The following is a 144,179-nucleotide window of genomic DNA, read 5'->3' on the forward strand; positions in this document are numbered from 1 at the left end:
CGGGTGCAGCGCCCCCTCCCCCCCCCCCCCGCTGTCATTATCACCAGCAATCGGCAGGGGTCGCCTGTCCCTCGGGAGGCTGAGGCAGATGTGTCTGTCCGGCACATGCCTCCCGGGGATGGGGACGAGACCCTGCCCGGGGGGGGGGGTCGTGGAACAACCCGCGGCAGAAATTGACATTTTATCAGTGCCGTTACCCCTCGCTGGGTCGGGCGGCCTGCGGTCTGGGTCAGGCGAGCTCGAGGAAAATGAGCTCACCCAATGCGACCCGGACATCTCCCAGGGGCTGCTCGACCTGGTAGAGGTTTTAATTCAAAACACCCCATCCGCTGGGTCGGAGGTTGGTGGCGGGGAGGAGGATGGCCCCCTGGCTGCTTCTCTGGTGCCGGACGTACTGGAGGAGCTGGGAATTGTTCTCTCCCCGGTTTCTCCAGTCGTTCTGGCGTCTGGGGCGGAGGGGAGCTCTGAACCGCCGCCATCTTCTGGCCCAGCACCCCTAGAGGAGCCCAGGGAGCAATCCTCTGCCGCCGATCCTGGGGGTGGGATCCGGGCGGAGTCGGGGCTGGCTGGTGCGGCCGAGCCGTTCACTGCGCACTGCGCGGCGGACGGGCCGGCCGCTGGTGACGACCCCCTGGAGGAGGATGGGGACTCTGTGATGGGCATGGAGGACGATTCGGACTCCAGCGCCGACGAGGCGATGGATGACTTCGTGCCCTCATTCCCGTAAGGGAACTCCGGGATTTTATGGCCACGTGCCTGGGTCGGCGCAATAAGGTCCGGCTGGCCCTCGACAGGTGGTCGGAGCTGGCATTGCTCATCGTGTCCGTCCGCGCCGCAGTTAAGATCATAGGCGCGGACGAGGGTGTGAACCCACTCGAGCTGCGGCGGCTCAGAACGTTCCTCACTGGGCTGCCGAGGAAGTGGCGGCTTCGGGACGGGAAGTATGCGGTGTGCTTCCTGCAAGAAACCCACACCGTTCCGGGAGACGAAGCCACGTGGCTCCTGGAGTGGCAAGGAGGGGTCAGCATGAGTCACCTCTCCAACAATTCCAGCGGGGTGGCTATCTTGCTGGCCCCGCATTTTCAGCCGGAGATCTTGGGGGTCAAGGAGCACGTGCCGGGCCGCTTGCTCCAGGTCACTGTTCGCCGGGGGGCGTGCAGCTCCATCTAGTGAACGTGTATGACCCTCAGACCGGTGCGCAGCAAGTGTGCTTCTTCGAAGAAGTGTCCGCTCTTTTGGGCTCCGTCGATGTGGGCGAGTGCGTCATCCTCGGGGGGGATTTTAACTGCACCCTCGAGGCGAGGGACCGTTCGAGTCCCCCGCGTGGCCCGGCGGTGATGGAGAAGTTGAGGGACCTGGTCGGGTCCTTCGACTTGGTGGACGTCTGGCGAAATCTCCACCACGACTCCAGCGCCTTCACTAGCGTGAGGTCTGGGGGAGGAAGGTCCAGAATCGACTGCCTCTACATTTCCCGGGCGTACGTCTCCTGCGTTCCGGCAGCTTCCATGCGGCCGGTGCTGTGCACGGACCATCACCTGGTGTGGGTGGAGTTCGCTCCACTGCGCGCGCGGGGGGGGTCCGCGTACTGGCATTTTAACAACCTGCTGCTGGAGGACGCGCGGTTCCGGGATTCGTTTTGTCAGTTCTGGGCCGACTGGAGAAGGAAGCGGGGGGGGCTTCCCCTCCTTGAGGCTATGGTGGGATGTGGGCAAGGCTCACATCCGTCTCTTCTGTCAGGAGTATGTGAAGGGGTCGACCAAGAGGCGGGAGGCCCGTGTCGGGCGGTTGGAGAAGGAGGTGCTCGACCTGGAGTCCCGTCTCGGTCAGGTCGTCGAGGACCCGGCCCTGCGGAAGGTGTACGAAGAGAAGAAGGGCGCGTTGAAGGACCTGCAGCTCGTCGGGTCCCGAGGCGCGTACGTGAGGTCGCGGATCCAGCTCCTGCGGGACCTGGACCGCGGCTCCCCCTTCTTCTACTCGCTGGAAAAAAGATGGGGGGTCCGTAAGCAGCTCTTGGGGCTGCTGGCCGACGACGGATCTCTGGTCTCGGATCCGGAGGGAATCAGCTCGGAGACCCGCGCCTACTACGGGGCTCTTTTCTCTCCGGATCCGTCTAGCGAGGATGCGCGCAGAGTTTTGTGGGAGGACCTGCCGAAGGTCAGCCCGGAGGGCGCCGAAAAATTGGACGCTCCGCTAAGCCTGGCGGAGCTGACCGGCGCCCTCCGCCAGCTCTCTAGGGGAAAGTCCCCGGGGCTGGACGGGCTGACCGTGGAGATCCACAGGATGTTCTGGGACGTCTTGGGGGGCGACTACGCGCGGGTCCTGAGGGAAAGTTTGGCGACCGGGGAGATGTCCCTCTCTTGGCGCAGGGCGGTCATTGTCCTGCTGCCTAAGAAGGGCGATCTCCGCCTCCTTAAGAACTGGCGCCCGGTCTCCCTCCTCAGCACGGACTATAAAATCTTTGCCAGGGCCATGTCTGCTCGCCTTGGCACCGTGCTGGCCCACATGATCCACCCCAACCAGTCCTACACGGTCCCGGGCCGGACCATCCACGATAACATCCATCTGGTCCGGGACCTGGTCCACCACTCCCAGAGGGCTGGTCTGTCGGTCGCCTTCCTTTCCCTGGATCAGGAGAAGGTGTTCGACAGGGTGGATCACGAGTATCTCTTCGGGACTCTGCGCGCATTCGGGTTCGGGACGCATTTCCTCGCCCGGATCTGACTTCTCTACGCCGCCGCGGAGTGTCTGATTAAAGTTAACGGGTCCTTGACGGCGTCCCTTCGCTTCGGGAGTGGGGTGCGTCAGGGATGCCCCGTGTCTGGTCATCTATATGCCATTTGCATGGAGCCTTTCCTGCGCCTCTTGCGGAAGAGGTTGACGGGACTGGCTCTGCAAGGGCCAGGCGTGGAGGTGGTCCTCTCGGCTTACGCCGATGACGTGCTCCTCACAGTCACGGATCCCGCTGACTTGCAGAGGATGCGGGAATGCCAGCAGATTTACTCGGACGCATCCTCCGCCAAGATCAACTGGGAGAAATGTTCCGGACTCCTGGTGGGTCAGTGGCGGGTGGACTCCCGGTGGGTCAGTGGCGGGTGGACTCCCTGCTGGAGGAGTTCAGGCCTTTCGCCTGGAGCACCACGCACCTCCTCTATTTGGGAGTCTACCTTAGCCCTGCCGAGGACGCCTGGCCGGCGAACTGGCAAGAGCTGGAGGCCAAAGTCACCGCTCGCCTAGGACGCTGGACAGGACTGCTCTGAGTGTTGTCCTACAGGGGCCGAGCGCTGGTCATAAACCAGCTGGTGGCCGCCATGTTGTGGTACCGGTTGGTCACTTTGGTACCTCCCCCTGCGTTTGTCGCCAAGATGCAGAAGAAGCTAATCGACTTCTTCTGGGACAAAAGGAAGCACTGGGTCTCTGCCGCGGTTCTGAGTCTCCCGCTTAGGGAGGGCGGTCAGGCGCTGGTGTGCCTTCGCACCCAGGCTGCGACTTTCCGTCTTCAGACGCTGCAGAGATACCTGTACGTCGAGAATCCTCCGAGATGGTGTGCGCTGGCAACGTGTTTCTTCCGCCAGCTGCACGGCCTCAATTACGACACGCAGCTCCTGTTTGCGAAAGTGGGCGGCAGGCGTGCCGGCCTGCGGGAGCTGCCTGTCTTCTACCAGGAACTGCTATGGGTTTGGAACTACGTCGCTTCCAGGCGGAGCTCTCCCCCGTCAGGAGCGGCGGCTCTCCTTCGGGAGCCGCTGCTCAGGAATCCGCACCTCCACGACCGCGGGTTCGGGTGGCTGGCGGAGGGCAGGGCTGTGCCTGCAAGGTGACCAGAGTCGGGGACCTGCTCGATGGCGGAGGAGCGGGCTGGATGGCGCCGGAGGAGCTGGCGTGGCGCCTGTCCTGGGCCAACGTCCGGCTCACGGTCGAAGCCATCGAGTCGGTGAAAGTGGCACTGGGCCCCGGCTCCACTAGGTGTAGCGATGCGGCTTAAGCACATGGGGCGATCCCGTCCGAGCTTACCCCCGTTCGGACGGAATTCCTCATCGGCGCCCGACCCCGAAACTCCCCTCGGGAACCGGCGCCTCACAACTTGAGCCATCTCGAGGAAAAACCCTCCGTGCCTTTTCATTCTGCGCGGAGGGGTTTCCTGTATGGACTGCTCCTGCACACTCTCCACTTTGCCATCTTCGTCTGCCATCCGGACACGCCTTGGCGTGGCGTCTTGCCGACCGGCGGAGGCGGAGGTCCCCAATGGAGGGCTCTCTACGCGGGAGTCCTCCCTTGTTCCATCGGGGACTTGGCTTGGAGGGTGTTGCACGGAGCGGTCCCATGCAATAAGGTTTTAAATAGGTTCACGGACTCCCAGCCCGCCTGCATTTTTTGCGGCCTGGAGGAGTCCGTGTTTCACGTTTATGTCGAGTGTGGGAGGTTGCAGCCCCTCTTTCACTACTTGAAGGGGCTACTCCTCGATTTTTGGTTGCACTTCAGTCCCACGCTCTTGATCTACGGTCACCCGGTGTGGAGGGGAGCGGGCAGGTTGGAGGACCTCCTCGTGGGACTGCTCCTGGGCCTGGCCAAGAGAGCCATCAATTGGTCCAGGCAGCGGGCGGTCGAGGGGGTCGTCCAGCCGGATTGCCTGCCTCTCTTCCGCGGCCATGTTCGCGCCCGGGTGGCCCTGGAGATGGAGCACGCGGTGTCCGCCGGTGCGCTTGAGTATTTCCGCAACCGGTGGGCGCCGCGGGGACTGGAGTGCATCGTCAACCCGGAAAACCGAATTTTATTTTCATTTGTTAAGTTTTAGTTGAACTTTTGTTCATTTACAGTCCAATTTGGTTTTTTTTTTGGTTCAAACAAAAAGAGTACCCTCCTGTTCAGTAAAGTACCTGCTAAACTGTCCGTGTATTATTGAGGCGCGGACTTTACAGAGGCCAGTTCATTAAATATATTCAAGAAGGAGTTGGATATATTTCTTAAGGCTAAAGGGATCAAGGGGTATGGGGAGAAAGCAGGGACCGGGTACTGAATTTGGATGATCAGCCATGATCGCATTGAATGATGGAGCAGGCTCGAGGGGCCGAATGGCCTACTCCTGCTCCTATCTTCTATGTTTCTATGCATTTGGCGGTGTCGAGTGCCATGTTGGTGTGGGCCTGAGCCTGAAGCTGCAGGGTGTGGTGTGGGGCTGGGCCTGGAGCTGCAGGGCGCAGTTTGGTCCTGCGGATGGCGGTGTTGAGCGCTCTGTTGGTGTGGGCCTGCATGGGGCAGTATGGGCCTGCAGGGGGCGGTGTGGGACTGCAGGGGGCGGTGTGTAGCTGCAGTGGGCAGAGTGTGGTCCTGCAGTGAGCAGTGCGGGAGATGGTGTGGGCCTGGGCCTGCAGGGTACATTGTGGATCTGGGCCTGCAGGGGGCGGTTTGGGCCTGAACCTCGGCCTGCTGGGAGTGGTGTACTCCTGCAGGGGGTGGTGTGGGCCTGCAGAGGGCGGTGTGGGCCTGGGCCTGCAGGGTACATTGTGGACCTGGGCCTGCAGAGGACGGTGTAGATCTGCAGGGGGCGGGGTTGAGCGCCCTATTGGTGTGGGCCTGCAGGGGCCGGTGTGCCCTGGACCTCGGCCTGCAGGGGGTAGTGTGGGCATGCAGGGGGCGGAGTGGAGTACCCTGGCAGTGTGATCCTGCAGGAGCCGGCGCGAGGCCGGGCCGGCAGGGGGCGGTGTGAGGCCGGGCCGGGCCGGCAGGGGGCGGTGCGGGGCCGGGCCGGGCCGGCAGGGGGCGTTGTGAGGCCGGGCCAGGCCGGCAGGGGGCGGTGTGAGGCCCGGCGCTCCCTCTCCGCCTCCGCCTCCCCACCAAGAAGTGACGCCATCTTGGAGCGCGTTGTGTGAAGCCGCGGCCGGCGGAAGGACGATGTAGGTTGGAGGCCCGCAGCCTGCGGTCTGGGTTTGATTTGGTTGCTCGCTCTCCGCTTGCCCCCCTCACTGCGTGGAGCTGGCGAGGGGAGAGCCGATGGCCGTGGCCGCGCACTAAGCCCGGCCCGGGTCCCGCGGAGCCGCTCCGTCCTCCCGGCTCAGGCTGAGTAAATGATGAAGTGATGTGGGTGTGAAGAGAAGACGGAGCCCCAGTCCCGAGTGGAGAGAAGGTGAGCGGGGCCTGGCAGTGCAGTTGGGCCGGGGCCGGGGCTTCAGTCCGTGCGACAGGGTCCGGGAATCGGCTGGTGTCGGGGTCGGGCGGCGGTGACTCTCCCGGGCTGGTGGTGCAACTTCCCGGGGTTCAGACCCCCCCCCCACCCCCGGTCTGAGCCCCCCCCCCACCCCCGGTCTGACCCCACCCCCGGTCTGACCCCTTCCCCCCCACCCCCCCCCCCGGTCTGACACCCCCCCCCCACCCCCCCCCGGTCTGACCCCCCCGGTCTGACCCCCCCCCCCCGCCCACCGTCTGACCTCCCCCCCCCCCCCCCCCCCCCCGCCCACCGTCTGACCTCCCCCCCCCCCCACCGTCTGACCTCCCCCCCCCCCCCCACCGTCTGACCTCCCCCCCCCCCCCCACCGTCTGACCTCCCCCCCGCCCACCGTCTGACCTCCCCCCCCCCCCCCCCACCGTCTGACCTGCCCCCCCCCCCCCCCACCGTCTGACCTGCCCCCCCCCGCCCCCGTCTGACCTCCCCCCCCCCCCCCCCGTCTGACCTCCCCCCCCCCCCCGTCGTCTGACCTCCCCCCCCCCCCGTCGTCTGACCTCCCCCCCCCCCCCGTCGTCTGACCTCCCCCCACCCCCGTCTGACCCCCCCCCCACCCCCGTCTGACCCCCCCACCCCCCGTCTGACCTTCCCCCCCCCCACCCCCCGTCTGACCTTCCCCCCCCACCCCCCGTCTGACCTTCCCCCCCCCACCCCCCGTCTGACCTTCCCCCCCCCCACCCCCCGTCTGACCTTCCCCCCCCACCCCCCGTCTGACCTTCCCCCCCCCACCCCCCGTCTGACCTTCTCCCCCCCCCCACCCCCCGTCTGACCTTCCCCCCCCCCAGCCCCCGTCTGACCTTCCCCCCCCCCAGCCCCCGTCTGACCTTCCCCCCCCCCCCAGTCTGACCTTCCCCCCCCCCCAAGTCTGACCTTCGCCCCCCCCCCACCCCCCGTCTGACCTCCCCCCCCCCCCCCCCGTCTGACCTCCCCCCCCCCCCCCCCGTCTGACCTCCCCCCCCCCCCGTCTGACTCCCCCCCCCCCCCCGTCTGACCTCCCCCCCCCCGTCTGACCTCCCCCCCCCCCCGTCTGACCTCCCCCCCCCCCCCCCCGTCTGACCTCCCCCCCCCCCCGTCTGACTCCCCCCCCCCCCCCCGTCTGACCTCCCCCCCCCCCCCCCGTCTGACCTCCCCCCCCCCGTCTGACCTCCCCCCCCCCCGTCTGACCTCCCCCCCCCCCGTCTGACCTCCCCCCCCCCCCCGTCTGACCTCCCCCCCTCCGTCTGACCTCCCCCCCCCCCCGTCTGACCTCCCCCCCCCCCCGTCTGACCTCCCCCCCCCCCCGTCTGACCTCCCCCCCCCCCGTCTGACCTCCCCCCCCCCCGTCTGACCTTCCCCCCCCCCCGTCTGACCTTCCCCCCCCCCCCCGTCTGACCTTCCCCCCCCCCCCGTCTGACCTTCCCCCCCCCCCGTCTGACCTTCCCCCCCCCCCGTCTGACCTTCCCCCCCCCCCCCGTCTGACCTTCCCCCCCCCCGTCTGACCTTCCCCCCCCCCGTCTGACCTTCCCCCCCCCGTCTGACCTTCCCCCCCCCCCCCGTCTGACCTTCCCCCCCCCCCGTCTGACCTTCCCCCCCCCCCGTCTGACCTTCCCCCCCCCGTCTGACCTTCCCCCCCCCCCGTCTGACCTCCCCCCCCCCCGTCTGACCTCCCCCCCCCCCCCCCGTCTGACCTCCCCCCCCCCCCCGTCTGACCTCCCCCCCCCCCCCCCGTCTGACCTCCCCCCCCCCCCCCACCGTCTGACCTCCCCCCCCCCCCCCCCCCCCCGTCTGACCTCCCCCCCCCCCCGTCTGACCTCCCCCCCCCCCCCCCCCCGTCTGACCTCCCCCCCCCCCCCCCCCGTCTGACCTCCCCCCCCGTCTGACCTCCCCCCCCCCCCCCCCGTCTGACCTCCCCCCCCCCCCCCGTCTGACCTCCCCCCCCCCCCCCCCCCCCGTCTGACCTCCCCCCCCCCCCCGTCTGACCTCCCCCCCCCCCCCCGTCTGACCTCCCCCCCCCCCCCCCGTCTGACCTCCCCCCCCCCCCCGTCTGACCTCACCTCCCCCCCCCCCCCCGTCTGACCTCCCCCCCCGTCTGACCTCCCCCCCCCCCCCGTCTGACCTCCCCCCCCCCCCCCGTCTGACTTCCCCCCCCCCGTCTGACTTCCCCCCCCCCGTCTGACTTCCCCCCCCCCGTCTGACCTCCTCCCCCCCGTCTGACCTCCTCTCTCTTCCCCCCCCCCGTCTGACCTCCTCTCTCCCCCCCCCCCCCGTCGTCTGACCTCCTCTCCCCCCCCCCGTCGTCTGACCTCCCCCCCCGTCTGACCTCCCCCCCCCCCCCGTCTGACTCCCCCCCCCCCCCGTCTGACCTCCCCCCCCCCCCCCGTCTGACCTCCCCCCCCCCCCCCCAACCGACCGTCTGACCTCCTCCCCCCCCAACCGACCGTCTGACCTCTTCCCCCCCCCCCACCGACCGTCTGACCTCTTCCCCCCCCCCCCCACCGACCGTCTGACCTCTTCCCCCCCCCCCCAACCTCTTCCCCCCCCCCCCAACCTCTTCCCCCCCCCCAACCTCTTCCCCCCCCCCCCCCAACCTCTTCCCCCCCCCCATCGACCGTCTGACCTCCCCCCCCCCCCCCGGCTGACCTCTTTCCCCCCCCCCCCCCCCCCCCCCCCGGCTGACCTCTTTCCCCCCCCCCCCCCCCCCCCCCCGGCTGACCTCTTTCCCCCCCCCCCCCCCGGCTGACCTCTTCCCCCCCCCCCCGGCTGACCTCTTTCCCCCCCCCCCCCCGGCTGACCTCTTCCCCCCCCCCCCGGCTGACCTCTTCCCCCCCCCCCCCGGCTGACCTCTTCCCCCCCCCCCCCCCCCCGGCTGACCTCTTCCCCCCCCCCCCCCCGGCTGACCTCTTTCCCCCCCCCCCCCCGGCTGACTCTCCGCCCCCCCCCCCTCCGGCTGACCGCCCCCCCCCCCCTCATGCTGACCGCCCCCTCCCTCCGGCTGACCGCCCCCCCCCCCTCCCTCCGGCTGACCCGCCCCCCCCCCTCCGGCTGACTGCCCCACCCCCCCTCCGGCTGACTGCCCCCCCCCCCCCCCCCCCTCCGGCTGACTGCCCCCCCCCCTCCGGCTGACTGCCCCCCCCCCCCCTCCGGCTGACTGCCCCCCCCCCCCCTCCGGCTGACTGCCCCCCCCCCCCCCTCCGGCTGACTGCCCCCCCCCCCCTCTCCGGCTGACTGCCCCCCCCCCCCTCTCCGGCTGACTGCCCCCCCCCCCTCCGGCCGACTCCTCCCCCCCCCTCCGGCCGACTCCTCCCCCCCCCCCTCCGGCCGACTCCTCCCCCCCCCCCCTCCGGCCGACTCCTCCCCCCCCCCCTCCGGCCGACTCCCCCCCCCCCCCCCCTCTGGCCGACTCCTCCCCCCCCCCCCTCCGGCCGACTCCTCCCCCCCCCCTCCGGCCGACTCCTCCCCCCCCCCCCCTCCGGCCGACTCCTCCCCCCCCCCCTCCGGCCGACTCCTCCCCCCCCCCCCCCCTCCGGCCGACTCCTCCCCCCCCCCCCCCCCTCCGGCCGACTCCTCCCCCCCCCCTCCGGCCGACTCCTCCCCCCCCCCCTCCGGCCGACTCCTCCCCCCCCCCCCTCCGGCCGACTCCTCCCCCCCCCCCCTCCGGCCGACTCCTCCTCCCCCCCCCCTCCCGGCCGACTCCTCCCCCCCCTCCGGCCGACTCCTCCCCCCCCCCCTCCGGCCGACTCCTCCCCCCCCCTCCCCCTCCGCTGACTCCTCCGCTCCGCCCGCCACCCTCCAGCTGACTCCGCCCCCTCTGACGTCTCCCCCCCCCCGCCGCCCCGCGGTCCTCTGCCCCGCGTTCCCCCCCTCCACCGCCCCGCGGTTCTGCCCCCCATGTCCCCGTGCAACTCCAGTGAACTTTAAAGAAAAAAGAACTTGTATTTATCTCGTACTTGTCACCTCCTCGGGATGTCCAGTGTGCTTTCCCAGTGTGCTTCCTGGCCAATGAATCACTTGTAGTATATGCACTATTTCGTAGACACACACAGCAAGTTCCCCCAAACAGCAAATGAGATAAATGACCAATTAATGTTTTGATGGTGAATGGTTTAATGTTTGTCAGGACAGCAGAGAGCTCTCTGCTCTTGTTCAGTCTTTTACATCCACCTGTTGGGTAGATTGGAGGGGGGTGGAGAGGGCTAGTTAATACTTCATTTGAAAGACAACACCTCTAGCAAGGCAGCACTCCCTCAGTACTACATTGTAATGGATAATGTGAATCATTCATGAGTCGGGCTGAAACCTGACTTTCAAGTTATGTGTTGCTTTCATGTCAATGTGCATCCAAAATTGCTTCATCTTGATGCAAAGGCAGCGTGGTTACACTGCTGAAAATCTCTCTGAAATTATCTTCCTGATGTGAAGTTTTAAAAGTTGAAATGTATAACTGTTTTTGAAACCCTGGTTTTGATTCTGCTGTGGATAGGATGTTTTTCCTGATTTTGGTTTACCTACCTATTTAAAATTCATGTAACCTATTTGTTTAGGCAAAATTAGGTTTGTCGTAGTAGAAACTCCTCCCTAAAATTAGTGTGTGGGTTATTTACATTAGTCATTCATGGAGATCTGATTAATTATCCATTTATAAGCAATACAATACAATAATACAAATCGCTTTATTGGCATGATAAGGTACATCTTATGTTGCCAAAGCATCAAAATACATTTATGGTTGAACACATAACGCGGTTCCATTCATACAGTGTATAAACAGGTATATCCCTGAGTTTATAAATATACATTCGCCTTGTTTATATATACTCTTGTCTTAGTTTACTGGTTGTCCCTCTGTTCATGGCAAGCTGTAACATAGTGTGCCGCCAGTGTTACACAGCTTCTCTCCTCCCCCAGTAGGAATGGGAGTTTTTGGTTGTCAGTCAGATTTCTGAATTCAGGGCATATTTGTGAGAATTTTTGGTAGAAATTCTCTCTGATGCCCTGATATTTTCCACAGGCTGTGAGGAAGTGCATCTCTGTCTCAACTACTCCCTGACTGCAGTGAGAGCATATCCTGTCTTCTCTTGGCAGCCTGGTCTGCCTTTTTCGATCGCTAGGCTATGTTCGCTAAGTCTGTACCTTGTCAAGGTTCTTCTCAGTTTGTTATCCTTTACCATGGCCAGGTAATCAGCTATGTTGTATTGTCTGTTTAGGGCCAAGTAGCAATTGAGTTTGCTTTGGGTTTTTGTTGTTTCTGCCCAATATGACAGATATTTTTCCTTTTGCTTAGCGACGATTGTGTTGGGTCGAATTCTTTGTGTTACCCTGTCACTGTCCTGGGACTGGTTATTGTTAGTATTGTTATTAGTTACTTTATTGAGTCCCAGGACTAGTTGACTGAGGGTATTCTTCTTTATGGTCAGCTCTTGGCATTTCAGGGCGTCGTAGTGATAGCATTGGGGGTTGCTCATTTGTAGGTGATTCCAAAATTTGGTGGCTCTTTTTTGGATAGTGATTATTAATGGGTATTGGCCTAGTTCCGCCCTGCATGCGTTGTTTACTGTTTTCCTTTGAGTCCGGAGGATACTTTTACAGAATTCCGCATGTAGGATCTCAATTGGGTGTTTGTCCCATTTTGCAAAAGCAAAAGCCCCAATTAATATATACTAAGTAAAACTATTGCGAAAGCACTGCTAGTATATACACTATGAAAAACTTTTTGGGGGTGGGAGAAACATTGAATGTTAGTGGCAAGCAGTGAAATGTATTTTGTAACCAATATCTAAACTTTTTTTTAAATGGTAACTGAGTAGCCTACATTTGGAAATAGGCAAGTTTTAACACATTAGGATTCACTGTATGCTGTCTATTCCTTATACAGGAAACTCTTTTTTATCCAGTGGTGCCGGTTGATCAAAAAGTCCGGATTACAGAGAGGTATACTTACCAAGGTACGAGAGCCCCGTACACGGCCACAGGTGCAGGAGCCCCGGTTACACGGCACTTGTGCAGGAGCCCCGGTTACACGGCCACAGGTGCAGGAGCCCCGGTTACACGGCCACAGGTGCAGGAGTCCCTGTTGCACGGCCACAGGTGCAGGAGTCCCTGTTGCACGGCCACAGGTGCAGGAGTCCCTGTTGCACGGCCACAGGTGCAGGAGTCCCTGTTGCACGGCCACAGGTGCAGGAGTCCCTGTTGCACGGCCACAGGTGCAGGAGTCCCTGTTGCACGGCCACAGGTGCAGGAGTCCCTGTTGCACGGCCACAGGTGCAGGAGTCCCTGTTGCACGGCCACAGGTGCAGGAGTCCCTGTTGCACGGCCACAGGTGCAGGAGTCCCGGTTGCACGGCCACAGGTGCAGGAGTCCCGGTTGCACGGCCACAGGTGCAGGAGTCCCGGTTGCACGGCCACAGGTGCAGGAGTCCCGGTTGCACGGCCACAGGTGCAGGAGTCCCTGTTGCACGGCCACAGGTGCAGGAGTCCCTGTTGCACGGCCACAGGTGCAGGAGTCCCTGTTGCACGGCCACAGGTGCAGGAGTCCCTGTTGCACGGCCACAGGTGCAGGAGTCCCGGTTGCACGGCCACAGGTGCAGGAGTCCCGGTTGCACGGCCACAGGTGCAGGAGTCCCGGTTGCACGGCCACAGGTGCAGGAGTCCCGGTTGCACGGCCACAGGTGCAGGAGTCCCGGTTGCACGGCCACAGGTGCAGGAGTCCCGGTTGCACGGCCACAGGTGCAGGAGTCCCGGTTGCACGGCCACAGGTGCAGGAGTCCCGGTTGCACGGCCACAGGTGCAGGAGTCCCGGTTGCACGGCCACAGGTGCAGGAGTCCCGGTTGCACGGCCACAGGTGCAGGAGTCCCGGTTGCACGGCCACAGGTGCAGGAGTCCCGGTTGCACGGCCACAGGTGCAGGAGTCCCGGTTGCACGGCCACAGGTGCAGGAGTCCCGGTTGCACGGCCACAGGTGCAGGAGTCCCGGTTGCACGGCCACAGGTGCAGGAGTCCCGGTTGCACGGCCACAGGTGCAGGAGTCCCGGTTGCACGGCCACAGGTGCAGGAGTCCCGGTTGCACGGCCACAGGTGCAGGAGTCCCGGTTGCACGGCCACAGGTGCAGGAGTCCCGGTTGCACGGCCACAGGTGCAGGAGTCCCGGTTGCACGGCCACAGGTGCAGGAGTCCCGGTTGCACGGCCACAGGTGCAGGAGTCCCGGTTGCACGGCCACAGGTGCAGGAGTCCCGGTTGCACGGCCACAGGTGCAGGAGTCCCGGTTGCACGGCCACAGGTGCAGGAGTCCCGGTTGCACGGCCACAGGTGCAGGAGTCCCGGTTGCACGGCCACAGGTGCAGGAGTCCCGGTTGCACGGCCACAGGTGCAGGAGTCCCGGTTGCACGGCCACAGGTGCAGGAGTCCCGGTTGCACGGCCACAGGTGCAGGAGTCCCGGTTGCACGGCCACAGGTGCAGGAGTCCCGGTTGCACGGCCACAGGTGCAGGAGTCCCGGTTGCACGGCCACAGGTGCAGGAGTCCCGGTTGCACGGCCACAGGTGCAGGAGTCCCGGTTGCACGGCCACAGGTGCAGGAGTCCCGGTTGCACGGCCACAGGTGCAGGAGTCCCGGTTGCACGGCCACAGGTGCAGGAGTCCCGGTTGCACGGCCACAGGTGCAGGAGTCCCGGTTGCACGGCCACAGGTGCAGGAGTCCCGGTTGCACGGCCACAGGTGCAGGAGTCCCGGTTGCACGGCCACAGGTGCAGGAGTCCCGGTTGCACGGCCACAGGTGCAGGAGTCCCGGTTGCACGGCCACAGGTGCAGGAGTCCCGGTTGCACGGCCACAGGTGCAGGAGTCCCGGTTGCACGGCCACAGGTGCAGGAGTCCCGGTTGCACGGCCACAGGTGCAGGAGTCCCGGTTGCACGGCCACAGGTGCAGGAGTCCCGGTTGCACGGCCACAGGTGCAGGAGTCCCGGTTGCACGGCCACAGGTGCAGGAGTCCCGGTTGCACGGCCACAGGTGCAGGAGTCCCGGTTGCACGGCCACAGGTGCAGGAGTCCCGGTTGCACGGCCACAGGTGCAGGAGTCCCGGTTGCACGGCCACAGGTGCAGGAGTCCCGGTTGCACGGCCACAGGTGCAGGAGTCCCGGTTGCACGGCCACAGGTGCAGGAGTCCCGGTTGCACGGCCACAGGTGCAGGAGTCCCGGTTGCACGGCCACAGGTGCAGGAGTCCCGGTTGCACGGCCACAGGTGCAGGAGTCCCGGTTGCACGGCCACAGGTGCAGGAGTCCCGGTTGCACGGCCACAGGTGCAGGAGTCCCGGTTGCACGGCCACAGGTGCAGGAGTCCCGGTTGCACGGCCACAGGTGCAGGAGTCCCGGTTGCACGGCCACAGGTGCAGGAGTCCCGGTTGCACGGCCACAGGTGCAGGAGTCCCGGTTGCACGGCCACAGGTGCAGGAGTCCCGGTTGCACGGCCACAGGTGCAGGAGTCCCGGTTGCACGGCCACAGGTGCAGGAGTCCCGGTTGCACGGCCACAGGTGCAGGAGTCCCGGTTGCACGGCCACAGGTGCAGGAGTCCCGGTTGCACGGCCACAGGTGCAGGAGTCCCGGTTGCACGGCCACAGGTGCAGGAGTCCCGGTTGCACGGCCACAGGTGCAGGAGTCCCGGTTGCACGGCCACAGGTGCAGGAGTCCCGGTTGCACGGCCACAGGTGCAGGAGTCCCGGTTGCACGGCCACAGGTGCAGGAGTCCCGGTTGCACGGCCACAGGTGCAGGAGTCCCGGTTGCACGGCCACAGGTGCAGGAGTCCCGGTTGCACGGCCACAGGTGCAGGAGTCCCGGTTGCACGGCCACAGGTGCAGGAGTCCCGGTTGCACGGCCACAGGTGCAGGAGTCCCGGTTGCACGGCCACAGGTGCAGGAACCCCGGTTGCACGGCCACTAATGTATAGTAAAACTTACCTGAACCTACTCCTGAATTTTGCCGGTTAAGAGAGATTTCCGGATATTTAGGTGCTGGTTAAAAGAGAGTTTCCTGTATTCCATTGAATTAACTGGACCCTTTATGTTTGTTTTGGATTTTTGCATTTTTCAAAATGGTGTACAGTTTTGTATTTTCAAATTTTAAACTTAATACAAGAGAACCGTGATTGAAACTATCCCATAACCTTTATCAAAATATAAAATATTTCCCAATTTTATTTACACAGGTTTAAAAGATTGTATAATTCCTTATTGGTTCAAATGGTCAGTAAAAATTCATTTAGTCTTTCTACAAGCACTGATAAGAGTATTGTCAGTTGTGAAATGTGTTGAATGTACTATTAAGCCGTGCAGTTTAAGCATGGAGATAGTTTGATGTTGCAATAAAGAAACAATGGAAGCAAATGCAACATTAAAAAAAAAAGTTACTTGATTGCTTCATTGTATAACATAACAAGAAGTTTGTCTTCTGTTTTCTGATAGTGTATTCTGATTGTTTTCGTGAAGGGGAGATGTATAATCCTAAATTATCTCAAGTAATGGCCCAGCTCACCGTTCACCTCACTGGCAGCTACCCACAGACTTTTCACGGGCTTGTCAGCGTGGTACCCTCTACAGGGGATCTGTGGCGTCTGTGAACAGGGCAAGAAACAGTGAGGCTGTTCAACTAATCAGATTGAAAAATCCTCACTGCGACAAGCAGAATCTAAACCAGGAAGCATAAACCAGGAAATATAAATTAGATTTAGATGATGTACAGAAAACAAAATAAAGATTGGGAGATACAGATGGGATTAAGAGAGAGAGATAAAAGACAGACAGAAAAGGTAAAAAAAAAATGTAATTTTTGTTTCTTTTTGAATCTTTAATGCTAATTTTCATCTGAGGGAATGCGACTCCACGCTTGTAAAATTATTTTTTGGGGGGCCAGAAAGGTGGTTCAGCAATAATTATCACGCAGTTAAAAACTCACTTACTCCTGAATGCACCAGCCTTAACTTTTTCAGCTGTTTTTAGTGTGGAACTAGTTGGCAAGTACAGCAAGTTCACGCAGTTGCAGTCATTTCACTGCCGAGTCTCTCGGCGAGGACTGCAACAACACACCCTGTGGCGGAGCAGGGGGTATCTCACAGCAACTTCTGGATTTCTCCGTTTAACTACGCATGTGCGGACACCAGAATTTGCTGTCAGATTGACTCCATTATAAGGGTGAGCGCTGATGGCCTCATCGTTATTCTCATTGCAAATTCCGGGCCAATATTCTGAAGCTTTTCAGTGATGACATGGAGAATACTTACCGCAGTCCACGTCCCGTTCATAAAGCCATTTAAGTGGGACTTCACTAATTGGAATGACTGTTCCCAGCTTGCCTCTAGGAACCAATATGGAGAGATGCCATTTAGTAAGCAGAAATCTCCCATATGTAAAGTTTATGTTGGTCTGCAGTTGAGTACCTTTTAAGATCTTTCTCTCAGATGTGCATGTAAGAGCTGTAAATAATTCACCCAATCCATTACAAAACTGATGTGTGTGCAATCTACTTTGTACTGTTGTGTCTATATAGCTGCTTGATGGTAAAATTACTGAGTTACAAGGTTTCCAGTAGCTGCTTTAATTTAGAAATATTGCTGGTCAGAACAGTACTCTTTTAAAATCCCTTAATCAAAACACTCATTCATTCCGACAGAGACCTGCTTTATCCAGTAACTTAATACTGAAAGTGATGGCATTGTGTCTTTGAAATGTAAAGGGATCTTTTAACAGGTATAACTCGTGCTGCACGCAGCACTGTTCTGGTGTGCAACACTTACAGTATTCCCTTTTTATTAGAGTTCTTACAACCTGGCCTAGCATGTTCTGTGCCAAAGCATGGAATGGTAGTAAGTGGATTCAAGCTCCCACTTGTCCACAGTGAGGGGAGAATATTGGAGGGAAGTTCACCACAACTTACACTTGTGCATTGTCTCAGCCATTGACAGAGTGGCATCAGTAGAATAATGATGCTGTGGGGACCTAGAGAAAGGGATATATCAAAATTAAAATGTAAGGTGAGAAACCACAAAATCATCATATACCACATATTGCTGCTGAAACCCTCATCCATACTGTTGTTACCTCTTGACTTGACTATTTCGGTGCTCTCTTGGCCGGCCTCCCATCTTCCACCCTACATAAACTTGTGCTCACAAAATGCTGCTCCCTGCATCTTAACTCACTCCAAGTCTCATTCACCCATCACCCCTGTGCTTGCTGACCATCACTGGCTCCCGGTCCAACAATGCTTCAGTTTTAAAATCCTCATCCTTGTTTTCAAATCCCTCCATGGCCTTGCCCCTCCCTAGCTCTGTAACCTCCTCCAGCCCTACAAGCCTTGGCAATCACTGCGCCCTTCCAATTCTGGCCTCTTGCGCATCGCTGATTTTAATCGCTTCCACTAAGGCGGCCGTGCTTTCAGCTTTCTAGGCCCTAAGCTGTGGCATTCTCTACTTCTCTCCTCCTTTAAGAGGCTCCTTAAAACCTACCTCTGACCAAGCTTTTGGTCATCTGTGTTGATATCGCTCGTGTTAAGCACCTTGGATGTTTTACTATGTTAAATGCGCTATATAAATGTAAGTTGTTGAATCACTTCCGTTGAACGTTTTAGCAATAAGCAAGCGCAGGAGATGTAACACCTGCCCCTATACCTCCCCCCTTCCCACTGTCCAGGGCCCCAAACACCCCTTCCAGGTGAAACAGCGATTTACTTGTGATATACCTATCAATTCATCCAATGAAAAGCGACGAGTTAAGAAAGTAACTATAGGTTTTTATTGGCTAAATAACAGAGCCCACCCTCGTGGGTGATCGGATCCAACAAGGAGGAATACCAGCCAGTCGACCACCTTTATACCTGGGCAGGTAGGTGGAGCCATGGGCGGAGTCAGCAGTGGTCAGCCCAGGTATAACAGCGTGACAGGAGGCGACCTCGTGTAGTGATACAACAGTGTAAACAGTGATAACCATAGTGTAACGATATAACAGTGATAACCATAGTGTAACGATAGTGAACGATAAAAGTGGTTTACCACATTCACCCCTTGTTTAGATTTGAGTCCGGCGGGGTGAAGTGTACTACCAGTTCGGGTATGTCAGTCTGTCCGGAGGCCTCGTAAGTCTTTCTGATCGGCGCGGCGGCGGTGGTGCAGTATCCGGTGTTAATGCTGGTGTCTGCGTGGTCGACGAAGGCTCGTGGGGTTCCGGCATGCCGTCTACCTGGGCTGGATTTGGGGGGGTGGTGGGGGGTAACGGTGGTGTCTCAGGGGTGCCCGAGGGTGCAAGGTCTCGTAAGGAGACTGTGTCCTCCCGCCCGTCTGGGTATGCCATATAGGCGTACTGGGGGTTGGCGTGCAGGAGGTCCACCCTCTCGACCAGGGGGTCCGTTTTATGGGCCCTCACATGCTTTCGCAGCAAGACGGGCCCCGGAGAAGTCAGCCAAGTTGGCAGCGTGGTTCCCGTAGTCGACTTCCTGGGGAAAACAAACATTCGTTCATGGGGGGGTGGCGTTAATGGCAGTGCAAAGCAGTGACCGGATGGAATGCAGCGCTGCCGGGAGGACTTCCTGCCAGCGAGAGGTTGGGAGGCCCTTAGACTTTAAGGCTAAGAGAACGGCCTTCCAGACAGTCGCGTTCTCTCTTTCCACCTGGCCGTTCCCTCGGGGGTTGTAGCTGGTGGTCCTGCTTGCAGCGATACCTCTCGCTAATAGGAACTGGCGAAGTTCCTCGCTCATGAAGGAGGAGCCCCGGTCGCTATGTATATAGTTCGGGAACCCGAACAAGGCGAAGAGGTCGTTCAGGCATTTGATGACCGTGGTGCTGATCATGTCTTGGCAGGGGAAGGCAAAGGGGAAACGGGAGTACTCATCAATAATGTTGAGGAAGTACACATTACGGTCAGAGGACGGGAGGGGCCCCTTAAAATCGATGCTCAAGCGCTCGAAGGGGCGGGTGGCCTTGATCAGGCTTGCTCTGTCCGGCCTAAAGAAATGCGGTTTGCATTCGGCACAGGTTTGGCAGTTCCTGGTCATGGTCCTGACCTCCTCGATGGAGTAGGGCAGGTTGCGGGCCTTAATGAAGTGGTAATGTCTGGTGACCCCGGGGTTGCAGAAGTCGTTGTGGAGGGTCTGCAGTCTATCAGTTTGCACGTTGGCGCATGTACTTCGTGATAGAGCGTCTGGGGGTTCGTTCAGTTTACCAGGCTGGTACAAGATATCATAATCATAGGTGGAGAGCTCGATTCTCCACCTCAAGATCTTGTCGTTCTTGATTTTGCCCCTCAGTTTGTTATTAAACATAAAAGCGACCGAACGCTGGTCGGTGAGGAGGGTAAATCGTTTGCCTGCCAGGTAATGCCTCCAGCGTCGTACAGCCTCCACGATCGCCTGGGCCTCCTTCTCGACCGAAGAGTGTCGGATCTCAGGGCCCTGGAGGGTCCTTGAGAAGAAGGCCACTGGTCTCCCCTCCTGGTTGAGGGTTGCGGCTAGGGCGAAGTCGGATGCATCGCTCTCCACTTGGAAAGGGATAGACTCATCCACCGCGTGCATAGTGGCCTTAGCAATGCCTCCCTTAATGAGGGAGAAGGCTGCGCACGCTTCTGCCGTCAGGGGGAAGGAGGTGGACTTCATGAGGGGTCTGGCTTTGTCCGCATAATTTGGCACCCATTGGGCATAGTAGGCGAAGAGCCCCAGGGTTCTCTTTAGCGCCTTTGGACAGTGGGGGAGGGGAAGCTCCATGAGGGGGCGCATTCTTTCGGGGTCGGGGCCGATGACTCCGTTCTCTACTACGCAGCCGAGGATGGCAAGGCGCGAGGTGTTAAACACACATTTCTCCTTATTGTAGGTGAGGTTCAGCCGTTGGGCCGTACGGAGGAATCTTTCCAGGTTAACATTGTGGTCCTGCCGGTCGCGGCCGCAGACGGTGACGTTATCTAGGTAGGGGAACGTGGCGTGCAGCCCGTTCTGGTCAAACATCCGGTCCATCTCCCTTTGGAAGACCGAAACCCCGTTGGTGACGCCGAAGGGAACCCTAAGGAAGTGGTAGAGGCGGCCATTCGCCTCGAAGGCTGTATACTGGCGGTCCTCAGGGCGGATAGGGAGTTGGTGATAGGCCGACTTAAGGTCGATGGTGGAGAATACCCGGTACTGTGCAATCTGATTGACCATATCAGATATGCGGGGGAGGGGGTATGCGTCCAGCTGGGTGTACCAGTTTATGGTTTGGCTGTAGTCGATGACTAGACGGTTTTTATCGCCGGTCTTAACGACTACGACCTGGGCACGCCAGGGGCTGTTGCTCCTCTCGATGATGCCCTCCTTCAGGAGACGCTGCACCTCAGAGCTAATAAAAGCTCTGTCCCCGGCGCTGTACCGCCTGCTCTTGGTGGCGACGGGTTTACAGTCGTGGGTGAGGTTAGCGAACAGGGAGGGGGGCGGGACCTTGAGGGTGAATAGGCCGCAGGTGGTATGCGGTGGGCGGTTTAAAGGCTGCTGGTTGTCAACTGTGAGTGGGGGGAGGGGTCCACCGTATGCCAAAGTGACACTTTGCAGGTGGGATTGGAAGTCCAGCCCTAGTAGGACGGCAGCGCAGAGCTGGGGCAGGACGAGGAGTTTAAAATCTTTATACTCCGTGCCCCTAACCGACAGGGTCACAACACAGTAGCCGCTGATGTCTGTAGAGTGGGACCTCGACGCCATCGAGATCCGGTTGCGCGTTGGCCGGACAGTGAGGGAGTAGTGGCTCACCGTGTCTGGATGTATGAAACTCTCCGTGCTTCCGCTGTCTAACAGGCAGGTCGTGGCGTGGCCGTTTACTTTGATGTCCATCATGGACTTGGACGGGTGATGCGGGCGAGCTTGGTCCAGTGTGACGGAGGCTAGTGTATGGTTGAGCGAGCTGCTGTAGTCTGCGGGTGAGGCGGTGGTCGGGTCTGGCGACAAGGTGGCGGTCGAGTGTGGTGGACAAAATGGCGGCGCCCACGAGGTTGAATAAAATGGCGGAGAAGATGGCCGCCCCCACAACTCACATGAGGCACTGCTGGCGTCAGTGGCCTTGATCAAAGATGGCCACCCCACGACTCACACGAGGGGATACTGGCATCTGTGGCCTTGATGAAAGATGGCCGCCCCCACAACTCGCATGAGGCACTGCTTGCGTCTGTGGCTCTCCCCCTGCAGGCCTTCGCGAAGTGGCCTTTCTTATGGCAGTCGGAGCAGGTCACGTTTCTTGCAGGGCAGCGCGCCCTCGGGTGTTTCGCCTGGCCACAGAAAAAGCAGCCGGCGGCCCGATCGCGGGGCTCCGATGTCGCAGCCCGATCGCGGGGCTCCGATGTCGCAGCCGGTACCGGGGGTGGCAGTCCCAATCGGGTCCTGGACGCCGACGCTGAGGTAGGTCCCAGAGGCGGCGGTGCGAGGGGTATTGCGGTCGGGGTCGGGCCCGAGTCCCAGGGTCGCGCAGTACAGTACCTGGAATACGCCTCGAGGTCCCGATGGGCCACTTCCAGAGAGCGAGCGAGGGCTGCAGCTGTGTTCAGGTCGAGGTCCTTTGATTCGAGCAGTCTTTGCCGTGAGTAGTCGGACCGAAGGCCTTTCACGAAGGCATCGCGGATATTCTCTTCAGTATTTTCTGCAGCCGTTACCGCTTTAAAGTCACAGTCCCTGCCGAGTGTTTGTAGCGCCCGTAAAAATTCATCTACAGACTCTCCTGGCTGTTGCGGGCGGGATCTTAGGAGATGTCTGGCATACATAGAATTTACCGGGCTCCGGTACTGCTATTTCAGCAGGTTGATGGCGGCCTCGTATGTAGTAAGGTCCTGGTATGAGTGCGAATACTTTAGGGCTCACTTGGGCGGTCAGAACTCTTAGTTTGGATCTCTGAGGCACGCCGGATTCTCCCAGGTAGGATTCGAAACAGCTCAGCCAGTGTTTGAAGTCGAGGGCTGAGTTTGCTGCCTGTGGGTTTAGATCCAGGTACGGCGGTCGGAGGGCTCGCAGCCAGGCTGGCTGTTGTAGCTGGGCGTCTGACTGGTCTGACGGTTCGTTAGACATTTTTAAAATTTAGCCAATAAAATTGATATACCTATCAATTCATCCAATGAAAAGCGACGAGTTAAGAAAGTAACTATAGGTTTTTATTGGCTAAATAACCGAGCCCACCCTCGTGGGTGATCGGATCCAACAAGGAGGAATACCAGCCAGTCGACCACCTTTATACCTGGGCAGGTAGGTGGAGCCATGGGCGGAGTCAGCAGTGGTCAGCCCAGGTATAACAGCGTGACAGGAGGCGACCTCGTGTAGTGATACAACAGCGTAAACAGTGATAACCATAGTGTAACGATATAACAGTGATAACCATAGTGTAACGATAGTGAACGATAAAAGTGGTTTACCACAACTTGTACTTCTTGCAATCTAGTATACTGTATTCACTGCTCACGATGCGGTCTCCTCTACATTGGGGAGACCAAACGCAGATTGGGTGACCGCTTTGTGGAACACCTCCGTTCAGTCCGTAAGGGTGACCCCGAGCTTCCGGTCGCCTGTCATTTTAATTCACCGCTCCATTCCCACTCAGACCTCACCGTCCTTGGCCCCTTGTATTGTTCCACGGAAGCGCAACGTAAACTCGAGGAACAGCACCTCATCTTCCGATTAGGCACTTTACAGCCTTCTGGACTCAATATCGAGTTCAACAATTTCAGATCATAACCTCGGCCCCTATTACATTTTTACTTATATTTTTTATCCACCCCTTTGTTTTGGTTTTTCCCTTTTTCCCCCCCCCCCTTCCTTTTTTTTCTCTCTCCCACATGGCAGCTGTCTCTCATTCTGCCAGAACATTTCACACCTAATCTAGAGCCGTCATTTGTCTCCACTAGTCCTATCACCATCTCGTCTCGTTTTGAATACCTCTTAATGTCTCTTCACTTCTTTTGTTCTCTCCCAGCCCTGCCTTTCGATCTATTTCATTTCCTTTCCAGTTTTGAAAAAGGGTTAGACCCGAACCGTCGACTCTAATTTCTCTCCACGGATGTTGCCTGGCCTGCTGAGTTTTTCCAGCATTTTCTGTTGTTTAGCAATAAGTGCTAGTTTCTGTTTTGCTGAACGTGCCCCTTTAAAATAAATAAGACTTACATTTATATAGCGCCTTTCACGACCACCAGATGTCTCAAAGCACTTTACAGCCAACTAATTACTTTTGGAGTGTAGTCACTGTTGTAATGTGGGAAATGCGGCAGCCAATTTGCGCACAGCAAGCTCCCACAAACAACAATATGATAATGACCAGATAATCTGTTTTTGTTATGTTGATTGAGGGATAAATATTGGCCAGGACACCGGGGATAACTCCCCTACTCCTCTTCGAAATAGTGCCATGGGATCTTTTACGCCCACCTGAGAGAGCAGATGGGGCCTCGGTTTAATGTCTCATCCAAAAGATGGCACCTCCGACAGTGCGACCCTCCCTCAGCACTGCACTGGAGTGTCAGCCTAGACTTATGTGGGTCTTTATGCTACAGTATCGATTTTGCGTAACTCGGTAGTACATTCAACATGTTTCACAATTGGCAATGTAGTGTCAGTGCATTTATTATAGTATGCTGCCAGAAATCCATTTGTATGCTAGGATGTACTGCAGTAGAAATTGAAACATACACTCAGAAAGGTAATATCCTCAAATCAGATATAAGAGTAATATTTTGGAATTAAACTGCTACCGTAGGATCTAGCACATTTTAAAAATTTGTTTATGGGATGTGCGCATCGCTGGCAAGGCCAGCATTTATTGCCCATCCCTAATTGCCCTCAAGAAGGTGGTGGTGAGCCGCCTTCTTGAACCGCTGCAGTCCGTGTGGTGAAGGTACTCCCACAATGCTGTTAGGTAGGGAGTTCCAGGATTTTGACCCAGCGACAATGAAGGATCGGCGATATACTTCTAAGTCAGGATGGTGTGTGACTTGGAGGGGAACGTGGAGGTGGTGGTGTTCCCATGCGCCTGCTGCGCTTGTCCTTCTAGGTGGAAGAGGTCACAGATTTGGGAGCTGCTGCCGAAGAAGCCTTGGCGGGTTGCTGCAGTGCATCTTGTAGATGGGACACACTGCAGCCACGGTACGCCGGTGGTGGAGGGAGTGAATGTTTAAGGTGGTGGATGGGGTGCCAATCAAGTGGGCTGCTTTGTCCTGTATGGTGTCAAGCTTCTTGAGTGTTGTTGGAGCTGCACTCATCCAGGCAAGTGGAGAGTATTCCATCACACTCCTTACTTGTGCCTTGTAGATGGTGGAAAGGCTTTGGGGAGTTGGGAAGTGAGACACTCACCGCAGAATACCTAGCCTCTGACCTGCTCTTGTTGCCACAGTATTTATGTAGCTGGTCCAGTTAAGTTTCTGGTCAATGGTGACCCCCCAGGATGTTGATGGTGGGGAATTCGGCGATGGTAATGCCATTAAATGACAAGGGGCAGTGGTTAGACTCTCGCTTGTTGGAGATAGTCATTGCCTGGCACTTGTGTGGCACGAATGTTACCTGCCACTTATTAGCCCAAGCCTGAACGTCGTCCAGGTCTTGTTGCATGCGGGCATGGACTGCTTCATTATCTGAGGAGTTGTGAATGGCACTGAACCTTCTCTTAGGCAGTCCCCCGGAACCAAGGATGACTTGCTTCCACATTAAAAATGAGTTCGCAGCTGACTGATGAGTCCAATGCGGGACCTACAGTCTCTGTCACAGGTGGGGAAAATGGTGGTTGAAGGGGCGGGAGGGTGGGGTGCTTGGGTTGACATGCGCTCCTTCCGCTGTTTGCGCTTGGCTTCTGCTTGCTCCCGGCAAAGAGACTCGAGGTGTTCACTGCCTTCCCAGATGCTTCTCCTCCACTTTGTGCAGCCTTGGGCCAGGGATTCCCAGGTGTCGATGGGAATGTTACACTTTTTCAAGGAGGCTTTGAGGATGTCCTTGAAGCATTTCCTCTGCCCACCTGGGGCTCTCTTGCCGTGCCGGAGCTCCGAGTAGAGCACTTGTTTTGGGAGTCTCGTATCGGGCATGCGGACAATGTGACCCGTCCATCGGAGCTGATTGAGCATGGTCAAAGCTTCGATGCTGGGGATGTTGGCCTGAGCAAGAACACTGACGTTGGTGCGCCTATCCTGCCAATGGATTTGCAGGATCTTGCGGAGGCAGCGTTGGTGGTACCTCTCCAGTGCTTTGAGGTGCCTGCTGTACATGGTCCATGTCTCTGAGGCATACAGCAGGGCAGGTATCACTGCTGCTCTGTAGACCATGAGCTTAGTGCCGGGTTTGAGGTCCTGGTCTTCAAACACTCTCTTCCTCAGGCGACCGAAGGCTGCACTGGCACACTGAAGGCGGTGTTGGACTTCGTCGTCGACGTCTGCCTTTGTTGATAGTAGGCTCCCGAGGTACGGAAAGTGGTCCACGTTGTCCAAGGCCTTGTCGTGAATTTTGATAATCGGGGGGCAGTACTGTGTGGCTGGGGCAGGTTGGTTGAGGACCTTTGTCTTACGGATGTTTAGTGTAAGGCCCATGCTCTCGTACGCTTCGGTGAAGGTGTTGACGATGGTTTGGAGTTCGACCTCCGAGTGAGCACAGGCGCAAGCGTCGTCGGCATACTGTAATTCGATGACAGAGGATGGGACGACCTTGGATATGGACTGGAGGCGACGGAGGTTGAATAGTTTCCCGTTTATTCTGTAAATTAGCTCCACTCCAGTGGGGAGCTTACGGAGGATGAGATGGAGCATTGCAGCAAGGAAGATCGAGAAGACCGTTGGTGCGATGACACAGCCTTGTTTGACCCCGGTTCATAGGTGAATTGGGCCTGTGGTGGAACCGTTGGTCAGGATCACGGCTTGCATGTCGTCATGAAGCAGGCGGAGGATGGTGACAAACTTTTGAGGGCAGCCGAATTTGAGGAGGACACTCCATAATCCCTCACAGTTGACAGTGTTGAAGGCCTTTGTGAGATCAAAGAAGGTCATGTACAGCGGTTGGTGCTGTTCCCTGCATTTCTCTTGTAATTGACGTGCAGTGAAGATCATGTCCATTGTGTCCCTTAGTGGGCGGAATCCGCATTGCGACTCTGGGAGGAGGCGATTGAGGAGGATTCTTGCGATGACTTTCCCTGTGGCAGACAGCAGGGAAACTCCTCTGTAATTACCGCAATCGGAAGTGTCACCTTTCTTGAAGATGGTCACAATTACGGCGTCTCTGCGATCCCCTGGCATGCTCTCCTCTTTCCAGATAAGAGAAATTAGTTAATGAATTCGCACCAGTAGTGCTTCTCCGCCATGCTTTAGTGCCTCGGCGGGGATTCCATCTGCTCCTGAGGCCTTGTTGTTCTTCAGTTGTCGAATGGCCTTTTCAACCTCATGCCGGGCTGGGGTTGTGCTGAGATGGTGGCGGGTATCATGCTGTGGGATGGAGTTGAGGACACTCGCGTAGAAGACAGAGTCACGGTTAAGGAGATCTTCAAAGTGCTCCTTCCAGGGGGCACTGACTGCCTCTCTGTCCTTGATGAATACCTCTCCGTTCTTGGCCCGCAATGGGGTAGGGCCTTGGGTGCTTGGGCCGTAGATGATCTTGACTACGCTAAAGAATCCAGGCACGTCGTGGTTGTCGGCTAGCTGCTGGATCTCCTGCGCTTTCTCCACCCACCATCTGTTCTTTAGGTCGCGAGTTTTTTGTTGGACCTCGGCCTTCAGGCTTCTGTAGAGCAGTTTTCTTGCTCTCGAGATGTGTTGCTGTTTCCAGATCAGGAATGCCTTGCGCTCTGGATCTCCTGGTCGTTCTCGTCGAACCAGTCTTGGTGTTTCCTGGTCGAGTGACCGAGCGTCTCTTCACAGGTGCTGATTATGGAGGCCTTGAGTGCAGACCAGGCGCTGTGGGCACTCTGTGTCTCTGCATCACTGGGAGTCGTCAGGTTGTTTGTGAGGCACAGGCTGAATAGTGCTTTCTTAGCGGGGTCTTTGAGTGCTCCAGCGTTGATTTTCCTGCGGCATTGTTTCTGTTGCTGCCGCTGTTTTGGGGCTACATTGATGGAGATGACAGAGCGGATTAGGCAGTGGTCTGTCCAGTCATCAGCTCCTGTCATGGCGCGGGTGATGCGGGCGTCCTTGAGGTCCCTCGCTCGGACGATGACGTAGTCCAGCAGATGCCAGTGCTTGGAGCGAGGGTGCTGCCATGAAGCCTTGTACTTGTCTCTCTGACAGAACAAGGTGTTGGTTATGACAAGGCCATGTTCTAAGCATTTCGACAGGAGGAGAGTACCGTTGGAGTTGGCTTTCCCTAACCCCTCTCTGCCGATCACACCTCCTACAAGTGAACACTGCAGCCATCAGCAAACATCTCCATTTCTGACCTTCGGACAATGTGGATCTTGCCCATTAAAGGAGTACCTGATAGCTATCTATAATGCTGCAATCTTAGATTAATCATTACTTAGCCTTCTCCCTATTTCACTCTTAAGAAAGTGCAATATTTCACTAGTATCTGGGCTCTTTATCTGCACAGCCATTTTCTGTGTCGGGCTCAATTAAGGTACTCTGAAATTATGTCGGGAGTCTCTAATAGAACTCTTTTTTTGTAGTCTGTGTTCTTCATAACATATGCCCGGCCAGTGAGAACATATTTGCTTACCATGGTGTCTGAAATAAAGCAGCTTATTCCTTCATATCTGTTCGTCTCACCATGTTTTCTCGGTGCACCTTTGTACTGTACATGTATGGAGGATATGAATATCCAGTTCAGGTCACACATACTATTGTTACATCCCTTGATTTTGCTATCGTTCAGTTAGATAGTAGGGTGGGAATTGGGCAGTACGGACATACCCCTAAATGTGAGGCGCTCAGGCCACGTCTAGGAGTGACTAGCACCGCTGTACCTAATACAAAGATATCTACAGCAAGACCTTACATTTGTAACAGGTGTTAGAATACTGTTTACATGCAGACACCTATGTAGAGTGGTTTTTGCATGAAGTTAGCATACATAAAATCAACTGTCTTTTACATTGACATGGGAAACATGGATTGTGTGTCACTTTTTTATGCAGCTTTTTGTGCAACTTTTTAAAAATGTGAATGCAGTTCAGCAACTTTCTTGGACTGTGTGCATTATAGATTTCAGAATAGGCATGTATTTTGCTTACAAATTTCACTTGTTAAAAATGTTTTAAGATTTTTGAAAAAAGTCTTAAGAAAACGTGTTCATCAAATATAACAGGAGTTCACAGCTAACGAAAAGGAACTTTAGTTGGTTGTGGGACGTGATGGTATGCATGCCTGTGCACATACTTGTTCAAACACATCAAATTATGTTGGTATCTAAGATTACATTGCAAAGCGATGTCTACTTGTCCGAGCATTGTCTGTTCCAGGAAAAGCAGCTTCACGTACACAAATGTGGCTATTTTGCACACTGCATATTGCAGCTTCATACTTCAACGTACAGGTATTGAGGCCAAAAATGAAACAAACTGGCATCTCTTGCTACACTGAACTCCGGTCTAGAGTGCACACATTTAAAGCTCCCACTTGATTCATTTGAACTGGCTATCCTTAGCAGGCAAGTTTTCCCACTAATTTGGCTTTTGTGATGTACGACAAATGTTTCACATTTCAGTTTATGGGGGGAGGGGAATCGAGCAAAACTATTCCCTCCCCAACCCCCAGTGTGGCCACTCAGCCAGCATGAACTTTAACTGCAGAAGTTTATGGCTCAGTGTGTCCTGGCTTCCAAACTGATTGAGAGAGGCAGTGTGGCAGCAGGAGATGAAAATGAGGATTTACTCCTCCTAGTATTGTGGTGTAAATGAAAGGCACTGCCTAGTGTTGCATTGGGGCAGTAATTCCTCCCCAAACGCGTGAGTACGGAAGGGGTACTCGTGCGCTGAAAACCGGCATTTCCTCTCTAACCCAAGAGTTGAAGAGGCTAGCGCGTGCGCTGTAGGGGGCAGCCTGTGCGTCTTGGATTTCCTCTGTTTTGGGGGATTTGCGCATGTGTAAAGGCCTCCGGTCTTTACGCTTGTAAAAAGCACACGTAAGTATTTATTTTTACAGGTAAGTGGTGTTTTAGTGCAATTTAGAATTTTTTTTTCCACAGGTTTATTATTTTAAAGAATCTACAATAAGGTAAGTTTAGTTTTAGACCCTTTTTATTAAAAATTTATTTTTTTCAAAAAGAAAGTTGTTTAAATTATTTTTTTAAACTTATTTATACTTAATTTAATGATTGGGATGTTTTTTAAATTTTTATTTAAAGTTTAAATAGTGTTTTGGGCCCCCGTAGTTTTCATGAGTTTGACAGTTCTTACTCTCAAACTCATGAATGAACCTTCCCCTCCCCTGATTGGTTGTACAGTGCTCACCTGATCCCAGCCGGCACATCGCACTAACTACGCCGCTGGATCAGGTAAGCACTGCGCGCTGACATCTGAACCGGGCCTGTGACAGGAAATGCAAGCAGGCCCGGGCTTCAGATGTCAGCGCACAGGGTGAGTGCAGATCGGGGGCTTGCACGCGCGGCAAGCCCCCGATCCGAATTTCAGGGCCATTATGTCATACGGACGAGAAGGTCAAAAGTTTCCAGTCTGCTAAGCTAGCTGATCACAATTTGAACAGCAGTTACAGCATATCACTTGGCTTCAGTGACCTTGGCTTTGGTGGGGGAAATTAGCTTGGGTCCCTACTGATCATTGCTATCCTATGGCCTCTGCTGGAAGGTGCACATGTGGACCTTGTGTAAGAACAGGACCAACTTGGCTGAGATTTTCTCCATGGTCTAATGGCTTGCTGACATTCATTTAGGCTCAAATGAAGAATGACCACATGGGCAAGGTACTAGAGGGCAGCTTTCACCCATTGAACCAAGCCCCAGCGAGAGTCAGCATAATTCAAGGGAGACGGATAAAGGGAAGAAAATACGTAGGAAATAATTTTTAAGCAGCAAGGACTTGAAAGAGAAAATTTCTTCATCTCTCTTCTCTTCTGCCCCCCCCCCCCCCCCACCTCCACCCAAAATGTCAGTAAACATTTGAAGTACTTCTATGCTACACACAGTTCAGTGTTCTTATGCTAGTTTACTTCTTTAATCACTGTAACGTAATTTACAGTAGAAACCAGATAAATGCACTTGCATACACATTAAACAAAACAAAGATACATTGAAATTTAATCAACATTTCGCTGAAACCTTTTTCAAAATTAGAAGTTGTATACTTGAAATACTTGTAAGAAAATCTATTTAAAACATGTTGCAGTGAAACCAAGCTTCTGATTGCTGTATATACCGAGGAAGAGTGTTTGAAGACCATGACCTCAAACCCGACACTAAGCTCATGGTCTACAGAGTAGCAGTGGTACCCGCCCTGCTGTATGCCTCAGAGACATGGACCATGTACAGCAGGCACCTCAAAGCACTGGAGAGGTACCACCAATGCTGCCTCCGTAAGATCCTGCAAATCCATTGGCAGGATAGGTGCACCAACGTCAGTGTTCTTGCTCAGGCCAACATCCCCAGCATCGAAGCTTTGACCACGCTCAAATCAACTCCGATGGACGGGTCACGTTGTCCGCATGCCCGATACGAGACTCCCAAAACGAGCGCTCTACTCGGAGCTCCGGCACGGCAAGAGAGCCCCAGGTGGGTAGAGGAAACGCTTCAAGGACACTCTCAAAGCCTCCTTGAAAAAGTGTAACATTCCCACCGACACCTGGGAATCCCTGGCCCAGGACCACACAAAGTGGAGGAGAAGCATCCGGGAAGGCACCGAACACCTGGAGTCTCTTCGCCGGGAGCAAGCGCAAGGAGCGCAAGTCAACCCAAGCACCCCACCCACCCGTCCCTTCAATCACCGTCTGCCCAACCTGTGACAGAGACTGCAGGTCCCGCATTGGACTCATCAGTTACCTGTGAACTCATTTTTAATGTGGAAGCAAATCATCCTCAGTTCCGAGGGACTGCCTAAGAAGATATTTAGAAACTAAAACTCAGAGGCTGTGGCTGTACATATTCATTACTTATACTGATCAGATTCAGGCAACTTGCTTTCAGATTCTATCCATTTTAAACTTTAAGTATGCCTACAATAGTTGGTTTCTGGGAGTGGTTAAAAATATTGATGCAATCTGGTTCAGGTGATATCCTATACTACCAGTGAAACTAGAAAGGTTTTTAGTTGCCGCCAAAATCCCCAAGTTAAATCAAGGTGTAAAATGACATCCTGGTATGTGTTTGAATTGTTAGTAGAATGTATTCAATATAAACAAAGTTGTTTTGTGCTTAAACAATGAATCATCCAATAATTTGAATTAAGTAATGTATTTTTAGTTCATCAACTTCATGTTTGATATTCAGAAGAGAATAAATGAATGTAATATGACTACTGAAGGTTTATTATAAAATAACTTGCTCTTGGGAAATTTACTGTGCAATATACAATAGGCTTTGTTTTTAGTTTCATATAAATTCCTTTTTTAAATCTGTGCGGGGAAAATTCGGTTGCTTTGCGCCTCCCGTTAGCGCCAAGCAACTAGCGCTCGGGCGCGGCGCCACCAACGCCTCCTGCGAAATTCAGCGGGAGGTTAGCGGCAGCAGTAACCGTTAGCACCCCGCGGAGCTGCGCCGACAGCGATGACATCATCGCCGTGCGCAGTGCCCCGGCCGCAATCTTCAGTAGCGCCCCCTGACTTACCGCCGGATGCTATGCCCGACGGCGTCGGGCGGCGCTATTTAAAGGCGAGGTGCCGGGCGGCCATTTTTGTTGCTGGCCGCGTGCCAGCACCTGCCTCCGCTGCCATCCCCGGCCTCCTGACCCACCTCCCGTGCGGAGTGCCGGCTGCGCTCCATGAGCCCGGCAATTCTCTTGAGTGCCAGGCTCTTTTGCCAGCACTTCGATCCCCGGTAGCCCAGCTGGGTCCCGGGTCGCGCTGCGCAAGGTCCCTCCCCTTTAAGAAGGGGAGGAAGGCCTGCAATACCGCAGCGCAACATTCCCTCGCCTGCCTCTTGCGGCACTACCACTCTAGGCCGCGGGGGCGCTAATTTTTTCAGGCGCTAAAGGTAGCGCCCCGGCGAAGTTAGCACCCCAAAGGAGGCGCGACTCAATTTTTTCCCCCTATTATATTTTAAACCTGTGTTTCTGAATGTATTCTTCAGTTAAACATTATACAATACTTTAACCAATTGGATTATTATATGTTAATGTTAGTTAGTATTTCACAGCTTCCTGAGGCTGGTGAATACGGTTCTGTTTGAGATAGCATACCCTCAAGTACTCAGGTGTGTAGTTGTGGTTTCTACCTACAAGACTGAGGATCCTCCTGAGCATGAAAAGTGCCAGTGAATCTCTAATTTCAGTGGCTATTACATAGAATTTACAGCACAGAAACAGGCTATTCAGCCCAACTGGTCTGTGCCAGTGTTTATGCAAGTAGAAACATCTTCTCTACGTCTACCGTATCAAACCCTTTCATAATCTTAAGACCTCTATCAGGTCACCTCTCAGCCTTCTCTCTTCTAGAGAAAAGAGCCCCAACCTGTTCAATCACTCTGTTCTGGTATCATCCTAGTAAATCTTGTGTATCTGTACCCCCCAGATCCCTCTGCTCCTCTAACCCATTTAGATACTTCCCAAGGAGTATATGGCCTCCTTACTCTTCCTACAAAAATGTACCGCCTCACACTTGTCTGCACTAAAGTTCATTTGCCAATTACATGCCCATTCTGCAAGTTTATTAACGTCTCCCTGTATTTTGTCATAGTCCTCCTCTGTATTAACTATACCCCCTAATTTGGTGTCCACTGCAAATTTTGAAGTTGTACTTCTGATTCCCAAGTCCAAATCATTTATGTAAATGATGAACAACAGTAATCCCAGCACCGATCCCCGTGGACACCACTCCCCACTTTGTGCCAGCCTGAGTAACTACCTTTAACACCCTACTCTGTTTTCTGTTTTGTATCCAGCTTGCTATCCATTCTGCTACTTGGCCCCTGACTCCACATGTTCTAACCCTGGTCATGAGTCTACTATGCGGTACTTTATTGAAGGCCTTTTGAAGAGCCAAATATATTACGTCTACTACATTACCTTTGTCTGTATTGATTTAGTTCTTCAGGTTGTCATGCAAGCATATCAGATACTTTGGAAATCTGCAGAGCAATCAGAAAGGAGCATGCTCAATTTCAGTCTCGTGAGGAAAATGTGGTTTCAACGACAACAGCTCACATTTATGTAGCACCATTAATGTAGAAAAAGTCTCACGGTGCTTTACAGAAGCATAATCAGACAAAAACTGATGCCAAGCCACGAAGGAGAAAATAGTAATGACTAAAAGCTTAGTCAAAGAGGGGAATTTTAAGGAGGGCCTTAAAGGAGGAGAGGAAGGTGACAAGGCAGAGGTTGGGGGTGAAAACTCAAGAACATGATGCCTATACAGCCGAAGGCACAGCTTCCAATGGTAGGGAGTGGGGGTTGCACAAGAGGCTACAGTCGGAGGAACATAGCGTTCTCAGATGGATGTAGGGCTGGGGCAAGTTAGAGATGGGGATCAGCAATGCCATAAAGGGATGAGAAATTTGAATATGGGGAGAACCAATTTAGGTCAGCGAGTAGAGGAGTGATGGGTGAGCAGGACTTGGTGCTTATGATTTTGCCGGCTCAGCTCGGGGTCAAACGGTGTTGAGGTTGCGGACAGTCTGGTTCAATCTGAGACAGTGGCCGGGAGAAGAATAGAATCTGTGGCAAGGGTACCAAGTTTATGGCAGGTGCCGAAGACGATTGTTTCAGTTTTCCCTATGTTTAATTGGAGGAAATTACAGCTCAGCCAATGCTGGATGTTGGGCAAGCAGGCTTACAGAACAACAACCTGTATTTATATAGCACCTCAAACATAGTAAAACGTCCCAAGGCGCTGCACAGGATTATTTTAAGACAAAAAAATTGGACACCGATCCACATAAGGATAAATTAGGGCAGGTGACCAAAAGCTTGGTCAAAGAGGTAGGTTTTAAGGAGCGTCTTAAAGGAGGAAAGAGAGGTAGCGAGGCAGACAGGTTAGGCAGGGAATTCCAGAGCTTAGGGCCTAGGCAACAGAAGGCACGGCCACCAAAGGTTGAGCGATTATAATCGGGGATCCTCAAGAGGGCAGAATTAGAGGAGCGCAGATATCTCGGGGTTGCGGGGCTGAAGGAGATTACAGAGATAGGAAGGGGTGAGGCCATGGAGGGATTTGAAAACGAGGATGAGAATTTTGAAATCGAGGCGCTGATTAACCGGGAGCCAATGTAGGTCAGTGAGCACAGGGGTGATGGGCGAATGGACCTAGAAACATAGAAGATAGGAGCAGGAGTAGGCCATTCGGCCCCTCGAACCTGCTCCGCCGTTCAATGAGATCATGGCTGATCATCCAAATTCAGTACCCTGTCCCTGCTTTCTCCCCATATCCCTTGATCCCTTTAGCCTTAAGAAATATATCTAAGTCCTTCTTGAATATATTTAATGAATTGGCCTCAACTGCCTTCTGTGGTAGAGAATTCCACAGGTTCATCACTCTCTGGGTGAAGAAATTCCTCCTCATCTCTGTCCTAAATGGCTTACCCCTTATCCTTGGACTGTGACCCCTGGTTCTGGACGCCCCTGCCATCGGGAACATCCTTCCTGTGTCTAGTCCTGTTAGAATTTTATAAGTTTCAATGAGATCCCCTCTCATTCTTCTAAACTCCAGCGAGTATAAGCCCAATCGACCCAATCCTCATACGTCATTCCTGCCATCCCAGGTATCAGTCTGGTGAATCTTCGCTGCACTCCCTCTATGGCAAGAACATCCTTCCTCAGATAAGACGACCAAAACTGCACACAATACTCGAGGTGCGGTCTCACCAAGGCCCTGTACAACTGCAAGACATCCTTGTTCCTGTACTCGAACCCTCTCGCTACGAAGGCCAACATACCATTTGCCTTGTTAACTGCCTGCTGCACCTGCATGCTTACCTTCAGCGACTGGTGCACAAGGTCACCCAGGTCTCGTTGCACTTCCCCTTCTCCCAATCTATTGCCGTTCAGATAATAATCTGCCTTCCTGTTTTTGACACCAAAGTGGATAACCTCACATTTATCCACATTATACTGCATCTGCCATGCATCTGCCCAATCACCCAACCTGTCCAAATCATACTGGAGTTTCTCGGCATCCTCCTCACAGCACACACGCCCACCCAGCTTTGTGTCGTCTGCAAATTTGGAGATATTACATCTAGTTCCCTCGTCTAGATCATTAATATATATATTGTGAATAGCTGGGGTCCTAGGACCGATCCCTGCGGTACCCCACTAGTCACTGCCTGCCACTCGGAAAAAGAGCCGTTTATTCCAACTCTTTGCTTCCTGTCTGCCAGCCAGTTCTCTATCCAAGTCAGTACCTTGCCCCCAATCCCATGTGCTTTAACTTTACACGCTAATCTATTTTGCGGGACCTTATCGAAAGCCTTCTGAAAGTCCACATACACCTCATCCACTGGTTCTCCCTTATCTATTCTACCAGTTACATCCTCATAAAATTCCAGTAGATTAGTCAAGCACGATTTACCTTTTGTAAATCCATGTTGACTTTCTCCGATCCTGTCACTGTTTTCCAAGTGCTCTGCTATTACATCTTTTATAATGGACTCTAGCATTTTCCCCACTACCGATGTCAGGCTTACCGGTCTATAATTCCCCGTTTTCTCTCTACCACCTTTTTTGAACAGTGGGGTAACATTAGCTACCCTCCAATTCATGGGAACTGTTCCAGAATCTATAGAATTTTGGAAGATGACCAGCAATGCATCTACTATTTCTAGGGCCACTTCCTTAAGTACCCTAGGATGTAGATTATCAGGCCCTGGGGATTTATCGGCCTTCAATCCCGTCAATTTCCTTAACGCCATTTCCCTACAAATACTGATTTCATTCAGTTCCTCCCTCTCATTAGACCCTATGTTCCCTGACATCTCTGGGAGGTTATTTGTGTCCTCCTTTGTGAAGACAGAACCAAAGCATGTATTTAATTGGTCTGCCATTTCTTTGTTCCCCATTATAAATTTCCCTGATTCTGACGGCAAGGGACCTACGCTTGACTTCGCCAATCTTTTTCTCTTCACATATTTATAAAAACTTTTACAGTTTTTATGTTCCCAGCAAGCTTACTCTCATAATCTATTTTCCCCCTCTTAATTAATCCCTTTGTCCTCCTTTGCTGAATCCTAAACTGCTCCCAATCCTCAGGTTTACTGCTTTTTCTGGCCAATTTATATGTCCTCTCGGATCTTATGCTATCCCTAATTTCCCTTGTTAGCCACGGAACGGAGTTTGTGGCACGAACCGAAAACAATGGCTTCAGTCTTCCCAATATTTAATTGGAGAAAATTTTTGCTCATCCAGAACTGTATGTCTGACCAGCAGTCTGACAATTTAGACACCATGGAGGGGTCGAGAGAAGAAGTAGTGAGGCAGAGCTGGGTGTCGTCAGTGTACATGTGTACATTTTCGGATGATGTCGCCAAGGGGCAACATGTAGTAGATGAGAAATAGGAGGGGGTCAAGGATAAATCCTTGGGGGACACCAGAGGTAACTATGCGGGAGCGGGAAGAGAAGCCATTGCAGGTGATTCTCTGGTTACGGTTAGATAGATAAGAATGGAACCAGGCGAGTGCAGTCCCACCCAGCTGGACGACGGTGGAGAGGTGTTGGAAAAGGATGTAGCCGTCAACCGTATCAAAGGCTGCAGACAAGTCAAGAAGGACGAGGAGGGATAGTTTACCTTCATCACAGTCACAAAGGATATCATTTGTGACTTTGATGAGAGCCGTTTTGGTACTGTGGCAAGTGCGGAAACTTGATTGGGGGGGGATTCAAACATGAAATTGCGGGAAAGATGGGCACGGATTTGGGAGGCGGCACACATTCAAGGACTTTGGAGAGGAAAGGGAGGTTGGAGATGGGCGGTAGTTTGCAAGAACGGAGGAAATCAAGATTTGTTTTTTGAGGGAAGTGGTGATGACAGCAGATTTGAGGGAGAGGGGGACAGTACCTCAGGAGAGAGAACCATTAACAATATCAGCTAACAGAGCCAGAAAAGGAAGTTGGGTGGTCAGCAGTTTGGTGGGAATAGGGTCGAGGGAGCAGGAGGTGGGTCTCATAGACAAGATGAGCGCAGAGAGGCCACGAAGGGAGATCGGAGAGAAACTGGAGAAAGATGTGAGTTCAGGGCTAGAGCAGGGGGGAACCTTAGAGGAAGTTTAGCCCAGTGGGCTAGGGGAAGGAAGGGAAGTGGCAGAGGCAGCTGAACGGATGGTCTCAATCTTAGAGACATAGATGTCGATGAGCTCCTCACATTTGTCATCGGAGGTGAAGGTGGAGGAGACGGGAGAGGGGTTTAAGAAGACGGTTAGCAGTAGAAAATAGGAGCCGGAGATTATCTTTGCATTCCAGAATGACTCTGTAATAGTGAGCAATTTTGGCAGATGAGAGCAGGGCCCGATAGTGCTTTGTGTGGTCCAGCCAGATCTGGCGGTGAATGGTTAAACCATATCCGTTCGAGTCTGCGGCCCTTGGACTTAAGGGAGCGAAGATGAGGGCCATACCAGGGGGAACGGCTAGAGTGAGAGAGGGTAATTGTTTTCGTAGGGACTAGGGCATCAAAGATAGGGGTGAGGGTGTGGTTGAACAGATCGGTAGGTAGCTGCAAAAATGTCATGGTGAATGGAGGGCCAGAGGCTGGACAGTTGGGATTTCATAAGTGCAGTTGTAAGAGTTTTTTCCAGGGGCGGACACAGAAGGAAGTAGGGCTGGGGGTGGGGGGGGGGTGGGTGGAAGGGGGAAGGGGGATGTGGGTGGAAAGCGATACGAGGAAGTGGTCAGAGATGGCCTTATCTGCAATTGGCACGATGGGAGTCGCGAGGCCACGAGATGGCAAGGCCGAGGGGTGGCCATGAATATGAGTTGGAGAGTTTACATGGAGGGAGAGATTAAGGGAGGATAGGAAGCTAGTCAACTCAGGCGAGAGAGCATGATGAATTGAGATGGAGGTTGAAATTACCACGGATGAGGAGTCATTCGGTGCGGAGGCTTAGGGAGGAGGACAGTGAAGATATTTCTGTAATAAAATGTTTATGGTACTTGGGTGGGCGGTAGAGAACAAGAATTTTAAATGAGAGGTGAGAAGGGTGGAATACAGTGAGATATTCAAAGGAGGAGAAACTGCCGGAGGAATAGGGGGACAGACCAAGGTGTGATTTGGTGATGAGAGCCACACCGCCGCCACCACGGCGGTCTGAGTGGGGCAGGTGGTGGAAGGTATAGCCAGGTGGGGAGGCTTCATTTAAGGGTAAGGTGTCATCACACCTCAACCAATTTTCCGTCAGGGCAGTGATATGGATGCAGTCATCCACGATAAGCTCGTGGATGGCAAGAGCCTTGTTCACAAGTGAATAGACATTCTGGAGGGAGATGTGGAGAGGGTTGTTGATGGCTGCCCCACTTCCAGCGTCCACAGGGTCAGCGCTGGGGGGGGTCGGTGAGTTGGATGGGGAGGAGATTGGCAAGATTTGCTCCCAGTGGGCGCGCTGGGCGGGAAGGTCGGTGAGAGAGTAGGATGGGACAGTTAGGATTGCTGCTCGTAAGGTGGCAGTGACGAGTGCCTCAATGGGCCTTTCGTAGGATGCCAAGAGAGGCACAGAAGGAAGCTGTGGGCTTATCTTAGAGGGAGTCAAGTCTGGGACGACGGCAGGAGAGTAGGAAGGTTGAAGAGTAATGAAGGATTGGGGTAATGATTTGGAGGGCAGTGTATCAGAGAGAGGAGAGATGAAAGGAGGCATGACGACAGGAGAGTGCTTTCAGGGAGGGATAGAGAGAAAAGGAAAATAGGGGGAAAAAGTGGAATGGCTCGGGTCCGGAGCGGCAGCCAAAGTGCGCACACGAATGGACACGGGAAAATTTCTCTCCACGGATGTTGCCTGACCTGCTGAGTTTTTCCAGCATTTTCTGTTGTTATTTCAGGTTACATAGGCCTGTTTAAATGTAATAATTAATGGAATACATATTTGCTGGTAGCAAGGAATAGGTTGGGGACAATAGTAGGGAGACCAGGGTCAAAGTCAGAGGTCCCATGGAAGGACAAGCTGACGTAAGCAGGATGGGGCTGGTACGGAGCATCGACAAACCGTTGTCCATTTGACGGGTAGAGAGTTCGAGAATGGTGGTTGTTGCTGTAGGAATGAGAGTCGGTAGCGATGCAGAAAGATGATGGCTAAATTGATGCAAGTTGGAGGTCACCGTAGATCAAAGCGGTGGAGAAAAAGTAAAACCTAAAACCATAAACCATTGACCAGCAAAGCTGAAAACCGGTAAAACGAATCACCGGACAGAAAGTGCAGCTGCTACCTACAAGTCAGCAGAGCTGATAAAACCAGTAGAACCAGTTCAGCAGACACAGCTGGAAGTTTAAAGGTAAAAGTCTTTTTACCTTTTCAGAGATAGAGACACAGCATTATATTCTTAGTGTAATCCAGCGCAGAAACGTAGTCTAATCCAATGTAGTTCAAAGCAGAAACGTAATGTAATGTAGCTCAAAGCAGAACTATAATCTCGATGTCCGGAGAAGTCCAGGAGATCGGATTCCGCAGCTTAAGACTTGAAGTGACTGAAAAACAAAGCAGTGCCACAGCCGCTGAGTCAAACCGTGTAGTCAATGAGGTCCTGTCCGCGAGGAATCCAGTGATGCAGGTCAAGTTTCAGCAGAGCTCCAGCAGTTGAAGGAGCAGTGAGAACAAAGACATGCTGGGGGATGGGCAATGAATGGTCGAGAGCGGTGGTGGAGGCAGAGCTGGATGTCGGCAATGTGCATGTGTTATGGCGAATGCCTACAATCTCAAACATCCATAAGATAAAACTTAAAAATACATTTAAAAGTATATCTAGGATTTTTTGAACTTAAAGAACCTTGAGAATTTAAGAGAAATTAAGGATACTTTGGAAAAACTTAAACATAGTTTTTAAAATTTTAGGTAGCTGCAGGGCCCTTGTGGCTTTCCACAATGGAGCCTGCTGCAAGCAAGCCCATAATACTTCTTTGCCAGTGGAAGCCACTGAGTGGTGAGAGAGAATGCTCCCACTCCACCTAGCTGCACCCACCTACCCACACCCTGCATTGCTAGTTGCATGTGGCAAGCAAGGATGTGACAGTCGACTATCTCCTTTCCCAGCTGAGGCGGGGAAGGAAAATCTTTGAGGCACTTTTCTTGGGGCAGGAATTCAGTGGTCGGCCTTCGGCCTCAATTTCCTCCTGTTAATGCTCTGCGACCGCGTGGAAACAGGTGGATTCCTAAAAGTAAATCTAGCCTACCTATCTCAAAAGTCAGGAGCCAAGGTTGTCCACTGTCGCCCATCCTATTTAATGGCTTCGTCATTGGTGTTGGAGGTATGAGAACACTCGCTCGAATAACGTGCTCTATGACCAGTATGATTGGGTTGCAGATAGGCAAACAGCTGCTGTGGAACTTCTGCACCTCCAACTAGAGGAGTCACCATGTGGGTGATATTGCTCATGGCATGTTGGAATGATCCATAGATATGGAAGATAATGGCTGTTTTGATCTTGCACACCGGCAGTGCTGTGCTTGTGAATGAATTTGATTGCAAGTCACTGCAGCACGTGGCACAATTCAGTCACGGATTTGTGAATCACAGCCTGTATAAACATTGGCCCGAAATTTGCAGCGGATGTTATTACCCCTTTGAAACTGACCACAACTTCAGAATGTAACGCATGCGCATCTAAACGCACAAGTCCTGAAGTTGTGGTTGGTCATTCAGTGCTCCGACACTGGCAGCTCTGTGAGCGCCCCCACCCCATAATCGGCAATCAGTGAAACTGACGAAAACTTGGGCTTTTCTGCGGTAATATCGCTGCTAAATACCCCATTAAAAGTGAGGCCTTGTTGGATTAGGTGTAACTGGGGTTTAAACAGCATATTGACTGCTAAACAAACATGACCCTGAAAGACTAATTTAAATTTTGTGGAGTGTCAAATTTCCCCACTATAATAAAAATTACAATTTTTAAGAAACTTTTTTTTTAATTATATTTTTTAAAAGTTTGTTCATATTTATATCAGGTTTATCTTTTACCTATATGAGAGCCCCAACCTTTGTTTTGCTCTCTGTAATTTTTTTTAAAAGTCTGAATAAAAACAACTACTTCAGTCCCTGGTTCCCTGTCTGAGAATTCTACATTGTGATTGGCTGCTTAGACAGCTTGTTGACATCACAGCAGAGCACTCTAGGGATTCCCCACCATTCTACATTGATCTCACTTGCACGTCGTAAAAGGCAAACTTCTCGCCACAGAGATCGCAAGACCTTTGTAGGCTGCTTTCTTCGGGGCGAGCAGCGAACAATGCAGCCATCACACATGTTGACAACAGTCGGGGACAAATGGTAACTGGGCCTAGTCAGTGGAATCAGTATTAATGAAACCGCATAGAGCATATAATTAATTGCCTGTTTTCCCAGGCTTTGAGATTTTTCAAAAGCAAAAGCGGATGCTGTAAACCTGAAATAAAAACAGAAAATGCTGGAAATACTCAGCAGGTCAGGCAGCTTCTGTGGAGAGAGATTTTTAAAGTTTTTTTTAAAGTGGTTATAGTTGCAGACCAATAGGTTTTACAGTAATTGGAACAGATTGTTTTGTTATAGGAGTCAAAATGACCACTGTAAATATATGAGCAATAAAATGATACCATGGATTTGAGGGAAATTTTCTATGGTGCAGTTTGGTAACAAAATTAGACTAAGTACAAGTCACATTTTTGAGCAGTGCTCGTTAGTGCTGGGCTATGTCTGTCCCGGAAGTGATACTCCACCATTACACTTAACTAAAATCCTGGTAATCACTCTGGCCTATAATTGCTAGTTTGGAATCCATTTGAAAAGTTGCCTGGCCTCTTCCTGAAGGACAGAAAATATATCTTGTGCACTTGCAGGCTACAGTGTTGCTCTCCAACACCTCCTCCTACCTCCGCCTGGACCATGACCCCACTAGCAAACATCAAGCCATTGTTTCCAAGTGTGTCACTGACCTCATCTCCTCTGGAGATCTTCCCTCCATGGCCACCAACCTCGTAGTCCCCCAACCCCGCACAGCCCGCTTCTACCTCCTTCCCAAGATCCACAAACAGGACTGCCCTGGTAGACCCATCGTTTCAGCCTGTTCTTGCCCCACGGAACTTATCTCTTCCTATCTCGACGCTATTTTTTCTCCCCTTGTCCGGTCTCTTCCTACCTACATTCGCGACTCTTCCGACGCCCTCCGTCACTTTAACAGTTTCCAGTTTCCTGGCCCCAACTGTCTCCTTTTCACTGGACGTACAATCCCTCTACACCTCCATCCCCCACCAGGACGGCCTTCGGGCGCTCCGTTTCTTCCTTGAACAGAGGCCCAACCAGTTCCCATCCACCACCACCCTCCTCCGCCTGTCTGAACTTGTTCTCACTTTGAACAACTTCTCCTTTGACTCCACTCACTTCCTCCAAATTAAAGGTGTTGCTATGGGAACCCACATGGGCCCTAGCTATGCCTGCCTTTCCATGGGATATGTGGAACATTCTTTGTTCCAGTCCTACTCAGGTCCCCTCCCTCACCTCTTTTTCCGGTACATCGATGACTGTATTGGTGCTGTTTCCTGCTCTCGCCCTGAACTAGATAAGTTCATTCACTTTACTTCCAATTTCCACCCTTCCCTCACCTTCACATGGTCCATCTCCGACTCTTCCCTTCCCTTCCTTGACTTCTCCGTCTCCATTTCTGGCGATCGGCTTTCAACAAACATCCACTACAAACCCACCAACTCCCACAGCTACCTGGACTACACTTCCTCCCACCCCGCTTCCTGTAAGGACTCTATTCCATTCTCCCAGTTTCTCCGTCTCCGCCGCGTCTGTTCTGATGATGCCACCTTCCGTACTAGTGCTTCCGACATGTCTTCCTTTTTCCTCAACCGAGGATTCCCCTCTACCGTGGTTGACACGGCCCTTGACCGTGTCCGTTCTATTTCCCGCACTTCTGCTCTCACCCCTGCCCCTCCCTCCCAGAACCACGATAGGGTTCCCCTTGTCCTCACCTTTCACCCCACCAGCCTCCACATTCAATGGATCATCCTCCGCCATTTCCGCCACCTGCAACGTGATCCCACCACCAAACACATCTTCCCCTCACCTCCCCTTTCAGCATTCCGAAGGGACCGCTCCCTCCGCGACACCCTGGTCCACTCCTCAATCACCCCCAACAGCCCTTCTCCTTCACCTGGCACCTTCCCATGCAAGCGCAGGAGATGCAACACATGCCCTTTTACCTCCTCCCTTCCCACTGTCCAGGGCCCCAAACACCCCTTCCAGGTGAAACATCGATTTACTTGTACTTCTTGCAATTTAGTATACTGTATTCGCTGCTCACGATGCAGTCTCCTCTACATTGGGGAGACCAAACTCAGATTGGGCGACCACTTTGCGGAACACCTCCGTTCAGTCCGTAAGGGTGACCCTGAGCTTCCGGTCGCCTGCCACTTTAATTCACCGCTTCACTCCCACTCTGATCTCTCTGTCCTCGGGCTATTGCATTGTTCCAATGAAGCTCAACGTAAGCTTGAGGGACAGCACCTCATCTTTCGATTAGGCACTTTGCAGCCTGCCGGACTCAACATTGAGTTCAACAATTTCAGATAACTATCCCTGCCCCCATTTTTCATGCAGTATGATTTTTGCCATTCCCATTTGCAACATTTTATCTTTCCTGCCTCTTACAAAAGTACAGGATGTTCTTTCTATTTCTTCCTCTCCTCCGACCCCCCCCCCCCCCGTCTCTGCACCTGCTTAATATCTGTTACATCTCCAGCTTTTTCCAGTTCTGATGAAGGGTCCCAGACCTGAAACGTTAACTCTGTTTCTCTCTCCACGGATGCTGCCTGGCCTGCTGAGTGTTTCCAGCATTTTCTGTTGTTATTACAGTGTTGCTTTGTCCAGTCACATTTGTAGCTCTTGCCACTACATTGGTCTTGAATTGTATATATGTTATTTATCATTGAAGGATCCTGACACAGTGTAACAATGAGTAGGTGCTTATCTCAGCATTGTTTTTGCTCATCCCAGATAATTGTGTGATATGCGCAAAATTGTTACAATAGTTTTGGATTTATCGGCGCTCCATTTCAGTGATTTGATTACAAATGTAAAGCCACCACTTGGTAGCTGCAGAATTCTTTAACCCATTCTAAACCTTGATACGATAGCAAAATACTGCGGATGCTGGAAATCCGAAATAACAGAAAACGCTGCAAAAACTCACCAGGCCAGGGCAGCATCCGTGGAGAGAGAAACAGAGTTAACGGCCCAGAAATTCGGGTCGGGGGCTTCCCGCGGGTGCAAGCCCCCAACCTACACTTACGCCGGCAGTTGACCTCTTGGCCTGCGTGGAATTCCTCTCCGAGGCCTGTCCCAGAGGCCGGCGCTATGCTGGCGTGTCCCAGGGGCGTAGTTAGTGCGATGCTTCCCCTGGGATCACGTGAGCAACAGGCAGCCAATCGGAGCAGGGAATGCTCCATTCATAAGTCTTGACAGGTAGACCTGTCAAAACGTATAAATGCTGAGGCTGTAAAACTGTACTTTACCTTCAAATACATTTTTTAAAATCACACTTTGTAAATAAACTATAAATGACATTAAATAACTATTTTAAACAAAAATTTAAATTTTTGAAAAAAATAATTTTTGAAAAAAACGGGGCTAAAAATAAACTTGCCTTGCTTTAAAGTATTTAAAAGTAAAAAACCTGTCGGAAAAAATGTTTTAATTTTAAATAATTGACCACTTACCTTTGAAAATGAAGTCCTTACGGCTGCTTTTTACATTTCTAAAATGTACAGGCTTACCCGCACATTGAAACCTGTATTTAAAAAAAAGGAAGTTCAACGCGCACGCGTTCGACCTCTGAACCCCTTGGTTCAGAGGATCGGAAGTGCCGGTTTCCCGCGCATGCGTAGTGCATGCAAGATTCCGGCACTTCCATCGGGTCCACGCGTGAGTACTCCGTCCGTACTCACGCGTTGGGACCCGAATTTCTGGGCCAACATTCCAGGTCGAAGACCCTTCGTCAGAATTGGAAAGAAACAGGGAAAGGGATAGATTTTAAAGCAAGCGGGGGCTGGGAAAAGGGGGAGGGGATGAAAGAACAAAAGGGAAGGTCAGAGATAGGATAGAAAGCAGGAGAAATTAAAAGACATTAGGAGATATTCAAGGAACAAAGGATAGAAACATAGAAGATAGGAGCAGGAGTAGGCCATTCGGCCCTTCGAGCCTGCTCCGCCATTCAACGAGATCATGGCTGATCATCCAAACCCTAGCACCCGGTCCCTACACCGACAGCCATCCCACCCAAGCCCTATCCCCGTAACCCCACGTATTTAATCCCCCCTAACACTAAGGGCCAATTTTTTTTTATCATGGCCAATCAACCTAACCCGCACATCTTTGGACCGTGGAAGGAAACTGGAGCACCCGGAGGAAACCCACGCAAACACGGGGAGAATGTGCAAACTCCACACACAGTCACCTGAGGCCGGATTTGAACCCGGGTCCCTGGCGCTGTGAGGCAACAGTGCTAACCACTATGCCACCGTGCTGCCCAGCATGGCTCTAGATGAAGTGTGAATGGCCCTGGCAGAATGAAGGACAGCTGCCGTGTGGGAGGGAAGAAAAAAGCCCAGACAAAGGTGTGGATTAAAAAAAAAGGAAGGGAAAATAAATATCTATATATATATAATAGGGGCCACGGTTATGATCTGAAATTGTTGAACTCTATGTTGAGTCCAGAGGGCTGTAGAGTGCCTAATTGAAAGATGAGGTGCTGTTCCTCGAGCTTACGCTGAGCTTCCATGGAACAATGCAAGAGGCCGAGGACGGTGAGGTCTGAATGGGAATGGAGCGGTGAATTAAAGTGACAGGCCACCGGGAGCTCGGGGTCCCCCTTACGGACTGAACGGAGGTGTTCCGCAAAGCAGTCACCCAATCTGCGTTTGGTCTCCCCAATGTAGAGGAGACCACATCGTGTGCAGCGAATACAGTATACTAAATTGCAGGAAGTACAAGTAAATCGCTGTTTCACCTGGAAGGGGTGTTTGGGGCCCTGGGAAGTGGGAAGGTATAAGGGCATGTGTTATATCTCCTGCGCTTGCACGGGAAGGTGTCGGGCGAAGAGGAAGGGGTGCTGGGGGTGGTAGAGGAGTGGACTAGGGTGTTGCGGAGGGAGCGGTCCCTACGGAATGCTGAAAGGGGGGGTGAGGAGAAGATGCGTTTGTGGTAGGATCACGCTGGAGGTGGCGGAAATGGCGGAGGATGATCCGTTGAATGTGGAGGCTGGTGGTGTGAAAGGTGAGGACAAGGGGAACTCTATCGTGGTTCCAGGAGGGAGGGGCAGGGGTGAGGGCAGAAGTGCGGGAGATAGAACGGACACGGTCGAGGGCCATGTCAACCACAGTAGAGGGGAATCCTCGGTTGAGGAAAAAGGAAGACATGTTGGAAGCACTGGTATGGAAGGTGGCATCGTCAGAGCAGATGCAGCGGAGACGGAGAAACTGGGAGAATGGAATAGAGCCCTTACAGGAAGCGGGGTGGGAGGAAGTGTAGCCCAGGTAGCTGTGGGAGTCAGTGGGCTTGTAGTGAATGTTTATCAATAACCTATCCCCAGAGATGGAGAAGTCGAGGAAGGGAAGAGTCGGAGATGGACCATGTGAAGGTGAGGGAAGGGTGGAAATTGGAAGCAAAGTGAATGAAATTTTCTAGTTCAGGGCGAGAGCAGAAGACGGCACCAATACAGTCATCAATGTACCCGAAAAAGAGGTGAGGGAGGGGACCCGAGTAGGACTGGAACAAAGAGTGTTCCACATAACCCACGAAAAGGCAGGCATAGCTAGGACCCATGCGGGTACCCATAGCAACACCTTTAACTTGGAGGAAATGAGTGGAGTCAAAGGAAAAGTTTTTCAATGTGAGAACAAGTTCAGCCAGGCAGAGGAGGGTGGTGGTGGATGGGGACTGGTTGGGCCTCTGTTCAAGGAAGAAGCGGAGCACCCTCAGGCCATCCTGGTGGGGGATGGAGGTGTAGAGGGATTGTACGTTCATAGTGAAAAGGAGGCAGTTTGGGCCGGGAAACTGGAAACTGTTTAAGTGGCGGAGGAAGAGTCGCGGATGTAGGTGGGAAGAGATTGGACAAGGGGAGAAAAAATAGAGTCGAGACATGAAGAGATAAGTTCCATGGGGCAAGAACAGGCTGAAACGATGGGTCTACCAGGGCAGTCCTGTTTGTGGATCTTGGGAAGGAGGTAGAAGCGGGCTGTGCGGGGTTGGGGAACTGTGAGGTTGGCGGCCATGGGGGGAAGATCTCCAGAGGAGATGAGGTCAGTGACAGTCTTGGAAATGGTGGCTTGATGTTCAGTAGTGGGGTCATGGTCCAGGTTGAGGTAGGAGGAAGTGTCGGAGAGTTGGCGTTCAGCTTCCGCTAGGTAGAGGTCGGTTCACCAAACAACAACAGCACCACCCTTGTCAGCAGGTTTAATGACAATGTCGGGGTTGGATCTGAGAGAACGGAGTGCTGCAAGTTCAGAGGGAGGTAGGTTGGAGTGAGTGAGGGGAGCAGAGAAATGGAGACGGCCGATGTCACAGCAGCAGTTTGCAATGAAAAGATCTAGAGAGGGTAAGAGGCCAGAGGGAGGGGTCCAGGTAGAATGGGAATTCAGAAAGCGGAGAAAGGGTCAGCCGTGCAGGGGGGGAAGACTCCTGGCCAAAGAAGTGGGCACAGAGGTAAAGGCAGCGGAAAAAGAGCTCAGCGTCGTGTCGAGCTTGAAATTCATTGAGGTGGGGGCGTAAGGGGATGAAGCTCAGGCCTTTGCTGAGGACTGATCGTTCGGGGTCAGAGAGGGGGAAGGTCAGAAGCGATAGTGAAAACGTGGCAGGGATAAGATGGGGAGAAGGGGGGTTCAGAGGAAAGTGAAGGGGAAGAAGGTTCCGGAGGGGCGTTGGTGTTCAACAGTTGATGAACCTTGATCTTGACATTAGAAAGGAAGAAAAAAAGTTTTTTGTTGAAGCGTCGGATGAGTTGAAGGATGAAATGGAACTGTGGACCCGGACGGCTTTGAGATAGAGTGCGTCGGTGTTGCTGAAGTGAGAGGTCAAGAGTGTTCATGTGGCGCCGCATGGCGTTGAGCGTGGATCTCAAGATGCGGCGAGAGCAGTAGTTCGAGGAACAATGAATATCTTGGAAATATTTGTAATCCTGGGTGGATCCGAAACACGAAGGGTGGAAGTTTAGTTGAAATCCACGTGGAATAAGTCGGAACTGGAGACAGTTGCTGAGGAAAGAGATGTGGCTGTGAAACCGAGTCTTGGCAGATACCTGATCAAACACGAGAAGGGAAACTGAAAGCAATGAAGATGAACAAGGTTGAAGAGACAAATGGAAATCCCGTCGAAGAGAAGAGCAGAACTTCAAGGTGGGCATTCCTAGAAGTGAGGTGGCAGTGAACCAAACACTATTACAATAGCAAAATACTGCGGATGCTGGAAATCCGAAATAACAATAGAAAACACTGGAAAAACTCAGCAGGCCAGGGCATCATCCGTGGAGAGAGAAATGGAGTTAATGTTTCAGGTCGAAGACCCTTCATCAGAACTGAAAAAAAAGCAGGAAAAGGGATAGTAACCTTGAGTTACTTGTGTGTATGAGATCATATCAGTACTGGTACTGAATAATACGTAATCTCAAAAAAGACTGACTCATACAGTTGGTGCAAGTGAGGTGAGCTCTTACATATGCAATTTACAATCTTTTTAAACTATGAAATGTTTTAAAAGTTACGTTGTGCTCATATGTACCCTGTGAAGCCAGGTTCCTGCTCTGTGTTTGGGAGCAATTATTATATCATTTGACTTTGTTTGACCTCTCCCTAGAAAATGGCAGATGGTGTAAATATAGCATACACAGAGATCATTCCAAAGTTTGTTTTGGGGGGTAATTCTGAGTCAGTGCTGAGAAATGGAACACCTTTCCATTTAAGGATCCCAGTGTTCATCAAGTACTCACAGATCAGGTGCCCAATGAGTCACACATGGTGAGAAGCTCCCTCTGCTATGCTCAAAGCTTAGCTTCACCCTTAGAACTATGTCATCAAACTTTTCTTTTTGGGGAACCACCTGCAAATATTGACATTCGGGGGCAGCCTTCACCTAATTTCCAGAATAACACTGTTAGCTATCCAAAGGAAACATGTTGTCGCTACAGGGAGTCGAGACCAAGTGTGATTTTCGGGTAAAGTGTGGTTAGAAGGCAGGGGATAATTGGACCCAGGGCATGCAAATGTAGTTCAGGCCCCATTTTAAAGGATTACTTTATGTATGTATTTAATATTTCCTATACCTTTGGAATCTTATCTGGTTGTAATTACAGCCACATGCTAGTGTTGGTGCTGCAGTGTCTCCACGGGCGGGGTGGGGGGGAGGTTTAATTAATGTGACGAGATTACATAGACAATCACCATTATAAATGCGGACGTAGGAAATTATAATAGAATAAGTTGAGAGGAAGTTCATGTAGATGTAAGATACATTAAAAAAAATATATGCAAAATATTTGAGAGGAAAGAACAGTATTGAAGGAGTGCTGCACTGTCAGACATGCCATCTTTTGGATGAGAAGTTAAACTGAGGCCCCATCTGCCCTCAGATGGACGTAAGAGATCCCAAGGCACTATTCGAAGACTAGCAGTTATCCCCAGTGTCCTGGCCAATATTTATCCCTCAATCAACGTCACTACAATACAGATTATCTGGTTATTATTACATTACTGTTCATGGGGTCTTGTGTACAAATTGGCTGCTGCAATTCAAAACTACTACTTGGCTGTAAAGCTCTTTGGGACATCTGAGGTCATGAAAGGCACTATATAAATGCAAGTCTTTCTAATATGAAAGATAGTAAGGGATTGGCCCCAATTTCTCTTTCGTCCTCATGTGTTGCAGCATCAGATCCAGCATGATAGTGACCCATGGCTATCTAAACCAGGGTGGTGATGCATCCTAGCCCACACCTCCAGACCCCCATTAGCTCCCTGCTTGAGCCCTGTGCTCCATTCTCCCACTCCTGGCCAGCCCCTGATGTTGGCAGCCCCCCTCCATTTATGTTTCAAGCCCAGGAATCCATTTCTGCAGCTATCAGAGGGCCAGAACTCAAATCTAGCTTCAGGGCTCCATGAAACGGGGAAAGAGAACTTTACAGAAAGGAATTGAGAGAGGCAGTAAGAGAATAGAAAAAATAGAAAGAGATCAAAGGATAATGAGACTTTGAAGAAGAAAGAGAAAAACCAAGAATCATGCACAAAGTTTGAGAGAACATTGAGAAAAAGTGTACGAGACCATAAGAGAGAGACAGACGAAGAATGAGAGAAAAATAAGAGAGACAGACCAAATTAGAGTATGAGCAGTGAGATAGCAACAGAAGGAGGGAAAACAATTGTTACTTTCACCTATGAACATTCTTTTATGCTCAAAACTTAAATAATTAGTCCATCTGTTAAACTGATCAATCAGCAACAGGACTTCCAAAACAGACATACCCAAGCTGTGTAATATTGATACTGGGCAAATCATTCACACTACTGTTTTGACAACTGTATAGCACTACCATGTAGTAAAGTAAGTCAGTTGGGATAAGCAGTTGTTTTGCTTTGTTAGGAGGCTTCACTGGATATTTGAACTGTGGAGGGAGTTTGTTGTATGTTGCAGATGTGAAGATGCTGATTATGTATTTTAGCAACGCAATGTGCAAAGTAATATTGAAAGCATTGTGAACAAGCCTCCAATGCAAGCAGACAGTTTTTAAAAAGAATAGCAAAATTCTTGCTAGAAAGTTGATTTCAACTTTCTTCCTCCCATATGCAGTCACATTGGTTCAGTGCTCTGCAACTTTGCTGTCCATTGCTGTCTGCAGCTTTGCTGTCCATTTTATTCAAAAATAATTTGTATTCTATAGAAGTAATAGTTAGTGTATAAAATCCAACCTCAGGATGTATCAGTGTTGTTGAAATGCAAAATTTTTTATCTTAAAAGTGTAAAATATCATTCTAGTAGGATATAGTAAAGCTGTTCCTGGTTCAAATGGGTCAATAGTTGGACATATCAATAACTCTGAGTCCTTGCTTGTGGAGGACTGTGTTCTATATTTATTTAACTCAAGTCATCTGTCCATTTTGTTAAGGTACACTAGGGCTGATTCCTTGATTGAGTGCTCCAGCCTGGACTCAGTCCTTGTGGGTTGCACTGGCTAATTATAGGCCTGCAGCCTCTGATCTTCTATCCACTAATTTAAGCATTTGCAGATACAAATATTTGTTTTCATTATTGTGACAATTTAGAGGCCACATGAAATAATAATTGTTGTGGAGTATTTTAAACCAGCACTCAACACAAGGTTTTAGATCGATAGTCAAGTTGTCTTTATTGCACCGGTGGGGAAACAGTCTGCTCTGTCTTAGCCAGACTTTTCCAAATTGGTACAGCAAACACTACATTTTTTTATATTACAACACATATGTCCAGCTCATTCAAAATTCATTCCTGCCACCTGATTGGACCTTGGCCCGCATCCATCTTCATTGATTGGTTGCCTATGCTGCGTTACATTAAAGTACCGCCTTTATTATCGGAAAAGTATATGTCCATTATCCCACAAGCTTTTGTTGCACCTATGACCTTTGTTTATGCCAAATGGGGTCTCATCAACATTGTACTTCTGACTCATTGTCCTCCTTTCCTGCCTCTTTACTTCCAACTCATTGTTTTACTTTCCTGCCAGAACAGAACTTACATCCTCTTAGGCCTCTTATGGTTCCATGTCCGGTTAGGTTATCTCAACTGCCAGCTCAGCAACTTAGAAAAAGCTTACTACTGCAAAAGGCCTATTAGATTATTGTCTTTATTACACCATTCAGTGAAACTGCCAGCGATGTCAGTTTAACTCTTTCCCCACTGCAATAATTCTGCTCACTAAGTTCAAATAGAATCACTATCGACACTGGTTGAAAGTTGTAGGATATCTGGGCTTCAGACATCCTGAAATTAATAGCACATGGCCAAAGCCATGCATAGCTTTTTGAAAAAAAATAATGCTCTCTACTGTGTACAACGTAAATCAAACTAAATTATACGTGTGCCAGATAAATTCAAAATATTTTTAATGCTCTTGGCAGGTGAGAACTTTAAGGGTTTTTTTTATTCGTTCCAGGATGTGGGCATTGCTAGCAAGGTTAGCATTTATTGGCCATCCCTAATTGCTCTTGAAAAGGTGGTGGTGGTGAACCGATGCAGTCTGTGTGGCGAAGGTATTCCCACAGTGCTGTTAGGGAGAGTGTTCCAGGATTTTGACCCAGTGACTATGAAAGAACGGCAATATATTTCCAAGTCAGGATGGTGTGTAACTTGCAGGTGATGGTGTTCCCATGCGCCTGCTGCCCATGTCCTTCTAAGTGGTAGAGGTCGCGGGTTTGGGAGCTGCTGTTGAAGAAGCCTTGGCGCGTTGCTGCAGTGCATCTTGTAGATGGTACACACTGCAGCCATGGTACGCCAGTGGTGGAGGGTGTGAATGTTTAATAAGAACATAAGAAGCGCAGGAGTAGGCCATACGGCCCCTCAGGCCTGCTCCGCCATTCAATAGAATCATGGCTGATCCGAACCTAAACTCACGTCCACTTCCCTGCCCTCTCCCCATAACCCCTAATTCCCTTATCTGCTAGGAAACTGTCGATCTCCGTTTTAAATCTATTTAATGTTGCAGCTTCCAGAGCGCTCTGGGGGAGCAAATTCCATAGATTTACTACCCTCTGAGTAAAGAAGTTTCTCCTCATCTCAGTTTTGAAAGGGCAGCCCCTTATTCTAAGATTATGCCCCCTAGTTCTAGTCTCACCCATCAGTGGAAACATCCTCACCGCATCCACCCGATCAAGCCCCCTCACAATCTTATATGTTTTGATAAGATCGCCTCTCATTCTTCTGAACTCCAATGAGTAGAGGCCCAACCTACTCAACCTTTCCTCATACGTCAACCCCCTCATCTCCGGAATCAACCGAGTGAACCTTCTCTGAACCGCCTTGAGAGCAAGTATATCTTAAATATGGAAGGTGGTGGATGGGGTGCCAATCAACCGGGCTGCTTTGTCATGGATGGTGTCTAGCTCCTCGAGTGTTGTTGGAGCTGCACTCATCCAAGCAAGTGGAGAGTATTCCATCACACTCCTGACTTGTGCCTTGTAGATGGTGGAAAGGCTTTGGGGAGTCGGGAGGTGAGACACTCGCCGCAGAATACCCAGTCTCTGACCTGCTCTTGTCGCCACCGTATTTATGTGGCTGGTCCAGTTAAGTTTCTGATCAGTGGTGACCCTCAGGATGTTGATGGTGGGGGATTTAGCGATGGTAATGCCGTTGAATATCATGGGTCGCTGGTTAGACTCTCGCTTGTTGGAGATAGCCATTTCCTGGCACTTCTGTGGCGCGAATGTTACCTGCCACTTACCAGCCCAAGCCTGAATGTTGTCCAGGTCTTGTTGCATGCGGGCATGGACTGCTTCATTATCTGAGGAGTTGCGAATGGAACTGAACACTCTGCAATCATCAGCGAACATCCCCACTTCTGACCTTATGGAGGGAAGGTCATTGACGAAGCAGCTGAAGATGGTTGGGTCTAGGACACTGCCCTGAGGAACTCCTGCAGCGATGTCCTGGGGCTGAGATGATTGACCTCCAATGACCACAACCGTCTTCCTTTGTGCTAGGTATGACTCCAGCCAGTGGAGAGTTTTCCCCCTGATTCCCATTTACTTCAATTTTACTCGTGCTCCTTGATGCCACACTCGGTCAAATGCTGCCTTGATGTCAAGGGCAGTCAGTCTCACCTCACCTCTGGAATTCAGCTGTTTTGTTCATGTTTGGACCAAGGCCATAATGAGGACTGGAGCCAAGTGGTTCTGCCGGAACACAAACTGAGCATCAGTGAGCAGGTTATTGGTGAGTAAGTGCTGCTTATAGCACTGTTGACGACACCTTCCATCACTTTGCTCATGATTGAGAGTAGACTGATGGGGCGGTAATTGGCCGGATTGGATTTCTCCTGCTTTTTGTGGATAGGACATACGTAGGCAGTTTTCCACATTGTCGGGTAGATGCCAGTGTTGTAGCTGTACTGGAACAGCTTGGCTAGAGGCACGGCTAGTTCTGGAGCACAAATCTTCAGCGCGACAGCCAGCCGTAGCATCCCATTACCTACAGCTCAGGAAATGAAGTAGAGGATAATACTTGGTGCTGCGGCATCAGAAGAATTTTTAAGTTTAAATGAAGAAATGCCTGCAATATAACACCCTTTATCCTAAATATTGTTGTACAGGTTGAACCCCGGTAATCCGGCATCTTCAGTGGTCCGGCACGAATTGAAACCGGTGGTCTTTAGTTTGCGGAGCAGCCGCTCGGCGGTGCCACTGTTTCCCGCGATATAAACAAACATAATATTGCACCTAATATTGTTATTTTAGGTGTTATTTACCTAACCTTCAGTGGTTTGGAATTTTCAATGGTCCCGAGGGTGCCGGATTACCGGGGTCCAACCTGTAGTGCAAAAGCAAAATACTGCGGATGCTGGAAATCTGAAATAAAAACAGAAACTGCTGGAAATACTCACCAGGTCAGGCAGCATGTGTGGTGAGAGAAACCGAGTTAACGTTTCAGGTCGATAACCCTTCGTCTTATTGTCTATTTATTTTAGTATCTAGAAATGTCTCCCTCTTGGTAGCAAATGGAAAAACTGGCATAAATAGTAAACATTTAATTATTAGAATTGGTTAGATGCAATATAGCAATTTGTGTATGTTTATTAACATTGTAAAATTGAGAAAATATAGTCTTAAGTATTCCAAGCATCTGAATTTAATTGGGTTCTGTAAGTATATAACTTCTGAAAAAGCCAGCTGACCCTGAAAATAGCTTCTTGGTGTGTATTTGCTTTGTATTTACAATGTAGCAACAGTATCGTGATATAGTTGTAGGACAGTACAAAATGTTCATTGGTAATTTTTACTGTATTTTCCAATACTAAATTAAATATACTTGCAGAAAAATATCATTATTTCTGGGCCAGCGTCTCATTCTTTTTCCAGACCTGCACCTGTTTTTGGCACTCATAAGAACATAAGAAATAGGAGCAGGAGTAGGCCAATCGGCCCCTCGCGCCTACTCCACCATTCAATAAGATCATGGCTGATCTGATCCTAACCTCAAATCTACTATCACTCTACATCCCACCCAAACCCATGTGATCGCCTGGGAGAGGCGAAAAACCAGATAAACTCGTCTCTTATTTCCTCTTCGACCAAAAAGTCATAAGTGTGGTATATCCTGGTGTTGGTGGACCAGCAGTAATCAAATTGAATATTTGAAAAAGTTCCACCATGTGTCATAATTGGAAAAAATGAAACTAGTAAATAAGCAATGAAGTAGTTTAGTCCATATGTATGCAGATATTCATAATTAATAACCATATTGTACAGTAGCAATAATCCCATCTATTGGGGGTTAGATTGCTAACTAGTGGTTGCTTAAAAATGGCAAAACAACTAAATTAATGAAATCATAGATGGGATTCCTTGCATTATCTTTTGGGAGCAATGGCTAAAGGCAATTACCAGTAGATTGACACACATGCTGATAACTATCAATAAGTTGTGGAAGAAGCTGTTCCCCCTCCCCCCCACCCTCTGCCCCCTCCCCCATTCGCTTCAACTACCTGCCTATTTAGAGGATATCTAACAGTGCACTGAGATTAATTTGCATTATATTTCAATCTGTTAACCTTGCAATGGCTTACATTCCTTTAAATAAAGTGCTGTAACTACCAGAAGCTTTCTCCATAGCCGCAAATAGGGTTGGAAACTGTTAGGAGGTGCAAAGACTTTTATCTGCAGAAGCATGGCACTTATTATGAACGACAAACCAGCCTGTTTCTCCACATATGCTTCATGACAAATAGTCATATCAATTGATGGCTTCAAATGGAGTTACAGGCAATGCTTACTTTTTACTGCCTGACCTCCTCCAGCGAAGCACCAAGTTGTATTCCTATTAATACAACTGCTGTTTTCCCAATCAAATGTTATCAAACCAATCTGTATTTCAGGTTTTTAAGCTCTTTATTCCACTGAGATCTAGATTGAGACCACAGCTGGGAATGACCTTTCTGTCAGCTGTTGTGGTTTGTAAGTGAAAGGAACCTACTTTGTGAATTTTAAACAGCTGACAGAAAAATGAGTTGTCCATCCCAGCTGTCTGAGGCTCGTCAAGCCCAGGTGAAAGTTCAGTATTCTAATGTGCCCTTTTCCACAATCCCTTAAAAGAGGGAGAAAAATACTTCTATTCAGTTCACCCTTTAAGGGTGTTTGTGCCATCGGCGAGCAGTAACCATAATTACTACTTGTAACAGGCAGGGGTGATACAGCATTCTGTTCCCTCCCCTGCCTTGCTTTTTGCTGCAAATAAGTTTTGCTTTTTGTGGGATTGTTTAACTAGTAGGATGGTCATGTATTGATGGATTTCTTTCGCATGTGACTGGCAACTTGGGAGCAAGCGAGAGTTTTCATTCTTACATTGTTGGGGAAATGAGACTTGAATATTTTTACTGAGTTTGCTATAAATGGATTTAGCTGTCTTTGCATTGGCAGCAGTTCAGAGAAGGTTCGCGAGGTTGATTCCGGAGATGAAGGGGTTGTTTTATGAAGAAAGGTTGAGCAGGTTGGGCCTATACTCATTGGAGTTTAGAAGCATGAGAGGGGATCTTATTGAAACATATAAGATTCTGAAGGAGCTTGACAGAGTAGATGCAGGGAGGATGTTTTCCCCCCGTGGGGGATTCTAGAATTAGGGGGCATAATTTCAGAATAAGGGGTTGCCCATTTAAAACGGAGATGAGGAGGAATTTCTTCTCTGAGGGTCGTGAATCTTTGGAATTCTCTACCCCAGCGAGCTGTGGAGACTGGGTCATTGAATATGTTTAAGGTGGAGATAGACAGATTTTTGAATGGTAAGGGAGCCATGATCTTATTGAATGGCGGAGCAGGCTCGAGGGGCCAAATGACCTACTCCTGCTCCTACGTCTTATGTAAATCTGTTATGTAAATGCTGGAAACGTAGTTAGAATGTCATACACTTGTGCTACAAGCCAGGTTTGTGATTACTGATTAGTAATGGGGGATTATTGGGTTTAAGCCCCACCACAGAACTTGAGCTCATCAGCAAAGCAGTAATTTTCAGATTTTCTTGCGTGGGGCACCCCCTGCAAAGATTGACAATCCCAGGGACCTACTTTTTTCTAAAAGATGACATGAGCTACCCAAAGCAAAACAGTACTGTCATTGCAGAAAGCATGTTTCATTAGTAAGCAGTCACAGAAATTATGTGCTATAAAGTCAACAAAAATGGAGAAATATGTTGACCGTATAAATCTAATAGCTCCATTTCAAAGTAATTAATTTGTATGTGAAGTGCATTCAGACTTTAGTGAGATGTGGATAAGATGCTCTATAATAAATCCAAGTCTTTTTTTACTTGTGGCAGATTTTGCTGTTGAACACGGTATAAGGTTACATCCTCAAATGCATCTAGGAACAGTGATTGGTGTATTGGTGTGCATTTCTGGTTTGTCAGGTTTCCGTAAATGAATCTTGACCCTGAATTTGCGGTCGGTATAAGAACATAAGAAATAGGAGTAGGAGTAAGCCATACGGCCCCTCGAGCCTGTATTCAGTAAGATCATGGCTGATCATCGACCTCAAATCCACTTTCCTGTCCGATCTCCACATCCCTTGATTCCCCTGGAGTCCAAAAATCTATCTATCTCAGCCTTGGATATATTCAAAGACTCAGCATGCACAGCCCTCTGGGGCAGAGAATTCCAAAGATTCACAACCCTCTGAGTGAAGAAATTCCTCCTCACAGTCTTAAATGGCCTACCCCTCATTTAGATGAGCACTTGAAACGCCATAGCATACAAGGCTACGGACCAAGTGCTGGAAAATGGGATTAGAATAGATAGGGCTTGATGGCCGGAGCGGACACGATGGGCCAAAGGGCCTCTTTCTGTGCTGCATGACTCTATTACCCTGAGACTATGCCCCCTAGATCTAGACACTCCTGCCAGGGGAAACAACCTCTCAGCATCTACCCTGTCAATCCCCTTCAGAATCTTGTATGTTTCAATGAGATCACCTCTCATTCATCTAAACTCCAGAGAGTGTAGACCCATTCTACACAATCTCTCATCATAGGACAACCCTCTCATCCCAGGAATCAACCTAGTGAACCTCTGTTGCACCGCCTCCAAGGCAAGTATATCCTTCTTTAGATAAGGAGACCAGTACTGTGCACAGTATGATGACGAACTACAGAGTATGCCGTCATACTGCCTTTGAAACTGACTGCAACTTTGTGATTTGGTGCAAGCGCATGCGGAATCCCGAAATTGCGGTCTGTCAATGACAGCTGCGAAACTGGCTGTGCAGCCGCAGAGCCGGCAATCAGTGAAATCTCATAAATCATTGAAACTGACGAAAACTTCCCTCTTCCACTGTAATTACTCTGTTACATTCCCCACTGAAAGTTAGACCCAAAGGGATTAGGTGTAACTGGGGTTTTAACAGCGTATTGACTGCTAAACAAATGTTAAGGGCCTGGAAAACTAATTTTAATTTTGTGCAGTGAGATTTGTCCATTTGAATAAAAATGTAAATTTTTAAGAAACTTTTCCAAAAAAAATGTTTTTAAGTTTGTGCATCTTTATTTAAGGTTTTCCTTTTCCCCATGTGAGAACCCCAATCTTTCTTTTGCTCTCTAACTATTTTAAAAAGTTAGAATTTTAAGAGCTTACTCACTTCCTTGTTTGCTGTCTGTGAGAATTCTGCCTTTTGATTGGCTGTTTAGACAGCCTGTTGATGTCACAGCGGTCCGAACAAGGGGAATCCCAATTGAATTCATGGTCGGAAAACCAAAGTTCTCGACGCAGGGATTGCGAGATCCTTGTGCGGAGCATACTTCAGGGCAAGCAGCGGACGCCTTTGCTTCGCTGCTGACTGCAAATTCAGGGCCCTTATGATTCGCAAAAATTGAAAAAATGATTAAAGCCCATTGGAATGGATTGAGTTTTTAGTTTTGATTTCCTTTTTATCAGGATAATTCCTTAAAGAGGATTCACTGTTTCTGAATATTAGTTTCTCGGGTGGTCAGATATTTTGGTGCTGAACATATGCTTTGGGGAGATCAACTACAGCCTCTGTCAGCAGATGTCACCGAGCCAGCTGCTGCAGACTGAACTCATGGAAAACTGGAAACTTACTGTAGGGCGTTTTTGTTTTAAGTTAATGATTAACAGACTGCTGGTGTTCGTATGTCAATGTCATTCTGCTCTCTTAAAGGAGGGGGAGGATTCCTCTTCAGATAGCAGGAACTAGATCCTAACTTCTGATCATTAAAAAAAAAAAAAAAATTTCCAAAAAACAGTTAGTGACTGCCATCTGGTAATTGGGAAAATCTGCTTTTGAAACTTGGTTTCTGTGTAGACTGATTTTAAAAATCTGATTCGGTGCTGGGAACTAAATATTTAAGAAGCGTTCTTCAATTGATGGGGGAGTTTGGAGATTTTTATTAAGTAGTCAATGTGAGAGTCTATTTTGTCGTCAATGTGAGAGTCTATTTTGTATCTTTTTGTAAGTGCTAATCTCTCTTCAATACTGTCGTATGTAACCAATCTGCCCACTTTTGTAAGTCCAAGGTGTCCAACATTTTTAGAACAGGGGCTGGATACACATAAACGCAGCCGGTGACGGGCTGCTTATGATTGAAATACTTTGGGGTCAGGGAGAATCTGATCAAACATCATGTCCAATGCCATCACCTGATTTTCAAATAAACCATTTACACATATATGGAGAAGTGGTTTCACATTAACAGTTTTTGCATGCAAACCCTCCACCACTGTACAAAAATGTAAGACCCCCATACAAACATTCCCAGCCTCCCATACACACAAAACAGAAATTCCTACGTACAGTGCAAACCCTGCTATACTCACAAAATCAAAATCCCTATGCACAAAAATGTAAACCTTCCCGCAAAAATTGGTTGGCTACATATACTCCCACTTGGCTTTTTGCTCCTTGTTTCCTTGGCCTGATCTGAGCCGCCATCATCTGCTGTCCCCTCACCATTGCTCACTCTCACTATGATGTCTCACTGCTGTGTAGGAGTCGCTGGAAATCAACAGATTGCGAGGCTTTCGTAGCAGCAAAGAAAAACGCGTGTTAGCTTTATTAACTCTCCGCATGGACTGAGGGACTCGGCCTCGTCGCAGGGCTATGACGTCATCGCACAATCGACGACTCTTAAAGGGACCCTGCCCCGATAACCCAACCAAGTTCCGTACATAACGTGGAGTGATAACAACATTGGCTAAACATAGTGAATTGTGTTACTGTCCCTATGTGGTCTCCGCCACAGCTGCTTATTTGGAGACCACCTGTGTCTGCCATTGTTGCCCAATGTTTGAAAACTTGGAAAGTTGAGCCTCGGCGCTTCAAACTTCAGGCCTGGTGGTCTGGTAAAGAGTTCCTTTTGTTGTCTGATATTTATATACTGTAAGTTTCATAATTGTGTATCCTTTTACCCAAACCAATTACTCTCATCTTTTCAAAGTTGCATTCCTTTATTGTAACTGCCGTGTGAACAGGGAAGTGCTTTGTTTGTCTCCCCAGGGAGATTTTTCCTTACTATAAGTTTGTTGTATTTATGTGCTCTGTTTTTGGCCATATTGTTTGTTTTTAAAGGCAGTCTGGATATTGGTTTTATAGTGTACACTAATAGGTTTCTCTTGTTTGCAGCTTCAATCATGGGTTGCATAAAGAGCAAGGAGGACAAAGAGCCAGCTATGAAGTACAGACCAGGTGACACTACCGGAACTGTTGGTGCACATATTACTCAGTATGGTCCTGATCCCACCCAACTGACACAGTCACCAGCACCAAAGGGACCATCGGGTAATTTCAACAAACATTCCATTACACCATTTGGTGGGTCAGCTGGTATGGCACCATTTGGAGGTGCTTCTTCGTCGTTTACGATTGTACCCAGCCAGTACACAAGTGGTGTTACAGGTGAGTAGTAACATCAACTTTTGAGTAAATGATCTGTCTTTCTACCTTGTCATTCTACAACTTGCAAACCGACTGGCATGCTAGAAATGGACTTGGCATTGCAAAAAATGATTTAAAAGCTAGTGAGATTTCTTCAAACTGCTAACGTCTTTTAAAGTTGCACGTATACTACTTTTGGGACGTAGCCAGTGAATACTTGCATGGTCAGATGATAACGCTTGCATTGTTGGAAAAATGACCTTGCATCACTGAATAATGAGACCTTGAAAGGGTAACAATAAAGCAACAATATTTTGAGAACAGTAATGATGAATTAGCTGTGGAGTTAGGATGATTTCCTTGGACAATCAAACCATAAGTAATTGCGTGCTGCTTGTGAAGATGTATATTTTGCCCTAGAGTTGCACCCTGTGCTCGTTAGAGTAGCATGAAAGCAAGTGTTCAACTGCTAAAATTCCTTTGGAAGGGATTTTATCCTTACGAGGTGATAGAACACAGAGCCACATAATTACCCAGTAGAATTTTATTTTTTTATATCTATAATAGCCCCAATCTCATTAAGTCTTCCACATTTAGGCACCGCATCACCCACTCATAATGAGCAAAGATGTATTGAATTAAGCCTCCCATCTTAGGCTTGTACACCCTAACCAGAAACATTATAGCTGCATGTATAAATGTGATTTAAAATATTGATTATCCGCTAAGCTTGTTACAATCAGAACATATTTTTTAGGCACAATGTTAAAGTGGCAGCTGAACAAAACCTCAGCTCTAACCATATGGCAACTTACACAAGTAAGTTTGTGTTGGTGTGTTCGGAGTGCCATCCATTGAGTAAATTCACCAGTGTAAATCCCCTCATTCCAGTGTCATATATTGTGGGTTGTGGGTACAAGTCCCACTCCAGCAACCTGAGCACAAAAATCTAGGCTGACACTCCAGTGCAGTGCTGAGGGAGTGCTGCACTGTCGGAGGTGCCGTCTTTCTGATGAGATGTTAAACCGAGGCCCCATCTGCTCCCTAAGGTTGGTGTAAAAGATCCCATGCACTATTTCGAAGAAGAGTAGGCAAGTTATCCCCGGTGTCCTGGCCAATATTTACCCATTAATCAACATCACTAAAACAGATTATCTGGTCATTATCACATTGCTGTTTGTGGGAGCTTGCTGTGTGCAAATTGGTTGCCGAGTTTCCTACATTATAACAGTGACTACACTTTTTATAAAAAAAAATTTTAAAAAAGTACTTCATTGGCTGTAAAGTGCTTTGGAATGTCTGGTGGTCGTGAAAGGTGCTATATAAATGTAAGTTTTTTTTTTATGGTACAGAAGAACTGCTGCAGACTTTGACATTCTTTCCTTCATTTTTTTTCAGTTTCTTTTTCTTCCACTCTGGCATTCTCCCATCTCTCACCCATGTCAAAAACTATTTCCCAAAATGGACATGCACCATGCTCCCAGACCACTACGAACATGCTCTCAAATTAGCCATTAAGTATCTGAGAATGTCCTAGTTTGATTTACCTTTGTAATTTTTCCTCTGCTTAGCAATTCTGGATGACATCAGTAACCTTCCATATAGAAGTACTCTTTATTTTATTTGTTCTCTGAATGTGGGTGATCCCTAGTTGCACTGAGAAGTGGGGCCACTTTCTACAGCATTTAGAGTCAACCACATATTGTGGGACTGGAGTCACATGTAGGTCTGACTAGGTAGGAGTGACAGTTTCCCTTCCCTGAAAGACATTAGTGAACCTTTGATTTTAATTTTTTTTTAATAGTGCAGTACTGCCAAAAAAAAATTGAGTTCAATATCACATCTTTCCATGGTGTGATTTGAACTTGTGACTTCTGGGTTGTTAGTCTGTGCTTTAACCACTGGACTGCCATACCCACATCTTACCACTGTATGGCAAAATAGGTCGTAGCATCAGTGTTAGATTACTGACCTTGGAGCTTTAGATTCTAACCATCTGTGATGACAATTTAGTGCTAACTTGTGATGAAATTGGCAGGTTAACCCATATTTGTTATACCAATATATTGTGAATAAAACTTGGAGCTGGGGAAATGTGTTTCTGTATTATGTGACTATAGAACTGAGAGCTTCTGTTGTGCAGATTCTAATACCACCCCCTAGCCCCCCCCCAGCACAAATGTAGTGTAAATAGGGGTTGGGTTGATTGTGATGTTCTGCTCAACTGTGCTTCACCTTGCTGCACGTGAATCAAATTTTGACAGTTGCCATTATGATTACACCACATTTCCTCTGCTGCTGTGTGTACGCTGTAAATTGACGCATTTTATTTGCATTGCTTCATTCTGTCTAGCTTGTTTTATAAATTTACATTATACTTCATTCAATTAACCTTAACAAAAACTAGCACAATCAAAACTATTCACACTAATATCTCTTTCAATCACAGCCAGCTCCATTTTGGAGAAATTAGTTTTAGGTTTATATTGAATGAATAGTAAAGTTGGGAGCCCTGGTTATGGTTGTTGGTGGTGGTTCAATTATATCATGATGACTCTTTGGGTGGGATGGGGGTAGTATGTTTCTTTTACTGGTAGAAAATAGAATGGGGTCAGTCTTGGAGCCTTAAACATTTGTACACAAGATTATGTTTCCCAAAATACAATTCTGGACACCTATGGAGTTTTTTGGGCCTCCTACGCAAAGCAACATCATCATCTTATCTTGACGTCTTTAGAGACCTCAAAATAAGAAGTCATGTAAATTATGGCATTTATTCTTCAATTGTTCTTCCTCAACATTCAAGTAGGGGAAGAAAAAGCACCTCCCCCGTCTCCTCTACCCTCACCTCCAACAAGTGTGAGGAGAGCTCATGGATTTGATTGTCACTAAGATTGATCAGCTGCCTCTGCCGCTTCCATCCCTTCCCTTAGCCCAATGGGCCAAACTTCCTCTACTGTTCCCCCCTGCCCTAGCCCTGAATTTGCATCTTTCTCTATTTTCTCTCCTTTCTCCCCTCATGCCCTCTCTGAGCTCATCTTGTCCATGAGACCCACCTCCTGCTCCCTCGACCCTATTCCCACTAAACTGCTGACCATCCATCTTCCCTTCCTGGCTCTCATCTTAGCTGATATCGTTAACAGTTCTCTCTCCTCAGGTACAGTCCCCCCCTCCTACAAATCTGCTGTCATCACCCCTCTCAAAAAACCAACCCATGATCCCTCCATCCTTGCAAACTACTGCATCCTCTCTTTCCTCTCCAAAGTCCTTGAACGTGCTGTCGCCTACCAAATCTGTGCCCATCTTTCCCAGAACTCCATGTTTGAATCCCTCCAATCAGGTTTCCACCCCACCACAGTACTGAAACAGCTCTTATCAGTCACAAATGACATCCTATGTGACTGTGACAAAGGTAAACTATCCCTCCTCGTCCTTCTCGACTTGTTTGCAGCCTTTGACACAGATGAACACACCATCCTCCTCCAAAGCCTCTCCACCGTCGTCCAGCTGCGTGGGACTGCACTCGCCTGGCTCTATTCTTATCTATCCAGTTGTAGCCAGAGAATCACCTGCAATGACTTCTCTTCCTGCTCCCGCACTGTTACCTCTGGTGTCCCCCAAGGATCTATCCTAGGATCTATCCTTGGCCCCTTCCTATTTCTCCTCTATATGCTGCCCTTCAGCAACATTATCCAAAAACACAGCATCAGTTTCCACATGAACACTGAAGACACCCAGCTCTACATTCGCCACCACCTCTCTTAACCCCCCCCACTGTTTCTAAATTGTCAGATTGCTTGTCCAACATCCAGTACTGGATGAGCAGAAATTTCCTCCAACTAAATATTGGGAAGACCGAAGCCATTGTCTTCAGACCCTACCACAAACTCAATTCCCTAGCCACCAACTCCATCCCTCTCCCTGGTAGCTGTCTGAGGCTGAACCAGACTGTTCGCAACCTTGGTGTTGTATTTGATCCAGAGATGAGCTTCCGACCACGTATCCGAGCCATTACTAAGATCGCCTATTTCAACCTCCGTAACATCACTCAACTCTGCCCCGTCTCAGCTCATCTGTTTCTGAAACTCTCGTCCATGCCTTTGTTACCGCTAGACTTGACTATTCCAATGCACTCCTGGCCAGCCTCCCTAGTTGTACCCTCTGTAAACTTGAGGTCATCCAAAACTCTGCTGCCCGTGTCCTAACTTGCACCAAGTCCCGTTCACTTGTCATCCCTTGGCTCGCAGATCTACATTAGCTCCCGGTTAAGCAACGCCTTGATTTTAAAACTCATCCTTGCTTTCAAATCCCTCCATGGCTTCGCCCCTCCCTATCTCTGTAATCTTCTCCAGCCCTACAACCCTCCAAGATATCTTTGCTCCTCCGATTCTGGCCTGTTGAGCATCCCCAACTTTAATCGCTCCACCATTGGCAGCCGTGCCTTCAGCTGCCAAGGCCCTAAGCTCTGGGTTTCTCTCCCTAATCCTCTGCGCCTCCCTACCTCTCTTACCTCCTTTAAGATGCTCCTTAAAACCTACCTCTTTGCCCAAGCTTTTGGTCATCTGTCCTAATATCTCCTTATATGGTTCGGTGACAAATTTTGTTTGGTAACGCTCCTGTGAAGCACCTTGGAGTATTTTACTACGTTAAAGGCACTATATAAATAGTTCTTTTAAGACATTTGACCCATTCTACTGCCATTTTTGGTCAGGTGGTCTTCACCCCAACCACACCTTTAGTCCTTTTCTCCATTATTGACAATAGTCTTGTCTGTTGTGTGCTCACGTCAGAAAAACATATTTGCCTCCCTTGATAGCTTATCTAGTTAAAGCAGTGAGTAGCTGAGCCATAAAGGGAACAGCATTCCAGCTTTAATCCCTGGTCTGTGTTGAGTAGCTGATTTTAGCCACAGTGGTGGTAGGATCAAAGTCCCCACTTCTGATCGGTATCCGATAACATTTGCTGGATGTGCACGTATAAACGAGATCAGCTTTAGCTATGGTGTGCTCTTCCCCTTCTCTCTCTTCACTAGAAACCACCATAATTCCTTAAAGCTAGTTCTAGTAGTAACTTTAACAAATAAAACCTGACTTAAAAATTTTTGGCAAAATTTTGCTTTCCAAAAGGCATCAGTTATTTTCCTCAGTTAGTATTTCACTGCATTTCAGTATCAGCACTTCGGGTCTGCTTTAATTTTTAGTATAAATCAGCTCATTTTTGCCTTCCTGTCAGGTTTCAAAATTTGCAAAATTCACTGGGAATGATACAAAACAAGGTTTGCTGGGTCATTCTACTTGTACAGCAGCCTTATCTTGAGAGAACATGCAGAGGGCTATTCTCAAAGGTATTTGTAAGGCCCCCCAATCAGATTTTATCCAGTGAATTTCTGAACCATACAGATTCATAAGGTGCTAAGTCCAATCCTCATCCTATATTGTTAGCTAACCCTGGTGTACGTAGGAGTAGCTAGCTGAAAAAAGACCACAGTCCATCTACTTCACCTACCACCCTGATAGCATGATGCAACACTAATGCAATTCTTGACTAACCATGCTATTCAGCCTCTATCAGTTAATCTACAGCAGGCCCATACATAAGGTGGGAAAAACCCCCAGTGGTGGAAAGCTTTGGGAACCATAGGTCCAAAGTCACCTCTTCCTCCCAAATATACTATATTAACCATATGTCTTGTCTCAAATTACTCATATACTGTTTCCCAAAATTATGTGATAGCATAACCCAGGGGTGTGATCGGAACTGCATATGGCAACGTTTGCACGTATCCTCGTGTGTGCTTCCAAATGTTCAGTATGCAAACATAGAAATACTAGTGAGACGAGGCCTGATGCAAATAGTTAAGTTGTTTTATCTTGCGGCAAGTGAGTGTACAAAGTAATTGTTAAAGCAAATCCCATTTTATTTACTCGGTCTCTGTTCTCTTCGCAGAAAAAATATAATAAACCACGCACCCTGTCTTTTTCGTGTGCTAACTGACATGTTTTTGGTATTACTTTCCTTTCTATACAACTGCTAACTGCAAAAACTTACCTTTATTTTAGCTTACAGCTCTGGGCACAGAGCTGCACCTTGCAATCTCCCATTTTAAAACCTCACTGCCTGTCCATTTGTCTCTTTTTCTCCTATATTCTTGAGTATTCACAGGAAGTGGAAGGGTGGGGCCTCCGACTCCTTCCCTGTTCAGATATTCGTCAGTAGGCTTGTCAACCAAACAGACTACCTCCTCTACCAAGAGTGTATTCTCAGCAGACATCCTGGGTTCACATGAATGGAATTATCCCTACTGTAACAGGTGTGTTTTTGTTAGGCCATCGGAAACAATTAATTGCTTAATGTTCCCAATAATAAGGATATTTGGCTCACTAATACATAAAACCTTGCTGTCTCTGTTGCAGCCTGTTTTTTCTTTATAAACCTCTGCGAATTATCTTTTTTTAAAACACATGTTAATGTAACTCCCAAATTGTCTGAGGGAAACAAAATAATAAAAAATCACAAAATATGATAAGCTGCTAAAATTGGCCTCAGTATCCCTGGGCCACAGGGGAACATCATTTATGGTTCCTCTTTCTAATCACTATCCTGCGTCCTGTGCTGGAAGCGCATTTGTGGTTGTTGGGTGAAGGATTAGACTCTTGTATGCCCCCAGCACACTGCCAAATAGGCTGCTAACACTCACTGTTGAAGTTCACATGAATAATGACCACTTAGATCTGCAATCAAACTCTCTTGCTAAACCCCTTCAACGTGCAGCTTTTGTCCTTCCAAAGCCTGCTTGAAGCCTAAATGACTGCCTTCGTCATCTTCCTTAAAATCCAATGCTCAGCACTTTTTTTCATCACGGGATATTTATTACATTAAAGGCACTATAGCAATGCAATTTGCTGATTGGCTTGGTTCCTATGGGGCCATAATCCAGCCTTCAAGAAAGGAGAGAAGGGAGAAACTTGGAAAGAAAAAAAAATCCGTAAAGCAGCTATCTGGAACAACTTGCATACTTTCACTCGGGATTACCATGATCTGACAGTTCATGGCAACAAGCTCTTCAGCCCCACCGTGTTCAATGTCGGCTGGCAATAATGGGACTTCATGCTTGCACTGCCACTTTCTATACTGCTTTGTTTTACTTCCAGTTGTTATAAAAAGATTAAAGGAATGTGGAAGAATGTTGGATTAACTACTGTTGGTATGATCTTCATTCTTTAAATGGTTTAGCCTCCACATACAAAGATACTTGCCTCCCTCTCCCTTTGTTAGTTTATCCTTTATTTTACACCCCAATTTAAATTCTCTCTTCTAGAGTTAAAGAACAAAGAATGCAGTTCAGAATTAAGCCTTGTATACAGCAGAGTGGGAAAAACCACCTGATCAAAATAGCAGCACAATGGTGCAAACTTTAAAAAGGACAGTGCCCTTGTGCAATTTTCCCCTTATGGAATAACATATGGAATATGGTTGTTTCTAAAGGTTGCTATTTTTTCCAAGGAATGAGGAAGACCATCTTTACAGCATGTGATGGATACTCTTAAGATTTGGAATGTTAGAGTTACTTTGTTTATAACACTTTATTCTGCTGATAGACTTACCAGAATCCCTTGTGTAACTATTTATTAATTGAAATTTAAATATACCCAGTATTTAAATTTCAAAGCAAGTACAGAATATATAAGGATGTGTGACTTTTTGATCTATGGAATTTAATGGAAACACTGAACAAGAGGCATCTTGTATCTGGGTTCTTAACCATGTTGCTAGTTCTCCTAAAGAGAAATTTGGCTCACTCTCCTCTCCGATTCTAACTTCAATGATCTCAGTAGAAAAAAAACTCTCAGCATTGTTCCATTTTATTTTACCATTATGACCGACATCAAATTTTATCTCTGGTCGTTTGGATAGTACGTTCTGTGATCTTGGCTGTATCCACCCCAACATCCTCAAGCTGTGTGTCTCTTTACCTTCTTCTTGAAAATTTGGTCATATTCAGCCTACTCATAAGAGATGATCTGTCTCTACCTTCAAACTACGTTATTGCTCTTATATCAGTATTCTAAAGTTATGGAAGCTGCTTTGAACTCTCGAATTATCCATTATCTTGAAAGCTCTGGTGTAATCTTTATCAGAGCCATACTAGTTATCAGTTTCCTCACAAGGGTGCACATGGGATTCACTGGGGAAATTGCAAATCCTTTCTGGGGTCTTTCAAAACTTAATGGCATGAAATAACATCCTAATGGATTAGAAAGTAGCATCATCTTGAAAAGAGGCAAGGGATGTACCTTCAGATTACAGACCTGTAAATCTTTCCTCGATTGTGGGAAAGGTATTCAAGACTTTAAGGTGTAGCAAAAGAGATCATATGGAAGTCCAAGGCTTAGAGAAAGCTAGGATGGGTTCAGATGGGGTAAGTCATGTCTGACCTTTTACTGGAGTCCTTTTGAGGTGGTTACTTATCTGGTGGACAAGAATCAAGCCGTGGATACTACCAACCTAGATTTCATGAAGGTATTTGGCATTGTCACATATAATACGACTGATTCACAATGTATTCCCATGGGAGGGATGGCAAAGTATCAGGCTAGATTCACGTATGGCTGAAAGATAGACAAAGACTGCTGGTGCATGGGGCGGTGTCAGCAGAAACGGTCACCAGTGGAGTACCACAGGTGTCAGTGTTGGGGCTGCTGCTGTTGATGATTTTTATAAATGACTTCAAAGGCAAAATACTGTTTGTTGTGTCTCACGGTTGCATATGACACTAAATTGGGTGTAGTGGCCAATGTGCAATAATTCAAAGGGACGTAGACAGACTAGGTCAATGGGCAAGAAGCTGGCAGATAGAGATCAACACAGATGAGTGTAAAGTCAGACATTGGGCAGGAGACGCAAGACTTTGGAATAGAGTTGATGTGTCGTTGAGGTAACAACAAGAAAGATAGGAGTTTTGGTAGATAAGTCATTCAAACCATCAGTTCAGTGTTTGCAAGTGGTGAAGAAAGCAAAGAAAATGTTGGGATTTATAGCTAAGTTTGTAACTTTTAAGTCAAAGAAGTTAATTTTGAAGATGTGACTGACCTTAGTGAGGCTGCCCCTGGAGAACTCTGTTCAGTTTTGGTCTCAAAATTGCTGGAAAGACGCCGAATTATTGGAAGGAGTCCAGAGCCGGGCTTTGAGACTGATTCGTAAACTTAGAGGGCTGAGTTATAAGGAAAGATTATCTACTGTGGGACTTTATGGGAAAGAAGATATGGGCTGACTTGATAGAGGTCTTTAACATTTTTACAAGTACAGAAAATTTGGATCCAGTCAGGTACAGGGTTTGAGGAATAGGGAACAAAGTTTAATATAAACAATATTAAAATAGAAAATTTAGGCAACAGTTTTTTTTTCCAGAAGAGGGTGATAGAATTGTGGAATAGATTACCAGCCAGGTTGATGGAACAGAAAACCATGGCAGTTTATTTTTTTAAAGGATTAAATTAATCACTATTAGGAAAGATGATACAGAGCTTTATGTTCCAGAATCATAGTAAACAAACTGAGAGGATAGGCTAGCTGGGCCAGTGGTCTTCTGTATGTGTATTTGCAGCTTGTCTGTCCCAATAGTGACTTTTTTGCCTGTTCTCTGCTCTTGAGAATCATCGGCCATCACCTTGGACAAGATCTGTTGCCACTTGTAAATGAATTATCATATGACTTTTTGTCAAAGCTATGTTTATGACTATCTTGTTTCCCCTCAAATTGCTGTACAGGGCAGTAGTTCATGGCTCATCCTCTTGCCTTTTTTTCCCCCATTAACTCAGAGATTCCCCAAGACTCATGTCTTTCTCACTCAGACCGAATGGACCACCCAGCATCGACCTAGGCACTGGACATGACAAAGGCACACCCAGCCCAGTCGACCCTGCAAAGCCCTCCTCACTAACATCTGGGGACTTGTGCCAAAATTGGGAAAGCTGTCCCACAGACTAGTCAAGCAACAGCCTTAAATAGTCATACTCACGGAATCACACCTTTCAGCCAACGTCCAAGACTCCTCCAGCACCATCCCTGGGTATGCCCTGTCCCGCCGGCAGGACAGACCAACCAGAGGTGGCGGTACAGTGGTATACAGTTGGGAGGGAGTGGCCCTGGAAGTCCCCAACATTGTCTCCGGACCTCATGAAGTCTGAAGGCATCAGGTCAAACATGGGCTGGGAATCCTGCTGATTACCACCTACCGCCCTCCCTCAGATGAATCCATACTCCTCCATGTTGAGCGCCATTTGGAAGAAGCATTGAGGGTAGCAAGGGCACAGAATGTACTCTGGGTAGGGGATTTCAATGTCTATCACCAAGAGTGGCTCAGTAGCACCACTACTAACCGAGCTGGCCAAGTCCTGAAGGACATAGCTACCAGACTGGGCCTGTGGCAGGTGGTGAGTGAACCAACATGAGGGGAAACCGACTTGACCTCGTCCTCACCAATCTACCTGTCGCAGATGCATCTGTCCATGACAGAATTTATTTTTTTAAAAGCTGTCCTCTACACTGCTATCAAATGGCACATACTCAGCAATAACCTGCTCACCGATGCGCAGTTTGGGTTCCGCCAGGACCACGCGGCTCCAGACGTCATTACAGCCTTGGCCCAAAGAGCTGAATTCCAGAGGTGAGATGAGAGTGACTGCCCTTGACATCAAGGCAGCATTTGACCGAGTGTGGCATCAAGGAGCCCTAGTAAAATTGAAGTCAATGGGAATCAATGGGAAAACTCTCCACTGGCTAGAGCCATACCTAGCTCAAAGGAAGATGGTTGTGGTTTTTGGAGGCCAATCATCTCAGCCCCAGGACATCACTGCAGGAGTTCCTTGGGGCAGTGTCTTCGGCCCAACCACCTTCAGCTGCTTCATCAATGATCTTCCCTCCATAATAGGGTCAGAAGTGGGGATGTTTGCTGATGATTGCAGTGTTCAGTTCCATTCGCAACTCCTCAGATAATGAAGCAGTCCGTGCTGGCAAGCAGCAAGACCTGGACGATGTTCAGGCTTGGGATGATAAGTGATGAGTAACATTCGCGCCACACAAGTGCCAGGCAATGACCATCTCCAACAAGAAAAGAGTCTAACCACCGCCCCTTGACATTCAACGGCATTACCATCGCCGAATTCCTCACCATCAACATCCTGGAGGGGTCACCATTGACCAGAAACTTAACTGAACCAGCCACATAAATACTGTGGCTACAAAAGGAGGTCAAAGGCTGGGTATTCTGCGGCAAGTGTCTCAGCTCCTGACTCCCCAAAGCCTTTCCACCATCTACAAGGCACAAGTAAGGAGTGTGATGGAATACTCTCCACTTGCCTGGATGAGTGCAGCTCCAACATCACTCAAGAAGCTCGACAGCACGCGTTGCAAAAGGACTCTCCAGTGCACACGCACAGTCTTTGTACCTGAATCTGTTCCAATAGTCTTGGCTACAGAGGGGTGCTGGGGAAACGGATCCAGACAAAACCAACATCAGGGACACCACAGATGGAACTTAACCAATCTCGCCATGGAGCCCCGACCGCAGCCAATCAAAGCACCAGAAGCAAAATCTTTTTGTGTTAGCTGTGGCTCAGTGGGTAGCACTCTCGCCTCTGAATCAGAAGGTTGTGGGTTCAAGTCCCACTCCAGAGACTTGAGCACAAAAATCTAGGCTGACACTCCAGTGCAGTGCTGAGGGAGTGCTGCACTGTTGGAGGTGCCAGCATTCGGAACAGATGTTAAACCGAGGCCCCCCTCTGCTCACTCAGATGAACATAAAAGATCCCATGGCACTATTTCGAAGAAGAGCAGGGGAGTTATCCCCGGTGTCCTGGCCAATATTTATCCCTCAATCAACATAACAAAAACAGATTATCTGATCATTATCACATTGCTGTTTGTGGGAGCTTGCTGTGTGCAAATTGCCAGTCATGTTTCCTACATTGCAACAGTGACTACACTTCATTGGCTGTAAAGCGCTTTGGGACATCTGGTGGTCGTGAAAGGTGTTATATAAATTCAAGTCTGTCTTTCTCTCTGGTAATTTCCAGAAACAGCCAGCGGGCCGGATAGAATCATTCCACAGGCTAAATCCAGCTCACAGGCCATATCTTGCCCACCTCTGATCTACAGGATGCACTGCAGCAACTTGCCAAGGCTTCTTCGACAGTACCTCCCAAACCCGTGACCTCTACCACCTAGAAGGACAAGGGCAGCAGGCGCATGGGAACACCATCACCTCCAAGTCACACACCATCCTGACTTGGAAATATATCGCCGATCCTTCATTGTCACTGGGTCAAAATCCTGAAACTCCCTCTCTAACAGCACTATGAGAATACCTTCACCACACAGACTGCGGTGGTTCATGAAGGCAGCTCACCACCACCACCTTCTCGGGGGCAATTAGGGATGGACAGTAAATGTTGGCCATGCCAGCGATGCCTACATCCCATGAACAAATAAAAAAAAAAACCTCAGTTCTCTTTCCTACTCTAGTCCTTTAATGACCTCCTTCTCCACTTCTCACCAGCCCTATCCACTCTTTGCTGATGATTCCACTGTACATTCAGTAACCTCTTAAAATTGTACATCCTTATTGCTCACAACCTCCATTTCTCTCTAGTGGTTGAATATCAGTTTCTTGGTCTCTCCCATCCCCTTCTCTGAAGCAATGAAATCTAATTTCTTTCAATTCTGCACCACAGTTTCTTCATGTCTTGCAAGTTTAACCAATAGACACCATCTCTAACTGTTGATGGCTTCACCCATAATCCTCCTTAATCTGTCAGCATTTTTCGCTTCATTACCTACATTGAAATCCCACATCCCTATTTCTGAAGCTGTTTCCTTTGTCATACCAAACATTTTCTCCTCATACCTCTTAACTATCTATGAAGTCCAAGTCTGTCCAAGACTTGAATATTACTCCTATATCTAGGAGACTGCTCTAAAGCCTCTTGTCACACTTCTTTCAGTTGAATGTTGGTAAGATCGAAGCCATTCTCTGTAGGTCCTGTCAGCACTCCATGCCTATGATCACAATTTCACCAACCTCCCTGGCTGCTGTTTTGCGCTGAGCCAGAAATGCCGTAACCCCGCTACTACTCAGCCCTGTACTCTGCTTCCTCCCCTCTTCCATTCCTTTACTAAACGGTCTGCTTCAACCTCAAAGTTTGACCGCCTCTGCCCAATCTCTCCCTTTCTGCTGCCGAAACCCTCCTCTGCCTTCATCACCCCAAGCTTGATTTCTTCAAAGTCAGCCTAAGTAGCCATTCCACATCAACCCTACACAAGCATAAGTTCCATACTACTGTCACCCCTATACTTTCCAAGCTCCCTGTGCCCCAGCAAATTGATTTGAAAATTCTCATCTTTGTTTCAAATCACTCCAAGGCCTTGTCTCACCCTATCTTAATGATCTTCTGCCTTGCATGGACCCATCAATCCTCTAACACTGGATTTCTCATCCCTTCTTCTACGTCACCATTGGCAGCCTCTTATTCAGATTGAACTTTGAATTCTCTACCCATTTTCCTCCACTTTGCCATCTCCCTCCCTGATTTAAAACTCTCCTGGAAACCCTCATCCTAGCCTCTCCATTTATGTGCCCTTTCTCCACATTCAGCCACGGTGTCCCAATCATCCTTATTGTAACTCTGAGATGCCCTCTGCATGTGAGAAGTGCATCATTGCGCGCACACACGCCCTCTTCCCGAAAACCTCACTGTTGAAATAGAGATCATTGCACAGTCTTCTACTGTAACTCATTCCTTTCCCCAAACCAGAACTCCTTACTAGTTATTTCTCGTTGTAGTACAGTCTTAAAGTTTTTAAAACTCTGGCTTCGTGTCATCTAGTCACGGCTTTCTAACTTTTACTTTTTTCAACTGTAGTCCTTGGCTTTGTTCCTTCAAATTACTTCTCAATATAAACATTTTTAAAACTATATTTGTTTCAACATGCAACAGTTAGGCAATCTGAAGTTTGTCAATCACATATATCCATACTACTGTATTTCACTCGTATGTAATCAAATTGTAAGTGAAGTTGCTTAAATTGAAAATTATATCTATACTGCATAAATTAGGGCCTCTAGCTTCATATCCCAGCCAAAACTAATTTTCACGTTTAGCTATTGTTAGTGAGGTGCTCTGTTTATTTAGAATGAGGAGGGTGATAAGATCAATCTAGCCCCATAGATGTGTGCCTTCCGAAAGCTGATCCCAATGTTCTTATCATTGGCTGTTGCCATTTTTGTGACACAGACTGCCCTGTGTGTGCAACTGAAGCAGGAAAGCATGCTGGCAGTAGTTGATTATCTAAAAGAACAAGGAGGAAAATCCATTGTATAAATCTCCTCTTCATGCAGGTTTTTATAACTTGCCAACCTAGATGCTTAGCCTGTGTAGCAGTATGAGCTATTAATTGCTAACCACCATAAAAGTTGCAGTAATTTTTAGAGTTTGTGGTTTTAGTTTAAATTATCAGTGTTAAAGGTGTTAATTTTTGAAAACTTCAAATTTTAAAAAGGTACTAACTGCAGTCTATACATCTTATTGAAGGTGGCGTAACTATTTTTGTGGCCTTATACGATTACGAAGCAAGAACAACAGAAGATCTGTCTTTCAAAAAGGGTGAGAGATTCCAGATCATAAACAATACGTAAGTATTTTGGACTTTTGGAGATGGCTGATATTTTATAAGCTTTCTGTAGTTTATTATTACATATGAAATGGGGTTTTTTCCTGTGCAGGTTTAATAAAATGTTTTTTAGAAGCTTAGGACTATCAACTCAAAAAGATTCAGCACTATGCTACACTAAAGCTATGTCACTTATAACATCCCCCACCATTGGTTTCCATTGTGTGAATTGAAAAACGTTTATTGTTTTTTCCTGCCCACTTGCCGTGCTCCACCTGGACACTCCTAGCAACTCAACAGTGAACTATGCCTTAAAGTTTGAGAACTACTGACCTAAACTATACTGCAAGTACCATGATTTGAATAGTTCTGTCAAACAATTGCAGCATCTGTGGGGTATAGCAGCTTCATCTTTTTTATATGAGCCATGAATTTGAGTGAATATATACAGTAGACATACCAATAAAAGTGATCACTTTTCACCAGTATTTCAGGCTTCACACTTTTTCTTTTTATTGAACCCGTTTCAATTTCCTGAAGTAACTCTTTGCTCAGAAGCATTTTAAAGCTTCTTGTATTTTAATACTTTGTAGAATTCGGAGAAAACAACGCTGCTGGCAAAATGCTGTGTGTGCTGCAATGTTGGAGGTGCCATTTTTGGATCAGGTGTTAAATCAAGGCCCGGTCTGCCTGTTTAGCTGGGCACCATAGCACTATTTTGAGGAAGAACAGAAAATTCTCTAGTGCCCGAGCCAGCATTCACCCCTCAACTAACACCGCCATAAAACAGATTAAGTGATCATTCATCTTATTGCTGTGTCCAAATTGGCTGCTGCGATTTCTATAAAAACAACAGTGATTACATGTCGTAAAGTAATTTGTTGGGTGCAGAATATTTTGAGACAACCCCAGGACATGAAAGGTGCTGTATAAATGCCTGTTCTCTTTCTCCTCTCTTAAAACATTTTTTGACATGATTTCAAAATCCAGTTTAATACTTCAGTTCTTTTCTGAATAGTGTTTAATGTGAAATGTATTGCAATATCCCTGAATGACCAACTGTATGGCCAGTTAGAGAGTTTGGTATATTTATTGCTCTTGTGATGTTGCAGGGAAGGCGACTGGTGGGAAGCCCGATCTATCACTACAGGAAAGAAAGGTTACATTCCCAGCAATTATGTGGCTCCTGCTGACTCCATCCAAGCAGAAGAGTAAGACCTTGTTCTGTGTTTCAAGTTTTTCAGGAAGTTTGATGCAAGTGTCTGCAATTTGACCATTTGATGTCTGCTGTTTAATTTTTTTTTAAATGCGTATCTTAACATATTTATTAGGAATGAAGTTGGCAGATGACTCCATTTTTCATTAGTTACCCAGTATGATGGATCCTTCCTGCTGTTGCAGCTGTTGCTTCCTAGCATGTCTCATACTATTGATTTGTGATCAGTTTTCATTTTTCCACTTCTAAAATGCTTTTAACTATAGGAGCCTAAAGTAACCCAATGGTTTTATAAATAAATATAGTAAATATTCCTCCTTATCCTATAGTTGCAGTGAGATCTGGTGCTGCATTCAGGGTTTAATATGGCAAGTTCACGTGGGTAGATTATAGTAGATCTCGTGGAAGGGCTCCACTTGAAAGCAATGATAAATCAGAAGGACATGTAAGGAGTTGGTTATGTGTGTGTGTACATGCACATTTTTATTCTAAAGTGATGCTTGGGAACACTACCTTAAATGGAACTGTGACACCTTGATTACAGTTCCAGAGAGAGCGCTTGCTGTGTGTATTGGGAGATTGAGTTTGAGCCACTATGCTGGCATATATGTCCAAAGGAGTGCCTCCAGTTTACACAGGCACTTCTTTGGTGCAGTTCAAACTCTTAAATACTTGATTCAGTGTTTGTTATTTATTGTCCAAAGTTTGCTGAACTTACCTGAAGTGAATTAAGTTGTCAGCTGGCAGCAATCTCTCTTCTGGTTCAGAAGGTTCCGGGGTTCAAATTCCATTCTAGGATTTTCACAGATAATTTAAGATGGCACTTCAGTCTAATACTGAGTGACTGCTGCATTGTCACTGCTGTTCAAATGAGACATGAGGGAGATTAGATTGTCTGCCTGTTCAGGTGGGCATTGTAGATTCCATGGCGCTATCCAAAGAGCAGGGAGTTTGTCCAATGGTTTAGCTAACACTCATCAACAAAAACATATCTGGTCATTCATCTCATTGCTGTTTGTGGAAATTTGTTTGGTTAGGCCTCATTTAGAATACTTTGTTCAGTTTTGGTTCCTTCACATGGGTGATATAGAGATTCAAAGGAGGGCCACAAGATTGATCAAAGTAGTTTAACCCCTCTAAATTATCACCATAGGCTAAGGGAGCTGGCTGTTTTTACTATAGAAAAACATAGACTTTGGGGAGATTTTATTGAGGTATTGAAAATAATGAAGAGACTAGACAGTGTCCATGTGAATGGACTGTTTGAATTAGATAGATTAGGGAGAGCGAGAGGGTATATGTGTATAAGTTACATAAACATGGAACTAGGTTACATGTCAGGAAGTTGTTTTCTACAGAGGGTCATTGACCTTTGGAACATGTAGGCTTGTGAAGTGAGTGCTGATTCAAGGGAAACGGACCAGTTTCTGGCTAAGACTAGTATCACTACGTACAAAAAATAGGTGGGATATTGGCTGTCTCATGATCACCATGGGCTCATGGAAATCATTTTGATTGCCTTTGGGGGTCGGAGAGGAATATCCCAGAACACACTTGTGCTGGTGAGTGGGAAGCATTGGAGGTTATGATGCATAGCTGCAGCATGACCATGTGAGACAGGTTCTGTGGACCAGCCAGCTGGTCTTTTCCATCACTTTTGCATTTAAATTGACTGCTGTGTTTGACTGCATTTCAATATTTGTGAGGATAACTCTGAATCATAGAAGTTTACAACACAGAAGGAGGCCATTTGGCCCATCGTGTCTGTGCTGGATGTTTTCAGATGTAAAAAGATGTAATATAAAATACAATTTATTTTTCTTTGTAGATAAGTTATTATACCAGATTGGTTAGTATTTTAATTGGCACTATCTGGTCACCAGTTCTTTCTATACCCATATATAAATATCAAATGGTTCTGTCTTCACTCTAATATCAGTCATAATTGGGCTACTTCAAACAGATACGCTTTTCTACTAGTCTCTACCTCGACACTTCCAGGTAAAACTAGTGCTTTCTCCCCACATTAGAAACTATTATTTTCTGGCCTCCAGACTGCATTAACCCCTACCCCATTTTACACCCATAGCATTACACTCTGTCCCCATTGCATTTGTAAGTCCACTAATATTGTCATTAAGCCCTCATTCAGTTTTTGTTTCTGTAGTCTGTGCATAACAGAAACAAAACAGGAAGATACTGAATTCTTCTTCCTGAAAGGGGGAGGAGCCCAACTGTGTCAGTCCTTCCCAAGGCTAGTGACTAATTCTTTGGGTAGATTCATATCTAGGCATTAATTACACTAATAAATCTAGTTGGAGTGACTCCCTGGACAAAAGGGTCCTTCCTTCCAGTTTTTCACTCGCGCTTGTTGATGTAACACACATTAAATAGCATTTGACTTACGCTACGCAGAGCCTTCTGCCATGCTTGTTTTGCTTCAACCACACTGGCCAAGTCAGGCTTCAACAAGCTGAAAAGGTTTTCGGCTGGCACTTTGTGGGGGGAGGGGGAGGGGGGGGGGGGGGAGAATAATTCAGTGGGAGAATGGCCTGTTAGAGTTCAGGGTGTCTCTGTGCATCAGTAGAAAGCTTAACAACTGCTGCATTAACAATTTAATATTCCTCTCATCAGAATGTAGTATTTGTTTAAAGAGTACTTGTTTAAATGTTTGCAAATCCTTCCAAAACCCCATTTGGGGTATGGGAAGACAAAACTATCTTTTAATTCCATTTAGTTTCATAAAGTTACCAAATTCTGCAGCAGTGAAGTGTGGTTCATTGTCCAAGGTTACTTCCTCAGGTCTGTTGTATAAGAAGTAAATACATTCCAAACTATTTACAGGAAACTCTTTGGTATCTGCCACCGATGGGACTGGCGTGTTGCCGGTTGCTCAAAAATTCCGGTTGACGGGGAGAGGGTTATCTACCGAGTCTATTTTTAACAAAGAAAAATTTTAAAAATCAAGAAATGTGCAGTATACAGTAATTGGGTACTCACCTACAGAATGTCGTGTTAAATAGATGGTGGAAGATGCTTAAGTACAGTACTGCCAGTTGAGGGTAATGCAATGCAATGACTACCAGCAGCGTGGGAGACACACAGTACCCCTGTAAAATGGCGGATCAGAAGAGACTACCGGCAGTGCAGGAGAGTCAGACTCCTGTTACAAGGGTTTTGAGGTGTTCCAACTTCCGACAGCGCCAAGAAGCCAAGTAGTGGCAGTTTGGAGAACTACCCCCACTGACTAACTCGGACACTGCAGGAGACTCGGAGTCGGCAACATTGCCGGTTATTGAGGTGTTGTTTTCGGAGTAAGAATTTTGCCGGTTAACAGAGAATTCCGGCTATTTAGGTGCAGTTTAAACGGGAGTTTCCTGTAATTGGTTTTGGTAGTACAGTAGTTGCCTGGGATGTGGGGGAAAAACCTCCAGCCATTTTGAATGGCTATCCACCAAACTAGAAGGGCTACTAAACCTGCTGTGCAAACTCTGTTACTCCCCTTCTTTCCTTCCTTCATTTTCCGCTCCCCCTGCCGCGTTAAAAACTGGCCATATGCATAGTACAGACTGCCGGGAACTCTTCACCTGCTACGTACTGAATTAGTAGTGGGGTCTTTATGTGTTTGCACATTTGTGCTACAGGTCCAGTTTTTGATCATATATGGCATTTTATGTCCTAAATTTAAAATTCTGGGAAGCACTTCCCATGACAGTAACCGCTTTATTCAATTTATTTCACACTGCTTTCCCTTTCCACACTTCTGAAAAGCTGTCTTTCTAATGGAAGTTACATCCAAAGATACTGTGATACCCATTTCTCTCATTAAGTTATAGCTCCTGCTGCAGCAGGTGTCCAATTTTGCAACCTTAGCTGGTTGGTTGTGAGCTCAGCCTTGCAGAACTTAGCTTTATAATTGCCGTGTTGGTGCAAATGAAACCACTTTGCGCGGATTCCATGGTGTAAATGCACCTTTAGACTCTCCGACATTTCTGAAGTCTTGAGTTCTTTTTCAATAGTTCTCACTTCAGTCTTGCAATTCTAATCCCTCATTCCTTTGATTTTGCACTCACCCGAGACTGGTTTCTTGATTTTATCACCAGTTCTCGTCCTCTTGTGACTGGTTCATTTGGTCAAGCTACTTTGTAAAATTGTTAATAAAAATTGCAAAAAAAACAAATTTTAATTTTCTTTCTATCCTCACTTTCAGGCTTGTATCATGATTTTCCTGTTTTTTAGATCCATGTTTGGTTAGAAAGTGTAAGTAAGTGTATGTTAACATTGTTAAATCAGTGTTGCTCAATGAAAGTGCTCTTTGATTCCTTCTATGATTTGTTTCTAGGTGGTATTTTGGTAAAATGGGTCGCAAGGATGCAGAGCGATTGCTGTTACATCCAGGAAATCCACGTGGCACATTCTTAGTTCGAGAGAGTGAAACCACAAAAGGTAAGAACTATTTTAAGTGTTTAATGTGGTAGTAAATAATCCAGAAGCCTTACAATTATACAGGAGCTTTTGTAAAGAAAATGGTGAGTATATCAGGAAATTAGTGGAGCATATAACTAGGATAATGCAATAATACTGGGGGACTTTTATCTTCATATAGACTGGGCAAATCAAATTGGCAAAAGTAGCTTGGAGGACGAGTTCATGGAATGTATTCGAGATATTCTAGAAAACTATGTCGACGAACCAACTAGGAAACAGGCTATTTTAGATCTTGTATTGTGTAATGAAACAGGGTTAATTAGTAATCTTATAGTAAAGGATTCTCTGGGGAAGAGTAGTCGTAATATGATAGAATTTCATATTAAGTTTGAGAGTGATATGGTTAAGCCCGAAACTAGGGTCTTAAATTTAAACAAAACCAATTACGGAGATATGAGGGGCGAGTTTGTTGGGGTAGATTGGGGAATTAAATTAAAAGATATGACTCTAGATAAGCAATGGCAAACATTTAAAGAAATAATTCATAATTCTCAATGAATATACATTCCCTTGAGGAATAAAAACTCCACTGGAAAAGTGGTACAACCATGGCTAACTAGAGAAGTTAAGGATAGTATTAGATTAAAAGAAGAAGCTTACAATGTTTCCAAAAAGAGTAGTAAGCCTGAGGATTTGGGAGGGTTTTAAAAATCAGCAAAGAATGACCAAGGAATTGTTAGAGGGAGAAAATAGAATACAAAAGTAAACTAGCAAGAAATATAAAAACATAGTAAGAGCTACTACAAGTATGTAAAAAGAAAGAGATTGACAAAATTAAACGTGAGTCCCTTAGAGGCAGAGGAAATTATAATGGTGAATAAGTGATGCGCTATTAATTACTCAAAAGACTGAGGTTAAGCGAGTAACTAACAGGCTTTTATTAACAAGAGAATGAAGGTGTGCCTCGAGTGGTCGACCAGTCCAGAATACAGAGGGACTGTTTAGCAGTCACCTTTATACCTGGACTCGTGGGAGGAGTCAGCCGAGGCATGTACAGACATGTACACAGTGGAATACAAACACCCACACAGGCAGGTATAACAGTGGTTTAACACATTCACCCCTTGTTTAAAAATGAGTCCGGCGGGGTGAAGTGTATTAAAAGTTTGTGTATTGGAGTCTCTCCGGAGGTCTTGTCTGCCGCTGTGATCGACGTGGCGACGGCAGGGGTAGTGAAGCTTCCGGCGTCGAGTCCCGCGTAGGCTGGGGCACTGGTGTGTAGTCCTCGTGGGTGTCGAGCGGGTCGCGGGGCCCAGGCGTGCCGTCTGCTGGGGTTGGATATTGGATCGTGGGGGGGGGGGGTGGTAGTGGGTTACTGGGGCCCCCGAGGGTGCGAGGTCTCGTATGGAGACTGTGTCCTCCCGCCCGTCCGGGTACGCAATGTAAGCATACTGGGGGTTGGCGTGGAGGAGGTCGACCCTCTCGACCAGGGGGTCCGTTTTATGGGTCCTCACGTGTCTTCTCAGTAGGACCGGCCCTGGGGACGTCAGCCATGGCGGTAGCGATGTCCCCGATGTGGACTTCCTTGGGAAGACAAACATTTTCTCATGAGGGGTGGCGTTAATGGCAGTGCAGAGCAGTGACTGAATAGAGTGGAGCGCATCGGGGAGCACATCCTGCCAGCGGGAGGTCGGAAGGCCCCTAGACTTTAAGGCTAGCAGGGCGGCCTTCCAAACTGTCGCATTCTCTCTTTCCACCTGTCCGTTCCCCCGGGGGTTGTAACTGGTGGTCCTGCTTGTGGCAATACCCCTAGCGAGCAGGTACTGGCGGAGTTCGTCGCTTATAAACGATGAGCCCCGGTCGCTATGGATATAGCTGGGGAAACCGAACAGGGTGAAGAGGTCGTTCAGACATTTAATGACCGTGGCACTGGTCATGTCCGGGCAGGGGATGGCGAACGGGAAACGGGAGTACTCATCAATAATGTTGAGGAAGTACACATTGCGGTCGGAGGAGGGGAGAGGCCCTTTAAAATCAACGCGAAGGGGCGAGTGGCTTTTATCAGGTGAGCCCTGTCTGGTCTATAAAAGTGCGGTTTGCACTCAGCGCAGACTTGGCAGTTCCTGGTCATGGTCCTGACCTCCTCAATGGAGTAAGGCAGGTTGCGGGCCTTGATGAAGTGGAAGAACCTGGTGATCCCGGGTGGCAGAGGTCATTGTGGAGGGCCCGCAGTCTATCGATCTGCGCGCTGGCGCAGGTGCCACGCGATAGAGCATCCGGGGGTTCATTGAGCTTCCCGGGCCGGTACAAGATCTCGTAATTGTAGGTGGAAAGTTCGATTCTCCACCTCAAGATCTTGTCGTTTTTGATTTTGCCCCTCTGCTTATTGTTAAACATAAAAGCAACTGAACGCTGGTCAGTGAGCAGGGTAAATCGTTTTCCGGCCAGGTAGTGCCTCCAATGACACACAGCCTCCACAATAGCCTGGGCCTCCTTCTCAACAGCGGCGTGTCTGGTCTCCGGGCCCTGGAGGGTTCGTGAAAAGAAGGCCACGGGTCTCCCCGCCTGATTAAGGGTAGCGGCCAGGGCAAAGTTGGACGCATCGCTTTCCACCTGGAAGGGGATGGATTCGTCCACTGCGTGCATGGCGGCTTTGGCAATGTCTTCCTTGATACGGTGGAAGGCTAAGCAGGCCTCTGCCGTCAAGGGAAAAGAGGTGGACTTGATCAGCGGACGGGCCTTGTCCGCATAGTAGGGGACCCACTGGGCGTAATAGGAGAAAAACCCTAGGCACCTCTTCAGGGCCTTGGGGCAGTGGGAGTTCCATAAGGGGACGCATCCGGTCGGGGTCGGGACCGATGACTCCGTGTTCCACAACACAGCCAAGGATGGCGAGGCGGGTTGTGCGGAATATGCACTTCTCCTTGTTATACGTCAGGTTCAGGAGTTGGGCGGTGCAGAGGAATTTTTCGAGGTTTGCGTCATGGTCCTACAAGTCATGGCCGCAGATGGTCACATTGTCCAGATATGGGAAAGTGGCCTGCAACGCATTTTGATCGACCATCCGGTCAATCTCCCTTTGGAAGACGGAGACCCCGTTGGTGACGCCAAAGGGAACCCTAAGGAAGTGATAGAGGCAGCCATTTGCCTCAAAGGCAGTATACTGGCGGTCCTCAGGGCGGATAGGGAGCTGGTGGTACGCTGATTTCAGGTCAATGGTCGAGAAGACGCGGTACTGTGCGATCTGGTTGACCATATCAGCTATGCGGGGGAGTGGGTAAGCGTCCAGCAGGGTGTAGCGATTTATTGTCTGGCTGTAGTCGATGACCAGGCGCTGCTTCTCGCCGGTCTTAACGACCACAACCTGGGCTCGCCAGGGGCTGGTGCTGCCCTCAATAATCCCCTCCTTCAGGAGCCGCTCCACTTCGGTTTTAATGAAAACCCTGTTCCCGGCACTGTATCGCCTGCTCTTTGTGGCGATGGGCTTACAGTCGGGGGTGAGGTTAGCAAACAGTGGGGGGGGGGGGTGACTCTTGAGTGTGGAGAGGTTGCACCTGGTGCGCGACGGGCAATTTGGAAGCTGCTGGCTGCGGACTGTGAGTGGGGGGAGGGGTCCACCGTACGCCATCGTAACACTTTTAAGGTGGCACTGAAAATCTAACCCCAGTAGAACGGCAGCGCAGAGGTGGGGCAGGACCAGAAGTTTAAAATTATCGTACACAGTCCCGTCTACTAAGAGTGTCACCACGCAGTAGCCGCCAATGTCCGCTGACTGGGACTCGGAGGCCATAGAAATCCGCTGGTGCGCAGGCAGGACTGGGAGAGAGCAACGCCGCACCGTGTCGGGGTGGATGAAGCTCTCCGTGCTCCCAGAGTCAAAAAGGCAGGTTGTTTCGTGACCATTTACCTTAATGTCCATTGTGGACCGGGCCAGTTGGTGCGGTCTCGCTTGGTCCAGCGTAACGGAGGCCAGCGTAGGGGTCGGTGTGTCGCTGCGGTTATCAGATGAGGCGGTGTTGGGGGCCTGCTGCGTCCCGGCTGGCGTCCAAGATGGCTGCTGTTCCGGTGGTTCGCACATGGCTGGGGAGGCCCAAGATGACGGCCCACACGCGGCACTGCTGGGGTTCGGGGTGGCTTTGGCACTGCAGACGCTGGCGTAGTGTCCCTTCTTCCCGCAGCCCGAGCAGATCGCATTTTTCGCCGGGCAGCGCGCTCTGGGGTGTTTGGCCTGGCCACAGAAGTAGCATTTCTGGCCTTGGGACACTGCTGCGGCAGTTGGGCCGTTGCTGGGATGTGGCTGGGGTGGCACGGCGCTATGAGACGGTCCTACCGTGTCCCAGGCTGTCGTTCCCCGCGGCGTCCACGGTGCAGAGGAGTAGGCATCCATGCCCCGGTAGGCTGCGTCCAATGATAGTGCGAGTTCAGAGGCCTTGTTGAGGTCGAGTCACTCTGCTCCAACAGTCGCTGTCGGGTGTAATTGGACCTGTGGCCCGCTACAAAAGCGTCCCGGATAAGTTCCTCTGTGTACACGGCGGCCTTTACATCCTTACAACCACAGGCCCGGCCAAGCACAGACAGTGCCTGAAGGTATTCCTCGGTCGATTCCCCAGGTTGTTGTTTACGACTCCCCAGGAGGTGCCTGGCGTACACCTCGTTCACTGGGCGCGTGTACTGGTCCTTGAGGAGCTTGAGAGCAGCCGTGTACGAGGTCGCGTCCTGGATGACCGAGTACGCTCGGTGGTTCACTTTGGAGGTCAGGACATCCAGTTTGTCCTCATCCGATTTGACCGTTGCAGCGGAGGCGATCAGGAATCTTTCAAAGCACCTAAGCCAGTGAGCAAACTTGGTGGATGCATCCGCCTCCCGATGGTCTAAGTCCAGGCATGCTGGTGTGAGGATCTTCTCCATTATAAAAAAATCTTGTTAATAAAATTGATGCGCTATTAATTACTCAAAAGACTGAGGTTAAGCGAGTAACTAACAGGCTTTTATTAACAAGAGAATGAAGGTGTGCCTCGAGTGGTCGACCAGTCCAGAATACAGAGGGACTGTGGAGCAGTCACCTTTATACCTGGACTCGTGGGAGGAGTCAGCCGAGGCATGTACAGACATGTACACAGTGGAATACAAACACCCACACAGGCAGGTATAACAGTGGTTTACCACAATAAGGAAATGGCAGAGACGTTAAACAGATATTTTGTGCCTGTCTTCACAGTAGAGACACAAAGAACTTACTGGAAATTGTGGGGAACCAAGCATCTAATAAGAGTGAGGAACTTAAAGTAATTAATATTAGTAAAGAAAAGGTACTGGAGAAATTAATGGGACTAAAAAGCCAACAAATCCCCTGGACCAGATGGCCTATAGCCTAGGGTTTTAAAAGAGGTGGCTGCAGAGATAGTGGATGTAATGATTTTGACCTTCCAAAATTCCCTAGATTCTAGGATGGTCCTCATGAATTGGAAGGTAACAAATGTAAATGTTCAAGAAAGGATGGAGAGAGAAAACAGGGAACTATAGGTCAGTTATCCTGACATCAGTAGTAGGAAAAATGCTGGAATCTATTATTAAGGACGTGGAAAATCACAATATGGTTAGGCAGAGTCAACATGCTTTTATGAAAGGGAAGCATGTTTGACAAATCAATTGAGTTTTTTGGGGTGTAACTAACGGGGTAGATAAAGGTGAACCAGTTGATGTAATATATTTGGATTTTCAGAAGATATTCGATAACGTGCCACACAAGAGGTTATTACACAAGATTAGGGCTCATGGAATTGGGGGTAATATATTGATTAATGGAGAGAAAAAAGAGTGGAAATAAACAGGTCATTTTTGGGATGGCAGGGTGTAACTAGTGGAGTGCCACAAGGATCCATGCTGGAGCCTCAGCTATTTACAATCTATATCAATGACTTCGATGAGGGGGCCAAGTGTAATATATCCAGGTTTGCTGACAATACAAAGCTAGGTGAGGAAGTAAGCTGTGAAGAGGACGCAAAAATGCTGCAACGAGATATAGACAGCTTAAGTGATTGGGCAAGAAGTTGGCAGATGGAATATAATGTGGGGAAGTGTAAAATTATCCACTTTGGTAGGAAGAATGGAAAAGCAGAATATTTTTTCAAAGGTGAGAGACTAGTAAATTTTGGTATGCAGAGGAATTTGGGGTCCTTGTACACAAATCACAAAGTTAACATGCAGGTACAGCAAGCAATTAGGAAGGCAAATGGTATGTTAGCCTTTATTGCAAGGGGGTTGGAGTATAAGAGTAAGGCAGTCTTGCTGCAATTATAGGGCACCTGGAGTACTGTGTACAGTTTTGTTCTCCTTACCGAAGGATGTTCTTGCCATGGAGAGAATGCAGCGAAGATTCACCAGACTGATACCTGGGGTGGTAGGAATGACGTATGAGAAGAGATTGGGTCGATTAGGCTTATATTCACTAGAGTTTAGAAGAATGAGAGGGGATCTCATTGAAACTTATAAAATTCTAACAGGACTAGACAGACTAGATGCAGGAAGGATGTTCCCGATGGCGGCGGAGTCCAGAACCAGGGGTCACAGTCTAAGGATAAGGGGTAAGCTATTTAGGACTGAGATGAGGAGGAATTTCTTCACTCAGAGAGTGGTGAACCTGTGGAATTCTCTGCCACACAGGGCAGTTGAGGCCAATTCATTAAATATATTCAAGAAGGAGTTGGATATATTTCTTGAGGCTAAAGGGATATGGGGAGAAAGCAGGGACAGGGTACTGAATTTGGATGATCAGCCATGATCTCATTAAATGGCGGAGTGGGCTCGAGGGGCCGAATGGCCTACTCCTGCTCCTATCTTCTATGTTTCTAAGGGGGTGCAGCAAAGGTTCCCTAGATTGATTCCTGGGATGAAAGAGCTGTCCTATGAGGAGAGATAGAGTAGAATGGGCCTATAATCTCTGGAGTTTAGAAGAATGAGAGGTGATCTCATTGAAACATATGAAATTATTAGAGGGCTCGACAGGGTAGATGCTGAGAGGCTCTTTCCTCTGTCTGGAGAGTAGAACTAGGGATCATAGTCTCAGGATAAGGGGTCGGCCATTTAGGACTGAGATGAGGAGAAATTTCTTCATTCAGATGATTGTGAATCTTTGGAATTCTCTACCCCAGAGGGCTGTGGATGCTCAGTCGATGAATATATTCAAGACTGAGATCAATAGAGTTTTAGGCACGAAGGGAATCGAGGGATATGGGGATAGGGTGGGAAAGTGGAGTTGATGTAGAAGTTCAGCCATGGTCTTGCTGAATGGCAGAGCAGGCTTGATGGGCTGTATGGCCTACTCCTGCTCCTGCTCCTATTTCTTCTGTTCTTGTATGTACTGTACTGAGAAATGGTCAAATAGGAAATATAACTTGTGTGGAAATTGTGAACTGAGGCAGAGGGTGGGAAAGAGAAGTAAAATGTATTTTTTTAACATTTGGGGAATGACTGCCATGATCTTAGTTTGATGAATTTAAAAATAATTGGCAACTATAAATTAGAGCAACTTAAATCTGCTTCTGTTGAAATGAAATTAAAATATCTTTTTTAATGATTTTACAAACCCGTTGTTACATTTGTTAGCATTGTGTTACTTAAGCACGATTGATTCTTCAGTTGAGGCATCGCTGCAGTCGCACATTTGAATCTGCCTCTGTTCACTTTCACTACATTTGAGATGATACTGATGCAAATAGAGACAATTTTTGTTCCTATTTGCGCATTTAGGATTGTAGAGATCATACTGATGAAATTGTTTACAAAGATGGCAGACACCATTTCATATTGGCTTCACAAATACATTGTTATAACATTCTTTTCATACTATTTAAGCATGTAATCTGGCAGGCTAGCCAATACCCTGCGCAAATACATGTGGGGAGTTGGGGAAAAGAGAAAAACTGAGGGGTATCATTAAAAATTTAAACTAATACTAGAGGATTCCAGCTTGTATTTTTAATAGATTTTATATATCTACCTGTACATTAGTCATTTTTATTAAATTGAGAAATGATACTACACATTTAAATGTGCAGTGCATAAACACTCCTTGTTTAAGAACAAAGGGCCGTAATTTGCGGCCACTACGGGTGCATACAAGGTGCGCATGCGCTAAAACCCAGAACTTGCGATCTGTCAATCTTGACACATCATCCACATCCCTGGGAAAAGGGCATCCGCGGGCGGAGAGTTGGGCTATTTGCCCAGCGAATGCCCGTGAAATTCTTACGCCTGGTAAAAGCAGGCACAAGGCCTGTTTTTACCAGCGTAAGATTTTTTTTAAATTTATCAATAATTTATACATTTAAAAACTTGTTAAATAAGCTAAGTTTATTTTTAGCCCCTTTAAAACATGTAAATTTATTTTTCAAAAAATTTAATTTTTGTTTTAAATATTTAATGAAATGCCATATTAATTTTAAATATTGAATTTTTTTAAAAATTTATTTGATGTCTAGGTGTATTTTTGGGGGTATTCCCATTCATACTTACGGGGTTTCCATAATACGGAATCCCAATAAGAATGAATGGGGATTCCCTTCTTTTGTTGGGCCAGCCCACGTGATCCTGGGGCGCTCGCGAACTGCCTGCGCCCCTGAGATACGTGGGCCTCTTCCCGCGGGTACTCAAGGCCCGGGACCGCGAGTCTCCGTACCTCCTGGACCACCAGGTAGATGCGGATTTTATTTGTCGATCGGAGGCATTTCCCCGCAGGAAGCCTCTGACTGCAAATTCAGGGCCAATGAGTAAGTATATCTTCTGATCGAATTGATTGCTGTTTACAGAGGGACGACTCTGGAATGAGCAATCAACTGACGAGAACAAAGGCTCACAGCGAGCGAAGGCTCTGGGTGGAAGCAACAGCGTGCCTGGGGCACAAGTGGCCAGTTGTTTAAGGCAGTGCTGGCAGTGACATGGTTAGGAAGATGAATTGCAAAGGAAAGAAATTGTAATTTAGTTGTCACAGTAAGTTAGGACCTACCTCTGGTTTTTCTATACTTTTGGGCTGTGTTGATATTGAAGCGGATGTGTAATGTTGATCGAAGGGGAGCTAAAAATATTTATCCTACTATCTAGTTGGTTGTCACAGTAGAAAACCTGAGCTAATCAGAAAACGGAGACATAAGCCTGCACTAAACCTATTAAAAATGGAAACAGGATTTTTTTAATTTCCTAAATTATCTTTCAGGTGCATACTCCCTTTCAATAAGAGATTGGGATGAAGTAAAAGGTGATAATGTCAAACACTACAAAATCAGAAAACTTGACAGCGGTGGTTATTACATTACAACAAGAGCACAGTTCGAGTCACTACAGAAGCTGGTGAAACACTACACAGGTACCTCCCTTTCTAAAAGGTTCAGATAATTGAGGAGTTTGAAAACATACTGTTTGAAAAGTGGTGGAAGAATAAAATGCATGCAGAGTTGAAAATCCTGAGAATCGCTTACTTCACTCGCACGTGCAAGCGCATACTTGCATAAGCAAAGTGAAGTTTGTTGTGTTGCATGTAAAAAAAAACTACATTGCTTGAGTTAATGTATAGAGAAATCTCTTTCTATCACTTGCTTGATGAATGTGCCACAGTTCAGAAATGTGTTGTATAGAATATTTAATTACTTCTGTAGTTGCCTCCAGCTGATTCAAGCACAACATTCCAATATATCAAAGCATGGTCTGGTTTATAATGACTGTTCCATTGTAATTGGAATAGGCGACTCAGGTGATTGTTTAAACTTAGAATTTTTTTTAAATTCTAATTTTATCTAGGACGGGATTTAAAATTAGTTTAATCGATCTGCTCATTATAGCCAGGTGATATTACATCATAAAGAAATAATATGTACCTTAGGAGTTTAAAAAATGTCACCAAATTTAGAATCCTAAAGGATGAAATCTTTAATTGATGAATTGTAGTATTATGAAATGTTTCTTTGTATGTTCCCTGCATTCCATCTTTTTTACTGTGTCTTTCACGTTTCAAAATGTTTTTAGTGAATTTGTATTTTACCAATTTCTTTAGATCATGCAGATGGTTTGTGCCATAGATTAACTACTGTGTGCCCTACTGTGAAACCACAAACCCAGGGACTGGCTAAAGATGCATGGGAAATTCCTCGGGATTCCCTGCGTCTGGAAATTAAACTTGGACAAGGCTGTTTTGGTGAAGTTTGGATGGGTAAGTTTTTTAGTGAGGAAGGGGAAGAGTAGTCCCTTTTTTTTTAAAATACAGTGAAACCTGTAAATTACAGACACCTTAGGGACTGGCATAAGTTGTCTTTTTTGCAGGTGTCCTATTTTCAAAATGGTCATCATATATACTGTTTAAAAAAAAATTCCCAACAATCTTGAATGATCAGCACCTAATCAACTGCACCAATGCTAAGAATCCCCCTCCTGCACACCAGCATTCAGTGCTGTTTACTTAACAGTTTTGCCGTCTACATTCCCATTTAATTTCAAACCGCTTTCACTTGGAGCAGAGTGTAACTTCAGTAATGAACTGTGTTTCTCAGTCCTACTTAGCAGCATTAGGGAAGTCACAGGACAAAAAAGGGGGAAATATAATGACAGGTTGTGCCGGTATATTGAAGCTTCCAAAGACGAGCCTTAGAGTGGATTGAGAACATTTGGGAAGGAAAACACAATGGGTCGCATTATGTGTAGGAGTGAAATTGCAGTTTTCTGGTTGAGCAGTGAGTGCAGGAAGACTGACTGATAGCTGGGACTCACAGGCCTGTCCATCGCTCTATAGAGCAGCAGAGACACCCAGGACAGCCAACCACCTTCACTCCAAAGCCAAAGCTCCTGAAAACGGATCCACCATTAGTAGCCGAGGGAAAGAAGACAATGGCAGGGTCAGAGGAAGAGGAACTGCCAGCAGCCACTGAAATAGTGTATGGACGTAGTGCTGAGGCAGGAATGGACGGCCCCTCTCGCTGTCACATACGCTTTTCTTGATTCGGAAGGCTGGTGAGGTCAGTGCATGCAGGTCAGTGCGAGGCAGCAGCGGGTTTTGTGAAAGAAACGGCTTTTGTCAAAAGGGGAGTTCTTTATCCAGCATCCATAGCGGCAGAGAAACCGATCTATCCCTGCGACAGAGTCGTGCAACCATTCAATCTCAGAGCAGTTTCTCTGCCGCTATGGATACTGTGTAAAGAGCTCCTCATTCCACAAAAGCTGCCGCCACTTCTTGCTGATTTGCATGCACTGACCTCACAGAATTTGAGGGAAGAAAGGAAGCAAGCTGCAAGGGGCAGCACCAGTGATCCCGACTCGGTGAAAGTTCCAGATACAGCAGCTTTGCTACAGGCTGTGTGTAATGTATGTACCTTTAAGGGGGAGAACTACTTTTTACAGCTCCTGTATACTGTAGTACTGGCAGTGACCACACCTGTATATAAACCCTGAGTAGTGATCTGTACAGTTAGTTCTAGAGTAACCCTCATTCAGTAAACACCTGTTGATCGTTCCCTGCAGTCTTTGTCTGATTATTGAAGGACACAACATTAAGATACACGGATATAACACTGTGCACCATGTTTTAAGTTGTAAAAGGGCTTGGTGCATTGAAGGCTGTCCGTAGTTCGTAATTTGCCAGTGTCCGTGGTTTCAGAGTGCCTCTTGTATATTTTATCATGTAAGTTATTTGGGGGTCTCAATAAGTGTCTCTTTTTTGCAGATGTCTTGAGTTTCCGTTTATATAGGTTTCACTGTACAATCTATGTTCAGAGAAACACCAAACTGAAACTTTATTTTTAAATCAATTCAAACATGTTTCAGAAAATGTATTAAACTTGCTGCAATATTACTATCTTTTTTCAGTAGTACATTTCTGAATTACAGCACTAATTTTATGGTTAGTAATTAAAGATAATATGGTTGAAATGTCTGGTTACAGTTTTGTTCATGCAAAGAGAATTGTTTATTTAGCTAATTTCTTCTCCGGGTACAACACACAATCCCTGTTTTAAGTTGGGTGAGGTAAAGAATTAGTACAACTGACTTCTGAAGTGTGGAGATACTTCCGGTATATTATCCTCTTTTTCCTTTTTCAGGAACTTGGAGTGGAACCACAAAAGTGGCAATTAAAACACTAAAACCTGGTACCATGTCTCCAGAAGCTTTTTTACAAGAGGCTCAAATTATGAAGAAATTGCGTCATGATAAACTGGTACCATTGTACGCTGTTGTCTCAGAAGAGCCAATTTACATTGTAACAGAATACATGGCAAAAGGTTAGATTATTTGTAAATGACTGTCTTGTAAAACTGCTACAGTAAGTATGCATACACTATTACACATGAAGCTTTAGTGTACTTGGGCACCAAGTGAATTCCAATTGAACACGAAGGACCCTAGTGCAATGCACATTTCTTCTTTTGCTCTTTGTATGTTCTTTATATATTTTTAAATATGTTTAAAGTTAAATTAACCTCTTCCTATCACTGGTAAGGGGAAAAAAAAGTTTTTAGATGAATAGAATCTGAAATAGACAGCAATAAAATACTTCTGCAGTTGACACCCAAAGTAAGGAACTGAAAAGATCCTGTAACAGAAATTAAGGGAAGAAAGAAAGAAGTTGCATTTATAAAAGACTTCATCAAATTATCCGTTTTTGGTGGTGTTACATAAGAAATAGGGACAGGAGTAGGCCATTTGGCCCCTCGAACCTGCTCCGCCATTCAATAAGATCATGGCTGATCTGGTCTTGGCCTCAACTCTAATTTCCTGCCCGCACCCCATAACCCTTGACTCCCTTATCGTTCAAAAACTTGTCTATCTCCACCTTCAATATATTCAATGACCCAGCCTCCACAGCTCTCTGGGGTAGAGAATTACAAAGATTCACGACCCTCTGAGAGAAGAAATTCCTCCTCATCGCCATTTTAAATGGGCGACCCCTTATTCTGAAACTATGCCCCCTAGTTCTCTGCATCTACCCTGTCAAGCCCCCTCAGAATCTTATATGTTTCAATAAGATCACCTCTGATTCTTCTAAACTCTGATGAGTATAGGCTCAACCTTTCCTCATAAGACGACCCCTTCAACTCAGGAATCAACCTAGTGAACCTTCTCTGAACTGCCTCCAATGCAAGTATATCCCTCCTTAAATAAGGAGACCAAAACTGTACGCAGTACTCCAGGTGTGGACTCACCAACGCCCTGTACAGTTGCAGCAAGACTTCCCTACTTTTATACTCCATCCCCCTTGCAATAAAGGCCAATATTCCATTTGCCTTCCTAATTACTTGCTGTACCTGCATGCTAACTTTTTGTGTTTCATATACAAGGACACCCAGATCCCTCTGTACTGCAGCATTTTGTAGTGTCTCTCGATTTAAGTAATAATTTGCTTTTTTATTTTTCCTACTAAAGTGGATAACCTCACATTTTCCCACATTATACTCCATCTGCCAAATTTTTGCCCACTCACTTAACCTATCTATATCCCTTTGCAGATTCTTTGTGTCCTCTTCACAACTTGCTTTCCCACCTATCTTTGTATCATCAGCAAATTTGGCTACATTACACTCGGTCCCTTCATCCAAGTCATTAATATAGATTGTAAATAGCTGAGACCCCAGCACTGATCCCTGTGGCACCCCACTAGTTACAGTTTGCCAACCTGAAAATGACCCATTTATCCCGACTCTCTGTTTCCTGTTAGTTAGCCAGTCCTCTATCTATGCTAACATATTACCCCCAACCCCGTGAACTCTTATCTTGTGTAGTAACCTTTTATGTGGCACCTTATCGAATGCCTTCTGGAAATCCAAATACACTACATCTATTTTAAATGGGCGACCCCTTATTCTGAAACTATGTCCCCTAGTTCTCTGCATCTACCCTGTCAAGCCCCCTCAGAATCTTATATGTTTCAATAACATTGCATTGTCAATTATGTCTTTTTTTCACTCCTGAGATTTTGGTTTAGAAGCACTATATTTGCATTTGTGTGTATATGTTCCAGTGTAATGTATGATCACTTTCACTTTTTGTTTCAAACATTAACTGAATGTGATTCCTGCACCTCAGGCTATATAACAGAAGGAAAGATTGCTCCAATCAATTTGTGTGCCAGTTGCTATTAAATAATTTGCCTGTCACATGTTTTGACTTGATTGCTAAACAGACATTATTCTACTGACTTTATGCATCACCATGCAAGATTGGCAGTGGAGAATATGTGTTTGTTGTGTGGACCAGAATTACACTTACTTTTAGAAAATTATTTATAAGTGCAATTCTAGCCCTCAGTAGATACATATGCTCTTTTTATATGATTTGGGAGACATCACATTTGACATTTGTGATGAACCCTTTTGATGTGTACTTTTGATTTTAAAATATTTTTTGCAGTCTCAACGCTTGTGGCAGTACACTGCAGTACTGCATCAAAAGGTGTTTGAGGCATGGGAGAGTGTTATACTCTGCCCATCATTCCCCAAATTCTAGCTCTACATATGCCTGTAATGTAGTTTAGGTTAACATTTTTGCCCTTTCAGATCCTCCTTTCCAGAGTGGAGTAGGAAGGAATATTAAATCAGCTTAATCTCCTTGGAAAATGTTATATTTAATTTTATTTTTATTGCTGGAAGCATAAAAATGAAAGTTTATGTCTACGAATGCCAACTTGTCACCTCAGTAACAGTTCATTAGTTTAAAATGTATTTGATCTATTTTCAGTGGAGGAAAAGGTATCTATTTTCATGGTGCTTTTGGAAATGCTTTAACTGATGTGGCTACACAAAGAAGATTGTATTTTTGTAAAAAAAATATCTTAACAAAACACTCGCCATTACATTGAGAAAAAGTAAACATGCCAGATTGTTCAACACCCCCATGCCACCAATTTTATTAATTTCTACACTCTTTAGGTCCTCTTTGTACCATTCACATGGTGGTTGGCGAAAGGACTGTCAGGATATTAATGTCGCCTTTGAGCCACTACTGTATGTGCAACAGGAGCCTTCAGCGATTCATTGTCCAATCCCCTATGGAGAAACAGCAGGACCCCTTTTTCCTGCATTCCACCTATCTCCAAGCATGACAAAAATCGTTATCTTACTTCGGAAAATCTGTAGCACAGCACATTCATTCTTCAGTCCACTGTACAGCAGGTTTTTTTCGTTGAATACTTGTTAGTGTACTAACTTTATTAAATCATCTATAAATGACCATGTGATATGCAGCTCACTCTGCTGTGTTAGTGGTTGAATGTGGGTTCCAGTAAAAGTAAAATATATTGGGCCGTATTTTATGACCCCTGCGGGTGCATACAAGGTGCGCACGCGCCTGTAGAGGCCGCACAAGTGCTGGGTTTAGGCATGCGAAGCACATGCGCTAAAACCTGGCACTTGCGATCTGTCAAGAATCTTCTTGACAGATCCTCTGCATCCCCAGGAAAAGGGCCTCTGCAGGTGGAAAGTTGCGCTATTTGCCCAACTTCCACCCGCTGAAAGGCCATGAAATTTTTACACCTGGTAAAAACAGGCATAAGACATGCTTTTACCAGCATAAGAGTTTTTAAAAAAATAGAAAAATAAAATTTTATCACTCACTTATACATTAAAAACCCTGTCCAATAAGGCAAGTTTATATTTAGCCCCGTTAAAACATTTCTTAAAAATTAAATTTTTGTTTAAAATATTTAATTAAATGCCATTTTAATTAATTTTATATATGTAATTTTTTTTTACTTTTTCATGTGTTCGTGTATTTTTTAAGTGATCCCCATTCATACTTACGACAGTTCCGTGTGTACGGAACTCGCATAAGTATGAATGGAGATTCCCTTCTTACATTGGTTGGGCTGGCCCACGTGATCCTAGGGGCGCTTACAAACCGCATGCGCCCCTGGGATACATGGGCCTCTACGCATTTCTATTAGGAGAAGCCCAGGACCGCAAGCCTCTATCTCCCAGACCACCAGGTAAATGAGTAGATGTTTTGATGATCGGAGGCATCCGTCCACGGGAAGCCTCCGATTGCAAATTCGGGCCCATTGTTCTCTGGTCCAGTGATGTGCAACTCTGCAGCAAATAGGTTGCCTGCTAGTAAACTGAAGTAATGTATACCAAACAAATACTTTTGTTTGGTCAACCATATGCGGAGTGCAGCTTGCTAAAATGTGGCTGGTTATGTATATTTTGAGTGATCTTCCAGCAAAGCTCTTGACAATACTCGACCAGCACTATTTTACTGACTGCTAACCCATTTCACTGTCTCAATATACTGCTTTTGTTTCATCCAGTTATATCCAGCACTCCTTGTAAAAAGAAATTGTGTGGCCATTGGCGTTACACTATCACAAAAGTGCTGTCAAATAGGAGCTGGAAACAGCTCCAGGAGACTAAAGGTGTACTCCTTCCCTAATTGTTCAAAAGCAAATAATGAAAGTGGTACAAATAAACTGAAGATTAACTTTATTTACTGTTGCAGGAAGTTTATTGGATTTTGTAAAGGAAGGTGATGGGAAATTTCTGAAACTTCCTCAACTTGTTGATATGGCTGCACAGGTGAGTAAGTTGTCTATTACAGAAGTGCTATATTTATTGCAAAACATTTTTTAATTGTTTAGTTATAGAAGCATGGTCAAAGTTGAGACTAATACATTTGTTAAGCTATTTTATTTTAGCACTAATATTATAAATACTGCTGAAAGTAAGTTCAATCTGTAAGTTAGAGTCCATGATTGGGGCAAATTGTACATACTTTTTGACAAAATAAGATGTTGATTTTAATGCACTTCATGTTATTACATTCATATCAATTGGGATCTCCTGAATTCACATTCCTATCACTTACTCATTGCCCTGCCCCATTCAGTCTGTCCAATTTTAGATTTGGCGAAAGTTGGCAATCCTATCGCCCAGTGAAGCCCTTGTTTGAATATCAGCAGAAGCTGGAATTCTAACATAGATATCCCTTTGGCTTAATTTACCAGACTGTCCAATCTTATTTTGTCATTGATTTATGAGTTTTGCTAATTAACAAAATCTGTGATAGATGCCCATTATTTGTGCTTCAGTTTGTGTCATGCTTATTCTACGTATTGTAAAATTCACAGGGTGAATTCTAAGCATTATAGTTCTTTTGCTAATTGCCACGTGATTAATTTTTGTGTCCCAAATACTTAGTGGTAGTAAAAGGGGTAATGCACTCCTGAATATGTACAAGTAGTAAATGTTCAATCTTGCCACTTGATTTTTACTGATGTACATGGCAGTTTTCTTCTAACTACAAATGCTGATTTTTGTATCATACCGCTTGGTGTAGTTGATTAAAATTATGTAAAATACCTGCTTAAATGTGTTGAACTTTTGTGTTGTTCGATAAGATTGCTGATGGCATGGCATATATTGAACGAATGAACTACATCCACAGAGACCTGAGGGCAGCCAACATCCTTGTAGGTGACAATCTTATATGTAAAATAGCAGACTTTGGTTTGGCACGGTTGATTGAAGACAATGAATACACAGCGAGACAAGGTAAAGTTTGATCATTCTATCTATGTTAGAAACATGCATAACTCTGTATAGGTATACTGGTCCAGTCAATAACTAATATGTTCTTCTCGCTTAGGAGCCAAATTTCCTATCAAATGGACAGCTCCAGAGGCTGCTTTATATGGGCGGTTCACAATCAAATCTGATGTGTGGTCTTTTGGAATTCTGCTGATAGAGTTGGTTACTAAGGGAAGAGTGCCATATCCAGGTAAACAAAAAGCAAAATTCTTGACCACTGGATCTTTCAATAAAATGCTGAGAAAACATTTAGGTGAATGTTTCAGTTAATGAAGGAAAGTTGTTTTTCAGAGATGTAACTTGAGGACATACATGATGGTCCTGTATGCCAAGACAGCCGTTGTGCTACCAACGCAGGTAGCACAGAATTGGGAGAGTAGACTCAACAACAGTTTCTTTCTGGGCTCCAATTCAACGTTCTTCTATATTTAATGAGCTGAAGTGCTTGTCCACTTCATGCCTTAGGATAATTAAGGCCCCGGAGTTGATGCAAAAATATTTAAATTAACAGCTAGCATAATTCTGCAGGATTTGTCCCAAAATGCATCAGTCCCAGACCATATCTGCAGACCTTGGCACAATGACTGCTCATGAAGGACAACTGCTTCAGCTTGCTCTGGGTCTGGAGAGCAGAACTTTGCAATCTGTAGTAAGGACACTTGCAGCCAATTTGCAAGATTGCCACTGCTCTCAACTGTTGTGCCTATAGCTCATTCCTGGTTAGTATTGCAAAAGAAATAATGCTGACCACACTTAGGCCGGAATTTTCTGGGGGGTTAGCGGGCGGGTTGGGTGGGAAAGTTTTTTTTCGCAGCGGGTCGGGATCCCGCTGTGAACCCGCCACCACGCGCCTTTCCCAATGTCGGGTCTGTCAACGCTGAGCAGACTCGACCGGCAGTGGCGAGGGACCTAATTAAAATGATTAGCATCTAGTTGCCAGGTGATTAACAGCCTTTTTTCACTTACATTTTGTCTTTTAACTTCATGACCATGGGATCCCCGCTATGCGCAGACCATGACTGTCAAGCTGAGGCGGGAGTTCAGTGGCCATTGCTCCAGCTGATTACTTGACAGCTTCAAATGTACAGTAAAAGCTCCCACCTGACTGATAATTTACTTTCCTCAGGCAGAAGCTTTTTCTCACTCCATTTCCAGCACACATTTTGCAGGCTTTCCCCTTTCCATTCTCCAACCACTCTCGCCTCATTGGAAGAACCCTCACAATTGACAGAATGCTTCTGTCATCTCTACTTCAACTGCCATCTATTCCATCAACATGGGTGCCCTTTTATACTCTCTCACCTTGTTCCTCAGAATCCCACCACGATCAGCCCCAACACCAATAACACCAACCTTCTCCGCAATCAACTGATGCTGCACAGGACAGAGGACATCAGCACACGACCACATTGTTGCCCGGGAGGCCAGGGATGGCCTCACCATGGCCACATTTACTTCACTTGACGCTTTACATCCTGGCTGCCACGTGATATGCCAGTTGGCACCACGCCACACCAACACCATAAAGCATCCCTACAATGCCTAAGCCATTCCTTTCACACTCATGACCATTGCGGTCATTATGTCTCACCATTCACTGCAACTTATTAAGCCACTTCTAAAGGTGCACACAAATCCGTCCAAGAACACAAAGGGGGAGAAATTGGGTGGAGCTGCAAACGGGGCGCCAAGCTCGCCTGGGCGCCAGATTTTGCGCTGCGATCGGAGCAGCAGCGATCGCCGGAAATTCAGCTTGAGCGCCCCAAGAGGGACACGGGGCGAGGCTCGAGGCGCTCCGCGTCCCTCTTAGGGCGCTGAAACTGAATATCGCAGCACAACGTGCCACAGCGCCACACGCTGCGGCACGGCGCGCTGTGGTACTGCAGGCCTTCCTCCCATTCTTAAGGGGGAGGGGCCTGCACCAGCGCGATGAGCGATTGCGAGTGCCGGCAAAAGAGCCCGGCACCGAGGAGAAGTGCCGGGCTCTCGGAAAACAGCCGGCAATGCCGCGGGGGGAGAACAGGAGGCCGGGGATGGAGGTGCTGGCAGGCGGCCGCCGGAAAAAACGGCCGCCCCTCACCTCCACCTTAATTTGCGCCACTGCCGCCACAGGTAGGCCCCGTGAACCGGGCGCGATTAGCGAGCGGCGCTACAGAGGCGGTCGCTGCCAAATATCACGATCGGGGCGGTAGCAGGGCGCTGCGTACACCGATGACTTCATCGGTGGCAGCGCAGCGCAACAGGCTAACGCCGCCATTAGCGCCCCAGCTAAATATCGCGGGAGGCGTGGCCAGTGGCGCTAAAGCCACTGAGTGCCCTCTTTAGGCGCTAACTGGTGGCGCAGCCCACCGAATTTCTCCCCCAAAGTGTTGAAAATAAATGTTTCAATATTTGACACCACATTAACAGAAACTTTACATAAACATTGCATAAAACACCTTGTGTGTTGGTATGATTGCACTAGGATGAGTGTGAGGGGTGGTTAGTGAGATGGGGATGTGATAATATAGATAGAGAGGAATGGGTGGAGGTGCAAGGTAAGTTGGTGTGAGTAAGGACATGCAGGTGTAGGGTAGGGAAGGCAGAGTGATGGGGATATGATGAGAGGTACAGCAGGATGAGGTTGAGTGTGGCTTTGTACTAACGTTTCGTGACCTACTGAGATAATTGAAATGTTTGCACCACTGCACCCAGATCCTCCTGACCTCATCCCTGCTTGTGCCCTCCTGCAATGTGCAACCAGGCTGTGTTGATCTCCTCGGGAGGCCTCTTCCGCCCATGGGAAGGGAAGAGGACTTCCCTGCATGCTGTGACTCCCTCCATAAGCATATGGAGGGAGTCATGGGAGAGCCTGAGTGCAGCCCTGTGCCTTTGTGCAGTCATTGTCAGTGTTTGCAGCACCTCAGTGCTGTAGAAGACTGACAGCACAAATGTCAAGACAAATGTGCAATGAAATGACGTCACCAGACCCGCTTCCTCTAATTGGCTGGGAAACGCGCTGGGCGGGCTTAACAAGCCCAATCAATGGTAAGTCTTTTTACACAACGGGGTGGAGCCAGCAGCGGGGTCGGGACCCGCCACTGACGTCGCCCGCCCTGGACCCACTGAGCTAAGTAAAATTGCAGCCATAGTGCAAAATGTGTCAGTCAGTATGGTCAACGTTTACATCTCCTTTCCCTCTCGTGTCTGCCCAATGTCACCACACTGGTGCATTTCCCAAAGTGCAAGGGGTCACTTATAACTGCCATGTGCCCAACTTGAGCTCATCCAGGGTGTCGGTAAGTGACCAGGTTTGGATTTCAGTGCTTTGATGTATGAAGCCAAGAAAAATATGCATGTGGCAAGGCTTTCAATTGTGTGTTGCATCTTGACTGTATGCCCTACTGCAAATGCAAAGAGACAGATGTAAAGTTGTGTAATGGATTATCATGGCAAACTGTAAATACGGAACACTTTGTGGCATTAAATCTTGAGGCATTTAGGAACATAGGAATGGGAGTAGGCCATTCAGTCCCTCGAGCCTGCTCCGCCATTCAATGAGATCATAGTTGATCTACAACCTAACTCCATATTCCAGCCTTTGGCCCATATCCCTTAATGTCTTTGGTTAACAGAAAGCTATCAATCTCCAATTTAAAATTAACATTTGATCTAGCATCAATTGCTGTTTGCGGAAGAGAGTTCCAAACTTCTACCACCCTTTGTGTGTAGAAGAGTTTCCTTATTTCACTCCTGAAAGGTCTGGCTCTAATTTTTAGACTATGCCCCCTAGTCCTAGAATCCCCAACCAGTGGAAATAGTTTCTCTCTATCTACCCTATCTCTTTCCCCTTAATATCTTGAAAACTTATATCCGATCACCCCTTAACCTTCTAAATTCCAGGGAATACAACCCTAATTTGTGTAATCTCTCCTCGTAACTTAACCCTTGAAGTCCGGGTATCATTCTGGTAAACCTACGCTGCACTCCCTCCAAGGCCAATATATCCTTCCTGAGGTCTGGTGCCCAGAACTGCTCACAGTACTCCAGGTGTGGTCTAACCAGGGTTTTGTATAGCTGCAACATAACTTCTACCCCCCTTGTATTCTAGTCCTCTAGATATAAAGGCCAGCATCCTATTAGCCTTTTTGAATATTTTCTGTACCTGTTCATGATATTTTAATGATCTATGTACCTGGACACATTTCGAAAGTACCCTGTTCTATCCTTTTTAGGTCCAAAGTGGATGACCTCACATTTGCCTACATTGAAATCCATTTGCCACTGTTTTGCCCATTCACTTAATCTGTCGATATCCCTTTGTAATGTTATGCTTTCATCTACAATGCTACCTATCTTTGTGTCATCAGCAAATTTGGATATATGACTTTCTATGCCATCATCAAAGTCGTTAATAAATACTGTAAGTGGCTGATGCCCCAACACAGATCCCTGTGGGACACCACTAGTCACCTCCTGTCAATTTGAGTACCTACCCATTATCCCTACTGCCTACTGCCTGTCTCCTGCCACTCAGCCAATTTCCTAACCAGATCAATAACTTGCCTTCAATTCCGTGGGCTTCTACCTTAGTTAACAGTCTCTTATGTGGGACTTTATCAAATGCCTTCTGGAAATCCATAAACATAACATCCATAGACATTCCCCTGTCCACTACTTTAGTCATCTCCTCAAAAATTTCAATCAGGTTTGTCAGGCGTGACCGACCTTTCACAAATCCATGCTGGCTCTCTCTGATCAACTGAAAATTTTCAAGGTGTTCAGTCACCCTATCCTTAATTATAGACGCTAGCAATTTCCTGACAATAGATGTTAGGCTAACTGGTTTCCCTCTCTCTCCATTTTTAAATAGCAGAGTGACATGCGCAATTTTCAAATCTAAAGGAACGGTTCTTGAATCAAGAGAACTTTGGAAAATTATAGTTAGGACATCTGCAATGTGCACACCTACTTCTTTTAAAACTCTGGGATGGAAACCATCTGGTCCTAGGGATTTGTCACTCTAGTGCCATTATTTTCTTCATACTGTACATGGTACTGCTGATTAGTCTTGCCAGATTGCTTAAAGTGTGCCATCTTCAGCCTATTCCATGTTCTGCAGATACAGTAGGCATTAGTGAGCATGCCTCCCCGTTCCTGACTGGTGTGGTGAACAACTGTCATCTGGGGATGTTGCCCTGGAGTTCTAAACAGGGCAACCCTCTTCACATCCACCTCCTACAGCAGTATGTCCACTTTGCCAGCCATCAAGCAAGGGGGTCAGTGGTCGTGCCGCTGCACCATTTTCCCACCAACTTGTTTCATCCCTCCCCATTAGAGTTTCTATCACTCTCGGCTGTTGCTTCTCCCTCCCACCATAAAGCCTTTGCTTGAAACATACTGTGGAGTTCCCTGCCCAAGTGATGACATGCACTGGGTGCATATTTAAATGATATTTGAGCTGGCCTCACCATCTGGCAAGCCAATTCATCATTCTACCAGCATGTGATTTGGAACTCATGCAACAGTTCCAGCAGATTTTTGGCCAAGTTCTTTGTAGTCTTGCCATTGTCAGTACTGCTGTCATTCACTCCTGGCTTGTTATAATTAAGGCTGTGCTTTTTTCATGGATGCCACAGCTCCATGATTTTAATGCTTAATCAAAAATCAATGGTCAGAGGTGGTGACTTTCATACTTTAGCAATATGTTTGTTTTTTCAATCAGCCTGCTTGACCCTCTACCCTACTCCATGCTGCTCTCCAATGTACTCCTACCAAGCCCAGTGCCAATTCTCCATCCCACCGCCGCCACAGATGAGAGTGAATTAATATTAAAAATATTCATTTCCAAAATAAAACTACCACCGCTTTCAGTTGGAGTGTGTGTGTCCTCCAGTCAGGACCCACAATACTGACTCTAGCATCAGCAGTAACTGGCTCAGGTGAAAGAGCCATTAAAGACTCAGTTATAGCTTGAGCATGCCAACATCTCCAGTCCCTTTCTTTTTCTCTCTCTTCTCCCCATCCCATCACCCAACGGATTGGATTGCAGCCCCTATGGAATGCCACCAATCAGGAATAGCCACAGTCTTTGCCACTTTAACAGTGGTGGGCAGAAAAGGGAGCAAATTATGCAAAAACTAAATATTAAACCTAGTTGCAGCAGTGCGGGGGCAGAAAGGCTATGTGCCCCACTGGGTGCCCCGCTGGGTGCTCCACTGGGTGCCCCACTGGGTGCTCCCTCCTAGTTGTTCGATCGCTTGATTCTCTCTCTATCACTTTCAGGTATAATTAAAGTTATTCACGACTGTTCGGAATTTTTACTGGCTTCCGTGACTTAACATTTTTTAACTAAATAATCCATTTTCCCAAAAAATTTACCATGAACAGCTCTACCATTTGCGAGTTATAAGGGTCCGATTTGAAATCAATTTAGACAATCCGATTTCATTCCCTAGTGGACGCAGGTCCACAGTTGTAACTCACTCAAACCACAAGGACGGATGGTGTAGGATTGCTGCATTGTGAGGAGCTGTTCTGAGATTAGCAGGACACGTTTTTGGGTCAGACTAGATGGAGCTTTGTTGTACATCTGGCCCAAGTTATAGGAGTACTAGATGCTGACTTTGAAAGCCAAAAATGAAAAACTGTTCCATTCTATAGGGGAGGATGATCTCACTGCCAGATTAGGTTGTGGTGTGATTATGACACACGTGCCACAATTTCCATGGCAGTACCACTGCAGACTGGATGTGTGAATAAAATCTAAATGGAACAAAAGAACTTGCATTTAATATAGCACCTTTCCAAACCTGGGACACCCCAAAGTGCTTCACAGCTAATGAAATACTTTTGAGTGTAGTCACTGTTACAACTTAGGGAAATGTGGCAGCCAATATGTACACAGCAAGGTCCCACAAACAGCAATGAAATAATAACCGTGTAATCTGTTTGTGATGTTGGTTGCGCAATAAATGTTAGCTAGGACACTGGGAGAACTTCCTTGCTCCTCTTCGAATAGTGCAAGGGCGGGGCCTTGGGTTGACGTCTCATCCGAAGAATGGCGCCTCTGACAGTGTAGCACTCTTTCAGAACTACACTGGAGCATCAGCTTACATTATGGGCTCAAGTCTGTTAGAAAATTCATATCACACAGCAGAAGTGTGTAGTGGAATGTAAATGAAGGCCACAAGCTAAGAGCTGAGTCTCTGGGGCTCACTGATGTTGAAATAGTCCATTGAATTATTTCAGAAGCTAATCGGGCCAATTTGGCAGCGTCTACCCTTTGAGTCATAACCCCAAAATGTAGTCTGCAGACAATGTGAAAAAAATATTGAAGTCGCAATGTTTGAGTTGGGTATTTAAAATGAAGGTTGTTACAATTGTCTTGCATAAAAATAATTCCTAACCAAAAATAGTTTTCAGGAGTTAAATCCAATCCAGACACTCAAAAGCTATCGGAGAATTCCATTTTAAGGGTTCTACATAAAACCTACACAGCCTGAATTTAATTTCTATTTAACAGATTCACAGTACAGGTTTGTCATCACTACAGTAGGTACTTAAAAAATCACTCATCTGTTTTTATTCTGGATAAAGGATGGGAAAAGTTTTTAATTTAATAGAGATACAAGTCATTTGCTAATTATTCAAACCTTCTCCACAGGTATGGTGAACAGGGAAGTTCTGGAGCAAGTGGAACGGGGCTACAGAATGCCTTGCCCTCAGGGATGTCCAGAGTCTCTCCATGAGCTCATGAAACAGTGTTGGAAGAAGGATCCAGATGAAAGACCAACATTTGAATATATACAGTCCTTCCTAGAAGACTACTTTACTGCTACAGAGCCCCAGTACCAACCTGGAGATAATCTATAAGCCAAGTCAACTGCAGTAGGCTGTTGGTCTGTCAAGACTAAAGGATCCCAAATGGTGGTGTGTCTTCTCGATACTGAACCAACATTGATATACAGTCTGGAATGCCACTGCGCGGTTGCACAGAACCACTTTTTTTCTTGAACTGAACGCGTGTCGTCATTTGCCATTTCACTTCAGGGTACTAAAGGAATTTTTGTGAACACTAATCATTTTTAGGTTAAATATGGTGTAGGAACAACAGGGCCCATATTTCTAAATGTGAAGACCTATACGATCTTATAAAACTCTAACCTAGGTATTAACTAAAGTCCTGTATTTTTGAAGAGGAATAAGTCTTTAACTTTTTAGACTATTGATATAACAATCTGACTTAAACTTCTTAGACTAAATTTGCCTGGGCCTGTTAAATGTAGTGAGTGCAAGAGTTAATCTTGATTTATTGGGAGACCTCAATAATCAGATGACTGTATGTGTGAGTATTGCACTGTGTTCAATACTTCTACTGATGTAACTGGAAATGCAGCATGAGATTTTAAATTTTATACATAGTTTGCTTGGGTTTAATTGAAAAACACAGGAAAATAATGAACTAATGTTTTGTTACATTGTTTATAAACTAAACTACAATTCTTTTTAAACTTGAAATCATGTACAATTAGCTTCATGGAAGTAGGTATGGGGTGCTTTTTGATTTTTGTTGGGAAAAGTTGATTTCAGAATGAACAAATGTCCGTTAGTGACTGTAAAAGGTTTGGTATTTAAGGATGTAGCTTATTTCTAAGAAAGAAACATGCTGAAAATCAGAAATCATGAACAAAGTAATCATAACTTACAGATCCAGACATATCGAGCAATAATTAATGGGGTGGTACTGCTGCAATTGTGATGGTGACTGAGCTAGAAGTGTCAATCATGTGTGAACTGCAACTGTAAGTTTATTATATACTGTGGGAAGGAATGCTGAAACTTAGTCATGGTCTTATCAGTGCTGAAGCACAATTCCCTGAAAGTGAGCAACAGCATTTCCGGATAATGAATTCTAACTTCCAAATGTTTACAGGACTTGCTCTAACTGTGGAAATTGTTCTACAGAGCACATCTTCCTAATCAGTGCCATCACTTGTACATTTTTCACTCCAATTTATTTTGTGATAGCAGTTTTAAAGCTCTCTGTATGAAATCACGGAATCTATGATTTTTGTTTTTGTAACATTTTTGAAAATAAGCAAGCTTGATTGTCTGTTTTCTGTACTAATATCAGAACTCCAACACTGCCAGAAATGCTTTCTGGTGATGTCATTTTGTTTCATTACTGAACTGAATCATTCCTGTAATAGCATTTGTACAGTAAATAAACACTAATTTGTGTCACCTTCTTAATTATTGCTTTACCCGGAGAAAAATTGCTTTGTTTTTAGGTATTTCACAATCTCATCCCATTTCTTTCTCATCACTTCCTCCCCAAGACAAATTTCCTACTGCAGTGCACAATTTTCTGTTTTCCATTTATAGTGTTCACTTGCAACATCTACTTTATTGCAATCTCATCTCTAAGGCAATTCCATTAATTTCCAAGATATGTGGAAAAACCATGCAAAAAGGATTTCTCTCTAGCTGCCACATCTATAAAGTTTTCTGTGCCAGTGAAATTCAGTATGCTTTGCAGTCTTGCCCATTGATTCAACAACTTCCACATACAAATAACCTGGCAACCATCGATACTTTGTGAGATGAGAGGGGGAATAGGAGGACAAGGAGCCACAGACACCATTCCTTTAGCAGTCTGGTTTCTCTTGCTATTTTTGATATTACAGGAATTTATGCAATTGCACCTCTTCACAATATTTAGTGCACCAGAAAAAAGTTACTCTTTACTGTTTAAATTTGTCTGTTAATCTACTGCTCACACTGTTTTCAACCTTGCTAAATGGAGAAATTCGAATTGTTTGAAGCTTTTGTTGAAGTTTGGACTTCTGTTAACATGCTGACTTCTGGGGGATAGGGTGTGGATGGATGCTATCCTTTTGACCTCTGGGACTTGGATTCAAATCCAGCCCACTCAGATGCTAATGGGATAAAAGATCCCTCAGTAAGCATGGGTTTACAACACAAAATTGTCTCTAATTCAGCACTAATTGTTAATCTGGGTTTTGAAATAAAAAACTGTCACTGCTGTTTTTCTGAGGTTGGGGCTGAGGCACATTATAAAGGGAACCTTACATCTGTCTGTGATACCTGGCTTGATGCTGCTGTTTCCATTACCTAGTAGTAATGTCCCTCAGCTTAATAAAGCATACAAATAAAGTGCTGACCAGCTTTCCAACCAAATCATGCTCTATTTTGCTCATTCCCAGCATCCAATTGAGTGAATGGTACAGGAAGTTGTGTGTGACTTTGCAGAACTTCTTAAACTGCACAACTATTCCAAGTTAATCAGCAATTTAGTGAAAGTTCTTGTAGAATAGGATTATTTCAGTCAATGCTATGTGTAAAGCTATACTTCAGGCTCATCTAAGCACTCTTAGCTCCAGGTCTGTTCTGCAACATCTGCAGAGTTACCTTTCAGAAGACCAGGATGGAGGTGTCAAGGTTATTTGACACTCTGCTTCCTTCTGCTGAATCTTTAAGACTTTCAAGTTTCAACCAATCAGTTCTGTAATTTCTCTGGTGCTATCCACAGCAAATACCACAAAGGTAGCAATACTAATAAAACCTTCTACTTCCCCCAAAGAACAATCAACTATCACGTTAAATTACCCCCACAGCTCTAGCAAAGCCGTATGCCAATTACTGCCCCATCGGTCTATTCTCAATCATCAGCAAAGTGATGGAAGGTGTCGTCGACTCTGCTATCAAGCAGCACTTACTCACCAATACCCTGCTCACTGACACCTACTTTGGGTTCTGCCAGGACCACTCTGCTCCAGACCTCATAACAGCTTTGGTCCAAACATGGAAAAAAAGTGCTGAATTCCAGAGGTGAGAGTGACTGCCCTTGACATCAAGGCAGCATTTGACAGAGTATGACATCAAGGAGCCCTAGTAAAACTAAAGTCAATGAGAATCGGGGGGGGGGGGGAGACTCTCCAATGGATGGAGTCATAACTAGCACAAAGGAAGATGGTTGTGGTAGGGGAGGTCAATCATCACAGCCGCAGGACATCGCTGCAGGATTTCCTCAGGGCAGTGTCCTAGGCCCAACCATCTTCAGCTGCTTCATCAATGACCTTACCTCCATCATAAGGTCAGAAGTGGGGATGTTCGCTGATGACTGCACAGTGTTCAGTGCCATTCGCAACTCCTCAGATAATGAAGCAGTCCATGCCCACATGCAGCAAGACCTGGATGACATTCAGGCTTGGGCTGATAAGTGGCAGGTAACATTCATGCCACGCAAGTGCCATGTAATGACTATCTCCAACAAGCGAGCATCTAACCACCGCCCCTTGACATTTAACAGCATTATCATCACTGAATCCCCCGCCATCAATATCCTGGGGGTCACCATTGACCAGAAACTTAATTGGACCAGCCACATTAATACTGTGGCAACAAGAGCAGGTTGGAGGCTGGATATTCTGCGGTGAGTGTCTCACCTCCTGACTCCCCAAAGCCTTTCCACCATCTACAAGGCACAAGTCAGGAGTGTGATGGAATACTCACCACTTCCCTGGATGAGTGCAGCTCCAACAACACTCAAGAGGCCCGACACCATCCAAGACAAAGCAGCCCGCTTGATTGGCACTCCATCTGCCACCTTAAACATTCACTTCCCTCCACCACCAGCGTACCATGGCTGCAGTGTGTACCATCTACATGATGCACTGCAGCAACTCGCCAATGCTTCTTTGCCAGCACCTTCCAAACCCGCGACCTCTACCACCTAGAAGGACAACGGTAGCAGGTGCATGGGAACACCATCACCTCCAAGTTCCCCTCAAAGTCACACACCATCCTGACTTGAAAATATATCGCCGTTCCTTCATTGTCACTGGGTCAAAATCCTGGAACTCCCTAACAGCACTGTGGGAGTACCTTCACCACACGGACTGCAGCGGTTCAAGAAGGCAGCTCACCGCCTTCTCAAGGGCAACTAGGGATAGGCAATAAATGCTGGCCTTGCCAGCAACACCCACATCCCATGAACAAATATTTAAAAAGAATACCACCTGATACTGCAGCACATACTGATATTTAAGCTCAAATTAGAATTTGTAATGATCTCCCTGTATCTCCACAAGGATTGATGGGTCAACATTAAACCATTCTTATAAATGTATTAACTAGGCACACCACTGGTTCTTGGAGGGCACAATTCCATTCACTTACTGTGAGACATGGTTTTGCTATTAGCCCAAATTCTTCAAGTAGTCCCTCAAACGGAAAGATATCTTCTCTGTATCTCAGGTGATAGTTTCTTATTACTTTTACATTATACATCCTGAGACCCAGTCACAAGCCAGGATATTCTCCTGAACAACTGGATTTGCTGATTTCTACCATGTCCGAATTTATTCTCCCACCCCTTACTGAGATCCACTTCTGGGAGAACTTAGGACAGAGTTTCCTTGATTTACAGTCAGGGTTGATAAATTGTATATAGTTCTTGTAGCCTAAGAGTTTTTAATTTCACCTGTTACGGATTTTCTTTGAAAAACTCCACAGATACTAAATCCCCTATCAATGATAATACGCTGATATCTCTGGAATGTACAAGGGGATGAGTTTGCCTTTTTTGCACTGTTGCCTATTTTATAAGCCAGAGCATCTCCAGCAGTGGTTTCTCTTCCCACCCCTCTATTCACATCTGGAGTCCCCCAAGAACCATTCTTGGCCCCTTCCTCCTTCCCTTGGCAATATCATCTGCAGACATAGGACTGGATTTTACCAACCTCAGCGGGTCCGTGGTGGGCAATGTCAGTAGCGGGTAGCGGCCTCGCTGCCGGCTCCAGCCTGCTGTCCAAAATTACTTTTCCCTGATTGGGCTTGTTAAGCCCACCCAGCGCGTTTGCCGGTCAATTGAAGAAAGCGGGTCTGATGACATCATTTGATGATGCGTCATCAGTCGGTTTCCTTAAAGGGACCATGCGCAAATTGATTTTGACATTTGTGATGTCAGTGTTCTACAGCATTGAAGTGCTGCAAACATCGACAAGCACTGCACAGAGGTGCACGGCTGTACCCAGGCTCTCCCATGACTCCCTCCATATGCTTATGGAGGGAGTCACAGCAAGCAGGGAGGTTCTCTTCCCTTCCAATGGGCGGACGAGACCTCCCCAGGAGACCAACGCAGCCTGGTTGCACATTGCACAGGAGTACACAAGCAGGGATGTCGACAGGAGGACCTGGCTACAGTGGCGCAAACTTACAATGATCTCAGTAGATCACGAAATGTTACTGCAAAGCCACACTCAACCTCATCCTCCTGTGCCACTCATCACATCCCCATCACTCTGCCTTCCCTACCCTACTGCACATTCGTACACCAACTTACCTTGCACCTCCACCCATCCCTCTCTACATTATCACTTCCCCATCTCACTAGCCACCCCTCACACACCCTCATCCTAGTGCAATCATACCAACTAACAACACACAGGGGTAGGCACTTGGGTGTTTTATGCAATGTTCATGTAAAGTTTCTGTTAATGTGGTGTCAAACATTGAAACCTTTATTTTGAACACTTTGCGTTCTTGGACAGATTTGTGCGCACCTTTGAAAGTGGCTTAGTGAGTTGCAGTAGATGTTTTCCTGGACCAATATGTCGAGGAACCAACCAGAGATCAGGCCATCTTAGACTGGGTATTATGTAACGAGAAAGGATTAATTAGCAATCTTGTTGTACGAGGCCCCTTGGGTCGGAGTGATCATAATATGATCGAATTCTTCATTAAGATGGAGAATGAAGTAGTTGACTCAGAGACTAGGGTCCTAAATTTAAATAAAGAAAACTACGATGGTCTGAGGCGTGAGTTGGGTAGGATTGATTGAGGAATGTCACTCAAAGGGTTGACGGTGGATAGGCAATGGCAAACATTCAAAGACCGCATGGATGAACTACAGAATTTGTTCATCCCAGTTTGGCATAAAAATAAAACAAAAAAGGTGACTCAACCGTGGCTAACAAGGGAAATTAGGGATAGCATACGATCCAAGGAGAGGACATATAAATTGGCCAGAAAAAGCAGTAAATCTGAGGATTGGGAGCAGTTTAGGATTCAACAAAGGAGGACAAAGGGATTAATTAAGAAAGGGAAAATAGAATATGAGAGTAAGCTTGCAGGGAACATAAAAACTGACTGTAAAAGCTTTTATAGATATGTGAAGAGAAAAAGATTGGTGAAGTCAAGCGTAGGTCCCTTGCAGTCAGAATCAGGGGAATTTATAATGGGGAACAAAGAAATGGAAGACCAATTAAATACAAATTTTGGTTCTGTCTTCACAAAGGAGGACACAAATAACCTCCCAGAGATGTCGGGGAACATAGGGTCTGATGAAAGGGAGGAACTGAAAGAAATCAGTATTTGTAGGGAAATGGTGTTAGGGAAATTGATGGGATTGAAGGCCGATAAATCCCCAGGGCCTGATAATCTACATCCTAGGGTACTTAAGGAAGTGGCCCTAGAAATAGTTGATGCTTTGCTGATCATCTTCCAGCATTCGATGGAATCTGGAACAGTACCCATGGATTGGAGGGTAGCTAATGTTACCCCACTATTCAAAAAAGGTGGTAGAGAGAAAATGGGGAATTACAGACCGGTAAGCCTGACATCGGTAGTGGGGAAAATGCTAGAGTCCATTCTAAAAGATGTAATTTCAGAGCACTTGGAAAACAGTGACAGGATCGGACAAAGTCAACATGGATTTACAAAAGGTAAATCGTGCTTGACTAATCTACTGGAATTTTTTGAGGATGTAACTGGTAAAATAGATAAGGGAGAACCAGTGGATGTGGTGTATTTGGACTTTCAGAAGGCTTTCGATAAGGTCCCGCATAAGAGATTAGCGTGTAAAGTTAAGGCACATGGGATTGGGGGCAAGGTATTGACTTGGATAGAGAACTGGTTGACAGACAGAAAGCAAAGAGTTGGAATAAACGGCTCTTTTTCCGAGTGGCAGGCAGTGACTAGTGGGGTACCGCAGGGATCGGTCCTTGGGCCCCAGCTATTCACAATATATATTAATGATCTAGACAAGGGAACTAGATGTAATATCTCCAAATTTGCAGACGACACAAAGCTGGGTGGGCGTGTGTGCTGTGAGGAGGATGCCGAGAAACTCCAGGATGATTTGGACAGGTTGGGTGATTGGGCAAAAGCATGGCAGATGCAATATAACGTGGATAAATGCGAGGTTATCCACTTTGGTGGCAAAAACAGGAAGGCAGATTATTATCTGAATGGCAATAGATTGGGAGAAGGGGAAGTGCAATGGGACCTGGGTGTCCTTGTGCACCGGTCGCTGAAGGTGCAGCAGGCGGTTAAGAAGGCAAATGGCATGTTGGCCTTCGTAGCGAAAGGGTTTGAGTACAGGAACAAGGATGTCTTGCTGCAGTTATACAGGGCCTTGTTGAGACCACATCTTGAGTATTGTGTGCAGTTTTGGTCGCCTTATCTGAGGAAGCTTGTTCTTGCCATGGAAGGAGTTCAGCGAAGATTCACCAGGCTGATACCTGGGATGGCAGGAATGACGTATGAGGAGAGATTGGGTTGATTGGGCTTATACTCGCTGGAGTTTAGAAGAATGAGAGGGGATCTCATTGAAACTTATAAAATTCTGACAGAACTGGACAGACTAGATGCTGGAAGGATGTTCCCGATGGTCGGGGAGTCCAGAACCAGGGGTCACAGTCTAAGGATAAGGGGTAGGCCATTTAGGACAGAAATGAGGAGGAATTTCTTCACCCAGAGAGTGGTGAACCTGTGGAATTCTCTACCACAGAAGGCAGTAGAGGCCAATACATTAAATATGTTCAAGAAGGAGTTGGATATATTTCTTAAGGCTAAAGGGATCAAGGGGTATGGGGAGAAAGCAGGGACCGGGTACTGAATTTGGATGATCAGCCATGGTCGCATTGAATGGCTCGAGGGGCCAAATGGCCTACTCCTGCTCCTATCTTCTATGTTTCTATGTCTATGTTTCTATGTGAGACATAACGGTACCCCCCTCACTGGTCATGAGTGTGAAAGGAATGACTTGGGCATTGGAGGGATGCTTTATGGTGTTGGTGTGGGGTGGTGCCATCATGCGGCAGCCAGGGTGTACAGTGTCAAGTGAAGTAAATCTGGCCATGGTGAGGCCATCCCTGGCCTCCCGGGCAGCAATGTGGTCGGGTGCTGATGCCCTCTGTCCTGTGCAGCATCAGATGGTTGAGGAGAAGGTTGGCAGTGTTGTTGTTGGTGCTGCTGGTGTACCTGGTTCTGCTGGTGCTGGGGCTCATCATGGTCCGATTCTGAGGACCAAGTTGAAAGAGTATAAACCATACCCATTCTGATGGAATAGATGGCAGGTGAAGTAGAGATGACAGAAGCAATCTGTCAATGGTGAGAGGTTGTTCCAATGAGGTGACACTGGATAGAGTGTTTGCTCCAAACACTTGCAACCTGCATAAAGCTCAATCTGTCTTCCAAATGCAGTAAGCAACAGCTTCTGAGCTTGGAAAGTGAACAGCTGTGAGATGGCAACTTTTATAGCACATTTGCAGCTGTCACATAACGAGATGATTCCATGGCCATTCAACTCCCACCCTGCTTACCTGATGTGATCCCCGAGCAGCGTGGACCCCATGGGCGACCTGGTAAATTCTGAAAGTGAAGCTCAGCTGAAAATAGTTCTTAATGCTCTGTTAACAAGGTTGTAATGACCTTAATTGCCTACCCTGCCACTGCGTGTTGGGCCAGTTCAGCGCTGACAGACCCGACATTTGGGAAAGGCACGTGGTGGTGGGTTGTCAGCGGGGTCCTGACCCGCTGTCAAAAACAAACATTTTCCCACCAATCGCGCCCATTGACCCCCCACCCCGCTGGAAAATTCCCCCCATAAGGTCAGCTTCCACGTATACACAGATACCTAGCTCTCCACTACTCTCAACCTCTTCACAGTGCTGTCCGACTGCATGTCCAACATCTACTCTTGGATAAGTCTAAATTTCCTGCAGTCAAACGCTGGGAAGTCCCTACCATAAATACCATACCACACCATTGACTTTATCCCCCTACCCAGCTCCTCCCTTAAGCTGTTTGCAGCCTCGCGTTCTGTTCAACCCTGAGCAGTGTTTCTAACCCCATATCCTCACCATCACAAAGAACATCTACTTTCACCTCCATAACACTACCCGCCTCAGCCCATTTGCTGCTGAATCCCTCATACTTCTGGCACTTCCAGACTTTTAATCCAATGCTCTCTTTGCTGACCTTCCATTCTCCACTTCCGTAAATGTCAACTCATCCAAAAGTCTGCTTTTTGTATCTTATCTTGCACTCAGCCCTGGTGGCCAATCGCCCCCCTCCTCACTGGCCTACATTGATGCTTTACCCCCTTGCAACTCAAATTTAAAATTCTAATATTTGTCTTTAAATCCCTGCATGGCCTCATTCCTCCTTATTTCTGTAACTTCCCTCAACCCCTATAACACCCCCCTAACCCGAATTTCCTCTAACAGTGGTACTCTTGCACTTTCTTGCCTCCCTTCACTCAGCATTGGTCCACTGGCTGTGCTTTAACTGCCCAAGTCCAATTGTCTGAAATTCCTTGCCTAAATCATCCTGCCACTTCATCTCCCTCTCCTCCTTTAATAGCCACCATTTTGACCTTTTGCTGACACCCGCTCACCCCTTCCCCGATTCCTCCTCCTCTGGCTCAGTGAGCATTTTCCTCATGGGACACACTGTGGGACTTTTTTTCTACATTAAAGCTGCTACAGAAATGTAAGTTGTTTCATCTATCAATATCCAAATGATTGTATTAAGGTCTTTATCGAGATACTCCAAGACCTCAATCCATCACGTCATGACGTTTGAGGAAGTCCTGCTAAATGCGCGTATGGTAGTGTAGTGGTTATGGTAGTAGAGTATGTAACCCAAAGGTAAGTAAGTTCAACTCCTACCATGGCAAGTTGTGAAATTCAACAATTAAGGTGCTTTGTGAGTTAACAGCATGAAGGCTGCCAGTTTTTCATAAAAACTGAATGCTGCAGGTATGAATTTGCTCATTTGAATCTAGTGCAAATTCTCATGCAAAAGTCCCTTCCTATTTATCCCTCTGACAATGCATTGGGACCACATTTTCATGTGTCTTTGTAATTTTTTTGCATCACCTTCGTTTTAGCTGCTGTTTCCTCTTAGGAGCTGATATTTGATCCCACAGTAAGACCCCATATAATGCAACAATGGAAAGAGCCGCATGAACACTGCATGGAGTCAGATGACTAAAAGAACAGTGCCACACTAGTTTATCTCTTGTTTGATAATGGCCTATTCATTTGTATGTCGAAGCTGTGTTCAAAGAATGAGGAAAACATATGTAATCATAGGTAATCAAGCATTATATCACCTCAAGAATGTTTAAGAACTGGTATTACTTGTTGAACGTTTTACCCTAAAGCTGCCCACAGGATAATTTTAGCTATGAGGAAACATTAGATAGGCTGGGGTTGTTTTCTTTGAAACAGAGGAGGCTGAGAGAAAATTTAATTGAAATGTATAAAATTATGAGGGGCCTAGATAGAGTGGATAGGAAGGACCTATTTCCCTTAGCAGAGAGGTCAATAACCAGGGGGCATAGATTTAAAGTACAGGAAACTTCGCGATATCTGGCACTGACGGGACCGGCGTGATGCCGATCTATGAAAACTTCCGGACAGACCAGCGCTAATGTTGAAGGATACAGAGGTTTTCATCTCCATATCTGACAACAAACACTGTTACTTAGCAACAGCTTGTAAACAGTCGGCCCGTACCTTGGAAGCGTCTCTGTAGCTTAGCAACAGCTTCAGAGAGGCTTTCCAGAGACTGACTGTTTAAAAAAATGCTAGGAGAAGAAAAAAAAACCTAACAAAACGGCTGCTGATTTCTGCCGTTAGATCGAGGTTTCCGGACATACAACCTCCGGATAAACCAAAGTTTCCTGTAATTGGTAGAAGGATTAGAGGGGAGTTGAGAAGAACATTTTTCACCCAGAGGGTGGTGGAGGCCTGGAACTCACTGCCTGAAATGGTGGTAGAGGCAGAAACCCTCATCACATTTAAAAAGTACTTGGATATGCACTAGAAGTGCCGTAACCTACAAGGCTACAGACCAAGAGCTGGAAAGTGTGATTAGGCTGGACAGCTCCTTTTTGGCCGGCACAGACACAATGGGCTGAATGGCTTCCTTCTGTGCCATAAACTTCTATGATTCTATGATTATGAGGCTTTTATGTTCACAGCAAATCACTGGAAGAGTGGTGCACTGGGGCTAAAAATCCACATTGTCATTTGTGCTGCAGTGACACCAGCAGGGCAGGACTTCCAATGGCCAGTGAATTACTCAATCACCACCAAATTTGTGCTGTCAGCTCATTACCATAACAAATAGCAGACCAGGAAAGCAACTCCCGTGTATCATGGGTGTAAATTTCCGGCAGTGGGAGGAAACTTGTTGTTGCCTCACCACCTCTCTCAACCCCTCCACTGCCTCTGATTTGTCACACTACTTGTCTGAAATCCAGTATTGGATGAGCAGAAATTTCCTTCAATTAAATATTGGGAAGACAGAATCCATTGTCTTCAGATGCTGCCACAAACTGTTCTCTGGCCACTGTCTGAGGCTGAACCAGACTGTTCACAACCTTGGCATCCTATTTGACCTGAGATGAGCTTCCAACCCCATATCCTGTCCATCACCAAGACCGTCTACTTCCACCTCCGTAACATTGCCCATCTCCACCCCGCCTCAGCTCATCTGCTGCTGAAAACCTCACCATGTCTTTGTTACCTCGAGACTCAACTATTCCAGTGCTCTCTTAGCTGGCCTCCCATCTTGCACCCTCCGTAAACTTGACCTCATCCAAACTTCGGCCACCCTTATCCTAACTCGCACCAAGTCCTGTTCACCCATCACCCCTGTGCTTGCTGATCTACATCTATGTCTGCCCGCCTCAATTTTAAAATTCACATCTTTGTTTTCAAATCCCTCCATGGCCTCGCCCCTCCCTATCTCTGTAACCTCCTCCAGCCCTACAGCTCTCCAAGATTTCTGCGCTCCTCCAATTATGGCCTCTTGAGCATCCCTGATTTTCTTCGCTCCACCATTGTCGGCCGTGCCTTCATCTGCCTAGGCCCTAAGCTCTGGAATTCCCTCCCTAAACCTCTCTGCCTCTCTATCTTTCCTCCTTTATGACCCTCCTTAAAACCTACCTCTTTGACCAAGCTTTTGGTCACCTGTCCTAATATCACTTTATGTGGCTCGGTGTGAAATATTTTCTGATTACGCTCCTGTGAATTGCCTTGGGATGTTTTACTACGTTAAAGGCGCTATATAAATGTAAGTTGTTCTTATTGCAGGATTTAAAAGTCTGCAGCAAATTAAGATGCCAGCAGATTCCTGGAGGCACAACAGGTAATTGGTATATTTTGTCCTCCAGCATTTGACAAGAATGCTTAATTGCAGTGATTTCTTACCAAAAGGATTCCACCTGTTTTCTCAACACTGCATTATGGCTTCCACATCAGGTACTGGGGGATCACAAGGAAAGCCCCAAACAAGCGACAACAGAACAAGAAGGTGAGCCCAAAAAAACTCTGGCCCGTTCAAGGCCCCACCCCAGAATAGCTACCTTCCCCATACCATACGTGTTGAACGGCTCAGCATAGAAACCAGCTAATTTCCCGCCCTCCCACAATCAGCGAGTTGCAGTCTCAGCCCCTCCTGATCTAGCAAGGCAGCAAAAGCAGCCATTTAAGATTCCTAAAGTTCTCTCAATGGCAACTCTAGTAGAGGCATGTGCATTTCTGTATCTCCTTAGCTGTGTGGTCCATTATATTATGTGGTAGTGTGTATGCACATTTGTGCACTAGATTTGAAGTGTCTGTATTTGTCTCGTGTAGAAATTGCTTTGCATTCTTAAGGAGAGTGAGCAAAAACTGAACAACAACTTCCTAGCTTGCTGTTATTGTGCAGGAGATAACTGAGTTGCTGGAGTGTTCTTATCTATTGCAGACCCTGTTTTACTGGACAAGAGGTATGTAATCTTGTCTTCCTCTCCCTTTTCCAGGGCATCCATGATACAATAGGGCAACATCCTGGCTCCACAAAAATGAAGCACTGAAAAAGTTTGCTACCTTTTAATGGAAGGCCTCAAAAGGACTTAAAACTCCTTAAAAGGGCCGCTGCTAAGGCGGCTGAAGACCCGGAACAACTGCACGGTGCATGCATTGCCCACTTTCTCACCAATTTCACATTGTGGTCCTAAAACCAAAGTTAGGATGCTGATTTGCATATTCAAGGTGCCTAACACCAATTTCAGGTGGGTGCCTTGTACACCTGTAAGTCACCAGCTTCCAATTTGGCAGTCGTCACACTTCCAGAGGAGATCGGGTGCGAGAGATTACAACCCAAAATTAGTCACTACAACCTTAACTTTTTGCCCTAAAACTGGTGAAACGAGGTTGAATTTCTCTCCCATTGAATCAAGTTAGGCTGGGATATGAGTGAGGCTGGTTCTTAACTTTTTGTGTACTTTAACAGAAAAGAGTCAATGCCAAGCTAAAACTTAGACTTTGGCCTAGAAATTCGAGTAGGCCGGAAACCAGCCAGTGCCATCATGGGCCGATATTAACGGCCACCCGCAATAATAGTGCAAGCAGCACTGATATTTTGTTGCTGCCTGCTGATTAACATTAGCGCAGCGCAGAACCTATAGTGCAACACTTTTTTTCCGGCAGTAGTCTCAGCAGGAGGTCCAATGTAGTGTGGCCGTAGCGACCCTGGAGCAAGGCCGCGTTCTCTTAAAGTTATAATAGCAAAATACTGCGGATGCTGGAAATCTGAAATAACAACAGAAAATCCACGGATGCTGCCTGGCCTGCTGAGTATTTCCAGCATTTTCTGTTGTTATTTCTCTTAAAGTTAGCCTGTCATTGTAGAAAGAAGTGTCGATCCCTTAAAGGGGAACTGCCGTCTAAAATGAAAACAATAAAAAAAATCATTTAAAAATAGGCAGTCTTTAGCTGTTAGAGCTCAACTGCCTTCTGGAAAAAAAATAAACATTAAAATATTCCCGAAATGGCAGTCTTCAGCTCTTAAAGCTGAACTGCCTTCCACACATAAAAAAATGGTAAAAGTGTTTCAGCACTAATACAAATGGCTCAACAAGCCAAGGAAAGGGCACCCAGGGTCTCGCATGCAGCACTCCAGCTTTATGCAAGGGGTCAACCCTGCAAGAGAGGTCCTCTACCCACAGGGCCCAGGAGGCCCCCCAGAAAGAAGGATTTGGGACCAAATCACCGAGGCTGTCATTGCCAGCAGTGTTGCCCCACAACCTGGCTCCAGTGCCCAAAGAAGCTTCATGACCTCAGACCAGTGGTCAAGGTCAGTGAATGCATCTTCAAAAGCTGCCTCCTGCCAACTGCACCACCAGCCTCACACACTGCTCATTGCACAACCCCCCCACCCCCATCACTCACCTACCAACAATCTGTACCAAACATGAGGCACACCACACATTCCTAGCTTCACCTCACCCCCTTGGAGGAGACGGTGCAGGCCATTCTTGGCAGGGGCATGGCTGAGCCCTTGGCCAGAGGTGGGGCTGAAAGGATACAAAATGCTGGTATCCTCATATATTATCCTCCTTCTCACATCCCACTTCCCCCTCATCCCACAACCTCTTCTGATTTACAAGGTGCACATGGTGTAAGCATGCACCTCTTGCTTTCCCGCCCTCCCTTCACCACAACTTTAACCTTGTTTCCTCATTTCACACACACAAGACATTCAGCCTGCCCAGCCAGTGGTTGACCAAGAAGAGGGAGAGGAGAGTGAAGAAGAAGAGGAAACACCGTCACTCGATTTCACACTCCCAGCCACCAGCTCCTCGAGGCCGTCCTGCAAGTCCATCTGCAGTCTCCCCCACTGAAAGTCAGCAGCCTTTCACCAGCCATGCTGCAGCCACTGGGGTAACACTGTGTGAGATCACTAGGGTAGGCAAAGGCAGATGCAAGTCAGTCACTAAGGGAATGCATGAGGGAGATTAGTTGATTTCTTAATGTCATATTGAATAAAGTTGGATTGGAAAGGTTTGCTTTGTGGTGGCTTTATTTCAGCATTGTGGCCAAGAGGACACTGTGATGGTCAGTAACAGAGGGAAGGTAAGGTGTGGGACAAATGTTGAAAGGGGAATTGGGGTTATGGTCACTGGTACCGCAGGCAGATGATTCCATCCCAGATATCCTGGCCAGAAAAGGGGTGTCTGGGTTGCATCCTTCCTTCTGCTTCCTCCTCTTCTTCGGCTTCCTCTTCTGCTTTTTCTTCTTCCCTCTGCGAGCGGGTACTGGAAATCTGAAATAAAAGCAGAAAATGCTGGAAGTACTCAGCAGGTCAGGCAGCATCTTGACCTGAAACGTTAACTCTGTTTCTCTCTCCATGGATGCTATCTGACCTGCTGAGTATCTTCAGCATTTTCTGTCTTCTCAGAGGCCTTCCTTTACCATCCAAAGCTTTGTAAGCATCCAGCAACACTCCCTGCACTGCCTGCACATTTAAAAAACTTTTAACATGTATTGCACCAAGCCACAACTTCAATAAAATATTTTTAAAAGTCCAAAATCTTAAATCCAAGATTACCTGAAAGATGTGTCCCTTTAAGAAGCACTGACAACATCTCTGCAGGGCTGCTTCACGAACGCTTTTCTGTGCGTGCTTAGGACCCGGAGTTATGGCGTACGAAAACATCCAAATTGGCAGTTGTGGCGTCAAGTCAGGCGTTGCATGCCAATTAATGTCACGATCTGCTAATTTACATATCAGGGACCAGCGCTGTCAACGGCAGTGCTATAGCCCTTACCAAAATAGCGGCTGCCGTGTCCCACACCGGAGGCAGTCGCTATTTTTTCCAGGGAACCAGCGTTAATGGCCGGCTCTCAGGTAAGGAATTTTTAGGCCAAAATATTTAATTTTTGTCATACAGTCTTCCATATCTAAATATATTTCATTGACATCTTACTAAATGTATTAGTTATCTCCGTTAGTCTCCTAACTTTGATAACTGTGGAGAACTATGTTTCTAAAATTGTCAATTTTCTTAGTGGTATTGAAAGATTTGGCTCAGATCTCCATCACTTCAGTGAGATCACTGACAAGCAGCATCCCCGTGTGTCCTGGAGCAACACCACAGTAAATAGTGGGGGCCATGATTTCAAACTGACCCGGAAGGCTCTGTAGAGCCACCTGGGCTCAGGAAACCATTCCATCAGCTGTGAATTCAGATTTTCTAGCCAGTAGCATGTTTCTGAATGTAGATGATATGGGGCCCTCGCTAATACAGCAAGATCACACCCTGGTCTCTGGAATGAGCCTGTCTCTTAAGTAATTGATGGGGCTGTCAACTTCATAGCCACAAGGAGAGGTTATTGAGGACACTATATATTTGATATAGTTGAGTCAATTCAGCCTGAACCTCAGAAGGCACTGATCATCTGACACTTCTAGGTAATTGAAGCAAGACTGATATGTCCTTTCAAAGTTCTGTACTGGCCCATGCTCTTCGCTTTTGTTGTCACATTGCCTTTTCATCTTGGTCTTCCTCTAATAAAACAATGCAAAGGCAATAAGGATATGATCTTGCAGTACTCTAGTCAAACTGACAGACTTTAGTCCTTTAGTGCTATTAAATGTGATTTGTAGTGTAGATGGTTCAATGGTAAATAATATTGCAAAATGGTACCTTAGTTAATTTAGTTGGATCCATTCCCTAATAGTTGGTCTAGCTGATGGTTTTAATCCACTGATATAAATGTTTATTGCTGAGTTAAACTTTTATAGAAATCACATTTATGACTTGGCATTAACACAACTTGCCATTAACACCACCAATTGATGCTAAATTACATAATAATTGCCAGCACTCAGAAAGTAGGCCTCACATTCCTAAAGTAATGAATTCGAACCTATTTGAAACAAGCAGACAGACAATGCCTTTTGAATGAATGTATATTTGACTGAAAATAAAAGTAATCAAAAACCTCCTGAACTGTGCCACGTCCTTAATTATTCACTGGTGAAATAAAACTTCTCATATGAACAATTTCAAATGGTCTCTGTTCCATGTTTCAGAACTTAATAACATTTAATTTAATAGAATTACTGTTTCCTTCACAATGATTTAACTAAAATGGCTCCTGAACAGTGGAAGCCAATCGATTATAATCACTAAGTAATACAAGCAAGACTGCTTTTCATTAAGAGAAATGTAATAAAATTATAAATCCTTTTACATTGATTTAATGCTTGTGTTGATCTGTATTACCTGATAAAATAAAAATTCACGAGACTGATTCTATAAGTGGTAAAGGTGGAGCACACACTGATCATATTCAGTTTAATAAACTTACTAATACTATTACCTGCAATTTACTATAATGCCTCCTGAATTAAGGTCCTTTACAGTTGCAAGAGTGTAAAAGGAACTCTGAATGTTGTTATAAAACCTTTATAAATCACCCTAGATTTTGTTTTAAACCAGTTATGGTGCACATAGTACAGTACTTGATAGAAAGAAAGACTTGCATTTCTATAGCACCTTTCACATCCTCAGGATGTCCCAAAGCATTTTACAGCCAATGAAGTACTTTTGAAGTGTAGTCACTGTTGTAATGATAGCTCAAAAAAGTTTAGCATTTTATTCAGTGTTAGGATCAAAGGAATTTGCTGTGGAAACAGTATGCTCCCTCATCGAGAGAGGATGTGGCAGCCACTCCTACTGAAGCTGTAATCCTACGTCATGAAGTGGTACTTCTGTTTCACATAGTTAAACTTGTCCAGGCATGAATGACATTCAAATACATGTATGAAGAGGATGTACAGGGCAGTCTTCACATAGACAGGATAACACGTTCAACCCCAGATTTCAGTGTTCCTTTGAAAAGTAGCAATATTATGACAATAATCAAAAATGTAGCATGAAGAAGCCCATTGATAACTTCTGCCCGACCCTCACTCCCAGTGACTGAGTGGTAAAGTCAATATGTAACCAAACCATGCAGACCAGAAGCTCTCAGGTTCAAATCAAGATCTATGTTTAATTAGCTGATCTCAGCTGGGACAGCTGTAGATGTACTGTACTACCATTGGCCTCACTGCTGTAGTTAGGGCCAGAAGATCAACCAGCGTTCCTGCTCCTGATTGCTGTTCCTGGATAAGGGCAGGATCGAGATCGGATGTCAATGTCCCTGCGGTCAATTAGCCTGCCAGCACTCGCATTTTAGGCTCACACTGGAAGAATGTCTACTTTAGCACGGTACCATCGGGCGACTGGCACTGTGAAAACGTATTCCAGCAAAAGTCAATGGGGGAAAAATTCAGTATCGCCCCGTTTGGGGTGCCATTATTGGCCGTGCGCAAAGTTTAGCGCCTGGCGCTAATTATCACCTCCGACAGCAAACTTGGCTTTTATCGCCCCTGGAGGTGATTGGAGTGCTAAATCAAGCGCTTCACACCTGTCTTAAGGCGCAAAGGCCGAGGAGCGAGGCGCTACCTCAGAGCGCTGGCGAAGCAAGGAAGGGCAAATCAAAATGAACCTGCAAAGTGCTGCTCAGTACTCAAAACTCCTTCACACAGCATTGAATCTCTCCAGAAGTCTCTCTCTCTCTCACAGAATATGTGGTACAAAAATGTCACCGGCAAAAAAAGGCAGGAAGCGGTCGCCTTTAAATAGCGCTCCCCCAGTCCCTTTCTGACAGCAAAACGCTCCCCTCAACCTGTCGTTGCTAGCAGCAAGCGGTAAGGCAGGGGACGCCACTCAATATCCGTCCGGGGCGCTAACAGGGCGTTGCGCACTCGACTGACGTCACGATCTGCTGGCGCAGGAGATCGTGGCGGTAGTGTTTAGCGCTGCTGCAAAATGTCTAGTTAATTTCGCGAGCGGTGCAAACATCTAGTTGCTTTGCGCCCCAATTGGCGCCCTCTTAAGGCACTAACAGGAGGCACAAACTACTGAATTTTTCCCCCAATGTCTTCAGGGGAGGAGAGGAGAGAAGATTGGCACAAAAAATGCCTATAAATATAACTATAGTACTTTATAATATGCACAGTTATTGTTGTCCAGAAAAACCTCTTCTGTGCATAAGAATCCATATTACTTTTTAGTAGCATGGGGCTTCATCCGCTGAGCGAATGTATTGGGATTTCAGGTACCTGCTCCCCATGATTTCCGTCCATCTATCGCCTGAATTTTAATACTCCTGTGAAGCGCCTTGGGACGTTTTACTACGATAAAGGCGCTATAAGTTGTTGTTGTTGTAGAGCAAGTATTACAGAATTACAAATCAGGGGACGGCTGGTACACAGGGTTAGGACACTGAATTTTCACTTTTCAGACCAGGGGTCGAATTCAGCCCAGACTTACAGGTGAAAATCCCCTCTCCAAATTAACTGTAATGATCCTACATAAAATGAGTTGGGACAGTATCAGCTCAATTATAATGAGCTTTGCCCTAAGCACAAAGCTGTCTACAACTTGCAACAAACAGGCACATTAAAGGAGGAGGAAGAGAAGGAGGAATGGAGGAGGCAGGCAGTAGATCCCTGTTCCAGATGGGCTGTTCGTGAGCGCCTCAGGATTTTCATAAGACATTCGATAAGGTGCCACACAAGAGGTTATTAAACAAAATTAGGGCTCATGAGATTGGGGGTAATATACTAGCATGGATTGAGGATTGGTTAACGGACAGAAAACAGAGAGTAGGAATAAACGGGTCATTTTCGAGTTGGCAGGCTGTAACTGGTGGGGTACCGCAAGGATCAGTGCTTGGGCCTCAGCTATTCACAATCTACATCAATGATTTGGATGAGGGGACCAAATGTAATATATCCAAGTTTGCTGATGATACAAAGCTGGGTGGGAATGTATGTTGTGAGGAGGATGCAAGGAGGCTTCGAGGGGTTATAGACAGGCTAAGTGAGTGGGCAAGAACATGGCAAATGGAATATAATGGCCCAGAAATTCGGGTCTCCACGAGTGAGTACGCACGGGGTACTCACCCGTAGGCCCAATGGAAGTGCCAGTTTCCTGCATGCACTGCGCACGCGCGGGAAACCGGCACTTCTGTTCCTCTGAACGAAGGGGTTCAGAGGTCGAACGCGTGCGCAGGAGGGGCTGCGTGTGCGCATCGAACTTCAGTTTTTTTACAGGTTTTCCCGGGAAGGTAAGCCTGCAGAATTTAGAAATGTAAAAAGCAGGCGTAAGGCCTGCTTTTTACAAGGTAAGTGGTGAATTAATTAAAATTAAAGCATTTTTTCCACAGGTTTATTATTTTTAAATACTTTAAAGCAAGGTAAGTTTATTTTTAGCCCAGTTAGAAAATAAAATTATTTTTTTCAAAAATTTAAATTATTGTTTAAAATAGTTATTTCATGTAATTTATAGTTTATTTTAAAAATGTGATTTAAAAACAAATTATTTGAAGATTTAGTGCTGTTTTTGGGCCGTAGTATTTATAAGTCTTGACAGGTCTTCCTGGCAGACTTATGAATGGAGCATTCCCTGCTCCAAGTGGCTCCCCATGGCCCACGTGATCCCAGGGGACACATCGAGCTAACTGCGCCCCTGGGATATGCAAGCACTGCGCGCCGGCAGCTGAACCAGGCCCCAGATCGGAATTCCATGGGGGCCCAGAGCTCAACGGCCAGCGCACAAGGTAAGTGCAGGTCGGGGGCTTGCACCCGCGGGAAGCCCCCCACCCGAATTTCTGGGCCATTGTGGAGAAATGTGAAGCTATCCACTTTAGTAAGAAAAATGGAAAAGCAGAGTATTTTTTAAATGGTGAGAGATTGGGAAATGTTGGTGTTCAGAGGGACCTGGGTGTCCTTGTACACGAATCACTGAAAGTTAACATGCAGGTACAGCCAGCAATTAGGAAAGCAAATGGTATGTTGGCCTTTATTACAAGAGATTTTGAGTATAAGAGTAAAGACGTCTTACTGCAATTATATTGGGACCTGGTGAGACCACACCTGGAATATTGTGTATAGTTTTGGTCTCCTTACCTAAGGAAGGATATACTTGCCATAGAGGGAGTGCAACGAAGGTTCACCAGACTGGCTCTTGGGATGGGGGGATTGTCCTATGAGGAGAGATTGAGTAGACGAGGCCTATATTCTCTAGAGTTTAGAAGAATGAGGGGTGATCTCATTGAAACATACAAAATTCTTACAGGGCTTGACAGGGTAGATGCAGGGAGGTTGTTTTCCCTGGCTGGGGAGTCTAAAACCAGGGGTCACAGTCTCAGAATAAGGGGTCGGCCATTTAGGATTGAGATATGGAGAAATTTCTTCACTCAGAGGGTGGTGAATCTTTGGAATTCTCTACCCCAGTGGGCTGTGGAGGCTCAGTCGTTGAGTATATTCAAGACAGAGATCGATAGATTTTTAATTTTTAAGGGAATCAAGGGATATGGGTATAATGCAGGAAAGTGGAGATGAGGAAGAAGATCAGTCATGATCTTATTGAATGGCGGAGCAGGCTCGAAGGGTCAAATGGCCTACTCCTGCTCTTATTTCTTATGTTCATCAGAATCCGGTTCCCCTAAACGAAACCCCAGATCCCCGTTGCTCACCACTTCCCAACCTTACCATTCCTCTGTCACGGAACATCATAGCATCCTCCTGGGCACAAAGCTGAAATGAGAGCCACCACAAAATAACCATTCCAAACATAATTTATAAATTAATCAATCCAAAGCTACATAACAAAGTCAACTAATCACCCTTATGCATTCTCTTAGTGTCTGTCTTTCGTGTTCCTGTGCCTATCCTAGTGCTCCTACACAGTGCTACCCCAGTGGCTGCAGCAGGACTGGTGGAAGGCTGCAGACTTTCATGGGGAGACTGCAGATGACCTTGCTGGATGACCTCAAGCAGCTCTGGCCCTAGAAGGCCCGGCTGTAGACTGCACCACCTCGGCATGGGCATCAGCAGTCTGGGCTGGCTGGCTGACAGGCAGCAGCAAGGGCACTTGGCGGAGTGGCAGGGGTGGGAGTACAACAAAGCACCTCCCCATTAAAAAGTGCAGAGAGCCTAGGTAAAGTTTTATTGGCCAGTAGACTCCACCCGATATTGGCACCCCCTCTTGAGTGCTGAGCCAACCAGCAGTGCATTTAACACTGAGCTCATTACTTCAATCATTATAATGAGCAGGCAGCACGAATTTTGCATGCTGCCTACACCACTTTGAACGGTTGCATCTGTTTTTGGGCCCAATCCAATTTCACCCCTAGTGTGCTTATCTAGTCAGCAGCTGAGAGGCAAAAACCAGACAGGTACCAGGTTCAATCCCCAGACTGTGCTGAGTTAGTTGATCTCAACTGGGGTGGTGACAGGAGTGCTAGAATTGCCCTCAGCACCCTGGGCTCGAAACTCAGCCAGGACTCCTGCTGCTCATTCAGGCATAGGATGTAAGAGTGTCGGCTGAAAATTCAGTAGCCTTAGCGCCTCATTTGAGGCGCTAGAGGGCCTTGCGCCGGAGTTATGGCCAGTAGTGAAATTCCCTGGGGCCCTAAATCGGCGTTGCTCCGGTAGCGCTGCGCCGGCACCGATGACGTCATCGGTGTGCGCAGCATCCCGGTTGCCGTGGTAACCCGCCCGAACTCCGAAATTGAGTTGCGGCCGCCTCGCCCGTGGCAGCCGCAACCAGCGTTTTGTCAGAGGTGCCTTACTGCAGTTAGCGCCGGCGCATTAAAGGCCCCGCGGCGGCCGGCCGCTTTCCCGCCGGCCGCCTGCCCGCAGCTCCCTCCCCGGACTTCTCCCCCCACCCCCCGGAACAGATGCAAGCCCGGCACTTGTCCGAGGTGCCGGGCTCATTTTTAAGCAGATTTGCGCGGGCCGCGGCCGGGTGCAGGCAGCTCCTCCTTAACGGAAGGAGGAGGCCTGCACTTCCCCAGCCTGCCGCACCGCATCGGGTGCCGCAGCGCCGGAATTGCGGTGCGAAACGGCAGTTAGCGCCCTTTTCCAGGCGCTAAGACCCTTCAGTAGCGCCGGCAGCCGTTTGGGCGCGGCGCCACTGAATTTTTGGCGCGCGCAGGGGACTTAGCGCCGGCACTAATTTCCGGCGCTAAAGCCCTGGCTAAGCCAAAACCCAATTTCTAGGCCGAAATGTAGCAGCACTGATAGGAAGTTAGTTGGTGGACAGGAAACAAAGAGTAGAGTAAATTGGTGTTGCGCAGATTGAAGAATGGTTGGAAATGGTATACCCCAAGGGCCAGTGCCAGGTCCACTTTTGTTCTTGGTATATATTGGTGATTTGGACTTGGAGACTGGAAACTCAAACTCAAAATTTGCTGATTACACAAAACTGGGACATAGAATATAAGAGTAAATAAGTATGATACATTTGTACAAAACATTGGTTAAGCCACACTTAGAGTACTGGGTTCAATTTTGGGCACCCCATTATAGCGAGCAATAGAGAACATACAACATAAATTCACCAGGATAATGGGAGGAATGGAAAAGTAATTCTGACGAGAAATGTGAGATACGTGAGATGCTGGAGCAGAGAGGGCTAAGAGGAGATTGAATAGTGGGTTTTAAAATGATGAAAGGTTTTGATAGAGGGAATAGGGAAAGACTATTTACTCTAGTTGGAGAGTCAGTGACTAAAGGTCATCAATTTTAAATTGTCCCTAAGAGACTGAGGAGAGAGATTAGGAGAAAGTTCTTTACACAGGAGCTGGAGCATGGAATGCTTTGGCACAGGGAATGGTTTAGGCTAAATGCTGGCCTTGCCAGCGATATAAAAAAACTCCATTTTATCTTTCAAGGGACATGTGGATAAACATTTGGAGAAACCACAGGGATCGGTGCTGGATCCCTTGCTGTTTGTGGTCTACATTAATGATTTGGATGTGAATGTAAAAGGTATGATCAGTAAGTTCGCAGATGACACGAAAATTGGTAGGGTGGTAAATAGCGAGGAGGGAAGCCTCAGGCTACAGGACGATATAGATGGGTTGGTCAGATGGGCGGAACAGTGGCAAATGGAATTTAACCCTGAAAAGTGTGAGGTGATGCATTTTGGAGGGACTAACAAGGCAAGGGAATACACAATGAATGGTAGGACCCTAGGAAAGACAGAGGATCAGAGGGACCTTGGTGTTCATGTACATAGATCCCTGAAGGCAGCAGAACAGGTGGATAAGGTGGTTAAAAAGGCATATGGGATACTTGCCTTCATTAGCCGAGGCATAGAATATAAGAGCAGGGAGGTTATGATGGAGTTGTACAAAACGCTGGTAAGGCCACAGCTGGAGTACTGTGTGCAGTTCTGGTCACCATACTATAGGAAGGATGTGATTGCTTTGGAGAGGGTACAGAGGAGATTTACCAGGATGTTACCTGGGCTGGAGCGCTTCAGCTATGAAGAAAGACTGGAAAGGCTGGGGTTGTTTTCCTTGGAGCAGAGAAGGCTGAGGGGGGACCTGATTGAGGTGTACAAAATTATGAGGGGCATAGATAGGGTAGATAGAAAGGAACTTTTCCCCTTGGTAGAGGGGTCAATAACAAGGGGGCATAGATTCAAGGTAAGGGGCAGGAGGTTTAGAGGGGATTTGAGGAAAAACTTTTTCACCCAGAGGGTGGTTGGAATCTGGAACTCACTGCCTGAAAGGGTGGTAGAGGCAGGAACCCTCACAACATTCAAGAAGCTTTTGGATGAGCACTTGAAATGCCATAGCATACAAGGCTACGGACCAAGTGCTGGAAAATGGGATTAGATTAGACAGGGCTTGATGGCCGGCGCGGACGCGATGGGCCGAAGGGCCTCTTTCTGTGCTGTATAACTCTGTGACTCTATGACTATGACTCTATACAAGACTGTGGGAAGAGAGCAGGGCATTGGGATTAATTTTAGATTGCACAAACACAATGGACTGAATGCTGTAAACTTCTGTGATACTATGGTAAATGTTTTGATTAAGATTTAACACTCCCTACTATATTATATACGCTTATAGCACAGTTTCACTCAAGTTAATCTATGTTAAATGAGTGTTGCACCTGTGTAAAATATAAGCCTGAGCATTACTGTGAGTGATATTATCATATGAAAGCTTAAAGCACTCATATCAAATTAGCCCATTTACTTTAAGTGGATTAAGGCCTCCTTTAAAATAGCAGAGACAAATTTAATACGAGTGCACTCAGTGGGGATACATTTCCATCAGGGTTCTCCATAACTTCAGCAGAAGAGCCACAGAAACACTGGAAAAATGGCATAATCTGCATTTTTTCAACTCTCTATTGAATTTGCTGATTCAAGCTCAGGTGCCTAATTCCAGCTATCAGTTTAGTTACCCTTTGCTGCACCCTCTCTATGCCTGGATGTTTCTCTCATTATACAGTGACCAGAATTGTACATGGTACTCCATTTGGGGCCAGACCAGTGCTCTGTGCAAATTCGGAATCAGTGCCTTCCAACCTAATGGACCAATCTCCTGTGTGACACTGTATCGGGATCTTTGCTGAAATCTAAATAAACAACATGTATTTAGTTCTCCCTGTCCACTTATTGGCCTGGAATTTATTCAGAGCAGGTCCCACTGCTCTGCCATAACTTTGCTGAAAGTGCAATGGAAACCTTGATTACAAGTGTCAATGGGGTTTCCACTGCATTTCTGCTGAAATTACGGTGAGAGGGAGCGGCTCTGAAGAAATTCCAGGCCATTATCTCCTCAACGAGACTCACCAGGCATGCTCTCCATCCCATGAATACGTATTGGCTCCCTTTTATAGTTCTGTATTTCTCCAGGTGATTCATCATTCACTCATTCAGATTCTGCCACAGGCTGTTTCCATAGAAACATAGAAACATAGAAGATAGGAGCAGGAGTAGGCCATTCGGCCCCTTGAGCCTGCTCCGCCATTCAATGAGATCATGGCTGATCATTCAAATTCAGTACCCTGTTTCTGCCTTCTCTCCATATCCCTTGATCCCTTTAGCCTTAAGAAATATATTCAACTCCTTCTTGAATATATTTAATGAATTGGCCTCTACTGCCTTCTTTGGTAGAGAATTCCACAGGTTCACCACTCTCTGGGTGAAGAAATTCCTCCTCATCTCTGTCCTAAATGGCTTACCCCTTATCCTTAGACTGTGACCCCTGGTTCTGGACTCCCTGACCATCGGGAACATCCTTCCAGCATCTAGTCTGTCTAGTCCTGTTAGAATGTTATAAGTTTCGATGAGATCCCCTCTCATTCTTCTAAACTCCAGTGAGTACAAGCCCAATCGACCCAATCTCTCCTCATACGTCATTCCTGCCATCCCAGGTATCAGCCTGGTGAATCTTCGCTGCACTCCTTCCATGGCAAGAACATCCTTCCTCAGATAAGGCGACCAAAACAAGGCCCTGTACAACTGCAGCAAGACATCCTTGTTCCTGTACTCAAACCCTCTCGCTACGAAGGCCAACATACCATTTGCCTTCTTAACCACCTGCTGTACCTGCATGCTTACTTTCAGCGACTGGTGCACAAGGACGCCCAGGTCTCATTGCACTTCCCCTTCTCCCAATCTATTGCCATTCAGATAATAACCTGCCTTCCTGTTTTTGACACCAAAGTGGATAAACTCGCATTTATCCACGTTATATTGCATCTGCCATGCTTTTGCCCAATCACCCAACCTGTCCAAATCATACTGGAGTTTCTCGGCATCCTCCTCACAGCACACACGCCCACCCAGCTTTGTGTCGTCTGCAAACTTGGAGATATTACATTTAGTTCCCTCGTCCAGATCATTAGTATATATTGTGAATAGCTGGGGTCCAAGGACCGATCCCTGTGGTACCCCACTAGTCACTGCCTGCCACTCGGAAAAAGAGCCGTTTATTCCAACTCTTTGCTTTCTGTCTGCCAACCAGTTCTCTATCCAAGTCAATACCTTGCACCCAATCCCATGTGCCTTAATTTTACACGCTAATCTCTTATGCGGGACCTTATCGAAAGCCTTTTGAAAGTCCAAATACACCACATCCACTGGTTCTCCCTTATCTATTTTACCAGTTACATCCTCAAAAAATTCCAGCAGATTAGTCAAGCACGATTTACCTTTTGTAAATCCATGTTGACTTTGTCCGATCCGGTCACTTTTTTCCAAGTGCTCTGCTATTACATCCTTTATAATGGACTCTAGCATTTTCCCCACTACCGATGTCAGGCTTACCGGTCTGTAATTCCCCATTTTCTCTCTACCACCCTTTTTGAACAGTGGGGTAACATTAGCTTCCCGCCAATCCACGGGTACTGTTCCAGAGTCTATCGAATTTTGGAAGATGACCAGCAATGCATCTACTATTTCTAGGGCCACTTCCTTAAGTACCCTAGGATGTAGATTATCAGGCCCTGGGGATTTATCGGCCCTCAATCCCATCAATTTCCCTAACACCATTTCCTTACAAATACTGATTTCTATCAGTTCCTCCCTTTCATTAGATCCCATGTTCCCCGACATCTTTGGGAGGTTATTTGTGTCCTCCTTTGTGAAGACAGAACCAAAGTATGTATTTAATTGGTTGGCCATTTCTTTGTTCCCCATTATAAATTCCCCTGATTCTGACTGCAAGGGACCTACGCTTGACTTCACCAATCTTTTTCTCTTCACATATCTATAAAAGCTTTTACAGTCAGTTTTTATGTTCCCTGCAAGCTTACTCTCATACTCTATTTTCCCCCTCTTAATTAATCCCTTTGTCCTCCTTTGTTGAATCCTAAACTGCTCCCAATCCTGAGGTTTACTGCTTTTTCTGGCCAATTTATATGTCCTCTCCTTGGATCTTATGCTATCCCTAATTTCCCTCGTTAGCCACGGTTGAGTCACCTTCTTTGTTTTATTTTGATGCCAAACTGGGATGAACAAATTCTGTAGTTCATCCATACAATCTTTGAATGTTTGCCACTGCCCATCCACCGTCAACCCTTTGAGTGACATTCCCCAATCAATCCTACCCAACTCGCACCTCATACCATCGTAGTCTCCTTTATTTAAATTCAGGACCCTAGTCTCTGAGTCAACTATTTCACTCTCCATCTTAATGAAGAATTCTATCATATTATGATCACTCCGACCCAAGGGGCCTCGCACAACAAGATTGCTAATTAATCCTTTCTCATTACATAATACCCAGTCTAAGATGGCGTGATCTCTAGTTGGTTCCTCGACATATTGGTCCAGGAAACCATTCCGTGTACACTCTAGGAATTCCTCCTCCACAGTATTGTTACTAATTTGGTTAGCCCAATCTATATGTAGATTAAAGTCACCCATGATAACTGCAGTGCCCTTATTGCACGCTTCTCTAATTTCCCATTTAATGCCATCCCCGACCTCCGCATTACTGTTTGGTGGTCTATATACCACTCCCACTAACATTTTCTGCCCCTTGGTATTTCTCAGTTCTACCCATACAGATTCCACATCATCAGAGCTAATATCCTTCCTTTCAATTGTGTTAATCCCCTCTTTAACCAGCAATGCTACCCCACCTCCTTTTCCTTTTTGCCTATCTTTCCTGAATATTGAATACCCCTGGATGTTGAGTTCCCAGCCTTGGCCACCCTGGAGCCACGTTTCCGTAATCCCAATCATATCATATTTGTTTACCTCTATTTGTGCAGCTAATTCATCCACCTTATTACAAATGCTCCTCGCATTAAGACACAAAGCCTTCAGGCTTGTTTTTTGAACGCTCTTAGATCTTTTAGAATTATTATTTACTGTGGCCATATTTGATTTAAACCCTTGATTTCTCTGCCTGCCATTTTTGTTTTTCTCCTTCCTGTCTTTTGCTTTTATCCTTGTTTCCCTTTCCTCTGTCTCCCCGCTCAGGTTCCCAACCCCCTGCCATTTTAGTTTAAATCCTCCCCCAGAGCATTAGCAAACACTCCCCCTAGGACATCGGTCTCACACGGCCTCCCATGTCTCCCCCCAAAACAGATAAAGCACATAAAGCTATTTCCTCCTGCAGCTGTGTGAAGCAGAACTACTTGTCGTACACCACATGTCATTCTGGGTGGCTGAAGACTGTACCCTTTTAAATTCAGTTTGTGTGGTGAACGGTGACCATTCTGTCTGCCTATCCCTCAACCCTCGGGCATAGTTGGCAGTTTGCACCTCCTCTCAGCCCCCTTGGGAAGGTATTGTCTAGGCCTCCCTTGACTGTGAACTCCTAGCAACATGCGGCACACCGATTGCCATGACATCGACTCAGCCCACTGAGAATCTTCAGGTATGGGGTCTCCACGGTGCAACTTGGTCAGCAATCTCTGCAGCTGCCTGCACTGGATGACTGAGTCCAGCGCTGTGCTGATTCACTCTCATCTCTTTTTCCCTGAACCATTTGTCTATAACCCCGCTCCTGTATCTACATTATTCCCATCAAAACATTGAATTTAATCCCACTTCTATGGCGCCTTCATAACCAAAGTAGTCCGGTAAAGCTCTGATCACAGGTACTTCTGTGATCATCTACAGCCTCCGAATGTGAGCACCTAGGCCCTTTACATAATGGTAGCCCTTCGCCAGGCTGTTCTTGTCAGTGTCTTGCTTGTGTCCCAGTTGTGGTAACTGGGTGAAGGTAAGGGTTCAAATTCCAAAGGGAAATTCCAAAAATATATATAATAAAAAAATAAAATAGTTGGAAGTGGATTTGGGAGTTGGGGAACTGTGCAATCCACTCAAGCTTTACTCACTGTTTTATGGCATTAGTTGAGCCCCTCAATGGTATAACAACCTCATAATACGTTCTCATTAATGCTTTATTATCTATGAAAAAATGGGACAGGCTATAATTATGCTGCCATAACTGTAATGTGACACTAATTGTATTTCAAAACAAACATTATCTGAACCCTCCCTTCTAACCATCAATTTCCCTGGCATTGTTGGTAAAACTGAAATTACTGGTAATTACATTTTACCTGCTTTCTCAAAACTACTCTAGGCTATTTTTCATTCATTTTGAGCAGTAGTTGCAATGCTAGGCAAGTCTTAGAAATTGTTCAGTCTCGTTCTAACTGTCCAGACCTGTTTTTTTAATTGTACAGTATAAAATCTGTGGCTGCTTTCATACACCTTAACCACTGCTAATCAGATTACAGTTTATATCCCTTTCAATTGTTTAGAATAACACCTCAGAGAGAATGATACAAACAGCTGGATTTCACAGCTTTGAGTTACAGCCACTGGCTACCACTGCTTTGAAATGAAACTCTGCACTCTCTCCATTTGTTCACTGGTTCACACTGACTTAATTTCTTCACTTTTGCTCCATCTTTTCCTCAGCTCAATTCTCTCCTGCTCACATCTATCTTTCTTTTTGTCTATTTGCTGTCATGCTGACCACCATTTATCCTACTCTCCTTCTTAAATACTGCTTTCCTGCCTGGTTTTATTTTAAGGGTGCAATTATATGATGGCCCCAAAATTCCTGGGCCCAGCGACACAAAAACAGTGTTCTGGACGTAAATATCATGACAACATGTAAATGAAGGGAATAGGTCATACAAAGTACTTCTTATGATTAGTACCCTAATAAGACTGGGTGCAAGTGCCTCTGGTGTCTAGTATTGCTAAGAGATCTGGGGTGGTGGGGGGTGGGGGTGGAAGCTAAAGTTGATATGACCAGTTTCACTGAAGCAGAGTGACCGATTGCTTTCATGAAGCCAACATCTTCCAAATTGTGGCACATTTAAAACATTTTTTGGGTTGGGTCTATGGTCCCACTTATGCCGCAACAAGGTGCTGCAGCTATTATTCTCCCCCCACTCCCTTTCCCCAAGGCAGGCATTCCAGCAGCACTCGAAACGACCCAGACATCCACCCTAAGTATATAAATGTCCTTTACCTTATGAAATGGGCCAGGGTCTGGATTGCATCTAAAGGGCAGCTGCAAGTCCCATTCCCCACACCCCTCCTGCAGAACTTCACACCAGCAGAGTGGGACCGCATGAAATGCAGCCCTACAACTTCAGCACTGGTGCAAAGCAGTTTCCACTTCGCATCAATGCTACAGTCATATGGCAGTAATTTCTACGGGGTTTCAAACTCCCAATCTCCCTCTTTAAGAAAGAAAGACTTGCATTTATATAGCGCCTTTCACGACCACTGGGCGTCCCAAAGCAATTAACAGCCAATGTACTTTTTGAAGTGTAGTCCCTGTTGTAATGTAGGAAATTTGCCAATTTGCGAACAGCAGGCTCCAACAATGCGACAGCAATGTTGATTGAGGGATAAATATTGGCCAGGACAGCGGGAATAACTCCCCTGCTTTTCTTCAAGATAGTGCCGTGGGATTTTTTATGTCCACATGAGAGAGCAGACGGTTTTATATCTCATCCGAAAGATGACACCTTTGACGGAGCATCGCGCCCTCAGTACTGTCATATTTGACCCTGAAATTAGCTTCCGACCACATATCCATGGCATAACTAAGACCACCTATTTCCACCTCCATAACATTGCCTGTCTCTGCCCCTGCCTCAGCTCATCTGCTGCTGAAACCCTCATCCATGCCTTTGTTACCTCTAGACTTGACTATTCCAACGCACTCGTGGCTGGCCTCCCACATTCCACCCTACGTAAACTTGAGGTCATCCAAAACTCGGCTGCCCGTGTCCTAACTTGCACCAAGTCCCGTTCACCCATCTCCCCTGTGCTCACTAACCTAACATTGGCTCCCAGTTAAGCAACGCCTCGATTTCAAAATACTCATCCTTGTTTTCAAATCTCTCCATTGTTGTGTATGTATCTTTAAGAGAATAACTGGTCTCAGACTGCAGTACCGGCAGTGACCACCCCTGTATAACAGGCGCTAGTGAGCCTCTGTGTTTTTAGTTTCACTATGGACTTCCACCAGTAAAGACTTATTTTGTTCACTCCTGCTGTCCGTGTCTCAATTATTCACGGACGTGACACTGGCGATGAGTAAGAAACGAACTTACCTGCAACTCGGCAGCACCTCAGACGACGTTATTGAAGGTCGAAGCCAGAAGAAAGAAAATAAATAAATAAATAAATAAATAAAATCTAAAGAAACTCGAGAAACGGGCGTCGACCGTGGGCAACCATCCTCCAAATCGTCGGATTGAAAACTTGCAGGAGAGACTGTCCAGAGCCAGGCTTGGTTCCTCGGTCTGTGGTTTCCCAGCTAATCGGGCTGGTGGCAGGTAGTGCACTGATCCTTCCTGGGCTGCGGCGGGCTAGAGCTCGATCGGGTGGCTTTTCAACGGGGCCGGGCAGCGAGTCGGGAAGCAAAGAGAGAGAGAGAGGGTGGAGCAAACAGGGCGCGGCCGGTGCTTCGAAGCCGGGCAGCGTTCGGACCTAAGAAGAGGAAGGGAAATGTCCCAGAGGGTCCGCTCCACGATGGGAAAATAATAAAAGAAAAAAAATCAATATTAAACGCGCAAGAAACCGTGGAAGGCAGCGCTAACAACAGCGGGGAAGAAGGCAAAGCGTGGGAGGCGCCATTTTGTTAAATCGGGGAAGAAGGCAAAGCGTGGGAGGCGCCATTTTAGATTTGCAAGATGCCGAAGACTGGCTGTATCACTGCTTTTGATAATACAATAGAGGACTGGACCACGTATGTGGAAAGAGTCGAGGTATATTTCGAGGCAAACGAAATAGCGGAGGGGAAAAAGGCATCGATATTGCTAAACTTAATGGACGCTAGAACGTACGGCCTATTGCGGGACCTGATTACTCCAGCCAAACCGAAGGCGAAGAGTTTTAACGAAATTGTTGCTGTCCTACAGGAACACTTAAACCCTGCACCGCTGTTGATAGCAGAAAGATTTAAATTCCACAGGAGAACTCAGCACAAAGATGAGAGCAATGCTGAGTATCTTACGGAACTACGCAAGCTATCAAAGCACTGCCAGTTCGGAGCAGGACTGGCAGATACCCTACGGGACAAATTTGTCTGTGGACTCCTGAGTGAAGGAACACAGAAGAAGTTACTCTCAGAGAAAGAGCTGACGCTAGATAAGGCTTTCAACGTGGCAGTATCGTATGAAGCAGCAGCCAGGGGAGCTGCAGAAATTCAACAAAAACCACAGGAATACGGCACCCATGAAATGACACGGGGATTTGCAAAATGTTATCGCTGCGGCAGAACTACTGCTGGTCCAAAGACAAAATATGCAGGCAATGCGGGAAGATGGGACACATTGCACGAGTTTGCAGGTCTGGGACAACAAAAAGGCTACTAAGGAACCGTACAAGAAAGTACAAAAGATGACGGGCAGTAGTTCCGAAGACCAGATGAGCGATAGTGAATCCGGGAACAGGAGACTAAGCTGTCTCAAACTTCACAATGTAATCGCAAAAGAGGATCACCGAACCATTTGGGTCACCCTCATGATAACAGGGTCCCAAGTTAAAATGGAATTGGATACAGGATCAGCGCTAACCATCATGAATCGACGAGACTACGAGCGGCTATTTTCACACATACCCTTGAGAGACATCCATCGTCTTGACGACGTATACGGGGCAAAAAGTATACCCCAGAGGAAAAATAAGGGTGCCTGTCGAATACAATGGCAAGAAAATACGGAAATTGTATCTCTACATACTGCCAAATGGTGGACCACCGTTATTGGGATGGGAATGGATCAGGAAGATAAACTTAGATTGGCATTCCATTCATGCAATGACGGTGGACGGTAAAAAAGATGAAGACGTCACTCCTGGACGATTGTCAACAATCTTAGCTAATGCCAAAGAGGTATTTCAACAAGAACTGGGCACGCTTAAAGGCGTAACCGCCTCGATAAAAATAGAAGAGAATGCAGTTCCCAAGTTTTTCAAAGCAAGACCGGTACCATATGCAATTCGCCCAGCCGTCGAGGCAAAGCTGGAGAATCTGGAGAAGGCGGGCGTGTTGTCTAAGGTCGACTGGAGCGAGTGGGCGACACCCATCATTCCTGTCATGAAGAAAACGTTAAGCAATAAGTCCGGGGAGCCAAAGAAGATTCGCATCTGTGGGGATTTCAAGGTGACGGTGAACCCAGTCCTTCACACAGTACAATATCCTCTTCCAAGGATAGAAGACATCTTCGCCTCACTGTCTGGAGGGAAGCGTTTTACAAAAATTGACCTAGCACAAGCATATTTGCAGATGGAGGTTGAAGAGTCCTCTAGGAAGTATCTCACGATAAACACTCACAAAGGTCTTTACCAGTATCATCGATTGCTTTTCGGAGTAGCATCGGCTCCGGCGATATGGCAAAGAGCGATGGAACAAGTCCTGTAAGGGATTCCGGGGACTCAGTGTTACTTGGACGACATCCTTGTAACAGGTGAAGATGACAGTGAACACCTTAACAACCTAGAACAGGTGCTCACTAGACTACGGGAACATGGGCTGCGAGCCAACCGCCCCAAGTGCGAATTTTTTAAGAAACAGATATCGTATTGTGGCCATGTGATTGATGAAGAGGGGTTACATAAGTCCCCTGACAAAATTGAAGCGGTTGTTAAGGCCCCAGCGCCTGAAAATGTGTCGCAACTGAGATCATTCCTCGGATTGGTGAATTACTATCATAAGTTTTTGCCGAATTTGTCGACAATTCTGCACCCACTGAACGCCCTGCTACGAACGGGGGTAGCATGGAAATGGAGCGATGATTGTAAGCGTGCGTTTCAGAAGAGTAAGGACTAAATCACTTCAAGGGAAGTTTTGGCTCACTACAACCTAGCACTGCCAATCAGGCTGGCATGTGATGCGTCTCCCTACGGCATTGGGGCGGTACTGTCACATAAATTCCTTGATGGTTTAGAGAGGCCGATAGCTTTTGTGTCACGCTCGTTAACTTCTGCCGAGCGTAACTACGCCCAGATTGACAGAGAGGCCCTCAGCCTAGTGTGGGGGGTGAAGAAGTTCAATCACTACCTGCACGGTCAAAAATTTACTCTACTAACCGATCATCAACCTCTTGTCTCCATTTTCAACCCTCAGAAGGGCGTACCGATAATGACAGCACAACGGCTGCAGAGATGGTCCCTTTTCCTAGGGGCACACCAATATGACATCGAGTACAAAGGAACTAAACAGCATGGAAATGCTGACGGATTGTCATGTCTACCGTTGCCGACGGTGGAAGAAGAAGACCTTGCAGTGGATCCAATGGAGTTATTCCACTCGACCATAGTCGAATGTCTCCCTGTGACGAATGCAAACATAGAAAAGGAAACACGGAATGACCCGACACTATCACGGGTCTATGATTTAACGGTGAAGGGATGGCCAGCACATGGCGAACCACTGCTGCCAGCATTCTCGCCGAGAAGAGAACAGCTGTCAGTGTGCAGAGGAACCTTGATGTGTGGATCCAGAGTAGTAATTCCACCTAAGTTGACGGATAGAGTGCTCAATGAGCTTCATGAGGGTCATCTGGGTGGGGTAAAAATGAAGAACTTAGCCAGAGCGTTTGTGTGGTGGCCGGGAATCGATAGAGAAATCGAAGAGATGACCAAGAGCTGTGCAGGATGCCAGACGGTCCAAAACGCCCCACCACAAGCTCCTCTGCATCCATGGGAGTGGCCCTCATCTCCATGGCAAAGGGTGCACATTGATTTTGCTGGTCCCTTCATGGACTCGATGTTTTTAATTGCGGTGGATGCACATTCAAAGTGGCCAGAGGTAATAAAAATGTCCTCAACAACCACGGAAAAAACTATCACAGTTTTACGAACCATATTCGCCAGGAATGGGCTGCCTGAACAGATTTGCTCTGACAATGGACCACAGTTTGTGTCTGAAGAGTTCCGGAGGTTCTTAAAGAACAATGGTGTTAAGCATTACACATCTGCCCCATATCATCCAGCCACTAATGGATTGGCCGAGAGGTGTGTCCAAACATTCAAGAAGGCTATCAAGGCAATGTGTAATGAAGATATACCCCTACAACACAAGGTGGACAACTTCCTGTTTGCCTACCGGAATGCGACACATGCGGTTACCAACCAAACTCCAGCCATGATGTTCTTCAATTGAAGACTACGATGCCGCTTGGATTTGGTTAAGCCAAACATCCGAAGAGATGTGGAGAACAGGCAGTTTCAGAATATGAATGAAAGGCCGACCAGGAGTTTTAAGATAGGTCAACCAGTTTTGGCCCGGGACTACCGCACTGAGAAATGGCAGCCAGGAACGATTTGTACACGACAAGGACCTCTCGTGTATACCGTGGATGTTGGGGAGAGCATTGTAAGATGCCATGCTGACCAGATTCTAGAGTCACTGGAAAGTGTCAACTCCACACCACGATCTGATACACCTGGTAATGAAATCGACGTTCCAATTGCAGCTACCGCAGAACCGGTAATATTGGAAGCAGATGAACCAAACAACGACATTGATCCCGACTCAACATTGCCAGAAGAACCTGATACCCCAAAGAGGCGTTATCCAGACAGAATCAGGAAGCCTCCTCAAAGACTGAACTTATAATTGCTTAAACTTAACCAATGTATCTAGCAACAGTAATTGTGATTGTAATTAGTTATCATTTAGTTGTTAAATGAATGTTATGTACTGTTTATCTAAAAGGGGAGGAATTGTTGTGTATGTACCTTTAAGAGAATAACTGGTCTCAGACTGCAGTACCGGCAGTGACCACCCCTGTATAAAAGGCGCTAGTGAGCCTCTGTGTTTTTAGTTTCACTATGGACTTCCACCAGTAAAGACTTATTTTGTTCACTCCTGCTGTCCGTGTCTCA

At 47.1% G+C, this 144,179-nt stretch overlaps 1 protein-coding gene across 3 annotated transcripts; it reads left to right on the plus strand.

The window, feature by feature from the left end:
* Positions 1-5,774: 5,774 nt before the first annotated feature.
* On the plus strand, positions 5,775-108,583 carry yes1 (YES proto-oncogene 1, Src family tyrosine kinase). Of its 3 annotated transcripts, XM_085992797.1 has the most exons (13): positions 5,775-6,121; positions 12,069-12,138; positions 61,241-61,513; positions 76,081-76,180; positions 77,272-77,370; positions 81,718-81,821; positions 91,015-91,164; positions 91,849-92,004; positions 93,884-94,063; positions 98,271-98,347; positions 99,169-99,322; positions 99,417-99,548; positions 107,004-108,583. In XM_085992797.1, the coding sequence occupies exons 3-13, from the start codon at positions 61,249-61,251 to the stop codon at positions 107,210-107,212; spliced, it is 1,626 nt and encodes a 541-aa protein (XP_085848923.1). In that variant the 5' UTR covers positions 5,775-6,121; positions 12,069-12,138; positions 61,241-61,248; the 3' UTR covers positions 107,213-108,583. The 3 variants fall into 3 exon arrangements, with proteins under 3 accessions (XP_085848923.1, XP_085848922.1, XP_085848924.1); XM_085992796.1 differs by lacking the exon at positions 12,069-12,138 and having other exon boundaries at positions 5,776-6,121; XM_085992798.1 differs by lacking the exons at positions 5,775-6,121; positions 12,069-12,138 and adding an exon at positions 67,655-67,802 and having other exon boundaries at positions 61,439-61,513.
* Positions 108,584-144,179: the final 35,596 nt, after the last annotated feature.

Source organism: Somniosus microcephalus, chromosome 7 (assembly GCF_052327205.1).
Source record: "Somniosus microcephalus isolate GS21.2 chromosome 7, FLI_Smic_1.0, whole genome shotgun sequence".
NCBI classification, from domain to species: Eukaryota; Metazoa; Chordata; class Chondrichthyes; order Squaliformes; family Somniosidae; genus Somniosus; species Somniosus microcephalus.

Coding starts and splice junctions, on each gene's coding strand:
- yes1 (XM_085992797.1), top strand. CDS start 61,249: ATGGGTTGCATAAAGAGCAAGGAGGACAAAGAGCCAGCTATGAAGTAC. Junction 81,822..91,014: donor AGAGAGTGAAACCACAAAAG/GTAAGAACTATT, acceptor ATTATCTTTCAG/GTGCATACTCCCTTTCAATA. Junction 99,549..107,003: donor GGGAAGAGTGCCATATCCAG/GTAAACAAAAAG, acceptor CCTTCTCCACAG/GTATGGTGAACAGGGAAGTT.